The sequence below is a fragment of the Mustela nivalis genome, assembly GCF_964662115.1.
Source record: "Mustela nivalis genome assembly, chromosome: 9".
Lineage (NCBI taxonomy): Eukaryota > Metazoa > Chordata > Mammalia > Carnivora > Mustelidae > Mustela > Mustela nivalis.
The window spans coordinates 73,377,861-73,499,756 of record NC_139028.1 but is presented as its reverse complement, the minus strand read 5'-3'; the positions used below and the strand labels follow the sequence as shown (position 1 = coordinate 73,499,756).

General features: G+C 46.5%; 2 protein-coding genes and 2 long non-coding RNA genes across 13 annotated transcripts in view; 2 read left to right on the top strand and 2 right to left on the bottom strand.

Moving 5' to 3' along the window:
- Positions 1 to 6,392: 6,392 nt before the first annotated feature.
- On the top strand, positions 6,393 to 9,162 carry LOC309840474. Its single transcript, XR_014298618.1, has 2 exons — positions 6,393 to 6,575; positions 8,878 to 9,162. It is a non-coding gene; the product is annotated as an uncharacterized lncRNA (long non-coding RNA).
- An 8,846-nt stretch (positions 9,163 to 18,008) lies between these two features.
- On the bottom strand, positions 18,009 to 33,319 carry LOC309840745. The gene is made up of 3 exons (XR_014298776.1): positions 33,217 to 33,319; positions 19,810 to 19,955; positions 18,009 to 18,118 (listed from the first exon to the last, which is right to left on the bottom strand). It is a non-coding gene; the product is annotated as an uncharacterized lncRNA (long non-coding RNA).
- Positions 33,320 to 46,401: 13,082 nt separating this feature from the next.
- On the top strand, positions 46,402 to 92,129 carry DKK3 (dickkopf WNT signaling pathway inhibitor 3). 3 transcript variants are annotated; one of them, XM_082683117.1, is made up of 8 exons: positions 46,402 to 46,671; positions 47,212 to 47,453; positions 54,907 to 55,041; positions 58,116 to 58,199; positions 87,077 to 87,169; positions 88,424 to 88,568; positions 89,534 to 89,690; positions 90,544 to 92,129. In XM_082683117.1, exons 1-8 carry the CDS (start codon positions 46,404 to 46,406, stop codon positions 90,761 to 90,763), a joined length of 1,344 nt encoding a protein of 447 aa, XP_082539243.1. In that variant the 5' UTR covers positions 46,402 to 46,403; the 3' UTR covers positions 90,764 to 92,129. The 3 variants fall into 3 exon arrangements, with proteins under 3 accessions (XP_082539243.1, XP_082539244.1, XP_082539245.1); XM_082683118.1 differs by lacking the exon at positions 46,402 to 46,671 and adding an exon at positions 46,709 to 46,913; XM_082683119.1 differs by lacking the exon at positions 46,402 to 46,671 and adding an exon at positions 47,018 to 47,089.
- A 4,272-nt stretch (positions 92,130 to 96,401) lies between these two features.
- The window catches only part of USP47 (ubiquitin specific peptidase 47), a 111,917-nt gene continuing 86,422 nt past the window's right edge, over positions 96,402 to 121,896 (bottom strand). For 5 of the 8 annotated variants that reach the window (XM_082683023.1, XM_082683020.1, XM_082683025.1 and 2 more), the window contains 13 exons: positions 120,254 to 120,358; positions 117,675 to 117,882; positions 115,724 to 115,839; positions 113,469 to 113,588; positions 110,790 to 111,567; positions 106,103 to 106,278; positions 105,664 to 105,744; positions 103,752 to 103,867; positions 103,276 to 103,394; positions 100,974 to 101,104; positions 98,985 to 99,032; positions 98,762 to 98,892; positions 96,402 to 97,957 (listed from right to left, as the gene is read on the bottom strand). In XM_082683023.1, coding sequence (XP_082539149.1) covers positions 97,783 to 97,957; positions 98,762 to 98,892; positions 98,985 to 99,032; positions 100,974 to 101,104; positions 103,276 to 103,394; positions 103,752 to 103,867; positions 105,664 to 105,744; positions 106,103 to 106,278; positions 110,790 to 111,567; positions 113,469 to 113,588; positions 115,724 to 115,839; positions 117,675 to 117,882; positions 120,254 to 120,358 — 2,304 coding nt within the window. In that variant the 3' untranslated portion in view covers positions 96,402 to 97,782. The remainder of the gene's footprint in view (positions 97,958 to 98,761; positions 98,893 to 98,984; positions 99,033 to 100,973; positions 101,105 to 103,275; positions 103,395 to 103,751; positions 103,868 to 105,663; positions 105,745 to 106,102; positions 106,279 to 110,789; positions 111,568 to 113,468; positions 113,589 to 115,723; positions 115,840 to 117,674; positions 117,883 to 120,253; positions 120,359 to 121,896) is intronic. The other 3 variants (XM_082683024.1, XM_082683021.1, XM_082683026.1) reach the window with 1 other exon arrangement.

Here is a 121,896-nt window from a genome sequence, read left to right as displayed (position 1 = left end):
TTCTGAGAAAGGTTGTTTTTCCCTCTGCTTGTGCCTGGATATGACTCCAGGAATTGCTGTAGCCACCATACTGTGAGCCTCAAGAGTAAAGTCTTCACAGAGGAAGGCGGAGAGTTCATGCAAAGGAACAGGGATGGATGACCTGTTGAGCTGCCATTTCAGCCCAGCCGGAGCGTGCCTGCTCTCTGCACACTGATAGGTGAGATGGTGCAGTTCCCTGAGGTTTAAGACAGAAGGTGAAGCAGAGGGGCACCTGGGTAGCTCAGTCGGTTGAGCCTCTGTCTCTTGATTTTGGCTCAGGTAATGATCTCGGTGTCATAGGATTGAGCTCCGTGTCAGGCTCTGTGCTCAGTGCAGAGTCTGCTTGAGGATTCGCTCTGTCCCTCTCCTTCTGCCCCTCCGACTTGTGCTTTCTCTCTCTCAAAAAAATTAATAAATCTTAAAAAACAAACAAACAAACAAAAGGTGAAGCAAAGTCTCCTTGCTGACACAAGTGTCCTCCATGTGGGGATCGACTGTCACATGTGCTCAGCACTTCTCCCTGCCACCTCCTCATGCTGACTGAGGCTCCACCCTTCTTCCATCTGCTGTTCTGCATCTCAGCACTGACTGTGGGAGATCATTCGCAAAGATGGCTGTAAGAACTCCTCCTAGCTGTGCACTTCCCAATCGGACTTCGCTATCCCGCCAGTACAAGGTGCTGTTTATGTTCCCATCCCTTAAATCCAGGCTTGGCCATACGACCTGCCCTGCCCTGCCCTGCCCAGTGGGAAATCAGCACATGAGACACAAGTGGAGATTTCCAAAACACTTGTAAAGTAGAGCTTGCTCTTTGGGCCACAGCTGGAAGCCTGGGGCCATGATGCAAATGGGCCTGACTGAGCTAGCCTTCTGAAAAGGCCAAGTGGAGGAGCACTAAGGCTCTCCAGCCAACAGTCAGAACTAATTGCCAGCTCTGTGCGTAAAGCTTTCTCAGATCATCCAACTTTAGTCAACTGCCCATAACTGCAGCCACATGAATGACCCCAGGTGAGACCAGCAGAAGCTCCACTGAACCAAGCACAGCTGGAATTGCTGACCCATTGAGCCATGAGCAAATACAATGGCTATTGTTTTAAGCATCTAAGTTTCGGGGTGGTTTGTTACATAGCAATAGCTAACTGATGCACTGGCAGACGATTCCCAGTCTGGCACAATCCTCTCTGGCTCACTCCCAGGCCAGGCGTGTGGTAAGCCACTATGGATACAATCAAGAGAAAGAATGGACCTGGTCTCTGCTCTCTTATGATATTAGCACATGCCAGGCCCTGTGCCAAAGGAAGTAGATGTGTCAACTCAGATGAGAGTATTAGCTATCACTACTCTCCTCCTGCTGAGGAGACCAAATATCAGAAAGGAAAGAAGTTGCCAGTGGCAGCACACTGTATTTTCCAAAGATGGCTGCAACAGTGTCTGCCCTCTGATATCCTCTACTAGATATCCTCTACTAGAGGACCCTGGCATCCTCCCATCAAGTGGCAGAACCTTATTGTCTTCTCGAATCCAGGGAGGCCCGTGATTTGATTATAAAATAATAGCAGCAGGAGTGATGCTGCATGACTTCCAAGGTAAGATCATAAAAGAAGCTGCAGATTCTACTTTATGAGCTGGGGCACTTGCCTTTGAAGTCCTGAGCTTTTGTACAAGGTTGCCCTGCTCTGAGGAATCCTAGGACACACGGCGAGGCCCTATGCAGGTGTTCCGGCTGACAGCTCCCACCAAGAACCCAGCTGACGGGCAGCCCATATCAAACTCCCGATGATTCTAGCCCCCAAATGTGTTGGTATCCTAGCCTTTGAATCTGCTCCCTTGAGGCCCAGAAATTACAAATCAGAGACAAGCTGTCCTCACTTCGCCCTGTCCAAAGCACAGAATGCAAGCGCATAATACAATGATAGTTTTACATCATGGAGTTTTGCGGTAGTTTGTTCCACAACAATAATAATGAGACACATAAGGTCACACAGCTGGATAGCAGGAAGGGGAATGAGGTTAGACTTTGAACCCTGGCAGTCTGACTCCAGAGCCTGAGCTCTTAACCACCACCCCTTCTACTTCCACGAACCTTTCACTGCCATGCTCCTCTGCTTCCTCCCAAAACAGAAGCTCAGCTCCCCTGACACTACCTCACCCCCAACTCAAAGAGAAAGGAGAACAGGAACAGGCTTGCTTCTCACTCTGCTGCTTCTAGGCCACCACTGCCCACTTGGAAGCCCGGTCCCTTTCTTACCTTGGTTCCATGACAATACTCTCCCAACCTTGAGCTTTCCTTGATGACCTCAGTTCCTACTTCAGAGGTTTACTTTGCTCCCCATCAAACATCATGTGAAAATGCACCTACTATAGGTCAGGCACATGGTAGGGAGACAAAGTAGAATGAGTTCTGTGTTCATTTCCTATTGTTCTTTAAGACACCGCCACACACTTAGTGGCTTGAAACAATACAAATGTATTATCTCGATGTCTTAGAGATCAGAAACCTACAGTAGGCTTCACTGGGCTAAAATCAAGGTGTTCCCAGGGCTACTTTCCTTCTAGAGGGCCTAGGGAGAGTCCCTTCCTTCTCCAGCTTCTAGAGACTGCCTATATTCCAGGCTTCATAGCCCCTCCCTCCATCTTCAAAGCCAGTGGTACAGCCTCTTCAAATCTCTCTGACTCTCCTGACTCTTTCACTTACTTATAAGGACCCTTGGGATCACACGGGCTCCATCAGGTTGTCTGGGAAAATCTCCCCATATCAAGATTCTTAATCATATCTGCAAAGCCCCTTCTGCATGTAAGGTAACATACTCCCAGGTTCTGGGGACTAGGACATGGACATCTTTAGGAGGTCATCATTCCGCCTGCCAAGAGCTCTTTCATGGACCTCACATTTGGGTGAGGTTATATATTGATAGCAGAAACTTCCACTTCTCACCAATTATTCAGCTTTTTTTCCTACTAGACACATACATCCTTTCCTTGTATTCATGTATGATGAACATGTGGCTGAATTCTAGCCAATGGGGTATAAGCGTAAGTGATAAAGTGATGGGCACAACCATAGGCCTGCCCTATACAAACCCATTTACAGGGCTGGCCACAGAACTCCCAAAAGGCTCCACTTTTCCCATCCATGAGCTAAGTGAAGAGGATTTCAAAGACCCAGAAGAAGATGGAGCTACTTGGGGGAAGACACCAGGGTTCCTCAATGACTGTGGAACAGTACCCCTGCTGACCCACACTGTATTCTCACATAAATTAAGACACTGACATTTAGGATTATTTGTTACAGCACTTGCCTACACTGACAATACACAAGCATAGAAATGTACTTTAAAAGAATTTGTATAAATGTATTTCATAAATTTTATAAGGAATTCAATTTTATAAATAAATATAACATTAACTTATTGCAGTAAGTTGATCTTAACATGGACTCTATACAAACAAGATTACTTGATAAGCAAAAACAAAATCAGGGATTAGAAGAAAGAAACTGGGGCGCCTGGGTGGCTCAGTGGGTTAAGCCGCTGCCTTTGGCTCACGTCATGATCTCGGGGTCCTGGGATCGAGTCCCTAGTCGGGCTCTCTGCTCAGCAGGGAGCCTGCTTCCTCCTCTCTCTCTCTCTGCCTGCCTCTCTGCCTATTTGTGATCTCTCTCTGTCAAATAAATAAATAAAATCTTTAAAAAAAAAAGAAAAAAGAAACTGGACTTATTTCTGTTTTGTATGGACTGCACAATATTGAGGAATCCTTATTAAAACACATAACTGCAAATGGTAACAAGTATATTTTAACCCAGTGTAATCTCCAGAAACTTCAATAAACAGAGATTACCAGAAAAGCTTGGCTTCTGAGACCAGCACAGAAGCTAGTTAACTTGGCAACACAAGTTAATTTGTGGGGAAACTTTGACATTGATTCATATATACGATGTTCACTTTCAAAAGGAGAAAAGACAATTTACCCAAAACCCTGCAGGACCAATAAAACCAAAACCAGGCAGACAAGAACAACAAGAGCCCAGTGATCAAACAACTAGAGCTAGGAATTTCATGGGCTGAGAAGCAGGGTGTGTGTGTGTGTGTGTGTGTGTGTGTGTGTGTGTGTGTGAACCACGCGCGTGCACATGAATATGCACATGATGGGGAGTCAGAGGAAGGGGTGGTCAATAAGATCCTGTGGTCTTGGAAATGTGACCTATTTTCCAAAATGGCCCTTCTGGGCAAATAACTAAAGGATCCCACATCTAGAGGACCATGTGACTGGCCAGAATAAAACTTAGGGTTCCTGCAATTATCCATGAACAGAGCCTGGGGGCCCCCAGCCCTGGTTCCATAAACACTGCAAGAGAACTTGGAGAGAACCTGCAACCCCAGAGCAGTTTCTTACCTGTGATACATTATGGGACATTGGATGCAAAGTGAGTCTTGAGGAACCCCAATCATCAGGATTGGGTACAAAGAGAGTCCTGAGGAACCCCTATTCCCTGTGGCACAAAAAGACATGGAAGATTCTGGAAGCCCAGCCAAGAAGTGGCCCCACTGTGATGCCCAGGATTGCAGAAGAAGGCAGCTTGTCCCAGACTGGCCTGGGCTGCTCACACCAGGAAGGACCCACTGAGAAAAGGACACTCTCATTGACCAAGCACAATTCTGTGCCAAGCTCTCTGCCCTGCTCTTTAAATATAGTTCAGTTGAAGAACAGTCCTGTGTGGTAGGCCCTTTTAATCCCCACTTTAGTGATGGGGGATGGAGACTCAGCAAGATTAGAAAGTCAGCCCCAAGAGCACACTGCCGGCCTTTCATGGCACATGGCATCCGAGTGGAGCCTGGTCCATGTGCTCAGACACCTGCTGGAGGATTCCAGCTGCATAGCACAACTGTCAGATCCCATTCCTCTTGACCTGGAGGCTCTGACTGAAATAGACCAGAAGAGGGAGGCACAGTGACCCTCAGTGCCACAATTAAAGCTATAAATGTAACCAGGGGCAAAAACGCTGACCTTGGCTGGCAGTGAGCGAAGCAGGGAGCTGCAAAGCCAGGGTACACAGTGTGCACAACGGGGTACTCACCCCCAGCCCCCGGGGCAGCAGGAACATGTGCTCCCCTCTTCCTTAACTCATGGGCCTCAGATTTCATAGGCTCGGTAACACAGATCTGCCGGAACAGCACAAGGGCCCTCAGAACACTTTGAACCACTCATTGTTTACACAACAGTAACTGCTACAAGCTCCCCGGGGCTCATCACCGTGTGACTGCCCATGTTGGAGGTGGGGAGACTGAGGCACCAACAGGTTTGCTTCTAAATCAGGATTCAGAAACTAGTGAGAGCTGGTAAACTGAGGGTCCTTGTCCCCCAGTATGTTCATCAGATATGTGATACACTGATTGTGGGCACCAATTAATAGCAATAGTAGTGGTCAGCATCTCTCAGATAACACCTGAATGCACCTCTGTGTGGGGCCCTGCCTTACCTGTGGAGCAGGTGAGCAGAGGGAGTCCGGATATCGGGGGGATAACTGGTGGTAGAAAGGGCTCTCACCCACTCCTCCCACCTCGTGGCTCTCCTGCCGAAACAGATACCTCACCTGCCCAGACTAGGCCTTCTCTCTTCCATGGGACAGAATATGCAAGCTTTTCATAAGCCCTAACCAGCCCGTTAAAGTTTTTGTTCGTTGTGTGTTTGACCTGGGACAGTGTGTGATTGGAAGCCGCCTTTTCTAAGTGATGTTGACCATTCCCTGAATCCCAACCAGGGTTCTGGGGATGCTGAACCTCTGTTCTTTTCCTTAATAAAGCTGTTGCCCAAAACCCTTTCCTCCCTGTAAAATATGTCAAGCTATGATTTTCAGAATGACAATGAAATGCATACACTTGCACTGAGAAATGAGTTGGGGGCATCTTATGAGACTGGAGATTGACTGAGAATGTGGAATTTTCTATAAAACTCTAATTATGGTACTTTATCATTTAAAAATGTTTAAAAATAAGTAGTATTTACACACAATTGGCTCTTCCTAGGCCCTTCATTTTTATTGCTGAATGTTTTATTTAGAAATATCCTATCCTTTAAGAAGGAGATGGGGCTGCTGGAAGAGGAAGGGTGAGAGAGGGAGCCAGCACCAACCTGGCTGCAGCCGACCCAGAACACGTGTGAACGAGTGAGTGGACATGGGGATGAACAAAATGATCTGTGATTCATGCTTCCCTCTGTTCCTTGTCACCTACGGAACAGCAGCCAGAAATCTTGTGTACTTCACCCAAATGCCCCCCTGCTCAGGCCTCGGGCCTATCTCGAGGGACCAGGGACAAGCCCGAGGCCCAGCCCAGAGCAGTGGCTGATGGGAGCCAGATACCACAATACAGCCTCTGGCCCTTCCCCTCCTGGGCACCTGCTGGCTTCTCAAGCCCCTCCATGTAATTCCCTGCGGGGCTCCTCAGAGCACCCCACCAAGAGTCAGAGTGGGGACCTACACCTGGGACCAGAAGGACCATGTCTACCAACAGGAGGAGGGCAGTCAGGATGGGCCTATCAAGCTGGTCGGCAGTGTGGTGAGTCTGCCCCAAGCTTGAGGGAGTTGAGCGAATGGGGGCAGAGTGCCAGCCAGCTTCCTGACACACCTGCGCACTTTGCTTTATCTCCCCACCAGGCAAAAAAAAAATGGGGCTGAACTTTGACTTGTCAATTAAATTATAAGACTAATAAGAAAATTGTCCATTTTCAAATGCTCTAGCCCTTCACCTCAGATTCTAGTAGCATCTCCTAGTGGTCTGAGCCCCCTTCCTTCCCTATCCCTCCCCGAGATAAGCACTGCCCATGAAGGACAGAAGGCCGGTCCCCTTCTCCTCTGGTGGGTGGGACCACATGGTGCACACTGCCTTCAGCACTATACCCTTCACCCTGGTCCTAAGAGTTATGGGATGATGAAATCAGTAGAACCATTTGGCAACCCCAAATCCAAGGGCCCCTTCTTTTGGATTCTGTTCCCTGGAAATTTGGGGCAAAGCAGAATGAAAACTGGTTAAAAGCATCAATATTCAGTTAGACCCACTAACTGTTTTCCTACCTAAAAGCCTGGAGCATGAAGACATGATCTGAATGTTTGTTGGGGGAGGAGGGTCTCAAATTCTGCAAACTGCCAAGTAAACCTAACTTACTGAGGATGCACCAGAGCTCTTCAGAGGAGGGTAACTAAGATGGCACTGACATATGAGGGACAGGCACAAGAAAGAGAAATGCTCATCTCAGAAAGCATGTGGGTGGCCACTGTTCTCAAACCTCTAGACTCCAGCTCCAGTGGGGGAAAGGAGTGTGCTTATTCAGAGAAGCCCTACAAGGGAGGACAGTGAAAGGTCACATGGAGGTAGATGGCAAGCTGAGGAAGAGCCAACAGTCAAGTAAGATAGTGAGTTCCCCACCCTTAGAAGTATCCAAATACCCATTCATTCATGAACACATAGGTATTAAGGTCCAGCAATAACTTGAGTGTCAGACAGACAAGGTTCCTGCTGTCAGGAAGTTTATGTTTTAGTGAGGAAGACAAGTAACAAAACAACTAAAAAAAAAAAAAGCCAAAAATATATATTCAGTAGAGATAAGATTATGCAATAAATAAATAATTCAATATGGGAGGGTTATGGGAGAGCGTGTGGCAGATGTCTCCTTTGCACTAGGTAGTACGGGTGAATACTGAGCAGAAGCAGAATGACCTCTTAGCAATAAAGGTGTTAAAGGAGCACCGGGGGTAGGGGAGAGGGGCTTTGAAAGTTCTTCCATTTTGAGCCCATGACCTTACATAATGCTACATGCCCGTTCGTTCACTAAAGACTACTGTGTGACTCCTCCCCCGAGGGAACCCTAAACCAAGCCCCTCTGGGTACATGGCTAGAGCCAGTGGTCCCAAGCACAGTGGGGTGGTAACTTTCCCTGTCCCCCACCTGCTACCTCCTCACATTCTGCCTGCTTCCCAGGCTTGATTACATAATTGCTAGGCCAGGATTTAGAGCCAGCACAGCATGAGCTTGTAAATCTTCTCTCACATCATGAAATGCCAGCAATTTCACAGCCAGGGATTCCTGTTCTCATAAAGTCCCCACACCAGCAGACTTGCATCTAAAAGTGTCCTGTGGGCTGATGAATTGATGTTGGAGCTGCTCCGGAGCCAAACACAGGGGCAGGCAGCCTCTGCCACCTGCTCGGCGACTCTGAAGTCCCCAGAAGCGAAGGTCATGATTATCAGGCCAGGTTGCTGGGGCTCTGCCAGCAAAGCGACCCTCAAACACAGTTCCCTGAGGAGTAGAGGAACGGAAATGGTGGCCTCACCCTGGGAACTGAAGCCACACTTGTATTCCAGACTATTTGAGGGGGAAAATGTCGTTCTAAGCAATATGCACAATTGTAATCCATACGAGACACATCCACTTACATTTAAATTTGCCAGTGATCTTCAACCTTGGCTCCCATTAGAATGACCTGTAGAGTTTTTTTTACAAGACAGCCTTCCAGAGGGCTGGGCAGGAGGGGGAGCAGTTCCACCCATGGATATTCCAACCCAGTAGAGTCCAGAATCTAGAAAGGAGCTCCTACGTTTGTATGTTCCACAGGCAAAGAGTCGCTACCTACTTTATTAGAAAAATAGAAAATGAGCAAGAAGGACATTGTGGCAGCCTTCCAAGACACCTCCTGATATTTATGTGTTTGTGTAATCCCCTCCCCTCTAGAGGGTGCTGGACCTGGTGACTCACCTCTATGAACAGAACAAGGCACAAATTGATGGAATGTCACTTCCAAGACCAGGTTACATAAAGACTGTGACTTCTATTTGAGCACCTGCTCTCTTTCTCTTGCCCTCAGGGAAGCCAGCTGCCTGGTTGCCAGTCACCCTCTGGAGAGCCCCATACGGCAAGGAACTGACGCCTCCAACCTGTAGCAAGCGAGGACTTGAGGCCTGACAACAGCCACATGAGGAAGCTTGGAAACACCTTCTCTCCCAGTCGGGTCTTAGGATGACTGCTGCCCCATTGACACCCAGACCACAGCCTTGCCAGTGATTCTGAGATGAAAGCACCCAGAAAAGTACTCCCAGATTCCTGATCCATTGAAACTCTGAGATAATAAATGTGGACTGTTTTAAGCTATTATGTTTTGGGGATAGTTTATTATATAGCAATAGGTAACCAATATGGACATATGTAATAGAACATTAATAGTGGTTTATCTCCCACCAGCTGAATCATGAGTGATCTCAATTTTCTTCCATTTGCTTATCTCTATTTTTTTTTATATTACCACAGGCTATATTCAAAATGAAAAAAAAAATCAATTTCGAATTATATTTTTTAAAAAACTTCTAGAGGAAAACACAGGAGAATATCTTTGTGACCTTACATTAGGCAAAGCTTTCTGAAACAAGTCACCAAAAAGGGTAACCCTCCCCCAAAACTGGACTTTATCAAAATGAAAAACACTTATTCTTCAATAAACATCATTAAAGAAATAGGAACAGCAAGCCCCAGGCTGGGAGAAAAGATTTCCAAATCATGTATCTAATAAAAGACACATTACCACAATATATGAAAAATAACAAGACACATAACCCCATTTAAAAATGAGCAAAAGATTTGACTAGACATTTCTGCAAAGAAGAGACACAAATAGCTGATAAGCATAAGAAAAGATGCTCAGCATCATTAGTCATTAGGGAAGTGAGAATCCAAATCACAGAGAGATACCAATACACACCTATTAGAAGGGCTCTAGAACTGAAATGGCAAGTGTTGACAAGAATGGGAAACAAGTGCGACCTTCATACACTGCTGATGGGAATGTGACACATGGCAGCTACTTTGGAAACAGTATGGCAGTTTTTTTAAAAATTAAATATAAACTTGCCTTATGACCCACTCCTAGGTATCTACCCAAAAGAAATGCAAACACGTCCACACAAAGACTTGTAGGCAAATATTCAAAGCAAAAACTGGGAAAAGTCCTGATTTCCATCGATAGGTGAATGGATAAACACAATGTGGTACATCCATATGACACTATTCAGCTACAAAAAGGAACTATGTCCCGATTCATGCTACATCAATGGACCACAAATACAGTATCCTAAGTGAAAGAAATGACACAAAAACTATGTATTGTGTGATTCTGTTTATACGAAATGTCAGAAAAGGGAAATCCATAGAGATAGATCAGCCTTGTCTGGGGCTGGAATGGAAGTCTGACAGCAAAGGAAAGGGAGGACATGTTCTGGGGTGATAAATATGTTCTAAAACTGACCCACAGGGATGGTTGCAAAACTGCATACATTCACTAAAAATTACTGAATTATATTCTCACAGCGGGTGGATTTTATGTTGTGTAAATCACACTCCAATAAAGCTGTAAAAAAAGTTATGCCTGTAACCTTGGACCCAGGAAGTTCGTGTCAAGGGCATAATCAGAAATGTACACAAAGATATATCAAGTATGCTCATAACAGTGTTTTACGTTAATGAAAAACTAGAAGCAATCTGAATGCATAGTGACAGATAATAAATGATTATTAAGGGGTAATCTGCCTAGCAGGGTGCAGCTGTTGAGAATGGTATTCACAAAGAATTTCTGACAACCTGGGGAAATGCTTAGGCTACAAAGAATTCATATTTTTTTTTAAATACAGTTGAATTTGTTCCAGGAATGTATGTGTCTATACACATAACATAACCAGATGCATATAATTTTTCCCCCCTCTGGACATCTAGAAAGAGTAAAGTTGGTAATTAAGCAAGTAATTTTTGTTTTCTTTGTCCTTTATGTTTTCTGATTTTTTTTTTCAAAAAGTGTGTATTCATTTTAAAATCTAGAAAAAAAATTTTCAAAGATCTCATCTAGGGGTGCTTGGGTGGCTCAGTAGATTAAGGCCTCTGACTTGGGCTCAGGTTGTGATCCCAGGGTCCTGGGATCGAGCCCCACGTCGGGCTCTCTGCTCAGTGGGGAGCCTGCTTCCCTTCCACTCTCTCTGCCTGCCTCTCTGCCTGCTTGGGATCTCTGTCAAATAAATAGATAAATAAATAAATAAAATCTTAAAAAAAAAACCCTCATCTAAAGAAAGCAATGGCAGGCCTTTCTTCTCCTGGTCAGAGAAGGGGCTGTGGTTTCCTGAGTGAGGGGAACACCCTGACCTCAGTAAATGATGCAGAGGGCCTATCAGGTGCTGCAGAGAGAAGGGGCAGTGAGCACCCCTGGAAACAGCTGTCTAAGTCCATTCATCGCCACTGGGACTCATTGGTCTTACAACAGGGCCAGCCCTAAGGCAAGGACACCTCATTAGCCAAGAGGAGCAGGGGCTCCTATCAAGGAGTGGTCCCCCAGGGGCTGGTTTCTGTGTCACTGCAGGTGACAGGCAGGGAAGGTAGCAATGACCTTAGAAACAGATGCATGAAACTTCATGGAAACTGCTGGACACACACCATATGATTTCACTCAAACATGGAACTTAAGAAACAAAACAAACACAGTGGAAAATATAGAGAGGCAAACCAAGAAGCCGACTCTTAACTATAGAGAACAAACTGATGGTCACCAGTGGGGAGGTGATGAGGATTAAGGAGGGCACTTGTGATAATCACCAGGTGTTATCAATTACTGTATGTACACCTGAAACTAATATTACACTGTGTGCTAACTGTAATTTAAATAAAAACTTACCAAAAAAAGAAAAACTTCAAAAAAACCTGCTAGAAACCCAGTTCTCTAAGTTGGGAATCATGGGGACAGCCTAAACACCAAGGAGAGAGAGCAGGGTTTGAGTCCTGGCTCTGCTACGGACACCATGCTCTATGGAGTCTGAGATAAGCTACACATCTCCAAAGAATCTGTTTCCCCACCTGCAAAGTGGGAGACAATTAGACTATCTATTTCCAAAATGGAAATCTACATCATTGGTTAATAAAATTCAAGGAATAAAAGGGGTACATTCATGCCCTAGGGCCACCAACACAAATTATCACAACCTGGGTGACTTAAAACAAAGAAACTGATTCTCTGGACTTATGGAGGCTAAATCAACACCTTGAGGTTTTTGAGGAGCCTCAGTCAACACCTTGAGGCTAAAATCAAGGTGTTGGTGGGACCATGTCCTCTCTAAAGGCTCAAAGAAAGACCTCATCTGGCTTGTTCACAGCAGAATCCCCAAAGACAGAATAGTAACTGGTTCATGCTCAACAAAAATTTACACAGGTAACAAACAGGTTAATAATTCAGAGGACAGTGGATTATGTTTTATTTTATGATAACCTTTTTATTCCCAAAGTAAATGTGACATATATTCATTTTATAAAATGCCAAAAACACAGATAAACAGAAAGCTTAAAAGGTGTCAGAATCACCCCTTTTACAGATAAACCACCAATCACTAATTGCATCAAGCTATCCAATATTTATACAGTAACTTTTAAACGTCATACTGTAAACAGTGTTGCCACTTGATTTTTACACTTCACATTTTATGAGTATCTTTCTGAATCATTACAGATAGTCCCTCACCTACCATGGATGACATCCCAATACACCCTTCCTAAGTTGAAATACTCTTAAGTCAAAATGCAGGCACACGTCAGAGATACCGTAGGTTCAGTTCCAGAGCACTGCAGTAAAGTGAGCATCACAGTAAAGGGAGTTGAATAACTGTTTTGATTGTCCTGTTTGATTCTACTATACTGTGGCTTATTAGTAAGCAACAGCACTATGTGTGTGTGTGGCAGGGGAACTCAGCAGATATCTTAGTTTAAAAATACTTTCTTGCTAAAAAAAAAAAAATTTTTTTTGTCATTTGAGCTTCCTGCGAGTCATCATCTTTTTGCTCGTGGAAGGTCTTGTCCCTATGTGGATGGCTGCTGACTGATCAGGTGGTACCTGCTGAAGGTTGGGGTGACTGTGACAATTTCTTAAAATAAGACAACAATGACGTTTGCTCCATCCAGTGACTTCTTCCCACAAACCATTTCTCTGTGGCGTGAGACGCTATGGGATAGTATTTCACCCACCATGAATTTCTCAAAATTAGAGTCAATCCTCTCAAACTCAGCTTCTGCTTTATGAACTCAGTTTATGTCATATTCTAAATCATCTGTTGTCACTTCAACCATCTTCATAGCCCCTGCAGGAGCAAATTCCATCTCAAGAAAGCCTTTTCTTCTTCTTAGGAAGCAACTCGTCATCCATGACAGTTTTATCCTGAGACTGTAGCAATTCAGTCCCATCTTCAGGCTCCACTTCTCATTCTTGCTCTCTTGCTTTTCCACCAATCTGCACTTATCTCCTCCACTAAAGTCTCTCCTCAAATGCCATCCATGCGAGTCAAAATCAGCTTCTTCCAAACTCTTGTTGATGTGGATATTCTGACTTCTTTATTATTTATTATTATTATATTGACTTCCATTACTAATGGCATCTAGAATGGTGAGTCCTTTCCAGAGGTTTCCAGTTGATGTTGCCTAAATCCATCAGTGGAATCACTATCTATGGCAGTTATAGCTGTACAACATGTTTCTTTCTTTTTTTTTTTTAAGATTTTTATTTATTTATTTGACAGAGAGATCACAGGTAGGCAGAGAGAGAGAGGAGGAAGCAGACTCCCTGCTGAGCAGAGAGCCCAATGCGGAGCTCGATCCCAGGACCCTGGGATCATGACTTGAGCTGAAGGCAGAGGCTTTAACCCACTGAGCCACCCAGGAGCCCCATGTACAACATGTTTCTTAAATGAGACCTAAAAGTTGAAACTACTTCTTGATCAATGAGCTACTGAACAGATGCTGTATCAACAGTCATGAAAACAGTATTCATCTCGCTATCCATCTCCATCTGAGCTCTTGGGTGACCAGGTGCATTGTCAAGAGCAGCAATACTTTGAAAGGAAGTTTTTTTCTGAAGAGATCTCAAATACTGAAAATTCAGTGAGCTTAAAATATTCATAAGTCATGTTGCAAACAGATACGCTATCATGTAGACTTTGTTGTTCTCTTGGTTGAGCATAGGTGGAGTAGACTGGGCCTAATTCCTAAGGGTCCCAGATTTTCAGAATGTTCAATGACTTTAACTCAAAATTTTCAGAATGAGCAATGACTTTAACTCAAAATCATCAGCTGCATCTGACCCTAACAAGAAAGTCAATCTGTCCTTTGAAGCCAGGCATGGACTTCTCCTCTCTAGCTATGGAAGTCCTAGCTGACATCTTCTGCCAGGAGAAGGCTGTTTCATCTACACTGGAAGTCTGTTGTTTAGTGCCGCCATCTTCGTGACTTATCTGAGATCTTCTGGATAACTCCCTGCAGCACCTGTATCAGCACTTGCTGCTTTACCTTGCACTTTTATGTTACAGAGATGACTTCTTTCCTTAAACCTCATGAACTAACCTCTGCTAACTTCAGACTTTTCTTCTGCAGCTTCCTCAGCACACACAGCCTTCTTCGTAGAATTAAAGAGATTAGGACTGTGCTCTGGATTAGGCTCTGCCTTAAGGGAATAGTCTGGCTAGTTCGATCCTCTATCTAGACCACTAAAACTTTCTCTGTATCAGCAGTGAGGCTGTTTCACTTTATCGTTTGTACATTCCCTGGAGCAACACTTTGAATTTCCTTCAAGAACTTCTCTTTTGCATTCACAACCTAGCTTAACTGTTTGGTGCAAGAAGCCTCGCTTTTGGCCTCTCTCAGCTTTTGACATGCTTTCTTCACTAAGCTTAATCACTTCTAGTTTCAGATTTAAAGTGAGAGACTTGAACATTTAGAGGCCACTGTATGGTTATTAATTGGCCTAATTTCAATACTGTTGCGTCTCGAGGAATAGGGAGGCCTGAGGAAAGAGATACAGATCAGGGGGAATGGCCAGTTGATGGAGCATACACAGCATACACAGCATTTGGAACATACACAGCATTTAAGTTCACCACCTTATAGTATGCAACTCATAGCGCCCCAAAACAGTTACAACAGTAACATCAAAGATCACTGATCACAGATCACTATAACACATAATGAAAAGTGGCGTGCCTGGGTGGCTCAGTCAGTCAAGTGTCTGCCTTTGGCTCAGGTCATGATCCCAAGTCCTGAGATCAAGCCCCATGTCAGGCTCCTGCTCAGCGGGGAGTCTGCTTCTCCCTCTGTCCCCCACCCATGTCCTTCTGTTTATTCTCTTGCTCTCAATAATTTTAAAAAATAAAATAATTAAAAAGTTTGAAATATTGTAAGAGTTACTAAAATGCGAAGCACAGACAAGAAGTGAGCAAATGCTGTTGGAAAACATCACAGATGTGCCCCATGCAGGATTGCCACAGACCTTCCATTTGTAAAAAACCACGCTGTCTGCAAAGTGCAATGAAGCAAAGCACAATAAAGAGATAGGCCTGTACACCTAGCACAGCTTAGCCTGGCCTACCTTCAGTGTGCTCAGAACATTAGCCTACAGTTGGACAAAACCATCTAACACAAAGCCTATTTTATAATGAAGTGTCAACCCGGCATCCTATAGTAAACACTGTACCCAAAGTGAGAAACAGAATAGCTGTAGAATGAAAGAAAGGTTTTGAGTGTTTCAATTGTCTACCCTCATGATGCCACTGCCCAGCACCATGAGAGGATCGTACCACATCTCACCAGCTCAGGAAAAGATCAAAATTCAAAGTATGTTTCTTACTGAATGTGTGTCACTTTCGCACCACTGTAAAATTTAAAAATTGTCAGTCAAGCCATTGTAAGTCGGGGACCACCTATACATAATATTCAAGCGTATCAATTTTCTTCATTGTCTGATTGGATGACCTATTGAAATATTTTTTTTTAATTTTTATTTATTTATCAGAGAGAGAGAGGGGAAGAGAGCGAGCACAGGCAGACAGAATGGCAGACAGAGGCAGAGGGAGAAGCAGGCTCCCTGCTGAGCAAGGAGCCCGATGTGGGAGCAGAACGCTGGGATCATGACCTGAGCCGAAGGCAGCTGCTTAACCAACTGAGCCACCCAGGCGTCCCGGATGACCTATTGAAATATTAACCAAGATTCCCGTACCCTTCCGAACATCCTCTTTTTCTAGGACCCTTCACCCAATCATATAGCAGCTGAACGGAGCCGGTATCATGGCCTTAGGAAAGGAACAATGTAAGAAACACAGATGACATGAGAACTTTGAGCTGGCAGATTAAAGATGATGGCTCCCCTTAAGAGGTCAGGTCTATGTCCCCTCCTAGTGAAGCCAGGTGGGTTTTGTCATTCTACCAGTAGAATAAGGCAGAAGTGGTATTGTCCCAGTTGCAAGATCGAAAGACTTAAGAGGCTAACAGCTCCTATTTCCTGTTTCTGGAGCAGGGTCTCAGAGCCTCCATATGTGGGAATCCCTAAGTGCATGGAAAAGCCCTGGAGAATGAGACTTCACATGAAGAGAGCATGTGAGGCCGTGGAGTGCCCTTGCACCAGACACGTGCGTGAAGAGGCCCCATGAAAGGCCCGCTTTACCCCTGCCAATCCCTACTCAAATTCCTAACCCACAAGACTGGGCCAAAGAACAAAATATAAGTGCTAGATTTAGCAAATAAAATTAGAGGACATCCAGTTAAATCTGCATTTCAGACCGACAACAAACAAGTTTTTAGTATAAGTATGTCCCCAATATTGCATGAGATATACTCGTATTTTTAAAAATACACTGTTTACCTAAAATTCAAATTTAACTGGGATTAAGTTTTTATAGGTATAGTATTTGAAGATAAATTTTAAGTTTTTAGCATTTAAAGATAAAATACATATAGGTGAAATATTCATCATGGTTTACCTGGCAATCCTAGACCCAAATAAAATGTCTATGTCTTAAACCACTCACTGATGGGATAGTTTTTTATTTAACAATAGACAACCAGAAGAACAGGAACAGAAAAGAATCTGAGATGGATAATAAACAGATGTGGAGCTGTATAGTTGCTAGACAGAGCTGTTTTTCTCACCCTTGAAAGCAAAACAAACAAAAAATAACTTCTTTGATGGGACAAAGAGAGAAATAGCAGGGCTCAGCCAGGAAGAGAGGCTCCTGCATACTTTGTCCCCTCCTTCTCCCAAGCAGAGTCCCTTTGTGTAGAGGTGGGAGAGGGAAAGGACACTGTCACACACAGATGTTGTAGGGACTGATATCAGAAAGCAGAGGGAAACAGCCTTTGCTTTCACTGTAGCCAAGGTCATTCGAGTGATGCCCTTGCCCTTGCCTCTGAGAGGGCATGGGATCACTGTCACAGAGCCAGTGGACTCAGAGGCACTTGGGATGGAGAAGCTGGTGTAGACAAGTGACCCAGTGGTGAGGAGGCAACCTCCCACCGCTTCACTGCAACCCCCACCACCCCATCCTGCAACCAGTATCTGGCACTACACACTGTCCCAGGCCCTAGAAAAGGGTCGAGGCAGCCCCCGTACTTACGGGGATTAATTTCCCTCATTCAGTGAGAGGAGTCTAAAATAAAACTCATTTCAGGCAATGGAAATAATGAAATGTCTGTTTCTAGCCCATCTGAGTTAAGATTAAAATCTCCCCATTACACTCATAAATCATTCTGTACTGTGCTACTGTTGACATATTCAAATTGGAAAAACCTATGTTTTTGCACATTAGTACTAAACACCCCTCCACTCCCTTCCATATGCCATATTCAGGCTTTCACCAGTCAGCTGAAGACCATTTCTAGCAGTTGCCCAGGCATTGCCATGTAGGTTAATGAAGAGCATGAATTCTGGAGCAAGACTGCCAACATTTGCTGCCAAGTGGCTGTGTGTCCTTAAGCAAATTACTTAACCACTCTGGGCCTCCATTTCCTTACCCATAAACTACCAATACAGTAATAACACCAACCCCACACCACTGCCATGAGGATAAAGTAAACACACATATGTCTTGTGTTAGCCACTGTTGTTATTCCTTGTACTTACTTGGAGATGGCATTTAATACTTACTATTTTATAATAACCCACGGAAAGTAGAAATGTTGATGTAGTAATCAACAAACTGTGATGAAGATCAGAAATCATGTCGGAAGTCTTCATTCTTCAATGAGCACCCTCTGGTCTGGCTTGCCACCTGAAGGCTCCATTGTTAAAGAACAAGATTCAGGGAAAACATACAAAATCTAGAGACATACCAAAACAAACCCAATGAGGGTCTCACCATATCTCCTCAGCATTTCCCATTTCCATGTACTCCAACCTGGCTTTCCATCTACCTGCATTCAAACTGTCGTCTCAAGTGTTACTTTGGGGGAAACCCAAACTAAGACACATATTATTCAAGACTGTGTCTTAGTAAGCATATTCCATGATTCGATATGTTTTTAAATTAAGGAAGGATATTAACATCTCTCGTAACTTTAAGAGCCATTGTTAGTTTTTCAAAACAAGCTATTGTCCAAGTTTTAAACGTGACATTTGGATGGATTTCTGGGAACAGTCTTATGTGTGAAAGTCGAGGACCATCTGTGATTCAGTCACTCCTTCTCTTGATGGACTTTTGGGTTATTTTCAACTACTGCTAGCGCAAACATCGTTTCAACTAACATCTTCGACAAAATCTGTGCACACATTTTTGATTCTCTCTTAAGCACAAATTCCCAAGAATGGGGTCACTGTGTCAAAAGGATACCCACCCATCCATATGGCCGAACTGCTCCCCAGAAAGGCTGTCCCACTTTAGACTCCACCCCTTCCCTAGGTCCAGCTTCTGAAGTATGCCCATGGCTGAGCAAACACCGCCTTTGCGCCTGGCTGAGGACTGTGAAAGGCAGTGAGCTCAGATACAGCAGACCCCAGGCAGGGGCAGAGTGCTGGGTCCAGCCTCAGGGTTAGGTGAGTAACAAGAGTTAAGAGTCCAAGTCAAGGCTGACCCAGGGAGCAGGACCTCCCTGCTAAACAAGTGAAATTTTATACAGGGACATAAATGGTGAGGCCTCACCTCACAGATCGTGGGGTAAAGGCTGCATCTCTGTGAGCCAGGGCAGTGCCTGGATGGCCCCTATGACACCTTCATGCAAATTACGAAAGGATGCCTCTTGTTCAGGTTATAAAAGAAAGGTCAAGTTAGTATAGTCCCACCTAACCTAACATAGCTCTGCCTGCTATGCAGCAGCCCCAACTCCAAGTGCACACACACCACAGGGGCACACCTGCAGCCAACAGAACACACGGTCCCCTCTCTTCCCCTCCCCACCCACCCTGGTGAGGTGAGGTAATCATGTCAAGTTCAAAGTCTCAGGGGCCTGGGAATCAGGCATCAGAGGCCATCAAGCATCAAAGGCCATCAACAAGACCACAAAGGGCAGCTGGAGGGCAAGCAATAGTGGATGCAAACATGTATGCAGAGTTTATGCTCGGGCCCAAGTGCCATTGCGAATTTAGGTCAAAGACAGCTCTTCCCCCCCTACCTACCTACCTACCCAGGGTCTCTCACTCACATAAATCAATCTACCAAGTGGATGATGGCCTTTGGGTGAATTCCTGAACACAGGCCACCAGGCACCATTCCCTCAAAAGTCTATAGCTGAGGGGCGCCTGAGTAGCTCAGTGGGTTAAGCTGCTGCCTTCGGCTCAGGTCGTGATCTCAGGGTCCTGGGATCGAGCCCCACATCGGGCTCTCTGCTCAGCAGGGAGCCTGCTTCCCTCTCTCTCTGCCTGCTTCTCTGCCTACTTGTGATCTCTCTGCCAAATAAATAAATAAAATCTTTTTAAAAAATTACATTTAAAAAAAAAAAAAGTCTACAGCTGAGTAGCAAACCCCACCTGGCGGTAGGTTGCAGGTCCTCAAGACCCGCTCAGTGTCCGCTCCAGATGGACCCAACGTCAGGGACTCGTGCAGGGCGGAGCGGCAGACCCAGAATTCAACCCAACCTTCGGCCATCTCCTGAGATCGTTCTCTGGGCTCACACCTGCCAATTAAAGGCCTTAAAGATGAAAGAGGGAGGCTTCGGGAAGCAGCTGCGCAAGAGGAAAGGCAAGCCAAGCGGCGTGTTCCACCTTCCCAAAGCAAAGAGTTCTCGGCCCGGCTGGTGTTCCTTCAGGAGCAACCTCGCCGGAAGCGTCTTGGCCGCAAAACCGATTTGCCGTAAGGCAATTCTGCCGTAAAAGATAAAATAGCGACAGCTGAAAGAGGGGCCTTTGAAAGGTCATGATGAAGCACGAAAAAGTTGATAAAATTATTCGTTTCCTCCTTCATCAGGAGAGGAGGCAGTTTCCCAAATCCTAGGATAAGCACTTGTCACCCGAGCACCGTACTGTGTTGTGAAACCTCCCATCAGGCGGCTGGTCCTGGGCGCGTGGACGAAAGGCTGAGGTTCTGGCCCATTTGTGACCGAGCTGTGCTGTCGTGGGGCCTGGAGTGTCCTCTCTTCCGGGACAGTGTAGCTTGCAGTCTGGCCTTCCACTGTTTCACGCGTCCGGGGAGCTTGTCACGGGACTTTCTAGCAAGTGGCCTATGAGGCTGTGAGCATCCACCGTTTGAAGACCAGCCTCTGCTCTGGTCACGGTACAGACCGCTGTGAAGGCCAGCGGGGATTTACAGTCATTCCCCTTCACCGGGCAGGGGGACAGCCCCAAGACCCCCCAGCGCCTGAAGCCGCCGATGCGACCCAACCCTAGACAGACTGTTGTTTTTTTCTTTTTCCCCAAACATACCCACCTAGAATAAGTTGAATTCATAAGTGCAGCACAGTAAGAGATTAACAATTACCAAGCATAAAATAAAACAGTTAAAACAACACGCTGTAATAAGTTATGTGAGTGTATCCCTCTCAACATAGCTTATTGTCCTGCACTCACCCTTCTTCCTGCAGTCACGGGAGAGGATAAAACGCTTCCGTGAGGACAGGAATGACGGGAATGTCCTAGGCACCGTGGCCCGCTGGGCTGCCATTGACCTGGCCGCAGGTCAGGAGGGCCATCCGCTTCCACACACCATGGTTGGCAGGGGGGAACAGAAACCCCAGAGCGAAATGAGGCCGAGGAGGGTCTACCCAAACATAAAAGTGAGAACTGTGTCCATGGAGAAATAAAACCCAGCAGACAACCAGCTTCTCTGCATGAGCTCTGCCGAAGGCCATGGGTTCATCAGTGGAGGGATGTAACTAGCCAGGCCATTATTTTATCTTTTACTGCAAAACAGCATTAAAGTCAATTAGTTATGTAGTGAAAATGCCTGCGGCAAAGACATGTACAGCAAAATTACCCAGAACCGATTCTGGGTGCCGCTCATTATGCTCTATCAAGAGCTTATACTACAAAAACATGGAGGGGGCTCACAGAGGCGACCCCCTGGCCCAGCTTCTGCTCACGATTGACTCAGACAAATCCCACATTTTCATCATTCTCAGCGCCTCGCCAGCAGGCCCCCTGGAGAGCCAGCTAACCGCCCCAGACTTCCGGCAGCAGCCCCACCCTCTCCTGCACCCTCCCCACCCAGAGTCCCGAACCCCAAAGCCCCAGCTGTGCCTCCCACCAAAGCCAGAAGCACTGGCCCAGAGCAGCCCTTGCCCTTCAGCCACACAGAGGGGCATGACGGGTGGAGGTGCCCATGGCTGGGGGAACGGCAGCCTGACAAGCTCCCTCCACTCTGTCCTGCCACCTTCTCCCTGCAGTTATATCTGTGCTCAGCCGCTGGCTCACCACTCCAGAGAAAGAAGAGGAAATGCCCATCCCACACACCATGTTTATTTCCTTATTTACTTCCTTCCTATCTGCTCCCCCTAGATGAATATAAGCTCCATGAGGAAGGATTTATGTTCTCATCCTATGGCTGCTATAACAAATTCCCACAAATTTAGCAGCTTAAAACAACACAGATTTATTATCCTACAGTTCTGGAAGGCAGAGAGCTCACTGGGCTAAAATCAGGGGCAGAGCCGCATTCTTTTCTGGAAGCTTCAGGGGAGAATCCAGCTCCTTCCCCTTTCCAGCTTCTACAGGCCACCCACACTCCTTGGCTGGTGGCCCTCTTCCATCATCAAAGCCCGAAATCCCATCGCTCTGACCTCTGCTTGGCCCTCACATGTCTGACTCCGCCTCTCTTGTCTGCTCTTGTACTTAGAAGGACCCTCATGATTATGTTGAGCCTCCTGCCCCCTCCCACCCTGTTCCCCAAGATAATCTATCTTCTGGACAGCTGATTTGCAACCTTAAACCCTCCCCCTCCCCCTGACATGTAGCACAGCCCATGCACCTGGTCCAGGATTAGAACATGGATGTCCAGGGGGTGGGATAGACATCATTCCACCTACAGAGTTCGTCTCTTCTCACCACTGTATTCCCAGGGCCAGAACAGTATCTGACACATAGCGGACCCTCCATAAATACGTGCTGAATGAATAAGTGAATGCGTGCATGAATAAATCACTAAGAATAATATTTAATTTATAAATAAACATCTAATCATGCATATGAAATGCCGGGCACTTTTCACAATGCCTTATGTGTATTAACTTATCGGATCTCCAACAGCTCCATGAAGTACATTTTTATTATTACCCAGTAGCCTTCTACAGATGAGGAAATTAAGGCATAGGCAGGCAGGTGGCCCTAGTCTCCCCAGCGAGTTAAGGGGTGAAGCCAGGATGTAATCTCAGATTTACTGAGCTTTATTGTGTCACCGGCCCTGGCTGGGCACATTACATTTATGATCTCATTTCATGCTTACAAGAGGCCGTGAGGAAAACGGGCAGAGAATGAAGTCAACCACTCAGCTGAGGGATTCTTAGGGGTTCTGTGGGGCAGTGGATTGCATGTTGCTTCTTCAGCCTCCTTTGATGCCAATCAGATCAGGACCCTGTGCCCCTAAAAGGACTGTGGGTGCTCATGTCCCCACCACGATGCAGGGCTCCTGCCTTGTACTCTATAAAACTAGGGCCCAGGCCCCCAGCAGGCCTGTAGCAGACCCTGAACTTCACCAGTCATGGCTGCTCTGTCTTCTGGAAGCCTGTTCTCCTTCAAGGAACAGGAGCCTGTTTCATACCTCATCCAGAGCTGAAGTTGCATTGCCCGGTCCCCTGATGATGCCTCTGGGGATCCCCCTAGCTGGGCCCCACACCTGTTTTGCATGGGCCGGAGCTGTTCACTCTGCCTGCTGGCCCCTGTCACTAGCCCCCGTGATCGGTTGCTCCTCCACAGTCACTTTTTTTTTTAACTTTTTTTTTTTTTAAGATTTTATTATTTATTTGACAGACAGAGATCACAAGTAGGCAGAGAGGCAACAGAGAGAGAGGAGGAAGCAGGCTCCCTGCCAAGCAGAGAGCCCGACGTGGGGCTCTATCCCAGGACCCTGGGACCACTACCTGAGCCGAAGGCAGAGGCTTTAACCCACTGAGCCACCCAGGCACCCTCACAGTCACTTTTGATTTATCCTGCCGGCCTGTTCTTCAACACCATGAGCACACAGGCCGACAGGAAACCCCCAGACCTGGGCCTTAGCCTCCCCCTCCCCTCTCTCCTGCAGGGAGAACACTGCTTGCACAAGGAGACAGCACTACCCCCTTGCTTGCACCTTAACCTTCGCAGTCAAAGCCAAGGAGAGTGAAACTCACCCGTGTCTGCCAGCACAGTGGGGCAGCGCATTTTCTATTCCTGCCAGCACATTTTTCTAGGCCAATGTCAGATCAGGGAAATCCAATACCACATGTCCCAACTTTTTATTTGAAAACGGAGAAGCTGCTTTCCAAAATAAATAGTGTTTACAAGCAAAGGCTGGAGAAGGCTCCATCAGCAATGGATTTGGTGCTCAGGCAGGACAGATTCTTCCTGGCTTGGTTGCCGTGAACCCAATTGGTATTGGGTTCACGGCAGCCAGATCCAGCCCTAGGAGAGGCCGGACTGGGGAGAGAACACGTGTGTGTGCACGTGTGTGTTAGTGTGTAACCTACCTGTGTGTGTCCACGTGCATTTGCCTACATGAGCACATGCGTGTTTCTTTAAGGGTATGATTAGCATGATTCTGGGTATGATTAGCATGCATGTGTAAATTGGGGGGCTACACCCCTGTACTTGTGCTTGTAGGTATACAGGCCTGTGCTTCAATGGAAAGACGCTCCCGCCTGGTGAATGTGTACCCAGCCCTGCGTCTCAGAGCCCGACCGGAGTCACCTCCCTCCTCTCCTTCCTGCTACCTCCAGCCTCAGCCCTCCTCCTGTTCTTTTTCTCAGCTGAGCTGGGGCTCCGATTTGAATGTGCTGTGAATGCATTTCCTCCATCCTGCTCCCTCCCGCTGCCCACCCACTGCCCACTGCCACCTGGACTACTCGTACGAGCCAACAGAGTGTCCTTTCTGGGGAACAGGTTAGGATCCAGCAATTTGAGCTCCGGGTATGCGGACAGCTCTCAGTGAAAGGTCTCTGGTGTCACATCACACTACAGTCACCTTGACTTCAGAATCTCCTTCCCCAGACCCTCCTACCCGGGGCCGCCAGCTCAACCTGCTCCAGGCCCTGCCTGTTTCCCAGTGCCGAGCCCCACTTGCCTGGCAACCACCTGCTTCATCAAACTCAAGCCACTCAGCCAAGCTTCCGAGAGCGGAGGGATTTTCTTGGCAAACCTTCCTGGCTCCCCCTCCAGAAAAGCCTCAGCTTGGCAGCCCCCGGCACACATGTAAGCCTAGGCAGGGCCGCTCCCTCACCCACCTCTGCGTCTGCCCTCTCTCATGCTGTTCCTCTGGCCCAGCACCGCCCTCCCATGCCACCCATCTGCCATTGGCTGTACACATCCCACACTACACTACTCTGCAGACCACATCTGTTCGCCACCCACCCCCACCATGAAGCCTCTCCCGTGAACCTCCTGGCCCGACACATGCTGTCCTGTGTATTGCCTCAGAATGGTTTTCAGGTTGCTTCACGCACTTATCTTGCCCTCCCACCTAGATTGCAATCTCTTTCTAGAATTAAGCCCTGTGCTTCCTTTGAATAAACTGTGGAACCCGACACAGGTCCAAACACAGGAGAGACCAGAGATAAGGGCTTGTGTGGGAGAGCAGCTGAAAGAAGACAGAGCTAGAGTCGCGGATGGCCAGCCCTAAAGCTGCGTGCCAGGCGCTGTGTCTGCTGACTCACGGCCCACCTCATGTAATCCTCCTGGAAACCAGGGGAGCAGGGGAATACAGTCCCCATTTCACAGATGAGAAAACAGGCTGAGTGAGGCCCAGTGACTTCTCTGAGGATGCAAAACTAGTCAATGGCAAAGTCAGGGGTTGATTCTAGGTGGGTCTGATTTCATTTCTCTGTTCCCGTACAACAGGCGCAGCGACGGAAGGACGTGCGCTAGAGTCAAGAGCTTTCTGAAATTCTAGAGTACACCCACTGCAGGAGAGGTGAGAGAAAGCTCTAGATTCATGCTATCCAACAGAACTTCCTGCAATGATGGAAAACTTCACCCCGGTGCTATCTGATGTGGGAGCTGCTAGCTGGAGTGGCCACCGAGTACCTGGAAAGTGGCTAGTGTGGACTGTGCTTTTTATTTTATTGTAACTCATTTTATTTTATTTAAGATTTCATTTATTTATTTGACAGAGATCACAAGTAGGCAGAGAGGCAGACAGAGAGAGAGAGAGAGAGGAGGAGGAAGCAGGCTCCCTGCTGAGCATAGAACCCGATGCGGGGCTTGATCCCAGGATCCTGGGGTCATGACCTGAGCCGAAGGCAGAGGCTTTAACCTACTGAGCCACCCAGGCGCCCCTATTGTAACTCATTTTAATTTCAGTGGTCACCCGTGGCAAGTGGCTAATGTCCCTACTGGACGGTACAGCCCGAGGTATAGCCCAACCACGTTCATCCTGAGTAAATAGAGGTTTGCTCTCCAATAGCAGAGTGTTCCTATGAAACCTTTCACAAGCCAAATGGTGTAAACCAAGGAAGGCATTGCCATTAATTTATACACTCAAGCCCCCCAAAATAACCTCTCGGGCCCCCACACAACCTCTCTTATACCTTAGGGCACATCTTGATAGCAGATACACAAAATACACCGAGAAAAAACACAGATGCTCATGCATACAGTTCAAAGCTATGGCGGCTTGGGGCGCCTGGGTGGCTCAGTGGGCTAAAGCCTCTGCCTTTATCTCAGGTCATGATCTCAGGGTCCTGGGATCGAGCCCCACATCAGGCTCTCCGCTCGGCAGGGAACCTGCTTCCCTTCCTCTCTCTCTGCCTGCATTTCTGCCTACTTGTGATCTCTGTCAAATAAATAAATTAAAAAAATAAAATGAAAAAAAAAAGCTGCTGATATCTCACAGCTTCTCAAAATATTTAAAAAAAACAAAAAACAAAAAACAAAAAAAAAAAAAAACAAGCTACGGCGGCTTGATGCTGGGATGCTGAGTGTCGTTTCCGGGGAAAGAGTCTGGCAGGGCTGCTCTCTCTGCTTGGGGTACACACTGCCTCTACCAGGGCTCGTTGCAAAGCAAATGCTCAACACAATGTTTGCTTCTTGCCTTTCTCCATGAAAGCCAAAATCCTCTTTGGCTTTCTTTCAGTGGGCAAAAACAAACACGAGTGCAAGACTCCCAAGAAAGCCTAGTGGCATAACTCGAACGTTTGAAAAGCGGGGTAAAGCTGTATAGAAAATAGTAATAATTTTACAACTGGGGACACCTGGCTGGCTCAGTTAGCTGAGCATCTGCCTTTGGCTCAGGTCGTGATCTCAGAGTCCTAGGATTGAGCCCACACTGGGCTTCCTGCTCAGCGGGAAGTCTGTTTCTCCCTCTCCTCTCTGCCCTTCTCCCTGCCCATGTTTTCTCTCTTTCCCTCTAATACATACATAAAGTCTTAAAAAAAATAATTTTACAATGAATGAGGCTGCTTCTTGCCACAGGCAGCTGGCCCAAGGGGTCCCACCCTCCTGGTTCCACCAGCCACCCCAAGGGTCGGGACGCCGAGAATCAACATCTGCATAAACCGGTAACCCATCTCAGGCACACCAGCATCTAATAATGGTCAAGTTCTCTGCCAGCTTCCAGCCCAAGACACTGAAATTGTGGTGATGGGAAATCCCCGCAGAGGAAGTACACAGGAAACTGCCAGTCCTTGCATGGCACTCTGTCCCCCATTCCCCACACAGCCCGAGCTGGGCCTGGCGTACAGAGTGACTCAGAGCCCAGCCTGATGGAGCACAGGGTCCCAGTAATGAGCAGAACCTTCAGGACCAGGTCACAGCAAAAGGACCTGAGGTGGGCTCTGGCCTTGGGGCGGGAACCCCCGAGTGAATCAGGAATGCCATTCTTGGTATCACTTTGGCGCCACCTGGTGGGCACTTGCAGCGTGCAGCTGCATACAAGCTTGCCAGGAGGAGCCAGGACTGTCAGGGGCCGACAGGGACTTACCAGGTCCCACCGGGCTGGGCTGAAGGGCACTGCCTGGTCGCCTGCCTAGGCTGGCTGGGGCACTTTCCTGCAGGGAAAGGGCCCTTAGGGAAGGAAGGGAGGGAAGGAGAGACAGGCAGCCCTGGGGGGAGGGGAAGAGGAGGCTGCTCTTGCACTGTTCCAGTCTGGAATGCAAACATTCCAGAATCCAGGACCTCAGTCACACCTCCACTGTTAAACTGTGCCAGGCCCTGGGTATACAGGGAAGAAGCCAGACAGAAGTCTGGTGGCGGCCATAACAGGGTGACTTCGGGAAACAGGGTGAGAACGGGATTCTGAGCTGGTCTCCAAGGGTAACAGTTTGCTGCGCATAAAGAGGCAGAGGGAGCAGCCTACGGACCAAGGTCTGTGAGAGGGAGACAGCTTCACTGGGGGGTAGCTCTGGTGGTTAAAAAAAACGAGAACGTGTATGGAGCATGGGGCTGGAGCTGAAGCAGCTAGGGGTGAGGCTTTGGGGGTCCACAACAGCCCCCACCCCACCCAGCAGGCCCAGAGTCAAACCCCTAGGGGCTTCTGAGTTTGAGTGGTATTATCCAAGGCTGTCCATGGCCAGTGCAGAGCCACCAGCAAAGGCAGCAGATGGACCCAGCTGCATAGTTTGGTGGTAGAGAGGGGGTGCCGGGAGGGGAGGGGAGAGCCCAGGCTGAGAGTCAAGAGACTCTGCCACAACTGGTCCCATGACCTGGCAATACTCCTCCTCTCTGGGCCTCAGTTTCCCCATTGATTAATTGCAGGGATTGACTGATGGTCTCCATCAACTCCAGGGTAATCGGTCTAGGCCCTCAGTAGAGGAAAGGAGTCAGGTGCAAATATGTTCGTGCTTTGAGGACTATCCCTCTGCCCAGCAGGCATGTGGGTGACGAACTGTTATGTGCAGATGCAGAGTGGGGCTTCTGCAGCTGAGTCCTGAGCTCCATCAGTGGGAGAGCTGGGGCCCTCACAGACAGCAAGCGACTGGTGGGGCTTATGGGTTCAGACTTGAGTCTCACACGATTTTCCCACAGCACCAAAGAATGCTGCTTTCAGGGCCCTCGGTGGAGCCCTGAGCTCTGTCTTGCTCTAGAGGTTAGCAGAGCCCGCCACAAGAGAATACAAAGCCCAGAAAAGGGAACCATGAACAAGGCCAAGGAATCCTTCAGAAGAGCTGCAGTCACAGCCTCAGTAGTCTGGGGTTTGGTAAAGAAGTCAGAATGGCTTCCGGCAGTCCTCAGGAAGCAGGGGTGGGGGAGACATGACGTGGATAACTGACTTCCCTCTCACTAGAAAGCACTGCCTGCACATCCCTAAGCTCTCACGCAACCTCCCAACAACCCTCGGGGGAGGCAGATCGGGGAAGAGCCCTACCAGTTAGGCCTCATTTTATGATAGTAATTATAATAGTACAATTTGCCTCTAGGAAGAAACAGCAACGCTCAGGCGCCCAGCCCCATGTTGCGCAGAACAGGACAACAAGACCCCCAGGAGGGAGTGACGTGCCTGAGCCGCAGGAAACACTGGTGACTCAGTGACAGAGAAGCAGCTTCAGGCTTCCTCAGGAGCACGGCCTGGGGAGGGACTTAAGCTGCAAGCGTGAAACACACACCGAATTTCAAGGCGTAGTGCAGGGGGGAAAGCACATAGAATTTATCTCACTACTGATTTTTCTTTCAATTCCATGTTGAAATGACAAGATACTGGTATATTAGGCTAAATAAAATAGATCATGAGAGGTAATTTCACCTCTTTCTTTGGACTTCTCTCCTTGGGTCTCCTAGAAAAGTTTAGATCAAAGAAGGGATTTGCATCTGTGGTTCGTGTCACATTTGTGCGGGACAGGCTCACACCAGGCTGTGGGTTCGGACCCTGGCTGAGCGGGTTCATCCCCATCACCCCGTGTCTGGTCAGCTGAGTGGGAGAGGGTGAAGACAGACGTGGGAACCTCTGAGGACTCTTCTCCTGCCAGACTCTGGGCTCAGAGAGCCTCCGGCCTCTTCCCAGTAAATTGAGAACCACCATTTCCAGGAGCTCCACTCTGTGGAAAGCAGTGGGACCAGCCAGGCTCTGCTCGAGAAAGTGACCGCAGGAGCCACGAGGTGGCGCTGTTCCCACGACCCTCCGCTTCCCAGGTCCGTCGGGTCCCGCGTGCCGCGGAAGCATTCCAGCATTTGCAAGAAGAGGTTTTCCTTGGACCGGTTGTTGAATTTCTTACTCAGCCTTCCGTTGCCAAAGGTTATTCAGACTCAGGAATGCTGCTCTTAAAAATGGCCATCTCGGGAGAAAAAAATGAAACAAGATGGGATCGGGAGGGAGACAAACCGTAAGAGACTCTTAAATCGCACAAAACAAACAGGGTTGGGGGAGGGTAGGGATAGGGTGGCTGGGGTGATGTACACTGGGGAGTATGTGCTATGGTGATGGTGTGAAATATGTAAGCCTGATGATTCACAGACCTGTACCCCTGGAGCAAATAATACATTATATGTTAATAAAAATAATTAAATTAAAAAATGGCTATCTCTGAGTGTGCACTTAAAATCAAGCAGGCTATAGATCCATTGTTGATTCTCTACAAAGGCATTCCATACCCAGGGGCCCTCATGCACACCTAACACGTGCAAGAGGAATGCACACACATTAAGTAAATAGCACATGGGTCCACGTGTGTGTGAACATGACAGGAAGAAGGATGGTCCAGATTATTTAGCAGTGAGGTTTTTGGTTTTGGGTTGTGTTGTGGGTTTTTTTTTTTTGGTTTGTTTGTTTATTTTCTGTTTTAATTTAGCTTTGGGAGTTTGGAAGGGAAAAGGAAGGAAGGAAAGAAAGAAGGAAGAAAGCCGGGAGGGAGGGACAGAGACACCTAGGAAACGGACTTAGTAGAAGTCATGCCATTTTTGAATTAAACAAAAATGTTCATCGCATAAAAAAAAAAAAAAAAGTCATGCCATTTTTACAAAAAGTGGACATTTCATAACACAGTCATGTTACTATATCCATGTTATTGCAACCTTAACAAGAAAACTACAGGGGCACCTGGGTGGCTCAGTGGGTTAAAGCCTCTGCCTTCAGCTTGGGTCATGATCCCCGTGTCCTGGGATTGAGCCCCATATCGGGCTCTCTGCTCAGCGGGGAGCCTGCTTCCCTTCCTCCTTATCTGCCTGCCTCTCTGCCTACTTGTGATCTCTGTCTGTCAAATAAATAAATAAAATCTTAAAAAAAAAAAAAAGAACTGCAAAATTTTGGAGTACTTCAAACCTAACAATTTCAGGAAATGTACCCCTACCCTCAATGCCTCCTTAACCCAGCATTTTTGCTTCCGTACTACGCTTGGCAATTTTAGAAACTGGCAACAGGATGTGGTTCATGCGTTTATAAATCTACCCCTGAGCTCACTCCGGGCTGCAAGATTTTGGAGTGCATGAGCCCCCTGGCAACTGCTGGCTTTTTAATAAAGACTCTTCAATTTGGTCTACTGAATGTGGTGTCCATCTGTATAACTCCCTGCCCTACATATAACAAGAGGAAAGAAAAGAAAAAAAGAAAAGAAAAGCTTACACTGAGGCCAAGTATGTAAAGTGAGGGGAATTTTTTTTTTTTTTTTTTTTTTTTTTAAATTCTGGCTTCTCTAGTTGCAGACGTGGGGATAGAATAGAAGAATCTCTTCCCAGTAAACTGTTTTCTGGAACATAATTTAAAAGCCATCAATCCAGTCCCATTGCCTTATCTCATAGGAACGTAAACTGACACTCAGGAAAGAGAAATGACTTCTTCAATATCGCACAGCTACTTTAAAATATTTTCATTTTAAACCTAACCTCCAAAAGCGGGTGTTTCTTTGGGGGGGGGGGCAGTGTCTATTTTCTCTGATTTATGTCCAGATTCTCTTCAAATTGGACAACCCAGGATTGAATGGCAGGAGTGGGGACCCTCCCATCAGCTCTCAGCATCCATTGTCCTGTAAGACCTTCCCCGAGCCCCGGAGGTTTAGGAAGGGTAAGCAGATAACCCACAGATATCCAAGAGGGGAAACCAAGGCACACAGGCGACTTGGCTTGCCCTTGAGCACACAGTGAGTGAATGTCAGTAAAACAAAAAGGAAAAGCACATAGTACTCGAGCAACAATTCTACATACTGGTCTAGAGTTAGGACTATTCTAGATCTGGTGGGCAACATTTTTTAAAAAGGAGGTGGTGCTCAATGAAAAAGGAAAATGAGGGGCGCCTGGGTGGCTCAGTGGGCTAAAGCCTCTGCCTTCGGATCAGGTCATGATCTCAGGGCCCTGGGATCGAGTCCCGCATTGGGCTCTTTGCTCAGCAGGGAGCCTGCTTCCTCCTCTCTGCTTGCCTCTCTGCCTACTTGTGATCTCTGTCAAATAAATATATAAAATCTTTAAAAAAAAAAAAAAAGAAGAAGAAGAAGAAGAAGAAGCACCTCCCTCCTTCCTTTCAAGAAGAAGAAGAAGAAGAAGCACCTCCCTCCTTCCTTTCTTCCTTACTTACCTTCCTTTAAAAGAAGAAGAAAAAAAAAAAGAAAAGAAAAATGAGAGAAAGAGACCCTGCTCCTTAAGAATGGGAGCCCGTCTTCTTCATTTCCCTATCTTCAGGGTCAGGCATAAAACAGCCAGCACATTATGGCCTCGAGATGCCCATTGGATGAATAAATAAATGTGACACAGACACATAAGTAGATACATTCGGGTCCTGAGACCAGAAATTAAGATTCTGCACATTTTAATACCATTTCCATAATGCGGTAGGCAGAACCCCCGGAAAGAAGTCTTGAGAGGAGGAAGGCTCACAGCACACTGGGTTCGTCGGCCTTTCTCCCCTGTCACTCTGAACAGCACACTTCTGGGAAAAGGCCTCCTGCAACGTTTTTCCCATGCAAACCATTCACTTAGCTCAAATTTTCTCCCCGCCTACTTAGCATTAGGTCCTGAGGGATAGAGACTAGACAAATCAGCTAGCATATTTAATATAATAGTTCAGAACTTAGATTGATGATGAGAACATTTAAAAGGAACTGTGTGATCTTGAACAAGTGCTGACTCATAGTGTAGGTGGGGACAGGGGAAGCAATAATTAGTCATTCAACCCAGCAGAAAATCACTGAACTCTAGTGGGTCAGAACATAAGAGCTGTGCAAGTAAGGGAACAGGGAGGAGTAGGGCAAGCCAGCGGAGCTCACTAGATAGACGGGACAAGACAACCACATAAATAACGACAATATGAGGGGATCTCCAAAAAAAAAAAATAAATATTGTAAGCCTCCCCATTCAAAACTTTTAATGGTTTTGGGGTACCAGGGTGGCTTGGTCAGTTAAGTTTCTGCCTTTGTCTCAAGTCATGATCCAAGAATCCTGGGATGGATTCCCGTATTGGGTTCCCTGCTCAGTGGGGAGTCTGCTTCTCCCTGTGTGCCCCCCCCACTTGTGCTGCTTCTCCCTCTCTTTCTCACGCTTTCGCAAAAATAAATACATAAAATCTTTAAGAAAAAAAGATTTAGGGGCGCCTGGGTGGCTCAGTGAGTTAAAGCCTCTGACTTCAATTCAGGTCATGATCCCAGAGTCCTGGGATGGAGCCCTGCATTGGACTCTCTGCTCAGAGGGAGCCTGCTTCCCCCCAACCCCGCCTGCCTCTCTGCCTGCTTGTGATCTCTGTCTGTCAAATAAATAAATAAAATCTTAAAAAAAAAAATTAAAACCATTGAGGGTTTGGTACACTTCCCATCTTTTACTTGTGGTTATATAATTAACACATTCCCTTCATATATACGTTTCTCCTGTCTTTCCCCCAACAAAATGGAATCATAGGGTACATACCTTTCTGCACTCTTTCCATATTAACACACTGTGAGCAGCTTCATTCATTCTACAGACACTGCATGCCATCCATCTTCCAAATACTTCCCAAGGGTCTACCGGGTACCGGGTACCTCACCAGGTGCTGTGTAATAGGGAGTAAACAAGTAGCTTAAACCACGGGATGTAGCATAATTCACTAAATCATTTCCTTGTTGCTGGGCAATTCCATTGTCACACTTTTTCTTTGTTTGTAACGACAATGATAGCTAAGAATCACAGAGCACCTACTATGGGCCAGGAACTATCAGAAGCATTTCATGTGGATTGTTTCATTTAATCTTTGTAAACAGCCCGCTGCTATTGTTTCAATTATAGATGAGGAAATGGAAGACAAGGGTTTAATAACGGATGCAATATCGTATAGGTACTAAGTGGCAGAACCAGATCCAAACCCAGGCTTTCTGAATCCAGAGCCCAGACTCCTTGCCCCAGTAGGAATGAAGCGACAATGAACAAGGCTGTTCACGTGCCTTTTCACAAAAATGGATTCTTGGAAACTAGAATTAGTGTTTCCAAATGTTCTAAATGCCCCATAGATGGGACTTTCAAAAGAGAGAATGGAAAGGTCTGTTTTGCATTGTGCAAAGATTGTTTCTGTGTCCGATGACACCTCTGTTGTCCAGGACAGCCGCCAGCCACATGTGGCTTTCGAGTCCTCGCAACGTAGTTGCCCCAATTAAGAGATGCTTCACATGTAGGACACATATCAGATTTTAAAGACTTAGTATGGGGGAAAAAAATGCAAACTATCTCATTAATAAGTTCTATCTTTTTTAAGATTTTATTTATTTATTTATTTATTTGGCAGAGAGAGTAGGCGGAGAGGCAGGCAGAGAGAGAGGAGGAAGCAGGCTCCCCGCTGAGGAGAGATCCTGATGCACCACACAGGTGCCCCGATAAGTTCTATCTTGATTACATACTGTGGTGATAGAATTTTGGATGCACTAAGTTCAATAAAATATATTTATTAAAATGTACTGTACCTGTTTCTCCTGATTTAAATGTGGGACTGAACCCTTTGCATGTGGGGTCTGCACCATCCGTGGGTAGATCGTGGGGGCCAGTGGGCAAAAAGGTCATTGGTGTGGAAGAAACCCACATATTTGTTGTCGGAAGTTTGTGGGTACGAACGGCTCACACCATTTATTCAGCCCTCACAGTATCTCAAGCACTGTGCCCTTTGCATGCACAGTCTTATTCGTGTGCTTGACAACCCGAAAGCAGGCACAACTGTGCAGCACGTTACAGACATGGAAGGGAAGCTGAGATGTCCCCGTCTATCAATCGATGCAGATCAGCCTTGGAATTCCAGCCCAGCTCTGACTTTGAAGTCAGCACCGTGTTTAAAAATAATTCACTAATTTCCCTTGAATTTCTTGCGTAAGTACCACATGCACATTACACAAATGTTATCAGGCACAGAAAGGCAAATAGGGGATATTGCGTGTTGAGCGACACACAGCAACGCGCACCACTATTTCCCCCTTCCTGTTTTTCCTTAGCTGTTTATCTTGGGGATCAGCCTAGGCTTCACTTTCTGGGTTTTTGTTTTGTTTTTTCTGATCATGGACTGAGCTGAAATTCCCATCGTGTAAACCAGTCATTTGAAAGTGACTGTGGCCCTGAGTGCATTCACCGTGTGCGTCACCACCACCTCTGTCTAGTTCCGAAGCGTCACTCCAAAGTAAAGCCTCCAGCCTCCGGTCTCTGCCTTCTGCCTTCTGTCTGCATGGATTTACCTCTCCCGGATATTTCATCTGCACAGGCTCCTACAACCTACAACCTTTGCAATCTGGCTTCCTTCCCTCAGCTAACGCTTCAGAGTTCCATCCCCGATATAGGCCTAACAGTACTTGACTCCTTTTTAAGGCTGTATAATATTTCATCGTATGATTCCATCATACGATGGAATATTATAGATGGATGGATGGAAACCACTTGGCTTATCCATGCATCCATTGGAGGAGATTGGGCTGCTTCCACCTTCCGGCCACTGTGAAGGGTCCTGCTAGGAAGGCGCACAAACGTGTACTTGAATACCTGTTTTCAATTTTAGGATTGGAATTGCTGGGTCGTACGGCAATTCCGTATGTAACTTTCTGAGAAACTGCGGAACTGTTTTTTGTATTGACGAAGCCATTTTCCCTTCTCACTGGCAGTGCACAAGGGTTCCAATCTCCCCACATCCTCGCCATTATTTTGTTTCCCTTTTATTTTCTACAGCTGTCCTAATGGGCGTGAAGTGGTCTTCACATGCATTTCTCTAACTGATGATGTCAGAGGTAAGGTGAAAACTGTTGAGCCTTTTTCTTGTGCTGCTTGGCCGTGCGTGGATCTTCTTTGGAAAAATGTTCAAGTCCTCTGCCCATTTTAAAAATCGGGTTGTGTGTCTTTCTGTTGCTGAACTGTGAGAGTTCTTCACCAGCCCTGGGGACTAGCCCACTGTCAGGGATCACTCCTCACTTTCTGTGTGTCTGCTCAAACGCCACATTATTGGAGAAGTCCCCCTAAACCGCAGATACTCCAGCAACTGTCCCTCGTCCTTCTAAGTCCTCTTCTGCTTTATTTTCTCTGCAACAGTGATCGCCACCTAAAATGTAAATGTAGAATGTAATTTCTGTGTGTGTGGTGTGTAGGTTGAGAAGTCTCCCTATGCTGTGCAATGCAAACTCTATAAAAACAGAGCCTTCATTCTTTTGTTCCTCTCTTTTCTCAGCTCCTGGAACAGAGCCTTAGCATCCAATAAGTATTAGCAGAACAAACGATGGATGAATGAATGAGAGTAGATAGAACTACCTCATTCTTTTGATACGTGAAAATAGTTTCATAAACTACTTGTAGTTGGATAAAATGCAATTCTTAGAATATGATGTCACCTAACTCTTAAGCTTTAAGAGCATTGTTCAGGCCTGTCTGGCCCCTGAAACCTGCAGCTGTTCCTTTTAGGCTTTACCTAGTCATCGGGTCAGAAAAGCGGGCTGCCCTCCAGCACGCCCGCAGCCTTCACAGATGAAGGGTCTGCCCCCCCTGCCCTACCCCGTGTCACGTGCCGCGTCCAATCCTGTTTCTAAGATGCTCACTTTTTATTGTCTCCCTCTTTCGGGCCTCGCCTTATGTTGGAGGTGGCCCTCAGCATTATTTCACCAGCCCTGCCCCTTGAATATCCGTTGTGTTCTGCAAATATCTTTTTGTCCGCCCAGTTTCTGGACCATATTCTGGGTCTGTTTTCTTGAGCAGATCTTTTACCAATTCCTCCTCTTTGGTTCTGTAATTTGAACCTCATTAAGCATTTTTGGTGGCAGCTGCTGGTGGAAAGCAGATGGAAAACGATTTCATCTGCACTCATTCTCTCTTTCAGTTGGGCTAAGGTGCGCCCAGCAACTCACTCATCATCTTCAGATCACCGAGATGCTTGCTCTCTCCCCAGCAATCAAGACAGAATTCTAAAGGTTGGGTCTCTGGACTGACAGGATTAGGATCATTCAGAATTTGCTGAAGATGGGAAGTCCAGGTCCCCGTCCAGGAACCTGTGCTTAACACCCGCGGCCCCTGCCCCCGGATGACTCTGATACTTGCTAACGTTTGAGAGCCACTGGGTGAAAAGATGGGCACTGGGCTGTGCTCAGAGTTGGGCAGAGTTGGGCGGTGGAGGGCCAGTGGTGTGAATTTCCCAAGCAGCAGAGTCACTAGCAAGGGGCTATCGTCTTGCGGAGATATTAAGGAAATAGACTCAGCCCAAGTGTCTGCTTCGGACTGAGATGGAACAGACAGAGCAAGACAGTAACAGGAATAAAAATGAGAGACCTGATTTTAGCGGTCGCTATCCACATTGCTCCAAGGGCAGCAAGTCTTTCCCTGGTAACAGTGGGACTTTGAACTAGTCCTTCATTTGAATCCTGCTCACATTTCAGCAGAGGACTAGATGGAAACCATATTGCAGGAAGGGGTATGCAGACCCTGAGTAAGAAAAGAAAAAGCGTCTCAAATGTGAAAGCCTCAGCAATGGGACCCAAACGGGGATGGGAACGTGTTGATTATGTGAACTTCTTCTGACCCTGCCATCCTGGCAGCACTGGGCGCTGAGGCAGATAAAAGGTTTGCCTGTGTAAACAGAAAAGAGCTGTCTGCCCCGAGACCCTCCATAACCCTCTGTGGTCTAAGCAAAATTGCTGGACACTTTCTTCACCCTGCCTTCCCTGAAGCCCCAGCTGAGCCCACACAAAGGGAGCTCTGTTCCCTGCTCACTTGCAAGAGCTTTGCTGGCTGGGGTTGGTAATGACGTTGAGGATGATAATATAATCATAGCTAAGACTCACGGATGCTTACTACATGCCAGGCACTTGGCTGAGTGGCTTAAAAGAATGACATCTTGTAAGAACCACAACAGTCCCACGAAGCAGTTCCTGTCCTCCTTTCATAGATGGTGGAAGTGGGGTCCTGAGAAATGGGGACACTTGTCCCATCACCTGGCTGGAGAGTGTGATGGTGAGTGAGAGGTGTCCCATCACCTGCCAGGATTGCCCTTGGCACTGACCCTGTAGTGTCTCCCAACAAGAGCTTGTTCCTTAAGGTTGGCTTTTATTGCTCTCTTTTAACAAAGGAAAAAATTATTTAAAAATGAGAAAATTGGACTTTAGGGAGATTCATTAGTTTATCCAAGAGGATAAATCTAGAAGGTAACAAAACCATGACTAGAACAGAGTTCTTTCCCCCCACACTATGATGTCCAGTGCTGTCTTCTTTGCCTGACTTCCTGACCAGTCAGAGCCCTCTTTCTTAAGAACTCCCCCCTTCCACTTGAAGAGCTGCCTACGGCTGGTGAGCGGCCATATTGAAGGGAGTTTCACATCTGGACCCAGGAGTTCAGCATGACCTGCTTCAACTCCTGGCTTGAACTTGGGCAAGCTACTTTACCTTTTGTTTCCTCTCATCTTCCAGTTTAAGTATAATTTATATATACATTAAATTCAGTCTTTTCAGTGTACAGTACTATGAGTTTCAACAAACGTGTATTAACGCTCTCAGCCTACAACTGCAATCAAAGTATAAAATCCCCCAAATGTCCCTGTGCCCTTTGTAGTCACCCTTCTGGCATCCAATGATCTGTCTGCAATCTCTACAGTTTTGCCTTTTCCAGAACATTCTATAAATGGAATCAGTATATAGCCTTTTGAGTCTGGCTTTATTTACTTAGCATAATGCATTCGAGCTTCATCTGTATTAACATGTGTATAGTTTATTCCTTCTTTACTGCTGAGCAGCAAGGATCTTAATGTAGCAGAAACCAATAGCAGATACTCCCCGCCCCACTCCCAGGCTGTTGAGAACATCACACACCAAGTCTTTGCTTATTATCTTCAAGATGGCACAATTGTCTTAGAGACGATGGGAGCAAAGGCAACAGGAATCTCAGGTACAAAAACACACTCCTGGTGACTTCCCAGTTTATCTTCTTAGTGATGGCAGGTTTGGGCCAAGAGCACTGTGGTTTGGGCATTAACTTGTCCATAAGCTAGCGAACCCTAGGATACTCCAGCCATAGCAGTTAGGGTCAGAGCCAGAACCCAAACCCAGGACTATCTAGCTATTAAGTCCAGCAGCTTCCAACCACAACCATGGGGCCTGACCATGCTGTTCTTTGGCTTGGGGGAGAGAGCTAGATGGGAAGAGAGCTTTTTGGTGAGGCCTGAGGCTAACAGAAGCCTTAGCAAGGACCATTCCAGAATGTAGCCTGAAGGGTCTGGTCTCACACCTACTGAGTTTGCGTCTGCAAAGGGCACCTGTATTGTTTAGTAAGCTTCACAGGACATTGTTCTGTCCCCTGCATTGAAAATTGCTCCAGGGAAGAAAGAAACCCATCATTCTGTCCCCAAGCCATGGAGAGAAATGCGTAGAATCACATTTCTAGATATTCTCCCTCCACTACCTGTCTCAGGACATCAATTCTTTGCTTTTCCTCTTTCAGTACTGGCCCCACCAAAATTCTCTTGCTCCTTTGTCACCCTCTGCTTCAGACACACAGGCAAACATAGACAGAACACATGAATCCACCTGCTAAATAAAAAAGTAAGACAGCCAGCCTCGCGGTTCATCCTCCTGGTCTGCGTTCCACGGGTGATGACCGGGGATATGGTCCCCCTGGGTCTCTTTGGTTTACCCACCCATGGAAACTTGGCAGATTACATGTATGTTTTGGATATTCAGGGGCTGTTACTCATGGAAATCCTGAATCCACGTGAACACTCTTTCCAAAAGCAGATGGAATTTCCATTCAGAGAAATCTTGGCACCAATTTCTTCGGAACAATCCCAAGTTACGGGCAGGACCTGGGAGGGCTTGACAAAGCGGGTGGTTGGCGCGGCAGGTCAGGGGTCGGCTGGCAAAGGGGAGGATGGCCCTCGCTGACCGTTCCCTGTCCTGCAGCGCCTGGTGGCCCCGGGTCTCTAACTCATGGGTCTCAGAGAGGGGTAGTCATCTCCTCTAATTCAAACCTTCCTTGAAAAGGATTACTTTGTTAAGATAGAGGCAGCCCCGCTCCAGACATTTAAGACACCTTGGTAGCCAGTAACAGAAAGTCTCTAACCCTCACTCCAACAAAAAAAAAAAAAAAAAAAGAGGAAGCATATGAGAAGAATCCAAAACATCTCACCGACTCCAAGGGCAGCTGGGTCTCAGACAGACTCATGAAAGATTAGAATCAGGAACCAGAATGACATAGCTAAGAAGCTGCTACTCCCTTCTTTCCCATCATCCCCTCTCGCAGGCTCACAAATCTCTTTTTCTTAATATCTGTCTCCCTCTATCACTCTGTCTCTGACTCTCTCTCTCCAAGTTAGCTTTTGTCCTCAATTAGCTGAATGGTGTCTCCAGCCTCAAACCCAAGACAGAATCTGAGGGGTCAAGCTTTAGACAAGGGTTTGTCTCTGGCCCAATCAAAGGGGTGGGAGAGGAGGGTCATCCATGAGGAAGGATCCCACTGATGAGGGAACAGAAGGCTGGATGAGGACGAAGCAGAAGCGGTCACCCTGCAACTTTCCCCCTCCCCCAACTCCTGGGTGGGACCTCTGTGACATTTTCCCAGGAATCTCCCAACTATCTTAATGTCAATACCTTACTTGAGGGGAATAACAACCTTAACCTGGCAATGGCAAGGCCTCCGGTATCCTGTAGGTTCTCTCGAGCATGTGAAAGTTCTATTGAAACTTCCCTTTTTCCTTACCTTTCCCAACCCCATGGTGTGTAATCAACCACCCTTCACAACCCTGGGACAGCAGCTCTTTCTACCCTCGGGTCCTGTCCCCATGCTTTAACAAACCATCATTTTGCACCAAAGTCATCTCAGAATTCTTTCTTGGTGGTCAGCTACTCCGGACTCCCTCCCACTGAACCTCACTTACATTCTAAAATTTCATCACCAGCAGAGTGCCCTGGGGCACCTTACTGTCCTGGCGTTTTCTGCTGACTTCGCTGTTTCTTCAGAAACGGTGGGGTCCTCGAGGGCTGGACCCCAGTCCCTAGCAGGCACCCTGGCTGCCCTGGAGGTGGTGGAGGCTCAGGCAGCCTGGACAATCTCACATGACTCACATTCACGTAGGGAAAACAGATAATAAACAGCCACGCAGATACCTTATCTCTGAGCCAACTCTTCACATTTTCTTACAAATTATGTTCTGAATATGTTCAGAATAGTCTATTTAAGATGGAAGGGAAAGGAAAAAAAAAGAGAGAGATGGGTAACAAACCCTCCCCAGATAGAATAAATTATTCTGAATTGTTAAAGTTTCTTTTTCCTTTTTTACATTTTTAAAAAAGATTTTATTTATTTGAGAGAGAGAGAGAGCATGCACACAGGTGAGGGGGGAGGAGAAGTGGACTCCTGGCCTAGCAAGAAGCAGGTTGAGAGGCTCGATCCCAGGACGCTGAGATCATAACCTGAGCCGAAGACAGATGCCCAGCCCACTGAGCCACCTGGTCTCAGTGTCCTGGGATCGAGCCCCACATCAGGCTTTCTGCTCAGCAGGGAGCCTGCTCCTCCTCCCCCCCCCGACACCCCCCTCCTGCCTCTCTGCCTACTTGTGATCTCTGTCTGTCAAATAAATAAATAAAATCTTTTTAAAAAAAATCAATGTGTAACAGTCATCTCTGCAGACTAGGTGCCCCTAAATTCCGGATCCCTGAGGTTTCCTTGTTTGCATAGGGGGCAGATAAGCCCCATCCACTGGAGCTCTCGGGTCCTACCACCCACCCCAGGAGGAAAGCTGTGACCCTTCAGGCAGACCGAAGGGCCTTTCATGAAAAGAATGGCCCCTCCCCACAGGCCTGTGGGGACCCTCCCACTCCTGCTTCTCCCCTCACAGTAATGGAGGCCACCACTGGACCTCGGGGAGGTGAGCATTTCTCTTAAGAGCAGATCTAAGAAATGTCTCTTTGGCACTGGGAGGTTTTCATTTTGTGTTATTCTGGGCAGTGGGATGGGGGTGGAGGGACTCGCCTATTGCTTTTTTGTGGGGGGGGATTCAATTTATTCACAAACACTTTCAAACATACTGAAAATAATAGTGGACACTTCCATACACCCACATATAGCTGATCAACCGTGATGATTAAAGACATATCAGTATTTGGACACTTCTAATTCAGAACCTCTCCCTGCTGGTACACTCTCTTTCTGAAAGAAATAAAGTGTTATAAATCCAAATGAGTAGAGCCCCCATCTCTTCCTCTGCCTTCGGCTTCAGGAGCAGCCTACACATTTCTGTATTTTTTTAACTACGTTCGTAGCATCCATGACCCATAGAAATGGTCATTTTGTGTTTTTAAAACATGCACAAACAGTATTGTATACATACCATTCTGCACACAGTCTTGCCTGCTCCACATTTTTCTTCTGAGATCTATCCATGTTGTTGCCTAGAAATAGTATTCATTATGTTAATGCTGTATTCTCTTGTTTGTAGAAATCCCAGTGTAACCATTCTCCTGCTAAAAAAACCACTAAGTGAGTGGTTTTCACATTTTCTGCTACTGTAAATAGTGGCTTCCGTAAACATCTTTATACACGTCTCTGTGAGCGCATGGTCACGAGTTTCTGGAGGGCGGACAGCTGCCCGTGAATTTGCTGTGTGGGTGCTAGCTTTCTAGGTAGTTTTTAGCAGACAACACCCACTCTGCTCCCACTTCCTCAGTAATGGAATAGGAACCCGGTTTAGGACTCTCTAGGTCCTTCATAGAAAAAATGGAAAACTTAGAATTTTAAAATTATAATTAGAGACTGCTTCCAAATCCTTAAAATTAAAAAAAAAAACAAATGTCCTTAATTGTTATAGAACTTAGACCAGTGATATAATAGAAATTATGGAATTGTAGAATGTTCCTCATCCTAAAGATGACTGATGTGGTCAGCTCTGGCCAGCTTGGCCTGCTCCATGTGCCCGTGGACTTCTCACCTTACAATGGTCATTTCGAGTATGACCCTTTCTCAACTCAGGTCCCAAACCCACAGGGCTTCCCCTACCCCGGCCTCCAAGCTTCCTGGAGCCCAGACTGTGTGTGGATCTAGTCGGGGCCATCTCTCAGCCGACCCTAGTGTCTTTCCTCATTGCCTGTGAATGCCTCAGGCTGGTGATCAGATTGACAAGAAGCTGGGCAGGGAAGACGCTTCTATTTTCTTATACTGAGGCCCTTAAATGTTCTCACCCTTTTTTTCCCTCCTCCTCCCCATTTTGTTGTTGTCACTGTTGTTCGTTTGTTTTGTAGTCGCACTTAATAATGGGACCTTTCAATACATCCCCACAATTTGGAGCATAAATTATAGACTCCATATGAGAAAGTACATAACCCTTCACCTGACACTTGGGGTAGCTCAATGTGTTTTTTGGTTTTTTTTTTTTTAAGTTCAGTCTGAAAGTCAAGACCTCCAAACCTCATGGCAAAACACGTAAGGCAGAAGACAAGAATTCAGGGCAATTCCCCGTCTTCACAGCCAGCACCATGGAAGGCTGAAGGAGCACGGTTTGCTCTATAAATCAACATCCTGGCAGCTCTTGGCCTGGCCCCAGGGGTGCCCCCGGGCCACAGCCTGCCGACCTGAGTCAGTTTCTTCCTAGAATGTGGGTCTCAAGGGGTAAGTTGGCTCCAGGTCCTTGCATGGCTCAGCTGCCTCCAGAAAGCTAAGGAATAGGTGAGTGGCCGAATGCCCAGAGGACAGAGCAGGGGATGCTGGGGGGAGGGGGCCTTCTCTGGATTCGCAGGACAGCCCAGCCCAGAGGCTCAGAAGCTGAAGAGACCATAGTGAGAAGCCTCATTTTTACGATAAACAGTAATGCAAAAAGCTCCACAAAGAAAGGCAGTCATGCGAAATAAGGACTAGTTTCAGAGTCAGCCACACCTGAGTCTCCTCTCAGATAACCCCTCACTTATTGTCTGGCTTTGAGAGGATGGCCTAACTTCTCTGAGTCTCGACATGCACATTGTCTCCGTGTGCACAGTGTCCAGTGCCGAGAAGGCCTTAAATATGCTTTCTTCGCACTCGACTCTCTGCTGCAGACTCAAGTGTAGGAACAGGACGAAGAGGCCATGAGCCCTGTAGGAGAGGAAACATTTTTCCTCTACCCTTGTAGGGTCTCCAGCTGGGCCCAAGAATTGAACTGACATAAGGCAGAGTAACAGAAGGTGTAAGAGTTTTACTACAACGTGACACGTACATGGGAGTCTTTGCAAGAAAATGAGGACCCAAGAAAGTGACCAGGGCGGAAAGCTTACAGACTTTTTAGACAAAGAGAAAATACATTTGTGACAAAATGACAGGAAAAGGGCTCTAGGCTCTAGAGGGTAAATTGTGGAGAAGTGACCAGATTTGGGGGGAGGAGGGAACTAGTAGAAGATAGTGTCATTTTAGTGATTTTGCTAGTACCAACCCATTTTGACATCAGTTCCCAGTACCTACTTAATGCTAAAGACATTCTTCTCTTGCTGGTACCTGGAAGGCACTTCCTCACATGGCATCTCATGGCCTGTTTTTAGGTAGAAAGGGGAGGTCTGAGAGCCTTTCCTGCACCTGCTATTACTCAAGCACGCTCAGCTCAAGATAATCAGTATTTGCGGCAGCATGTCCGGAATTCCTTCATCCTCAAACACATGTTTTCCAAGTAGTCACCTGCAGAAATTGTTCGTTTAATACTCCCAAGTCAGCTCCAAAACCTCCCAGCCAGTTTAGGGCAGAGGAGTTGAGCAGAAGACGACTCTGGAACCAGATTCCTGGGGTCGAATCCCAGTTCAACCACTTAATGGCTACATGGCCTCAGGAAAGTGTCCTTACTTGTAAAATGGGAATAGAAATAGTCCTACCAACCTCAGAGGCTGTCTGAGATTCAGTGAGTTAACACTTTGTCCTGACACATGGCACTAAGTATTGCTATTTTAAAATAGGAATAGCTATTGTTGGGGATGCCTGGGTGGCTCAGTGGGTTAAGCATCTGCCTTCAGCTCAGGTCATGATCCCGGGGTCCTGGGATGGAGCCCCATGTCGGGCTCCCCACTTAGCAGGGAGCCTGCTTCTCCTTCTCCCTCCGCCCTTCCACCCTCCCACTCATGCTCACTCTCTCTTGCTCTCTCTCATGCTCTCTGTCACTGTATCTCAAATAAATAAATAAATAAATACTTTCTTAAAAAATAGCTCTTTTTATGCTGATTAGCCCATGCATTTCTCAGGAGCCAAGTGTGTATTATGGCTCTGGTGGTGGGAACACAAAGGTGAGCAAGTCATTCTCTGTCACTGAGGGGCTCCTCCTGGTCACTCGGGGAAAATGGGCCAGGGACTAGTAGGACCATGGCAAATCTGGGGCAATAGGTCAGCACATGGGAAGGGAAACAGAGGAGAAATGGGAAGCAGTTGGGAGAGCTCAGGACAGACTCCTAGCTCTTGAAAGATGTGGAAGAGTTAGCTAGACCAACAGAAGGAGAGAGAGCTCGCCAGACAGAAAGAGTTTTAGGGAAAAACAGGAGGAGGTTTAAGGAAATACTCATTTAGGGGTGCCTGGATGGCTCAGTCCCTTAACTGTCTGCCTGCAGCTTGGGTAGTGATCCCAGAGTCATGGAATCTAGCCCCATGGCGGCTCCCTGCTCAGCAGGGCGTCTGCTTCTCCCCCCGCCCCCTCTTGCTCCTCTTCCTCCTCCTCCCCCTCCTTCTCTGTCTCTCTCTCTCTCCGTCACTCTCTCAAATAAATAAATAAAATCTTTAGGGTAGGGGGAAAGAAAACACTCCTTCATTAAAAAAAATATGTGAGTGCTTCCTGTTCTGGATACTCACATCTTTATTTTATTTTATTTATTTATTTTTTAAAGATTTTGTTTATTTATTTGACAGAGAGAAATCACAAGTAGATGGAGAGGCAGGCAGAGAGAGAGAGAGAGAGAGAGGGAAGCAGGCTCCCTGCTGAGCAGAGAGCCCGATGCGGGACTCGATCCCAGGACCCTGAGATCATGACCTGAGCTGAAGGCAGCGGCTTAACCCACTGAGCCACCCAGGCGCCCCAAGGATACTCACATCTTTAAAAAAGTGTTAGAAAACAGTGAGTGCCCCTCGTTCTAGATGCTGGGGAGACTGCGATGAGTAAGACAAAGTTGGTTCCCACGACGATTAGCTCACATCTCCCACTTACCACGTGCCCCACACTCGCCTGCATGCGTTTTGCTCATTAACTACTAGGTACACTCACTACACTAACCTCCATTTTCCATTCGGGCTAAGCGGAACGCAGACACATCTGGGGACTTGGCCAGGTTGGTAAAGTCGTAAGGAGCAGAGCTGGGATTCACACCAGGCAGTCTGGCCGCCGCTGCCTGCTCTCAGCCACTGTTATGTCGCCCTGGAGGAGCTCGCTGACATTCTCACGAGCTCCGGGAGCTACAAGTGGGTTATTTTGGCTAGAGTAAGGCGTCAAGCATGGCAGGCGGATGAAGGCCAGCCAGTGACCGTCTTTGGCCGCCAGGCTGATTGGCTGGGCTTTGCCCTGCATGCGGGCCGGAGGATGGCTTGGGAAGGGCAAGGGGGCCGCGGGAAGCGCACCCTCCCCGAATCCGCCATAAGCTATAGCGGGAATCCCGGCCCGAATGACAATGGACCGGGATGCGGCGGCGGCCGAGGGATGCAGGGAAGGGGCGGTTCGCGGAGGCGGAGGAAGCTGGCCTGCGGCGCGAGGTCGCGGGCGGCCGGCGGCCAATGGCGTGGGTCCGGGCGGCAGCCCCTCCCGCCAGGCGGGGCGGGCTGCGGGAGCGCTGGGTACCAGCGCTGCCGCATCCCCGCGCGCTCCCCGCCCCCGCGCCGCTCCCGCCCCCGTTCCGGTGTCCGCAGCTCGCGGCAGAGTCCCGGCGAGGTCTGGCAGGTCCAGCCCGCGCACAGCTCGGTCCAGTCCGGTGGGTGAGGGACGGTGGCGGGGAATGGGGGGGCGGCGGGGCGGGCTCTGTTAGGTCTCGCCTGGGCGGGTGAGGGGTGGACGCTCGACTGGGTCCGGACACCGCGGGGAGGGTGCCGACGGGCGCTCGGATCGCCTCGGAGTGGGTTGCACGGGGCTGGGGTGGGAGTGGGGTCGCGGCTCCAGAGCTGCACTCGGATCTGGTCTTGAAGAGGCCGGGCTAAAACCCGGGACTGCGCGGGGGTGAGCGGGGTCGCCGCGGGTGTTGGGAACTCGGTTCTGTTGCTGCTCCGGGGAGGAGGCTATCCCTGGGGATGGGGGCAGAGCTCAGCCCCGGCCCGAGGAGAGAGTGGGGGTGCGGAGGTGAGGGGGCGCGGGGCTGGAGCAGAGCCTGGGGGCCGCGTCCGGAGGGCCCTCGGGTTTGTCTTCTCCGGGGTGGGTGCAGGGAAGAGGGGCGCCAGGGGCGGGCCGGGGCGCGGGGCGGGGCTGCGGGGCTGCGAGGGGGTAGTCGGCGCGCCTCTGATCAGGTTCCGGGACGCAGGCGGCGGCGGCGGCAGGAGCAGAGCGGAGATGCGGCGGCTTGTAGGCACCCTGCTGTGCCTGCTGCTGGCGGCGGCGGTCCCCACGGCCCCCGCGCCGGCTCCCACAGCGACCGCGGCGCCCGTTGAGCCCGCCCCGGCTCTCAGCTACCCGCAGGAGGAGGCCACCCTCAACGAGATGTTCCGCGAGGTTGAGGAGCTGATGGAGGACACGCAGCACAAACTGCGCAGCGCGGTGGAGGAGGTGGGTGCGTCTGGCGGGCTGGGGTTCGGGGGAGCGCCTGGAGGGGGCGGCGGGGGGCCTGGGGAAAGCCGCGCTTAGAGCGCTGGCCGGGGTACTCCGTTCTGCGAAGGGGCCGGGAGCAGCCGGCTGCAGATTCGGAGTGATCGACTGGTCGCGCAGGGTGAGCTCAGCTCCCACCTCATTCTGACTTCCTGCCAGAAAGATCTGGATCTGAGCCTGTTCACCAGAGTCTCCGGCTGGGCTCACTCAGGGGCAGCCAGGGTCACCACCTGTTTACACGCTGCTGGCCGCTACCCCGCAATTGTCTTCTTCAAGCGTGCATTTACGCACCCCCCGCCCCCTCTGTAAGCGGATGCTTGCTGGCCCCTGATACTCGGGCTCTGTGGTTTTGCAGAGAGGCCAACGATCTCAAGTTCTAGCTTGTACGTTGGGCTTTGAGTTTGTGCCATCTTCCCAAGACATAGTTAGGATGCCGTGCGGGGACAAAAAGCCCAGACAGCTTTGCTGCTGGTCTGTCTGGGCTTCCCCCAATGCCATGTGAGGCAGAGAAGGAAAGTCAGAATCCTAAATCCCAGCAGTGTGAATTTTCAGATGGGGGGGGGGGTGGTGAGTGGGCAGTATGAATGGCCACCCAACTCCACCCCAGCAGTGCTTTGGAGTCAGTCCTAGGCTCGGGGTCCTCTTCTGCCACTCACTAGCTGGGCAACATTGGGCAAGTCCCTTAACATCCTCTTCTGTTTCCTGTTAGAATTAAATGCCATGGTCTGTGTGGGCACCTGTTGTAGAATAGGTGGGCAATATACAGTAGCTCTTACCATCAGATACCAGATACCTTAGCAAAACTTGGGCTGGCTTCTTTATTCTGTCGCCTCCTAGGACCAGAGGCTATGGATAGCATCCTCTAGGCTGATCACCTAGGTGTTGGCAGGGCTGCCCCGGCAGGTGAGGTGGCTGCCTCAGCTCACCTCAGCAGGTGTCCAGAGCTGTCCCTGGTGCCTGGGGTTGGGGCGCCTGGTCACTATTGTGCCTGGCTTTGGCTGCAGCCTGTCTTTGGAGAGAAGCTAGCCATCCCAGTGAAGGAGTCAGCAAGAGACCAGATATCCAGGCTCGTGGCTGAGGTGTCTTCCCACCCCTGCTTCTCCACATTCCACTGGGACAGAGACTCAAATTCTAGCTCTGGTCTACAGGGAGACGTTGCTGCCTCCCAGAGCAGGCAGACTGATAGAGTATGCAGTGGGGGACACTGGATTGGGAGGCAGTTGTGTGGGAAGCTGTCGTGAACATCCACTGGACAGGCCAGATTCCAAAACCCATGGACAGACATTGTTTCCTGTGAAAGCAAAAGAATCATGACATGACATGAAATAATTAAAGGGAAAGGGGAGTCAGATGGGCCCCCATAGCTCTTAACTCTGCCCCTTCCTATTAACTGGAGCTCGTGATCCTTCTGGTGATCCTTCTGGTGCCGAGGCGGGGCGGGTCATTTGGTTTCCTTATCTGGGTTCCAGGATTTTCTTGCCTGCTCATGGATTCCCAGTGAGACTGATGAGGCCAACTCCCAAGTTTCTGTTCTCTGTGATCTTGTTTGCGCCACACAGTCTTCTGTTTGTAGCTCTCGCTGAGGGAGAGGAAGGAGGCATGGGGGCCTCTCTGGTCTCTTCATTGATTAGAGCAGTTTGGGATCAGCAGGACATGAGTGGCACATCTCCTCCATGGAAATCCTCCCCATTGGCTCAGCCATTGCCCCAGCTTCCTCCTTCCAGATTCCATTCTGCTTGGATTATGAAGATGGGCTGGTTGAAGTTTGCCACCAGGAAAAGTTCCTGGCTGTCACTTCTGTCCCCCTCAGTGGTCCAGCCCCAGAGAGCATCCTCGATGGCCGTGGATGTGAGTTGAGAGAGGCTGGACCCCTGCGTGGCAGAACAGGCTGTGGGGATCAACCTTCCTTCAGCGGATCCTAGCTCTGCCATTCCTGGTGGGGTCCAGGAAATGTCTCCCTCCCCCCAACTCCGTTTAGGATAAGGAGGGATTTAAATGAGGATGCAAGTAAAGCAAGTCACCTGACCATCTAAAATTGGGTTAAGTGAGATTGTGTAATATAAGTCACCCCCTGGGACTGTTGTCAGGGTTACAAGAGGTTCTTGCCGTCTGGATAAAGAAAGGCTGCCATTATCACCCTCTAAATAGTACCAGCGTGGAGACAACCAAGAAACACCACAGAGTCTCAAGAGATTGTGGCGATTAGTATTAACTTTTTAAAAAGAGACTTCCAGAAAGTCCCTTCCATCTCATAAACACAGGACAGTTGCTATTTACTTGTTGTCTGGGGAAAGGACCAGGCCAGATGCATTGGTTGTTTACATGGTTGTGCCATGAATCTGCTTTCAAGTAACTGCCTGACATTTTAAATACTCCAGCTGACTCAAGCTGCTGATTGCTCTTTAGGGAAAGATCCTTTGCTTGTAGGATCATTATTTGGGGAAGCCAGTGTTCAAATGGTTCAATCTGAGCTGTTCCTCCTTTCCGGTCTTAATATTCTGTATGTTACCGGTAAATGTGTTCTGAGGATAAAAGCAGTTTCTTCTCCTCCCTTCCCCCTGCTCATGGTGATATCCATAACTGACATATTCTGGAATATTCTTAATCACCTTACCCAGCCCTAGGAAGAACCCCAATACCAAGCCTCAATTTATCTCTCCAATTTTTCCTACTATACCCCTTTAACAAACACACAGAGTGAACCAACCATAAATGCCATATTTTATAACATGCACATTCCTCCTTTATGAAACAACTCCTCTTGCTTTGGGCTTAAGTTTCTCTTGCTAGTGGCCGTAATAGTTGTGGTTGAAATTTCCATTGTAAACTGTACTTTGAGTTCGTGGTGCCGTTAGAGAACTATTAGCTCATTCTATTGAAATAACCATTGGTTGAAAAGGAGGAGGTTTTATAAGAAGTCTCTGCTCAGCCCAAAGCAGACTCCAGATTTGGTAACTTGTCAGTTATTTGAAAGCCAAACTGGAGGATTCAGATTCCAATGGGAATTTTTAAAAGCATGAAAAATTCCCTTCTGCTTCTGGATATGGCCTCTGTAGTATCTTAGTCTCTTACCCTTTTCCAGCTGTATCTTTTCTATCACAAAATGTGCCAATATCTCTTACTTAAAAAAATTTTTTTAATCCTTCTCATGCTCATTCTGTCTCCTGCCTTAGCTCCGTTCCACTTCTTCTCTATTCTTTTAGCAAATTCTTCAAACATGTGGTATCTACTGTCTCTTTTTTCTCCTTCAACCCGCACATGCCCTAGCAAACAAGCTTCTTCTAAAACTGCTTTCTTCCAGGATAGCATTAGGAGAGTAGCTACTCTGTAGGTACCAGCACGTAGCTGGTACTGTGCTGGGTACCAGGTGCTGAGGCAGGCACTTGGATTTCGTGGTCCTTAATTCTTGCATCCGCTCAGCAGAGTAGGACCTTCTCCACTACACAAATGAGAAAGCTGGGGTTGAGAGATGCTTGGTGTCTTGCCCAGGGTCACAGCTGCTGGGACTTGGCCCCACCTTCCCTAACTCCAGAGCCCTGGCACTTGCTTCCGACGTGCTGTGGGCAACTTTTTGCCTGACCTTGTGGCTAGCTCTCAGGGGCTTGGCCCACCTGGAAGTATTTGTAATCTCTGCTACCTAGCAGTTCCTCACTTCCCCCAGGTATGACTTCCGACTCCCACACCTCATTCTGGCGAGTTCCCTCACTCCCCTCTCTATCTTCTCCAGGCTCTTTATTATTTACCAACTAGTCTTTAGGACTTGTTATAACTTCGCTTGGTTTGGAGCAAAGGTTTTCCCTGTGGACAAGTGCAGGGGAGGGAATATCTCAGAATCATTTGAGAAGCTCTTTAATACCTTGGATTGCACCCGCAGAAGTTCTTTTTTTAAGATTTTTTTTTTTTTTTTTTTTTTTGACAGAGAGAGAGATCACAAGTAGGCAGAGAGGCAGGCGGGGGCGGGGCAGGGGGAAACAGGCTCCCCGCTGAGCAGAAAGCCAGATGCGGGCTTCTATCCCAGGACTCTGAGATATGACCTGAGCTGAAGGCAGAGGCTTTAACCCACTGAGCCACCCACGTGTCCCTGCACCTGCAGAAGTTCTGACTTAGCAGGTTTGGGAAGGGATCTGGTGTGTGGTAATGTATAGGCATAGCTCTCTTGGTTATGTATCTGTGATAGACACTGTTTCATAGTTTCAGGTATGACCCTGATGCACTCTCCTGGTTGAGAACAAGGCCAACACCCTCTGCTTTAGAACTGCCTGTCAATCTCTCTCTCCTTCATCATCTGCCATTTTATCCTGTGCCCAGCACGGACCCTGTGCCCCAGCCCACAACACACACCGTTCTTGTCCACGTGGCCACAGCTTTGCCTCCTCTGGGCTCCTTTCTGTTCAAATCCTACCTGTCCTTGGAGACCAGTTCAATCATGCCTCCTCCTCCCGGAGGCCTTTCTTTTCTATTTTTTGAACCCCTGGCTTGCTTCTAGAAGCCATCATAATCATCCTCAAACAGGTTTAGTAGTGGGGCTCTGCTCTCTCCACAGTAAATGAATAAGCTTCTCAGGCAGAGCAGAAGCACATACTGGACAAGGGCCCAAATCTGGAGTCAGACTAACCTGAGTTCTGTCTGAGCTTCGCCTCCTACTAACGATGTTGTGACCATAGGCAGGTCCCTTCACTCCTCTTCACCTCATTCTCTTCATCTGCAGAGTAAGGGCAACAACACCTTCCTCGTGGGGGTGCTGTGAATCGCCAAGGAGCCATGGAAGTTATGGTGCAGTGGCTCAGGCAGAGATGATGCCCAAACATGGAGGCTGTCACTGTGGTGATAATGATGGTGATGATGGTAATGATGGTGGTGATGGTGGTGATGGTGTTGGTGATGATGATGATGGTGACGATGATGATGGTGGTGATGGTAAAGATGGTGGTGATGGTGGTGATGTTGATGGTGATGATGTTGATGGTGATGATGATGATGATGATGGTGATGATGATGGCGATGATGTTGATGGTAATGATGATGATGATGATGGTGATGATGATGGCGATGGTGGTGATGGTGATGATGATGGTGGTGATGGTGGTGATGGTGGTGATGACGATGAAGCCAGTGATCGAGTTTCAGACATCTTGCAGTCCTCTCTGGGTCAAACACAGCAGTTACTGACCAAATCCTTGTTTGATCATTTGAGCTTCTGTGTCTTCCAGACTCCCCACTTCTATTCAGTGTTTTTGTGCTGCATGGAAACATGGAAATTCCTTCCCCATAGCCACCCCAGCTCAGCAAATCCAGTTGGGAGAGACAGGAAAAGAGGTGCCTCATTTAGTACATGAGGGAATAGAAGATGGTGATTTTTGTAAAAAAATAGAATCTTTTTGAAGATTAGTTTTATGAAGTAAAAATAGCCCAGAGTCAAAGATAGTATTGGAAAACTGCCAGCCATGAACTAGAACTTCTCTTTGTGTCTCTTGTTTTAAATTCCTAGACAGAGTGTCTCACTGGCGCAACTAGTCCGTGATGTGGCCTCTTTCTGAGTCCACCCAGCTGTGAACTGGTCCTTTTGTCCACTGCCCACTCAGGGTGGGGCGTAGCAGTAAATCCACAAGGGGAAATTGGGTACAGTTTCAGGTTGACGGATATATCTGGTGTAGGTGTCGTGGGGGCTCATGAGCCCGGGGGATCTGAGAGCAGCAGCCTCAGAAACCTGACACCAGAGGGGAACACATGTGGAAGAAGAGGCAGGAGGAGGGTGAGCCCTGGGAACTAGTCAGCCAGCCCTCTACCAGGGTCTCTCTTGTACCCAAGCGACGGGGTGGGAAGGAGACATAGCTGTGGCCCTACCTGTATCAGGGAAAGGGCCATCCTGGGGGCTGTTGGAGTCTGCCTACCACCACCAGGCCCTGCAGCAAAGGCTTGGGAGCAAATAATGTGTTTGGGAAGTGATCCCAGAAACACCAGGAGGAAATGGGAAAGTAAGATGGAAGAGAAGAGAGGGAGTAAAGGCTGTGCTACTGAGCAGGTCACTGCTAGGCTCTGCTGGGGGTCCTGAGAGAGAGACTGCCCCTTTGAGTGCGGAGGGAGCTGGGGTGTTTACCCTCACAGCCTAACCCTCACTGATTGAGGATGGTTCTTGGGGTGTTAACTCCCTAGCATCGGTGCATAGTGAGCAGCCAGAGAGGGCTCTCAGAGAGAGACCAGACTGGTTCTTGGCATGAAAGGCAGCTGAATGCAGGTGACCTCCGGGTTAGGTTGCTGGGGGAGGGACCGGGCCCCAGCAGCCCTGTCAGGGGCCAAGACTGTTCAGCAGAAGCATGCTCAGATCCCAGCTCTGCTCTTCCCTGACAGTCCTTTTTTTTTTCTTTTTAATGTGTCTTCTGGATAGACTACAGTGGACTTTTAAAAATTGTAATTCCAATAAATGGTGTTTAATAAATAGTGCTCATCACAATATGCGTCCTCTTAATCCCCTTCACCTGTTTCACCCCCTCCCCTCTGGTGACCATCTGTTCGTTTTCTATAGTTAAGAGTCTATTCTCTTATCTCTTTTTTTCTTTATTCATCTGTTTTGTTTCTTGGATTCTACATATGAGTGATCTCCTCCGGTATTTGTCTTTCTCTGACTGACTTATTTCCCTTAGCATTATACCCTCTGGAGCCACCCATGGTTTTGTAAATGGCAAGATTTCATTCCTTTTCTGGCAGAGCAATACTCCATGTTACATGTACGTGCATATCTATATACCACATGCTCTCTGCACATTCATCTGCTGAAGGACACATGGGCTGCTTGCTTCCATAGTTGGGCTGTTGTAAATAATCCAGTAAACATAGCAGTGCAGATGTCTTCACCTAAGTGTTCTTGTATTCTTTGGGTAAATACCCAGTAGTGGAATTACTAGATTATATCGTAATTCTATTTTTAATTTTTTGAGGATCCTCCATTCTGGTTTCCCACAGTGGCTGCAGAAGTTTGCATTCAATCAGCACTGCACTGGGGTTCCCTTTTCTCCACATCCTCGCCAAAGCTCGTTGTTTCTTGTGTGTTTGATCTTAGTCATTCTGACAGCTGTGTGGTGACACCTGATTGTGGTTTTGATGTGCATTGCCCTGATGATGAGCGATGTCCTTCACGGATAATCTCTGGAAGTTATCCAGTCTTCTTGAGCCTTACTCTCTGCAACTGTAAAATGGGTATATTCACACCTACCTTCGAGGGAGGCTGTGAGATCTAAGGCTATGAGAGTTGTAAAACTTTTAGCGCAGTGTCTTATCCTGGTGGGCAATTAACAGGAACTATTACTACTTCTATTATTTATAATTGCAGAAAAGGAAGAGGGTGGTTCTGTTTTTCTAATGGACTGATTTGTATCAAGAGAAAACAATTTGCTCATTAAGTTCATTGATTTAATAGATGGAAGCAGAAGAAGCTGCAGCTAAAACATCTGAAGTGAATGTGGCAAGCTTGCCTTCCAGCTATCACAATGAGACCAACACGGAAACCAAGGTGGGAAATAATACCATCCACGTGCACCGAGAAATTCACAAGGTAAGTGTGGCCACGGCCAGCACCTCCCCTTTTCCGTAGCTTCCTGTCCTATCAGAGAACTAAGGTCTTCTTTACAAATTGGATCCTCAAGCCAAAAATGCAAATGAGGCTGGTAAAACACAGATTAAAAACCAGAGGGAGTGAGGGAGCTATTTAAGAGGGAAAGCTGCATATCAGAAACCTAAATTGCTTTTGCATTTAAGCAGTAAATTTAACTCTAGGCTGCCTGCCAATCTGATTGCAAAGGAATGGTCGGGGGTTTTTATCATTTGATAAAAGAGTGCAAACAAGTGTCTAGAGAGAGACTTCTCTAGTATTGAATTTGAGGAATTTATCTCATAGGTTTTAATGGGTGTTTTAGCAGGGAGTTGGAATAGAGTCCATGTTTGCTGAATAGATCCTCACTGTTTCCTCAGGAGGAGCTCAAATGGGTTATACTCCATCTTTGGGAGGGAAAGCCTCCTTTGCCATTAAGACTGAACATTTGTTTGCTGGCTATCCACTCAGATTTCTATAGCAGAGTTTGTTCTAGCCTGCCCCATGTCTCAGTGTCTCCTGGTTTGATATCTAACATGAGGAGCAAGCAGGCTCATTCCTCCCCCCGATTTGAAGAAGAAAACGTTGCAAATCCAGAGGCACGTAGCCTGAACCCGCCGTGGCACGAGATGTGGCTGGCATGACATAGGCAGGACGAGGAGGGCAAAGCCCGTGAACCCGGTTTCTCTCGAAGAGTCTGACGTGCCGATATTCAGGGTCACAGGTAGAGGCTATCAAGTTGATGTTCTGCTGTGAGCATCAAGGAGCTTGACCTCAAACCTCGTCTCAGCCCATATGTGCAAGGACCAGTGGCTCCAACGAGAGGGTCTCACTTTTGTTCAAGGGCCCAGGTCATGACTTGGTTGAAACAATAGTATATCTGTGTCATGGAGCATAAGGGGGTCGATTTTTATGGGCCGTTGCCTTGATTGTAAAGTAGCCTTTGTGTGGCACTTTTCCCGCGGTCCCCAGCATTAGCTGGGTGTACCCTCCACCTTGCCCCCAGATAAATGAACAAGTCACCTGCTGACCAGTCCTTTAGCATTGCTCATCAGAGGTCTGAAGAATGTTTCCAAAACTCTTTGCTTTACTTTTGCCAAAACCAATATTAAGTCCTTCTCTTTGACGATAATTAGCTAACAGGTTTGCCTCTGCTTAAGGTTGCTTCTTGTACATGTTGGGAAACCCAGGGGTGAGTCCTGCCGGTAACTAGTGTGATTTTGAAAAACCATTTAAATTTTATGTCCCTCACTAACTGCATTTAGGAAATAGGGAAGTCAGTACATATGTGACAGTAGCATAGGGGTCAGATGACTTACGGTACCTGAGAGCTCACGGTAAACGACAAAAGTGCTTGCAACAGCCGGTGGTTCTATTCCTGTTTCTTCTGGTAAAGTTATGTCATGAGCACCACATAGCAGCTCCCCCGTGGGTTCTACGGACCGTCTGTTTGGTGCTTCACGAGGGGCTGGGTGGTGGTGAAACATGTTCGGGAAACATCTTAATTATTTCTCCTAGAGATAGTAAAATGCCCATTAGTATAATAAATAAATATAATAAAGGCTCTTAGAAGTCCTGCAACCTGTACCTGCAGTATAGGACCGTAGAATTTTTAAAAAATATCCCATCAGTTAATTCGGCAAAAATCTGGCAGAGAGGAAAAGGATGCTGCCTCTTTGTTGGGGAGAGGATTTATTTGCCTCAAAGTATTGAAACATGTTGGTGAAGACATGATCCTTATCTCCCGAGAACTGGAGTTTGGTCCACTGTGACAAAGTAGGCTGTGTTTCTGCTCTGTTTTGGACAGTTTCCTTGTGTTATTAGAGCTGGCAGGAACTTTGTAGATGACCTAGAAATGAGGACGGGATGAATCAGAGAAGTGACTTACTCCTGGTGACACATTAGGTGGTTGGTGGTAGCTGAGCCAAGGCTCAAAGAACCCAGATCCCCTACCTCCTGGGCAGATGTCCCTTCTGATCTTCATTACTGGCACTAGCGTTCCGCAGACAGGACCTCGGATGGGGCAGGAGTGGCGCGGGGTGCGAGTGGGGTGTGGGGCTCAGCCCAGAGGCGTTTGCTGCCGGTAAACACCATCAGATCAGACAGCAGGTGGAGGGGTGCCTCCCTTTGCAGTAAAGCACTTCCTAGATGAACTGTGTCACCAGAATAAGGACGGGGGCAGCTCTAGCTAAAACCTTCTTGCTTCTCATGAAAGACGTTTGATGAGATGCCCAGATGGGTTGTTGTTGAAAAGGCTGTTGCCACTGAGTTCTGAGTGATAAGCCTGAGAACAGTAGAAACAGCTACTGCTGAGTGTTTGCTGCATGCCAGGCTCTGTGCAGAGCCTCCGCTGTCCGTCCACCGAGCAGCCCTGTGAGGGAGACTCTGCTGTGTTTCTTTTTTTTTTTTTTAAGATTTTATTTATTTATTTGACAGACAGAGATCACAAGTAGGCAGAGACACAGGCAGAGAGGAGGCAGAGAGGAGGAAGCAGGCCCCCTGCTGAGCAGAGAGCCCGATGTGGGGCTCCATGTGGAGCCTGATCACAGGACCCTGAGATCTTGACCTGAGCCGAAGGCTGAGGATTAACCCACTGAGCCACCCAGGCGCCCCTCTGCTGTTTTTTTCTGATGGCTGTACTGAGAGGGGGGCCATCCGCCTGGAGGCCGCAGCTAAAATCAAAATAAAACGGGGAGCAGGCATTCTGTTGATTTGGGCAGTTATTGTGGCTTCAGGAAGCCGGAAAAATTGGCGCCCGGGTGGCTCAGTCGTTAAGCAACCGCCTTTCGCTCAGGTCATGATCCCAGGGTCCTGGGATTGAGGCCCACATTGGGCTCCCTGCTGGGCAGGAAGCCTACTTCTCCCTCTCCCACTCCCCCAGCTGTGTTCCCTCTCTGCTGTGTCTCTCTCTCTGTCAAATAAATACAATCTTAAAAAAAAAAAGAAGAAGAAGAAGAAAGGAAGAAAAAAGAAACCAGCTTGTGGGATTTGCCCAGAATTCCTTCTGTTTCACATTCACTGTACTTGCTCTGCCGTAGGTAACCAACAACCAGACTGGACAAACGGTCTTCTCGGAGACAGTCATCACGTCTGTGGGAGATGAAGAAAGCAAAAGGAGCCACGTGAGTTGTCATGCCTCCTGGGCTCAGCCCCTTCACTTGCAAAGGGTGACCCAAACTTCAGGCCATGGGCAGAAGGGAGCGGACTCTCATTCACCTCTCCCGTCTCCTTTCTACCAAGATTCCCCAATTCCTGCATTTCTGACCAGAGCGATGTGTTCGGGCAACAGGCTCTAGCACAGTGCTCTTTGCATCAGAAACAACAGAGAAATGAAATTCAGTTGGCATTTGCCTGACTCCCTCTCAGCCCTGAAAGGGAATAAGGAAGTACCAGGTACTCTGACTGGGGGCCTTGGCACTAAGACCTGGCCTGTCCAGCCTGGAGTCCCCAAAGCCCCTGGCGTGGCCAGGCCCTTTTGTAATCCCAGCCCTGGTCAGGCAGGTTGAGAGCGACATCACCTTAATTAGTGGAATCCCGTGGACTAAGGGAAACGGAGTGTTGTCCCACTCCAGGCTTCATGCTCTAACCCTTTTGTGATGGGTCCACCTACACAGTGGCGTGTTGCTTTGTCCAGTGGCGGGATGGTTCTTATAAAATGACAGAGTCCTACTGGTAGAAGGGGCAGCATTTCACAGAAGGAAAGCCTCGGCACAGGTCAGGAGGTGGCCCCATGGGAGTCACCGGTCTCCAGACTCCCAGGTCTCAGGGGACTCGACTGCTCTTCACCTTCTCACAGAGGTGGCTGGCTTCAGAAGCAGGTAGCTGGTGAGGAGTGGACAGGGTAACCGCCATGTGACGTGGCCAGCCATAAAAATGTGCATTCTCTATGGGGACCCCAAGAACTAGTCCTTCTATGCCTAGGTGCCCGAGACAAACTCCATCTACAAGCTCTTACCCTCCAAGGTGCAGAGCATTTCCTTGACCTTCAGAAGGGGTCAAGGATTTTTCCTCGCCTCTTTCAGTATCATCATAGGAAGAGAAACAGTGTACCCATCGAGCTAGGGAGGTGGTGTTGATGTGGTTGGTAGTTGCTGGGTTCTTTTTTGCTTGTTTCTGACACAGAGCTCAGACATTGATTTCAGGATGGGAGGTTTGGAGGGTTGTGTGTGATGAGGGTGACCCCTCATTCCAGGGACCTGGGGGTAAGATCTGTGCTGAAATGGAAAGAGCTCTAGCAGCTGAGGCTAGAAGCATGAGTTTGCCTCGTATGGGCTGGGTCACCCCAGTCACAAAAACCTTTGAAGTGGGGACAGGATTGATTAAGGTCAGGAGGAAAGAGAAGCTGGCTTTCAAAGGTGGGAAGAGAGAGAGGGGAGGGAAAACAAAGCAGACAAACAGTCATAGTATATGGTCATGGTACCAATAGGGAAAAGCTTAGAGAATTTCTGGTTGGGGCCCTATGATAAAAGGAAAGCCTCAGCCTTAGCCACGAATAGAAGAGGCAGGGAAACAGAACTTTCAGGGCTGTGAATTAGGAAAAAAAAAAAAAAAAAAAAAAAAACAGTCTTTGTTGCCAACTGAAAAAAAAAAAAAAAAGCATCTTACTCCACAATGGTCCATGTTTACTCTGGGGAGCTTCTGAGGGCAGCAGGCCTGACTATGAATAACCTGCACCTGCCCGAGGCCCAGGGGCACAGGTGGCCAGCCATACCCCCACCCCAGGCCTCCTCTGTTGGCCCCCAAGGGAGGGGGGGAATCTAGTCAGGTTTTGAGGCCTGAGGCTCCAAGAGTGGTGGGCGGGGGAGAGGTAAGATCTTGAAGATTCCAAGGACGTGCTCGAGTTGGAGAGCAGCTGCCTCGAGTGCACGCTGCTTCTAGCAGGTCTGCATCCAACTTTTCCAGGTGTGCATGGTCTTGTGTGCCCACGGGCGTCTGTGCTTCAGGCCCAGCTGGGGGGCCCAGAATCTCCACACCTGCACATGCAGTCTCTTGTGTCCACCCTGCAATGGAGGACATGCTGTGCCTTTGTGCAGTGTGCAGTCAGAACTCCCACACATGACGGCCTTGAGAATGCAGGAGGCTGACAGGAAGAGATAGATCCCAGAAACCCAGCTTTTCTTGATTTCTGCTGAGCCCCTTGGGACAGGAACTCATTGAGTTTCTCTGTGGGAATAAATTCCAATTTGCTTAGCTAGAAGGGCGATGGGGGGGCATCTGATGCTTGACTGGCCAGTGTCTGGCAAATCCCATGGGTTTTTGGAGAACAGGCTGGAGACTTTTCAGGCCACCTCTGGAACAGATATCGTGTGGCAGAAATGGTGGCATGGGTCCCCTCCAGAAGAGCCTCTCTCATTGTCAGTGTGGCTTGCCAAGAGTTGGAGTAGAGAGATCTAGTTTCACGTGCCCACAGAAGTCTCCCATTCAATACCTCTTCACTTCGTGGGTCGCCATTGTCCCAGCACAATGGGCTGAGGCATGAGCATCATCTTTACAGAGATTTAGGAAGCCGTAAAGCCTAGATTGCTTTCAAAGGGAGGGCCTTTGTCACCACTCCCTAGTTTTTGTGCCATTTGTCCCATTCCCTAGTTGGCTTGGAAATGCCTGCTTCAGAGAATCGTTCTCTGAAATGGGAAAGAGATTTGCCATTCAAAAGGACAAAATCCTGTGCTGTTCAAACCTTAAAATACCATAAACCTGGGCTGAATTTTCAGGATTTAAAACTCCCAGATGAATTCAATTACAAATCACCGCCAAGTACCCCCTGTTTTCCTTTCTTCAAATGCCGGTGTGTGTGTATTAATACGTATGGTGACCCGAGGAGGCCCCTGGAAAGTTACACACCGTAATCCTGTATGCCTGTCTAGGAAATTCACTGCAGGCTGCCTAAGGTGCTGGTCTGTTTTTACTTTCAGCTGTGAAAGGGGGACAGGCCAGCGTGGTTCGTTATTCTACCCGAGGGCCCCTGCGATGGTGATGGGGTCTGACATCTTTCCGTGAGGCTTTTGTTCTGAGGCCTCAGTCCCGCTCCCTTCACGGGCCAGTGGGTGGGCTGATGGACGTTGGGCTCCTTGTGAGCAGAAGGGTCAGGAAGCCAGAGAGGGGACAAGCCATGCTGCAGAAATGAGATGCTTTTATTTATAGAACTGTGTTCCCAAACAGGAAGAATCTGGCCCAATTAGCCAGGGCCCAGTTTGAAGGGACGTGTCCTCTCATTAAGGTACGGTTCACAACTACAAAGCTTAGCACATCACGCCTTTGCTGTCTTTCTTGTTTTCGCATTAGAAGAAGAGCTAGAAGAGTGGGTTCGTTTGTTTTTCCAGCCGAACATAGCTAGTTTGAACCTACAGGTTCAATCACGTCCAACCAACTCCAAAGATTGCTCAAGATATGAGGCCGCAGGTCTCATTTCACTGCCCAAAACAGCCAGATCATAGCAGTTCGACTAACCAAGACCACCTTGACTCAGAGAATGATCAGGGCCCAGGTGGGGTACCGGCTTCGTTTGCTCCCTGTAGCCTGACATTTGAGGCCAGAGTCGCCCTGATCAGTTCAGTGGAATTGCTGAGGGCACCATGACAACATGTCGCTGGAGGTTTATTTTAACGGAAATGCATAGGGGATGGCATGAATCTGTTAGAGAAACAGTCCACTCCCAGCAGCCCTGCCTCCTGGAGAGTCTGCTGGGCAGGGAGGCGGGGGTGGCCGAGTCCCAGGAAATGCAGCCCTTCCCGGTCCATCAGTGTCCAGGCAGAATGAAGTCTGAACAAGGTGTGAGGCCCGCCTGGGCTCAGACCCCGTCCTGACCCTGATAAACTCTGACCTCTGTGATTCGGTTTCTTCCCTTACCCAATGGGGCTAATAATCCCTGATTGACAAAGTTGGGCTAGAATCTAGGAAGGCAAGGTTTATAAAAACTCTTTGTGTAAGGCCCGGCATTACTGAGAAGTAATTAAACTGCGTTCTCATCAGCTTCTCTCCTGGTTCCCAGCAACCTACTGCAGAAAGAATGGAATTTGCAGGCTGCTGAGGGTTTGTGGGAGGCCTCCATGGGGCTTCTCTCCTTTGATGTTTGTAGCCGGGGGATAAGTTCTCCAGGGGCCCACCTCACCCTCTGAGTCACAGGCTTTGCCAGAAGCTCTATGCTCAGGTTGACTCACCTTGCAGTTCTTGTCCTTGCAAGTTATTCCTGTCATGTGTCTGGTTTGGGCGTTGGGGATACACTGGGGGAAGGATGAGCCACGGTGAATGACATGAACAGGGATGGCCAGGTGCTGACAAGTTGCAGGAAGTTGGCAGAATGTGTAGACTCAGGGTTGTAAGAGCGATAACATAGTCTTGTGCAAGCCTGCAGGTCTCCAGCCCTATAACCAGATATCTGGGTACGTTTGCATTTCTGGATTTATAGTTTGAGTTGGCTTTGTGATTTCTGGCCAAGTATAAGGCCCTCATGCCTTAATCCAGTCGGAAAAAGTTATAGGAAAACTTGAGGAGTTCTGGATCATTCTGAGAAATGGATAAACGATCCCCAAGTAGGAGTTGATGTGGGTGAGCAGACTTTAAGAAGCAGTAGGCATTTCTTTTTAAGCTATAAGTTGAGTATATTCCATTGTACTCTCCTCAACCTAAAAGTCCTTCTGAAAGAAGTTCATTAAATATACATGATTCCATATCTCAAATCAAAATGGTATGCAGTTAACAAATGAGTTTTGTATAGGCTTCGTAAGTTGATATGAAGGGACGCTTTCAATAAAATGTTAAGTGAAAAAAAAAAAGCAATCACAGAGCAGTATACGTACTATAGAAAGTAAAGAAAATACACTACATCTGGAGCATATAAAAGAATCTCATTTTCAGAAAGAAAAAGTATGCATAAAAAGCCGAGCAAAAATACATGTTATATCGTTAATAGTAGATATCTTTGGAGAAATTGAAACATGCAGCGATTTTTCCTTTATCAATTTATATACCTATTTTTAATGTTTTAAAAAGGAGCTTCTGAATTTTATAATTTTGTCGTAAATGTCTAGCTATACTTTTGAATGGTTTTTCAAGTAAGTTCACTGTGTAAGTCCTAGAAATGAAATGGCTCAGTCAAAGGGGGTGCGTCATTTTGAGAGATACTGCCACGTTTTCCCCTGGAAAAGTTGTACTGATTTTACCCTTAGCTGCAGTTTCTGAGACCCTCCCTCTCACCACCTCTCACCTACGGTGGCTGTTCCAGTGGGGGATCATCTAGATCTTCCTTTTGTTTATACATGTTGGGTTATTAGGTCAAGGGGGAATGGCTGTTTTCGAGTTGGAGGTTGTAACAAATATAGAAGCTTCACAGATGTAGCATATCCTTACTCCCTTTCATGGGGAGAAAGGTCAGTGCCGCATTCCAGGCTGTTCCCAAGACCAAACACCATCTGCCCCACTGTGGAGCAGATTAGGAAGGTGTGAAGTTCCTGGCTGAGGTGGGGGGGGGAGTGGAGTGGGGGGGCGGAGTGGGGGGGCGTGGGATGGGCAAGGGAGAGAAATGATCCTAGTGTTCAGTATCCATATGAGGAGGCTGATGGGCCTGCCATGAGTCAGCCAGGGGAGGGGGGTGAAGGGGTGATGGGGACATGCAGGCTACTGCCTTCAGCTGCGAAGAGACAGGCACACCCTCCTTCCTTCTTTCCACACCCTTCCACAAACACCCCAAACTGAGCTTGGATGTCTCCTGTCGAAGGCCTGGAGAGCACGTCAGCAGGGTGGCGAAGGGCCTGGAGACAGGCCGATCCCTTTCAAAGGGTGGCTCTTTTGCTTAGGAGCTGTGTGATTTCAATGAAATTCCTTAACTGCCCTAAGCCTTAGTTTCCCTACAGGTACAGGCGGGTTCATAAATTATCTTCCATATAGAGTTGTCCTGTGGATAAAACAATCCAGGTCAAAAAAACAAAAACAAAACAAAAAAAACACACCAAAAACAAGTCATACATTGCCTGGAATGCAGGAGTGAGCCATCAGTAAATGCCAGCTGTTGGTTATTACCTAATTACTCCTAAACCAGAGCTATCAAAATTCCCAGTAATACTTATTCAACTCATTCATTTATTTGCACATTTATTGTGTGTCAGACTGATAAATGCGAAAGACAGTCCCTAACATCAGTGAGCATCCAGGCTGGCATTTAAGAAATACACAGGTCATTACTATGTGAATTCCTCTTTCCTAAGGCAGAGGTCTTCCGAGGCCTGGTGGGAACTCTGTGCAGAGGCCAGGTCAGGTAGCAGGGAGGACTTTGTTGGGAGACAGTCCTTCATTGTCTCTGGCATTTCTTCTCGTTTTATAAACAGAGCCACTCATTGCCCCTCTGCTCCAGACTGTACAGCAAGCAGCCTTGGGAGACAGAGCTAGCTCCTTCTCTTAGGCAGAGGAGAGCGGGTGTGACTCCATTCCATTATGGAAGATTTGGGTTCTCTAAGCTGGGCATTCCTCAGCCCCATTGCACACCCACTGAAAGCACAGCACCCCTTGGGCCCCTCTGGATTGCCCCAGGGAACTTGGAACCATGCAAACGCACTGCTCTGTACTGTCAGCGATCAGGTCCTTTGACTCTGACCCAGGAGTCTTGGGTCTTCTGCTGCCATCCATGACACCGAGGAAGGCTCACAGGTCATCTTGCAAATAGACTAAAGTCTTAGACCCTTCACGTTTCTCGGCAGGCTTCCAGGAAGAGCTGACCCTTGAGCTGTATTTTGAGTGATGTCTAGAATTCTTAATTGTGGGAAAGACGGGCATTCCTTGCAGAAGTGTTCTTTGTTCAAAGTCAAGGGGGTGTATGGAAATAAGACCAAGTTTGAGGAACGCTACATAGTTTTGAGTGCTACAGCTGGATGTATGCTTGGAGACACAGCAGAGAAGGCTGGGGAGGGACAGAAATTAGATCAGCAAGGGCTTCAGGAGCCCAGCCAAGTTAGTAGCATCTTGCATCGGGAACATTGAACATGACCTATACTGGATGTACAGTGTGTTCAGGTTCCTCACAATCCCCAGAGGAAAGAACCAGGAAGGCAGGATTTAGATGGTGGACACATTGGTGGGGACACAGCTTTGCTTAATCCTGCTGAAATTCAAGGTCTGATTTCCTTGTGCCCTACAAATTGCCTGGCCTCAGAGATTGGAATCTGGAAATTTTTACTTAAGAAGTGGAACAGTCTGCTTTTGCTTGATGCCACTAGCTAAGTGACAGTGATTTAATTTGAAATCTCATGAGGCTGATGGTATCTGCTGCAGAACAAACCGATTTCTGTGGTTTCTGAGTAGGCGGAGCATGTCAGGGGTGGGGGGGGTGAAGATCTCCCCATGCGGGGGTGTGGCTGCCCCCCACCAGCAGCCTGGGCCATGTTTACCCCGGAGCCTTTGCATCCTGGCTGTAGGATGCATGGCTCTGCCCTTCCTGGCCCCTAGGCATGATTCTGCAAAACCCACAAAGCTCATGAGTTCATTTTTTGTTTTGTTTAAAAAATAACATCAAGGGGAAAAAAAAATAGTATCAAAGGCCACAACATCCCACCATATTCCCTCATTCTGTCCGTACGGCTCAGAAAGTGACCAGATTGACCACTGCCTCTCCAGATCCACCTCTTTCTCATTTTCGGGGTAAATCTTGGTTCATACCAGCCCATCGGTGCTGTAATGTATTGAATGCTCACTAATGATTAATGCACGTAATTACCTTAATAGTAAGAGGTGATGATGAAGGTAAGAGCTGCCATTCATTTGTGGAGTTCTGGCTGTGTACCAGGTGTGCCTGGAATCTGACCAACTTCCCCTCCTAGGATTCACGTGACAACCATACAAGGCAGATACCCCGTTGATCCCATTTTACAGATGAAGTAACTGAGGCTCAGAGCAGTTGTACAACAGAGCTATGAGGTAGAGCCAGTACTAAAAGAAAAAGAAAAAAAAATCACTTAACTCTTGTTGATACCTAAAGTCCCCAAACTCATGTTCTTTATGGAACATTTTTAAAAATTGTGGTGAAGTATATAAAACTTAAAATTTATTATCCCAACCATTTTTGTGCATACGGCTCAGTAGTAAACACATTCACACTGTTGTGTAGCCAATCTCTAGAAATCTTTTCATCTTGCAGAATTAAAACACTATTCCCGTTGGACTGTCTATAGCTCCTTACAGCCTCCCTGCCTCCCAGTTCCTGAACCACCCTTCCGCTGTCTCGTGAACTTGTCTACTCCAGGGACCTCCTATGAGTGGAATCACACAGTATTTGTTTTCTGACTGGCTTGTTTCACTGAGCATAATGTCCTTAGGGCTCATCCACGTTGTAGCACGTGTCTGAATGTCTTTCCTCTTTCATGTTGAATAATACTGCGTTGTATGTATGCGCCACATTCGGTTCCCATTTATTTGTTAGTGGACAGTGGATTGTGTCTGCCTCTTAGCCTCAGTAAATAATAATGCTGCTATGAACACGAATGTGCTGATAGATCTTTGAATCCCTGATTCTGGTTCCTTTGGGTGTAAACCCGAAAATGGAATTGCTGGTTCATATTGTAATTCTGGTTTTAATTTTTTGAGGAACCTTCATACTGTTTCCCATGGCTGCGGCCCTATGTACATTCCCACAAGTGGAGCATGAGGTGGGGCTCTTGTTTTGCCTCTTGGTTTCTGTGAATGTAGGCACTAAGGGACCCGAGGGCCCAACCTGAGCCGACAGGCTGGACGAACATCCCTGGGCTCTGCAGCCCTTGATCAAGGCAGTGCCTTCCCAGCGGTGGCCCCAACGGCCGCCTCTGGGTGTGGCAGCCGCAGCTTCAAGGGGTGTCTTTGAGGTGTATCTGCCACCACTACCCAGAGGTCCTTGCCCTCGCCCCAGCCTCTGACCCCAGGCTGGCAGCAGGCAGGCTCGGGCTTCATCTTGGAGGTCCATCTCTAGGATGCAGAGATGGGATTGTCTTGACCATTTGCCATCTATCACCTCTCCACACCTTCTTTTGTAAGACACCCCTCACCGTGGTCTCCTTAAAGAATCTTGAAGGCTTTCAGAGGCCTCCACTTTCCTGTCGGGGCACTGCAGACTCCTGGGGCCTCACTTGGGGCCTCTGACTCCTAGGGAGAAGGTTTGGTGGAGGTGGCAGCAGTGTTTTAATTCCCACTGGTGTAGGGAGGGCTTCCTGGGAGGAGAGCCAGAGGACAGGACCCGCAGAGGCCTTGGTCATGCCCTGTCCTCCTCTGGCTCACAGGCAGGGCCGGGGGAAGGGACCTGGTGAGGACGGGGACTCACCGTCACGCCCCACATCCGATGAGCTTCGCCGGCCTCCCCGTCAGGCAGGAGTGTCTGCCCGCCGTGCCACGTCCAGCAGACTGTAGGAAAAATGATGGGGGATGGGGTCACGGAGAAGTCTGCTCAGACCTCCTGGCACCGTCGAGCGCTGCTGTCATTTTCATTTTTCACCTCCACTTCCTGGAAGAGGAGGAATCAGCAAGACACTTGGGTTCATTTAGGGGAGCACCGTGCAGTGGGCCTTGGAGTCTGAAGCGGCCCAGGGTGGAATCCTGCTCCTTGGGGAGCGTCCCTCCCTGCTCTGAGCCCTGGTCCTTGCTCTGTGAAAGGACGGGTTAGTGACCACTGGCTGGGGGCACAGGGTGGGGATGGGGATGGGGGTGGGGGTTAGAAGTAAGAGACGTGTGTGTGTGTGTGTGTGTGTGTGTGTGTGTGTGTGTAAAACATCCGTACTCAATAGATGCTTAGTAAATGTAAATGATTCTTTCCAACCTGCTTTCCCAGACCCCTGGGGGCAGGAAGCTTGAGCTGCCTATGTTAGGAGCGTGATCAGTACATATTTTGTTGTACATATTTTGTTGTAAGGTTACCATCTCTGAAAACACAGTAACTGAGAAACTTTCTCACGTGATGGCTACTGACATGCTAGACAAAGCACAGATAAAGCAATATGGCACTGAGTCACAGAATTACAAGTGGCAGAATTCCCAGGGACCTTCGAGCTCCTCTGGACCAGGTATGAAAGCCTGTGGCAGGCACATTGCCATTCCCTGCCCCTCCCCTACCGCCGTTACTATGACAACCATTGTTAATCAATTGCAGTCCTTTCCTAATGAGCCCAGATCAGGCCTTGGAGCTGGAGACAGCCCAGCACTTCAAGCAGCCATTTGTAATCAACTGGAAGAACATTATACTTAAAATCCATTTCTTATCCCCACTCTAGACCAAACCTCTCATTTTGCAAATGAGAAAGCAGAGATGAATTTTCTCCAAGTCATGCAGCTCCTGGAGTTGGGTCCTCCTGTCCACTCCAGTTCAGTGGGCCTGGCATTCCCTGTTCCAGAAGCAGGGTCTCGGGACCACTGTTCCTGGGACCTCTCCTGTGGTTAGTTATAGAGAAGGTGGTCTGCTTAATGCTGAGAAAGATGATGAAGACCAGTGGAAAAGGGTCTTCTTAGGCTCAGGGAGAAAAATCCGAGGCTCATCAAGTGGCAGCCTGGAGAAAGGTCTAGAAAACCATGAGCCCTGGGAAGGAAAGGACCTTGTCCTGTTCACCTCCATATTGACAAGGGGGTAGGCGCTTAGTAGTGGAGTGAACAGATTTAGGGATGAAAGCTGTCTGACCAGGGTGGAACTTGGGGAATGTAGGCAGGAGCAGAAATCCCTGACGATAAGGTTCACGTCTGCAGATGACGTCTTTGCTAGAGAAATCATCTCTTCTGTGTTTTCTTGGTCTCGTGTGCTTGTCAACATTATTGAACACCTGCTGTTTGCTGGGCTGCTTCCCAGGTGTTTTATGTTTCATTTTCTAATCCTCACAACCCTGAGAAGTAGACAGGATTTTACAAAAGAGGATACAGAGTTTAGAGAAATTAAATCCCCAAGGTCATGGTAGATGGTTGAGTGATAGAATTGGACTGGGGGCCCTGGCATCAATTTTGGCCTTTTCAATCAAAAGGTAAATTTCTGATAAAGTCATGAGCTTTTGCAGCCATGATCCCAGGTGCCTTTGAAGAGGTCATCACAACTCTTCCACTGCTCCTTGTCTTCCTGTCATCTATATCGAGTCATTAAACACCCGCGCCCCCCAAAATTAAAAACCAAAATCACCAAAGGACAATTCCGTGGCAGTGAACACTGGAACCTTTCCCTCCCGGGGAAGGCAGAGTCTCCCTGGGGTCATGGGGAGATGGGGGCAGAGCAGGGGTGTTCAGGAAACCGTGGAATCTCTCACCCACTCTCGTTAGTTCTTGCCACCCATCCATGTGAGACCCGCTGCCCGTCGGTCATTCGAAAGCACTGGAGAAAAGCATTTTAAGTGGGTGGCATGTGTCCCTATCTGAAGAAGTTGGCCACTAGTACATCTCAGTGATGTGATGTGGAAAATATAGCCCCAGGGAAGCAGCCCGAATTTTCCATGGTCTCCTGACTTCAGAACCTCTCTGAAGAGGGAGCCAGCACCAAGGGCAGGGAGAGCCCACTGCCTCCGCCTCGTGAGTAGTGGTCAGGATGGAAAATGTCAGGGCTGGAAGACGGTGACGGGCCTGCATCCAGGCCGTTGGGTCTCCGGGAGGCTCGAGGTGCATGGAGGCCAGCAGCCTCTATCCATCTCAAGCCCTGGAAGCCATGGGATGTAGGCTCAGCCCCACAGGCACAAATTTCCCCACCCAGCACCCTTTGGCTTTTTCTATTGCTTCCGGGCCCTTCCCCCCTCCGCACCCCCCCCCCCCACGACAATGTCTACAGGGACCTCCTTCTCCAGAAAGAACACACACCCTGCAGCAGAAAGGCCTGTATTCCTGCTCCGTGCCTGCCTGGCAGAGCTGCTCCCCCCGCCCCCCGCCCCTCGCAAAGAGCCTTGCTAAGATTTGGAGGACGAGGGAAAACAAATATTCACTGAGTGCCCACTATGTGCCAGGTACTGTACGACCATTTCGTATGAGCTCTTTTCCTTAACTCTTACCAAGCAGGCCTAAAACTGGGAATACTGGTACCATTTTAAAGACAAAGAAGCACAGGGTGGCTCCGTCAGTTAAGCATCTGCCTTCAATTCAGGTCATGATTTCTGGGTCTTGGGACCCCCTACTCAGCGGGAGCCTGCTTCTCCCTCTACCACCCCCCACCAACCACCACTCATGCATGTGTGTACTCTCTCTCTCTCAAATAAATAAGATATTTTTTAAAAATAAATTAAAAAATAAAGGCAAGGAAGTGCAGAGTGACCTGCCAAGGTCACACAGCATGGAAGTGGCAGTGCTGGAATTTGGAAATAAGTCCATTTTACTGCAAAGCCTAGCCTCCTCCTGTGCCACGCTACATCACAGAAGAGTCAGGTGGGGGTTCATCCAGAGGGATGGGGCGCTGGGCACATGCCATGATAGGGACCACACTTACCTTTTCATCTTCCTGTTGCTGGTGATGGTCAGGGACTTCCCCAGGTTTCCTCAGCAAGGAGAAGTGGAGGGAAACAGACCTGGGGAACTTCCCTGGGAGGCAGTGGGTCCTTCCAGAGCCCGGGGCCTGGCTCCAAGCTTGGCTGGACTCCTCGGGGCTGGTGCCCTGTTGTGAGGACGAGTGGCTCCGGGGCGTCTGGGGCGGCAGACGTGGGTGTGCCTGGACCACCTTCCCCAGGCCAGGACACACAGCTCCGGCTCTCCCTTTCCCCACCGCCCCACCCAGAAGCGCCAGCAGACGTGGCCACTTGTGTTTTCCACACCTGAAACATATTAAGGCCTTTTCCAGGCTCATTAACAGAAATGGTTCGACTTGGACGGTTTAACGATCCCACAAGCCCCTTCTGCAGCCCTCGCAGTGGTAGAGCGTGGTGGGTAGTGGCAGGAGGAGAGAGGACGATGGCTAAGGGCGGGAGAGAGGCCAGGACTGCGGGGTTTGGAAGTGTGTTCAAGGCGCGGGGCAAATGCCAGGCTGGCTCCCCCGACCAGCGCCTGCCTGGCACAGGGCTGGGGAAGCGACTTTTTTCTACACCAGGGGTGGGGATGGGAGGCACTGACACAACTTCGTGTTTGTTTCATGTTGCTTTCAATTTTCTTTTTTTCTTTTTCTTTTTCTTTTTCTTTTTTTTTTAAGTTGAAGGAATTCTTGGAGAGGTATTTTTAAAAGAGGGCACGAGATTGGAGGCGCCAAAGCTGTGGTTTTTTCAGCTTGGATATGCATGAGAATCACCTCCTTAAGCTGGATAGAACTTGTGGAAAAGAAATCTGCCTGTGTCTTCACTAACTTTGAAATACTAGGGGCGCCTGGGTGGTTCAGTGGGTTAAGCCGCTGCCTTCGGCTCAGGTCATGATCTCAGGGTCCTGGGATCAAGTTCCGCATCAGGCTCTCTGCTCAGCAGGGAGCCTGCTTCCTCCTCTCTCTCTCTCTCTGCCTGCCTCTCTGCCTACTTGTGATCTCTCTCTGTCAAATAAATAAATAAAATATTAAAAAAAAATGTAAATTAGAAATACAAGTGGCACTTCTTTCAACCTCGAGCAGGCATAGGCAACAAGGCAGTGTTACTAACGGTGCCGTTGTAAGCAACTCCAGCCTCCTGTTCTTGTCCTGGTGTGGAGTCAGGAACTAGCATCGTCACTCACCCCTGCTTAGAAGTTTAGCTCATTCCCAGGCCTGCTGCTGCACCCCTCACTGTGGGGTGCGTTAGTAAAGGAGCTCATAACACTGTGTCTCAAAATACTTTGGTAATCGTATTTTGGTCTATTTTCTTTGTGATCTTGTGTGGTTTCCTCTCTTCATCTAAAGGCATTATTCTGAGCCGGGTTCCTTAGGCTTCACTTAGCTGCCGATAGAGTCCATGGCACGAAAAAGGTGAAGACCATTTGGTTTTTTATTGTTTTGTTTGTGTTTTGTTTTTTAGAGAAGGAGAGCAATGGGCAGGGGGGACTGGGCAGAGGGAAAGGGGGAAGCAGGCTCCCTACTAGGCAGGGAGCCCCATGCAGGACTGGATCTTCGTACCCCGGGATCAGGACCTGAGCCTACTGAGCCTACTACCCAGACGCCCCCTCTGTTTTGAAAAAGGCCAGTGACCAAGTGCCCACACTGGGGCCTCTGAGTCATTTGGATTTAGACATGGCCTCTCAGGCAGAGGGGTTGTTGAAGGGGATCTGTGGCATTTCCCGAGTGGAATCCCTGCCACTGTAACTGGGACTTGACCCTAGTCCCAGAGTAATGCCAGCCTCCATTCAGGCAGCTTGAAACCTAAAGACCATGAAGATCCATTCGCAGGACCCTGAAGTTTGAACAGATCCTAATCCCCAACATCGTGGGGGCTCTTGAAGGTGCTGGGACTGGGGTCCGTCTCAGATGGGGGAGTGTGCGGGTGCTCCCAGATCTGCTGCTGTCACCGGTGTGGCCCAGATGGGAAGGAAGCCTGTAGGCTCCTGCTGCTCAGGACTCCAGCAGAGGTCAGCCTCCCTCTGGGAAGGCTGGGGGCCTCTATCACCGCTCCGCAGGTGAACTGCCTCTTGAAGTACCTCCTGACCCCTGTCTCCCTCTGAGCCTCTTTCGCTGAGGGCTCGGCTGGAGGATACAGAAGAGAGGTCCAGTGGGGGAACTTCAGCCTGTCAGGAGGACCCCGGCCAGCCCCCAGAGCCCGTTGTTTCTCAGAGAAGACCTTACCCGCTCTGCTGAAGACTCCAGCCCCACGCCTTTGGGCTGGCCGAGAAGAGAAGAAAGCTGAGCTCGGCCTCATCACCCCGCATTTCTCTCCAGTATGTGCACCCAGGGCCGAGTGTCAGAACACCAGACTACGAAAAACGAGATACTGTGTAGATACCGTCTCCACGGGCTAAGAAGGGACATGACACATTTACTACTTTCTTCCCAGGGCAGAGGAAAAGTATTATGAAGGGACTCGGTTGGGCTGAGTCAGCTCACTGACTCATATGAAAAGAGTGCACGAGATACTAACTGAGTAAATACTGTGAAACTCTATCCATCCCCGATGAGGGAGGAAGAGGGATCCCGCCCGCCATGAACGTGTGGGAGCTTCATCCCATCTGCAACCCGAGGCACTGGCTATTTTCTCCTCTCGCCACACAAGTGTAAAGGCCCAGGACACGCAGCCCAGGCTATAGCTCTGCTGTCCTCCAAGGCTGAATGCTATTTATCGGGGACGGATGCCAGCACCAAGGGGAGCTCTGATTCTGTTGCCTGTGTCACAAAAAATGGCTGAAGCCTGACAGGATGGGAGACAGAGGGAGGTCGTGTGGGAACCAGACAGCAGCATCAGTTCAGAGCTAGATAAAGAGGAATAGGAAGGCCATGGAGATTTGCCTGAGGTAGCTGAGTTTGTAGAGGAGAGGCCAGGAAGCCTGAAGCAGCTGCAGCCTTCCCTTCAGACCAGTGCTGAAAAGCCTGTGAGAAACAGGAACCAGGACCTGCCTTCCCATAGGCATTCCTATCATGGCTTCCTGGAGCCATCTCTTAGGAGACCTACCTGCACTTTCCCTGATCCCTCTCCCCTTACAAGGATGGTCACAATTCTGTGTCTCCTTCCAGGCCCCTGACACATCATAGTTAAGGGGCGCTGTTGGGTCCTCAGACATCGCACGACCCTGAAGGGCCCACCATCACTGCCCAGACGTTGCTTTGGACACCCGCCATTCATTGGCCAGAACATTGGTTTTAAAAGACAGAAAGCACAGAGACCCTCTTGGGGTCTGGATCTCTCTTCCAGCACCAGGGGCTCAAGATTTGGATTGGGGGTGTCCTCTCTCTCAGAGACCAATCACAATCACAGGGGGTGCCCCTAGCAGCCAACTCCAGAGACTCAACATAAACACAAATTGCTATTTTATGGAAAATCAGTTGAATTCCTAGAAATGTTAGCTCTGCTGGACTTTTAAACAGCAAGTGGAGTCATCCAGCCGAGGAAAATGGCACCAAACCTGCTTGGCCTGGAGGACAGCCAAGGGCCACAGACGCTATAGTGTGGCCAAGGCCAGAGAGGGCCAAGGTGGAGATGAGGGAGTCACACCAGGAGCCACCAAGCTCTAGGGCAAAGAAGCAGATGCCTGTGGAATTGGCAGCCTGGCTCTGAGTGGCGTCTCGAGATCACTGAGGCCCCCAACCTGCCGTGCTTCTAAGTGGCCTACCCGCAGGGGAGCAGGCCCAGCAGAGGCACTGGCAACTCTGGGAAATACCACTCTAGTTAACTCTTCCCCACACTCAGTGGTGCAGAGCAGCCATACGTTAGGCTCGTGGATGAAGGTCAGGAATTCGGAAAAGGTACAGTGGCAGTGCTTCGTCTCTGCTCCACAGTTTGTGAACTCAGACTTGAAGCCACGGGTGACTCAGTGGCTAAGGCCAGAACCATCTAGGGTCTCTGCACTCAGCATCCAGCTGTTGCTTGGGACCCTAGCTGAGGCTGCCCATCTCTCCATGCGGCCCCAGCTTCCTCCTAACATGGAGGCCTGGTTCAGAGGATCTCTCAAGATGGAAAAGAGCCAACTGGAAGCTACACTGCCCCTTAGGACTCAACCTTGAAAGTCACGCAGTGTCACCCCCTCTACCTTCAGTTGAATTAACTTATCGCTAGAGGCTGTGTGCTCTCTGGGGGTGAGGATGTGATGATAGGATGTTGGATACGCTGCCCTTCCAGTTTCTCCTTACTTCTAAAAACAATCCCTGGGTCCAAAGATGCTCTAAGTGTTTTGGGTGAGAAGATGCCAGGGCCTCAAATGCAGGTCTCAGGGGTCTTTGAGGACTGAGGCATTTCCTAGCTTGGGCTGCCTGGTGATATCAATGACCAAGCAGCCAAGGGTCACCTTAGCCAACCCATCAGAGAGAATAGTCCCCCCCACCCCCAACCCGAATCTTGGCTTTTACATGGTGAGTCTTGACAAGTCTTATAAACATCCTTTTGTCCTTTGAGCCCAAACGCCTACCTCTCTTCACCCAGCTTCTACTGGGGTGGATACAGAGGGCTAGGGCCACCAAGGAGACAAGCGTAGCTACCCAGGGGGAGAGTCAGGGAGGGCCTCATTGAGGAGGAGATGTTTGTGCTGCTCCTTAAAGATGAATCAGTGAGGGCATTCTAGAAGTAGAAACTGAGATTGAGTCTTAGGGGGGTGGTGAGGAAATCCAATAGGAAAGCAAGTTGGGAACTGGCCTCTTAGACTGACCTGAATTTATAGGCTCTGTACACCATGCCCAGTTTGGTCTCCAGGTCATGGTTGGTAGGAAAGGTAGAAAGAGATTGAATTGCAAAGTAGAGTGTCCTCAGGGTGAAGGTCTTGTGGGGACTCAAAACTTTTGTGAATTTGGTAGAATCCAGGACACCTGAGCCCTGTAGACCCAGAGAATGGATGTTCTTGACCCTCTTGCCAACTATATCCAGACGTCATTGATGGGTAAACCGAAAAGCAAGGTTATTAATTTGCAAGAGTGAGGAGCACCACTTTCCAGTGGCAGAACGGTTAAGACCCCATCCTATCTGGTGCCAGGGTCCTGGGAAGCCAGTTGGTGGTCTGAAGTTGGCTGCAGAAGAATTCATACCACGGGAGGTGGATATTGTATGGGGCAATTCATTGGCTCTAGGTTTTGCCTGCTGCAGCCAGAGTAGACAGCTCCTTCCTGCCTGGAGCCCAGGTCATTGGGGGACATACCTGTTTTCTGACTCACTCCCCTCTTGTCACATTATTTTATTATGCTTGTGTTACAGAGGCTGTTGGGCTGTTCCCGGGCCTGGAGGGCCTCCTCTCTCCTCCATTAGGTGTTGATTGAATTAGCCGGACCTCAGCTTTCTCGAGTTCCACTGCTGGAGCTTTCAGGACAATTATGATTAGGGACGTGCGTAATCAGGTCTGTTTTAGGAAGACAGTTTAGGCTATGAGCCTGGTGGGGAGGCTGGTGACCAGCGTCTTTGCTCCCACAGTGGTGCCAAGACTGAGGTGTGACCTCAGTGTGGGGTGGGGGAAGGCCCTCTGTGAGGCTGGCCGAGCCCTTCCCCACCTGGGAGTCTGAGAGCGAGCCCTTCTCTCCCAGGTGCTGGCAGGAGCAGAGCCAGCACAGGGGCAGGAGCTGAAGGGAATGAAGCTTGCTTTGTTTCTCCCCGGCTTTCAGCCTCTCCTCCTGGGATCCAGTCCCGATTCAGTTCCTGGGAACCTGGCAAGCACCTGGCTCTCTGGAAGCAATTCTCCTACAGTCCCTTTGGGACCTTGGACAGGCCGGGCACCACCTCTCCTGGGCCGAGCGCGGGGCCTGAACAGAAAAAGCGCTACTGAGAGCGGCTCTTCCTGGGAGGCCCAGCTCAGCCCGGCCTCCACTCCCCCAACCTGGGAGCCATGGGGCTCCTTGAGGGTGGAACGCATGAGGAGAGGTGAGCCCTGCTCCCCGATGGATGTGAGGCAACTGAGCAGTCGGGGAAGTTAGGGTTCACTTGCACAATTTGTGCTTTTCTTAATACTGAGGATTCTGTCTTCCATCGCTGCTGTGCTTATCCCTCGGGGACATGCTTGTGGGCAGGGGCCAGGGCCAGCTGAGAAGGCCAAGGCCCCCATAGGACAGGACGGCTCCGGGCAAGTTTCTGGATCCTGGCTCCCACCAATGGCCATCTGACCTCGTTAGGAGCCAGCAGGTCTGGGTCCGTAGCCCAGCTCTGCTGCTCACAAGCTGTGTGACTCTAGGCAAGTTACGTGAGTTTTCTGTCCTTCAGTTTCCTCATCCATAAAATAGAAAGGAATGCCTCTCTATCAATGGCATGTGAAGATTCCAGGAATTAGTGCTTCGGTTGAAGGACAGCTCTGGCAGACAGGAAACAGGACCTAAGCATTGACTGTTAGTTCTGTTTTGTTATTATCATCCTAGGGAATCCAGAGACTTGTCCTCCAAGTACAGAAGCTGTTCCTGCCCACACGGCCCCTCCAGGGGTCTTCTGCTCCCAGCTGAAGGCCCCGAGTCCAGAGTGGGCTTGCTGGCTTGTCTTCATGGGTATCTCTGTGGTCACTGGTCCTTCCTCTTCAGCCTCCTCCTGCCCAAGGCCAAACTCACTCTGTCTTCCAAGAAACACTCCTGTTGAATATTGCTGATAGGTTTGGCAGATAAAACACAAGATGCCTTGTATCCTAAGAAAGTAATTTTTAATATAAGTCTGTCCCATGCACTATTTGGGGTATACTCTCCAAAATATTATTTATTTATCTGAAGTTCAAGTTTCACTGGGCATCCCGTGTTATTTGCTAACTCTGGCAGACCTCCTGGGAGTCCCCAGAACTAAGGGGTCTCGTGTTTGCAACAAGGAGTCAGTGTGTGTATGTGGGGAGGGGGTGTCAGGACTGGGTCCTTTCCTCATACTGGGAGACTGGAGGTGCTCCCGCACTGGGTGTTGTGACCTCGTCCATTTCGTGCCCGGGCCCAAGTGCCTGTCAGGCTCCTGACGGCTTGAGCAGCAGGCGTCTTGTGCAGATGGAGCTCTGTGTCCTTGGTGTGTTTGACAAAGGTCAGACCCAGGCAAGAGCCCAGTGGTTCCACCCCCCTGTCGGTGAGGGAAATGGGGGGTGGGGGCTGGAAAGGTCTCCCTGCACTGTTTCTAACGTCGGTGGGGCGACAGTGCTCACTTGGTTAGTGAGGACTCGGGCACATGGAGAAGTTTCCTTTGGAATTGAATAGGGGCGTGACTTTGACAGGGGAAACCTCACTCAGGCCTAAAGAATGTGCTGGAAGTTCTGAGGCTGGCTGGCTCGGCAGGCTGGCAGCAAGACAGGATCCCTGGAGGAGGAAACAGGCTTTTGTCTGGAACACCCTGTCTCCAGCCTTGAAGACACTGGGTGGTGTGAAGGCTGGTTCGGGGAGACAGCTGTCAGAGGGTCCCCGGGCGGGGTGGTGGTGGGGCAGGGACCAGCAGTGGGGGGAGGGGCAGGAGGAGAGCGAGAGCTCCAGGACTATTTCCCAAAGGCTCCAAGGCACTAAAGGGTCCAGAGAGGGTGTTCTCCATACCTGGTGTGCCCAGCCCAGCTCATGGGGCGGGGTGGCTAGGCACATTCCTCTTTCATGGGCTGGTGGCCTCTGGAAGGAAGAATTGGCGGGAAGGGCCCCAGGGGCCCCGGGCTGCCGCAGACATCAGATACTGGCTCCTGCCTGGGTTTTTCCAAAGGGCCAGAACTCCTGATGAGGTTTGGGGCCCCCACCTGTCCCGAGCTGCCTGCAAGTTTCCAATGCAGGATCCAGGAGAGGGGGGTGCCCTGCTGTGTTCGAGACAAATGTGCATTTTACACGTTCCTGCGACTGGCCTGATTTTAAGGTCAAAAAATGGCCGAGGAAGGGGAAAATCTGACTTAGAAATCTCGTGGAATGAAGAGGAGGCTCCCTGCTGCTTTCTCTCAGCACCTCTCCTAGCCTCGGGCCGGGCCCAGCCTCGGAGTCCCTGCCCTCCTGCAGAAGCAGCACCTGGGCCCCCAGCAGGCCTGCGCCTCGGGGTCTGACCCATCTCCGTAGAGCACTGGGTTGGCCTTGAGCTCTGGCCTTGGCACTTCTTCTCCATGACCCTGATGAATCACTACCACGGTTTCCTTGTCTATGAAATGGGGCTCCTCTCGTTCAGTTTGGAAGGCAGCGAGGATAGATTGTGGGTGCCAAGGGTGCCTAGCGCCCGTGGGTGATTGTGTTGTTTTCCCTTGCACACCTCCTATTGTCCTTGGTCAGGCGTTGAGTCCTGGGCCTCCTTGTAGTTCTGCGTGACTGTCCTCCTCCCGCCTTGCCCCACAGCAGTGGGCTCCAGGTGAAGCAGGAGGACCTTGTGGGGATGTGTGAGGAACCCTGGCTGAGACCTCATATTCTGGGCCCTTTCAGTAGAAACGGTATTCCACTAATAGGACAAAATCAGTCGGTTAAGCGTCTGCCTTCCGCTCAGGTCATGATTCCAAGGTTCTGGGATCGAGTCCCGCATCGGGCTCCCTTCTTAGCAGGGAACCTGCTTCTTCTTCTGCCTGGCACTCCCCCAGCTTGTACTCACTCTCTCTGACAAATGAATAAATAAAATCTTTAAAAAAAAAAAAAAAAGGACCAAATCCACTGGTTCAAGCTTAAGCTCAGAAAGTTGTTCAAGCCTTTCCATGGGCACCTCTAAGCTTCTGCGGGGAAGTGAGCCATGCAGATAGAGGTGTGCCCTGGGGGCTAAGTCTTGGGGGCAGGTGCTGTTCTAAGCACAGGTTCCGATTTCCCCTCCTAATCTGTGCAATAGCCACAGGAGCTTCTCATTTTACAGATAAGGAGACTGAGGCACAGAGAGGCTCGGTCATTTTCCTGAGATCACCCAGCTTGTGAGTGAACCCATATTCAAGCCCAGGTGTGTGCCCCAAACCTGGGTCTGCCCGTCATGCTGCTCCAGGTACGCTTGGCACCAGGGGCCCATCAGGGGGTGGAGGAAACCAGAGAAAGCCAGCAGTGTGGGAGTGCACGGACAGGGCCGGAGAGGGTGGCAGGCACCCCACGTGGGGATAGCTCTCCTGGGTGCCCAGGGCCTTCCCAGTGGGCAGCCCTCAGTCCTGGACAAATCAGGACGACTGTTCCCCACAGTCTGCTCTTCTCTGTGGGAACATCTCAGCTCAGGAGGTGCAGAGGACAGAGAATAGCCCTACGTGTGGGAGGGACATTGTTTATCTCACAGATTGTACCATCTGTCATCTTGGGATCCTTCAGGGGCACAGCCACCCCATGCTCAGGAGCAGGAAGTGACCGTTCGCCCAAACCTCCATAACCAGAGAATGGGCCTGGGGTACCAGAGCCTAGAACTTTCTGGTTGATGGGGCGGTTCTGTCGGGAAACCATGTTCTGGTCCCTGAGATTCAACATCCATCAGAAGGAGCCAGGGCCTCCCCGCCGGCCTCCTCTGTCTCAGGGAGATGCTGAAGCTCGGGACCAGGGGCTGAATGTGGTGGGAGATCCCAGAGGAGAGCCACGGCTTGCGGGGGGCGGGGCAGGGCCAGTATTCCATTCTTGAGGCAACAGACTCAGGCTGGATGACTCCTGTGTTTTCTCTGAACGGTTCTGGAGGCTCGGAGTCCAGAATCCAGGTGCTGGCAGGGGTGGTTGCTTCTGAGAGCCCTGAGGGAAGGACACACGCAGGCCTTTCTCCCTGGCTTGTACATGGCTGTCTTCGCTGTGTCTTCACATCATCCTTCCTCCCCATGTACCTGTGCCCAAATTTCCCTTTTAAAGGATACCACACCTACTCTAATAACCTCAGCTTAGTAATTCATCTACAATAATCCTGTTTCCCATAGGGTCACGGAGGTACTGGGGGTTAGGTCTTCAACATACAAATTGCGAGGCATAAATTCAACCCACACTGGGCATGTGGCGGCTGCGAGTGTGGTGGGAAGAGTGAGGCTTGGCGTGGGGTGAGGGAGCAGTCTGAGGGACTTGGGTTTACAGCGTCTCAGACTCCTTCAGTGATCTTGGGATCCGAGTCTCCTTCTCCGTAAAGTGGAGACTGAAAGAGTTGCTCTGTTCGTTCCTCCCTTATCCTTCTAGAGAATGGCAGCTGTGCGCCAAGTGCGTGCAGGGGGACATGTAGTGGGCGCGGTGCAGATCAGGGGACCCACTAAAGCTCAAGCAAGTGCAGACACACAGTAGGTGCTCTCTGAATGTCCGCTGCTGCCCTCTCCCCTCCAGCCGCAGTGTGCAGAGCTCGGAGGGCAAGTGAGTTTCAGTTGGTGGAGACCCCCTGGGCCTCCATTTCATGTGTCCTATCCAGAGCCTTGGGCTCAAGTGAACACCATGGATGGCCCTGGCCCAGGCAGGGTCCACCCAGGTGGCCCCCTTCGTGGGGCCTCACGAGAATGAGACAGCCCAGGGCTCCCAAGGAGTGTGGGAGCATGACAGAGCCCAGTGTGCGAGCACGAGTGTGCCGCTCGCCCCACACGGATGCCCAGGGAAGCCTGCCAGGGCTCATGTGCTACGTTCTCCCCACTGCTCTGGGCTCCTCTGATGAACTCTGAACTGGAAAACCAAAGATGCAGAACAGCACCATTGCCATTTTCCACTATTTCATGATGGTGTCAGAGCCCCGGGGCTGTTTCCAGGCCCCCCATCCTGCCAGATCGCCAGCCCCACCTCACCCAGCTCTGAATGGAGCCCCGCAGGGCCTCGGGCCAGAGCTTTCTAAATATAGCTTCCTCCTCCTCCAGACAACAAAGAACAGATCCTCTGAATGGCTTCCGTCCTGACGCTGGCCTCTAGGCTATTTGTCAGACTTCCCCAGCAGGCTGGAGGGAGGAGCAGCAGGATCAGGGAGCGGCCAGGACTGGAGAGGAGGCCTGAAGCCTGGTCCTGCGGGACACTGAGGCCACGATGCCCAGGGGCCATGGCCTTGGCCCTGTGTTCTTGCCTCTTGCCACGGGGACTGTGTGGGGTCTGCGACCCTGTCCCAGGCAGGCTCTGCTAAGCTGTGACCAAGGGACAGGAGACTAGGCAGTGCCGAAGGAGGAGAAAAATGATGATCTTCTTAGGAGATGGGAAGAGCTGGCCTTTAGGGTTGAACCCCCAACTCCACCTCGAAGCTGGGTGATGGCGGATCCTTCACTTTATACCTCAGTTTCTCATCTGGGATGTGGGGGTGAAAGCCCCCGGGGAGGGGATTAGGGAGAACGTGTGCCTACGGGCATCCGTGGCGAGGCTGTGTCAGGACGCCATGGGTCACCGTGTGGCTCTCCAGGACGGGCATACAGTCTGGCGTCTCATCCCCAGTGACCCCTGCAGTCTGCACTGGGCCGTGTCTTTAGTTTTCCCTCAGTGCAGTATGGGGGCCCCTCTTCCTAGGCCTCATGGTCTCCGAGGTCCTTTAGAGAGGGAAGCAGCCATCCTGGGCCCAGCTGGGTTCCGAGGCCCCTGTGAAACACCAGCCCAGATGGGAGCAGGTAAGAAAAGCCAGAACTACTGAGCAGAGCAAAATCCTGGCTTTCTCAGCTCTGGGCCTGGCTCTGCTTGGGAGGCACCAACCCATGTACCCCCCCAGCCCCGCCTACTCCGTTCTGTTTACGGTAGGAGGACCTGATCTGTCCCCCAGGTCTCTAATGCCAGGAAAGGTGGGACCTAATCTCCTGCGATTAAGGAATGTGGAGAGTGAGGAGTGAGAAGACCCAGCACTAACAGCCCGGTCATATGGAAGCCCGCTCGTCCTACAAGGAGAGGCCACGCTGCTCCAGGGACTTTACTCCAGTTGGCCACTGCCCATCGATCTGACCCTCTCTGGATAGAGATCAGTCAGGACTAGATGTGAAATCCCTGCGTGTGGCCAGGGACAGAGACAGAGCTGCCCGTGCAGACGTCAGCCGGTTTAGACAGCCCTTTTGCTGGTAAGCTGGTCTCTGGCAGGCTCCATGGACATAAGGTTTTCTCTTGCTATGGTCCCTATCCACAGGGCACTAACTCAACACAACAGCACTCTGAAGTCCGTCCTGTTATCACCCTCATTTTTTTTTTTTTTAAGAGAAAGCATGAGCCAGGATGGGAGGGGTTGGGCAGGGGGAGGAGGAGAGAGAATCTTAAGCAGGCCCCAATGCTAGGCTCGATCCAGGGCTCCATGCCCGACCCTGAGATCATGACCTGAGCCAAAATCAAGAGTTGGACGCTTAACCAGCGGAGCCCCTCACCCCAGGCACCACCGCCCTCATTTTCCAAAGAGGCTGAATCAGTATATCCCAAGGTCACATAGCTATTAATTAACAAAGCCAGGATTCAAACCTAGTGATGATGGTTCTTAAAGAACAGTTGTAGGGGCTACTGAGGGGACACATCTGTTTTGCCCGAGTTTTTGAGTCCGAGAGTCCACCAAGCCAACACCGATGTAAACCCACGAGGGTTTATTCAGCAAGCTTAAGCTTGGGCCCAAGTATACCTGACACAGAGAAAGAACCTGGACCCCGAACCAGACTACGGTCAGAGTTTTTAAAGGCAGAATAAGGGTGGGCGAGGACAAAGGGGATGATGTTAGTCTCTAAGGAATTTTGGAAACAAGGTCTCCAGGACCTTGAGGGACTAGCTATTGTTGGGAGAAAGGTTATTTATTACTACTAATAAAAATCTTCTCATGAGACCCTTTAGTTGTATATCAGTGGGTCATATGCTTGGGAATGATCGCTGACACTAACTTGGAGGTCTAGAGATAAAGTTTCACATTTCTCCTATCAAGTGTCCTTGTTAGTGAGATTCAGGTTTAGAAGAAATTTAACTTTATTTGCATTTCCTTCTGCCTCAGCCTCCTTCAGTTTTATGGTGGGAGGGTAACATTAGGGCTTGGGGAACTGAGTTATTTGCCTCTGGAAATTGTGCTGTTGTTAAGATAGCTTCTTTGTTGTAAATCTCTAGGACATTTGTAAACCAAGGGAGACTCTTGTCTTGCCAGGATTATGATCTCTGCAAGTTAACTATTTGTTTTTCTTTTAGGGCAGTCAGGGGTGCCTGAGGAATGTCACACATACTACCGAAGGGAGGGGAGCTGGTGGAGAGGGGGTGCAAGGTGCCAGCTTTTGCTTTGTCAAGATGGCTATACTTATGTCAGGGCTAGACTCAAGATGGGTACAGCCTTGTTTTTCTTGGCCTCCACAACATCCACAACCAATAGGCTGGCCGACGATTAGAACAAAAGCCCTGGGCTTTCTCCGGGAACAGTCATGCGGAGCTGACTGACGTCCCTGAGCTCCAGTAGTCAGCAAAAACATGTGAGCAGGGGTGCCTGGGTGGCTCAGTGGGTTAAGCCTCTGCCTTTGCTTCAGGTCATGATCTCAGGGTCCTTGGGATCAAGGCCCACATTGGGCTCTCTCCTCGGCAGGGAGCCTGCTTCTCCCCCTCTCTCTCTCTGCCTGCCTCTCTGCCTGCTTGTGATCTCTCTCTCCGTCAAGTAAATTAAAAAACAAACAAACAAAAAAACCTTAAAAAAAACCACAAAGATGTCAGCAGAGGAGACCGAGGGTTTTAGCTTACTGAAACTTTTCAAAAGTGTTTGGCAAGGTTCTGTGCCAAAAATGTTCTCATACCTCGAAGAAACTGAATGGCTTCACTGGGGCTTTGCAGGGAATGCTTTGTCATGAGGGGAAGGAAGAAATCCCAAAGGATGAATGTGCCTCCTCATGATGGAGAATGGTAAACAGCAGTGCCTTGCAGGGATTGGTGCTTAAGGGGTCTTAGCACCTATTTTTTAACTTTAAGATCTGGAAAAGGGAGCACATAGTGAAAGCATATAGTGAAAACGCCATTGTTTATAGGATTCTTGGGAAATGAGAAGCCAAATTAATGGAAGGTGGAGGGGTTTTTTGCTTGGGTTCCCAAATCCTTGCTAACGATCAGCATTTTGTTAGCCAGATTGCCATGGTAACTTATGAGTGGTTTCATCTATCCCACACTTAACTCTCGTGTGCCCCCTAGACACCAGGCACCGTGCTGGGCACAGACACAGATCACACAGAGTCATCCTGCCTTACACAAGTGGGAGTCTCTTCGTCCTCCACTTGCTTGTTTTACTTACTGAGGTATTGTAAACAGTACACTGTAAAGAACTACTTCATTCTTTTTCACGTCGGCCCATGGCATTTCCCTGGGAAGTGCCCATGTATATACATGTATATACATTGAATCTGTTCCCTCTTGTCGGGCCTTTGCACAATTTCTGGATTATAGTAAAGCAACAATATAGCCTTAAACATATCTGTACTTTGATATTTGCCCATCTGGACAAGTGTCACCTGGACGGGAAATGACAGGGTTAAAGGAGATACAAATTAAAATTTTTGGGTAGATACTGATGAATTGCCTACAAAAGCATCTTGTTCAGTTTTAATGTGGCAATGCCTCTTTCCTCAATTCCCTACCAATACCGGATATTATTATATTAGTGTCCTCGTGCTGCTGTAACAAGCTACCATGAATTTAGTGGCTTTAAAACAACACAAATTGGCCGTCTTACAGATCTGGAGACCAGAAGTCCAACACGCGTCTTCGCTGGGCTGAAATCTGAAACGAGAGTATCAGTAGGACTGCTGTCCTCCTAACAGCTCCAGGAGAGAGTCTTCCTTAGCCCGTGGCCCCTCCCACCTTCACAACCCACGAAGTCTGAGGGCGCCTGGGTGGCTCAGCTAGTTGAGCCTCCAACTCTTGGTTTCAGCTCAGGTCATGCTCTTGGAGTTGTGAGGGTGAGCCCCACAGCAGACTCTGTGCTCAGCAAGGAGTCTGCTTGAGATCCTCTCGTCCCCTCCCTCTACCCCTCCCCCCACTCCTGTGCACGCGTGCATGTGTGCATTCTCTGTCTCAAATGAATAAGTCTTTTAAAAAAATAAATAAATGGAAACCAGGAGTCTCTCCGACACTGCCTCTTCTGCACCCCCTCCCAATTTCAGAGCCACTTGCAGTTACCCTGAGCTCACCTGGATAACTAGGATTCTCTCCTTATCATCAGGGCAGCTGACTAGCATTCCGATTTCCCCCTGTGACCTGAATTTCTTCCTACCTTGTAGCCTGACGCGTCCACGGGGTCCGGGAGTAGGATTTGGACATCCTGGGGTTGGGGCACTTCTCTGCCCCGCTCCAGATGGTATTAACCTTTTTTACTGGTGTCCTCTCTACATGAAAACAGGGTATCCTGCTCTTTTAAGTCGCATTTTGTCAACTATTTGTGAGGTTAAACATCTTTTTCTGTGTGAAGATGCAGAATGGTTTCTATTATCCTAAGTTGTCTGTTCAGGTCTTTTGTCTCTTTTTCTATTAGACTGCCTTTTTGTTGTTGTTGTTGTTTTCAGCTGAGTTATAAATTCTTGAGGGCAAGCACTTCTTCATATTCATGTTTACATCTGAGTGCTTAAAGATGGGGCCAGATTCAGAGAAACTCCTCGGTGCCCGCTGGCCCTCCCTCCTTCCTCGCACCCCTTGCTCTTGCTTTTCTGCTTTGGAAGAAGTGTCTGGACCTGGATTCTCCCAGCTGAACCGGCAGACTTGAGTGTGTCCAGAGGGCGTGATGGTCTTACGGCTTACTTACTGCGCCGTGGACTTCTCAAGCCATGATGGGGCTCTGGAGTCAGGCTGAAGGTGCCTCCCTCTGCCCCTGGCTGAGCATTTTCAGGTTGCTGGTATGGGAACAGGACAAGCATTAACCCCTCCTTTTGAGGGGAAGAGCCTCTCTCGCTGAGCTGCCTCACCTTGCCGTGTTGAGGCCATGACAAGACCCACCACCAGGGACCCATGGAGCAGCCCCAGGGCAGGGGGGCAGGGAGGCGGGAGGGATCTATCTCATGACTCTGCCCAACAGGCTGCAGGGAGAGATTACTTTCTCCTGTCGCTGACCTAGAAATGAAGGCTCAGAGAGGCTAAGGAGACCCCCAACATGGTATGGCTAATGTGGGGTATGGGGACTCTTCCCTATACTAGGCCTTCCCGGGGCCTCCATCTCTCCCCCTTTTCTCCAGCCTGATGGGCACCTGGGCCACAGCGCCTATGCCAGCTGCACCCCTCCCTCCGTCCCTCCCCTCTGCCGAAGCCAGCAGCTGCCTTTGCCTGGCAGACCCAGACCCGGACCCAGACTCGGAGGAGAGGGGGCCCCAGGGAGCCCTCTATGGCCCTTTCCTTCCTGGTCAACAGCCTGGGCTCCCGCTCCTCCTGTGTAGCCGTCCCAGGGCTGGAACTCATTAGCGTTTATGAACTCCATCTGCTCTGCTTGGAGACTGGCCCCGCGTCTCTGTGCTCCCCGCCCTGGATGTGTGTGTGGGTGGGTGGTGGTCGGAGGGGCGCTGCACAACAGATGCCATTGTGTGAACTGGAGCGGCAGCCCGGAGGGCAGACGCCCCTGCAAGCTGTGTGGGTCAGGGCCCCGCCTGGCCGGGAGGGTGCGGAAGCTGAGCAGCGGGAGCCAGCTGGGCTCTGGAGTGAGGGGAGTCTGGAGACTCTCTGGAGCCCCTCTGGAGCCCCCAGAGCCTGTGGGGCCTGGGATGAAGGGGCTTTGCCCTTCCAGGACAGTGTGGGCTCAGCTCCACCGCCCATGGATGACGCCGCTCCCCCCCTCCTCAGGAGTGCATCATTGACGAGGACTGCGGGCCCACCAGGTACTGCCAGTTCGCCAGCTTCGAGTACACCTGCCAGCCCTGCCGGGACCCGCAGACAGTGAGTGTGCCCAGAGGCCTCTGCGGCTGCAGCAGAGGGACTCTGGGGGGCTGGGCTGCATCCCAGAGAAGAGGACTTGGGGGAGAAGGCCAGCAGCCCCATGGTTCTCAGTTGGGCTTCCAGAACACTTCGGTGGGGCCCTTAACCATGTCCATGCTGGGAAGGGCCTCTCCATGGTGCCCAATGGGTCCAACTCCTAGAGGGACTAGGAAGCCACCTGCAGACCCACTGACACTCTCCCCTGCCACATGGTCCCTAACTTCATGGCATGCCTCATGGAGGATGGAGGGAGAGGTGGAGGGAGGAAAGGCAGAGCCCCACCCCTGTCCCTTCCCCTGGGATAGACCCATCCGCAGAGATACAGCCCATGACACTACTGCAGTCCCACTCCCACCCTCCATATCTTCCACTCAGCCCAGAGAAGGCAGAAGGCAGGCTGGGAAGAAGCCAGAGTACAGCCCTAATAGACACTTCACAGGGAAGCACGAAGCCAGGGAAGCGGAAACTCCCTCCACCCAACAGATGTTTTGGACAAAGCCATAAGGGCTCATCAACTCTCTTGTCCTTTTTCATGAAGAAGACAAGAACATAGTATAAGTGTGGAAAACAGGACTTCTCACTCCCCTGTCCGGTGCCACCTATGATTAGACAGCTGCTGTTGTCCCCCACGCCTGCCATGTCTGAGCGCCACTGCGCCACCACTGAGCGCCATGTCTGTCCCCCACGCCTGTCTTAGCGACACCGCGGGGTCCCAGGCTGCTGTGCAGATGCCCTGTGGAGGCACCCATGGGCCCGCCCCACCCATAAGGCCTCCACACTTGGGCCTTGAGTTAGCTCCCAAATCCGGCTGCTACCTGCATCTGTGAGCCAGGGGCCACCTTCCATCCTGACCTAGGGAGCGAATAGAAAGGAGACAAGGCACCAGTCGGGGGGGGGGGTGCATCTGCAGGACACACTGCGTCCTATGCAAAATCTCAAGTTGCATAGGAAGACCCAGGTATACAGGGTCCCTCTCAGGTGCTTTTTTCCAGTGTTCTGACCACGCCCATCTCCCATCTCTGCCTCCGTGACTTCCACTAAGAGCCTCACAAACCAAGCCCTCAGTTGCCCCCATGCCACCCCAGTGTGAGGAGAGCGTGTGCTTCACCGCCTCCCCTGGTGGCATATTCAGGCTTCTGGAGCTCGGAGCGGGCGCAGGCCGGGGTCTCTCTGGTGCAGGAGCCGGCCTGCTAGTGTTTGCCCACCTTTCTGCAGCTCTGTACTCGGGACAGTGAGTGCTGTGGAGACCAGCTGTGCGTCTGGGGTCACTGTACCAAAACAGCCACCAAAGGGGGCAACGGGACCATCTGTGACAACCAGAGGGACTGCCAGCCCGGACTGTGCTGTGCCTTCCAGAGAGGTGGGTGGGCTCTCCCCTGGGTATGGGACAAGCCCTGTCCCAGGCTCCACCATACCAGGCTTCTTGGGGCCCCATCCATGCCAAACACAGCTTTTTTGGGGTCCCACCTCCTGGGCGGGCCCCCAGATGCCCACTCAGTATGTGTCCTGGTTCTAGAACCTCTGCCTGAGGCAGGTCCCCACCTGCAGTGAACCATCATGTCTCTCTCTCTCTCTCTGTCCCCTGTTGACTTCTAGAAAATTTAAACTTCCTTCAGGATGCATGATCCCAGGGCAGGAGGAACACCCCCAAAGGGTGGGATTTGAACAACCCCTCCAGCTCTCCATTCTCTTTCCTGAGGATGGGCCCCTTCTATTCCCATACCATTCTCTTGGCCGCTCCTGGGGGAGCTTGCTCAGGCTCTCTCCCCTCCTGCCGTGTTTCTGAAAACCTCTCCTGCAGCTGCCTCCCCAGCTCAGCCTCTGCCAGCCCCAGCCCACCTGGTCCCTGCTGTCCCAGCCATGTTCCCCAAAGTCAGCGCTCAGTGGGGCTCCTCTGGCAGCTGGGGTCGCTCTGTTCTGTCTCATCAGTTAGACTCCTCAGTCTGCCTTTCAAGGCCTCGGCCAGCTGCAGCCTGTCTGTCGGCCTTCTCTCTCCAGGGCTCCCAGCCTTTCCCACCACGCCCAGCCCAGGCCTTTATTGGCACAGGTCCCAGCCCCGAGGGCCTTTCTTACACTCTAAATTTCTCCAGACCTTTGGCCTTAAAATCCAGCATAAGTCTGCGTCCCCGTGCAGTCCTCCCTTACTGGCCCAGCCCTCCGGAGCCCGTCCTGCCATTGTTTCTTCCCATTCTACCCCTTCAGTTTTAATCTCCGCTTTGTGGTTGAAGGTGGAAGGTCAGGGCTGCCCCCCATTTCTCTGCAACTTTCCGTGGTGCCTCCCTGCTCACTGCTGAGCACGCAGGGATGACTCTTCCCTGGTCCCAGGTCTGCTGTTTCCTGTGTGCACACCCCTGCCTGTGGAGGGTGAGTTGTGCCATGACCCCGCCAGCCGGCTTCTGGACCTCATCACCTGGGAGTTAGAGCCTGATGGAGCTTTGGACCGATGCCCGTGTGCCAGCGGCCTTCTCTGCCAGCCCCACAGGTGAGGCCCTGCCTGCCCTCCCCGTCGGAGGTCAAGAGCAGAGCAGGGGCCACCCGGTAGGATCTCAGGAGCCGAGGGGTGATGTGGCTTTAGTTTCCCACAGATTTAAGTGGCGGTGTCCTTGGGTCATCCAGGTGCAGAGTCTCCCAGCTGTCCTGTCTGTCTGTCCGTCTGGGGCTCATGAGAAGCTGTGGCTGGGGGTACAGGTCTGGAGCTGTCTGCATGGCGGTTGAAGCCTTATGAGTAGGTGACCCAGGGACGGGGTATAGAGGCAGAAGAGCTGGGGGCTGAGGCGGGAGCCCAGGCCCTTCACAGTGAAGGACAAACTGAGAAGAGCTGGCAGAGGTGAGTGAGGAATGGGGAACCGCTCATAGTGTCCTAGCTGCTGAGAGACCACGAAGCATCTCGTGTGGCCTCCCTGCCGGCGCTACTCTCCCCACCAGCCCCCAGAATCTGGGGTGGCTGGGCAGACAAGAGGACTCCCCTGGCCCTGCCTCACGAGGCCTGCGGCTCCCCATGGAGCAGCAGATCTGGCAGGCAGGCCAGTGGCTGAGAGGGGCTATGTGCGGCCCTAAGCCCTCGGGCCCCGCAGTGCCCAGGGCCTGCCCCGGGGAGTCTCCCGGACAGGCCTCTTCGGGAGGTGGGGGAGCCGCCCCTCAGAAAGTGACCCTCCCTCAGCAGACTTTCGTAAGGTGAAATGTGGACAGGGAGGGAAGACCCCGTTGAGGCGTTAGAGGAGGTACGAAGGCGAGCTCAGAGCCAGGGCCCCGTTTTCTGGCGTGGGCCCCCCCCAACGTCGAGAGCCCCGAGTCAGCTCTCCCCACAGCTGAGCCCAGCCCCCGTGTCGCCCCAGCCATAGCCTGGTGTACGTGTGCCAGCCGGCCTTCCCAGGGAGCCACGCCGACGCGGGAGACAGCCTGGTGCCCAGGGAGACCCCCGACGAGTACCAGGACGGCAGCTTCATTGAAGAGGTGCGCCAGGAGCTGGAGAACCTGGAGAGGAGCCTGTCCATGGAGATGGCGCTCGGGGAGCCCGGGGCTGCCTCTGAGCTGCTGGAAGGAGAGGAGATTTAGACGGAGGCCTGCTCCGCGCGCGGGTAGACATGCGATAGAAATAGCTAATTTATTTCCCCAGCTGTGTCCTCTAGGTGTGGGCTTACTGGGCTTTTTTCCATGGCCTCTTCCCAGTACATTTTCCCTCTGGCTTAAAACAAGGAGCTGTGCGTTTGTCCAGCCCCCTGGACTGTGCCCGTCCATCACAGTCTCGGTGCCTGGGGACCACGGGGGTGTGCGGGAGGGTGGGGGGCTGCTACACTGGTCCAGAGTATGGGCCACTCGGCCTCTGCCGGCTGGCACCTGGCACATTTCCTTTTTTCTACATCACCTTGAGAATTGGAGGAGGGGAGGGGACGGAAGAGGATGTGGATGTCCCCGTGATGGGTTTGGGGAAATGTGGACTCTCATACCTGTGGAGGAGAGTGTCCTGCTTTGCCAACATAAACCAGGTTGAAATGTAACAAAGGAATTTTCCGTGTACTTCTTCCCATGGGCACAGGCAAGCTGTGCCTTCCACTGCTGCGGGTGATGTTTTCTGCTCACTCTGTGTCACGCGCGTCCCTGTCCTGTCAGCAGTGTTCCTCGGCTCCTGCCTCTGTGCCAGGGTAGCAGTTTCAGACCCTTCACCACAGTCTGGCAGGGAGGGTGGCGGTCTCCCCGTCTGTCAGCATCTTGGCGTCTCAGGGACATCAGGTTGCTTGCCCGAGTCACACAGCTAGTGGAGACCAGAGCATGATTGCTCCCAGGTGTGGGACCATGTGCATGCTTTCCCTGTCTCTCCTTGCCAGCCCAACGCCACCTAAAGTACCCTCTGAAAGGAGGATGGATGGGAATTTTTCTTTTGAGGCATATCTGGAATTAAGGTCAACCTAGTTCACTGTTAAGATTAAACTTGTACTGTTAGACATAGCATTCTCCCTGGTGTAGGGGTGGTCATTAATTCCAGCGGAGAAATGAATGGTGTTGACATTGTCCCCCTATGGCAGTTATGTTAGTGACTTGGAAAGTACATGATTGGTACAGAATATATATGTTAACTTGCCAGAAACAGTACTTAAGTAATGGTAGGGCCAGGATTATAAATGAAATTTGCAAAATCACTTACCAGCAACTGAAGACCATTACCAACCACATGGAGAGAATCGAACAAAGCAAGGCTCTGTGAAATATGGTTGTAATATCCAAGCTGAGAGAGCACTGGACTGTATGCTCTTCTGTAAATGATATTTTCAGGTGCCATGGACTGTTTCCATCATGTATTCATCCAGAGTTATTAAATTTTAAAATTGCACATGATTGTATAAGCATGCTTTCTTTGGGTTTTAAATTATGTATAAACACCTATGTTGCATTTAAAAAATCAAGCATAAATCACTTAAACTACTCCTTTGTAGTTTCTTGGATGTCTTTTTTCCTTTTGACTTTGAATAAATAACACTTTTATCCAGAAAAAATAAAATGGAAATGAACCGCATCGTTTAAAAAAAAAAAACCCACCAAAAAACTCTGCCACATAAGTGAATTTTCCAGACAAGTGAAGCACACCTGTTATAGCACCAAAATATTTTAGAAATGCTAACCATTTTTGTCAGGGATTAGTATTAAGAGTGTGAATACTTCAGTGTCTTCTGAAAGAGAGAATGGAATGTATAGGACTCATTAAAAAAAAAAAAGATTTGAGAAAGACCATGAGTAGGGGGAGGGGCAGAGGGAGAAGCAGACTCCCCACTGAGCAGGGAGCCTGATGCAGGGCTTGCTGCCAAGCCCCTGGGATCCTGACCTGAGCTGAAGGCAGATGCTTAACGACTGAGCCACCCAGGCGCCCCTCTTTTTTTTTTTTTTTTAAAGATTTATTTATTTGACAGAGAGAAATCACAAGTAGACAGAGAGGCAGCCAGAGAGAGAGAGGGAAGCAAGCTCCCTGCTGAGCAGAGAGCCCGATGCGGGACTCGATTCCAGGACCCTGAGATCATGACCTGAGCCGAAGGCAGCGGCTTAATCCACTGAGCCACCCAGGCGCCCCTGACTCTTTATTCAAATGTGGTTCTGAACCGTAACACAGATCTTCAGGGGCTGTAATAATAAAACTACTATATATTAAGGTCAGCTGGGTGGCAGGCGCCAGAGTAGGCAGTCTACCTATATTTCCTCATTTAATCTTTGTTGAATCTAGGACTATTTTCTTCATTTAACATGAAAAAAATGGAAGCTCAAAAATATGAGGTGATAGGGCAGCTGGGTGGCTCAGTCAATAAGTGATTGCCTTTGGCTCAGGTCATGATCCCAGGACCCCTGCATGGGGCTCCCTGCTCAGTGGGAAGCCTGCTTCTCCCTCTCCCACTCCCCCTGTTTGTGTTCCCCTCTCACCGTCTGTCAAATAAATAAAAACTAAATTTAAAAAAATGAGGTGATAGAGCCAAAAGTCCAACAAAAACAGTATCTAGTATAGTCTGCTCAGGATATACTGGTAATTTTAAGATCAAATCAGAGCTGTTCTCTAGTCAACATCAAAGTACATCATGACCGTTCTGTATCCTTATTACTCAGCAAGTCTTTACCCAGAACCAGGTACTGATAGGCTCTGGGGGCGCCACGGAGAGCCAGATGGGGCCCCTACCCTGAATGCATCATCACAGCCTCCTGAGAGAGGCACAGTGAACTCCGCAGGCACAAACCAGTGAGCCCGGTATCAGAATAGTGTTAGGGGAGCCTCAGAGGAGCACGTGGTTTGGGAGAACTGGCATGGGGATCAGCTCTCACAGCTCACAGGAGTTTATGAGGTAGTCAGAAGGAATAGGAAAGGGCACTCAGAGCCAGGGGCAAGAGGGAGGGAGGCAGGCCAAGAAGAAAGGTTGGTATAGAGAGGAAACAGAGGAATTCAGAGGCTGGAAGGTAAGGTAAATTTGAACAGGTGTTTGGAGGAGAGGCTTAAAATGGTTTCATTCCACAAAAATTTTAGAGTTCCTACTGTATGTCAGGCCCTACCTATTAGGTGCCAGGAGACGGTGGTACATGAGAGAAAACTTGGTCCCTCCCTCACGGAATTCGTGGGCAGGTACATCCTGCTCCAGCCCACTTCCGGTGGGAAATTGAATCAGCCACACACAGCTGGCAGTCACTCGAGAAACAGAACTCCTGCATAGCCGTATCTCAACAAGTTGGTACTCCTTAAACGGGTTACTCAAGCATTATAAAAGAAGCTGAACACTAAGTATGCCCTCTGTACTGGGGAAAGAGGCAGACTGGTAGCAAAGAGAGGGAGCATGGTCCCCACATCTGAGGCAAGGCTATAGGGTCCACTAATAATTCTTGGTTTGGTGAGTTCTCCAGCTCTAACCAGTCAGAAGACCTGCTTCTCCAGTGCAGAGTAGCTGGTAAGGCGAGAAAGAGTTGGTGCTGGCATGGGGGTCAGAGCATTCCTCCCCGATGCTTTTTTTGCCCTCCTGGCGTGGCCACTCTGATGGCTGCATTCTTTTCTGAATGATCACACGTTCTCACACTCTTGTTTCTAAAAGCCAAGTTCTGAAAATACTGTATGTAACCAAGTGGTCCTATAGCACCCTCCTTCCCCACTGGAACAACACCGAGGATACTCAAGTGTACGCCTGGTCTTAACTGGCCACAAGCTTTATCTGGGCCCGAACTTCTTTGCAAACCTGACGAAAATATTTTCTAGCCCCTCAGAAAACTATACGTCCTGCAGTTTTGCTTTTAAAAGACTTGAATTGCTTTATAAGGCTTCTGACTAGTGACCAAAATATTGACTTGTTTTTCAAAAATTAAAAAGAATTTAGATGCAATAGTTTTTATTTAACAAATAAAAAAAAAATTGCTACTTAAGATTATCCCCTCTTGGGCGCCTGGGTTAAAGCTTCTGCCTTCAGCTAGGTCATGATCCCAGGGTCCTGGGATTGAGCCCCGAAGGGAGGGAGCCCTCAGCAGGGAGCCTGCTTCCCTTCTTCTTTCTCTGCCTGCCTCTTTACCCACTTGTGATGTCAAATAAATAAAATAAAAATCTTAAAAAAGGGATAATCCCCTATTCCATATACTTTAGACTATAATTTGTAAGTCACAAGTGCGAAGGAGTTGGTTGGGGTCTTGATGCTAAACAAAGGGACAGAATTCAGAGGGAGAATTTTCCCAACTGGAAAGCGAATGAACCAGAATGAACGATTTTATTGTATTCCATGCATTCACAGGTCACTTCCAGATTTAAAAATTTAAAAATGCTCCTGATTCTGTGCACTTATTTAGCTTAGACCACGCTCTAAGTTTTCACTCTCTCCCTCTACCCTGGCCTAGACAGGACACAACACCCTTCCTAACAGTGCAGCCTGGCAACGATTTTCTAGCTGTGGCATAGGTTCGCAGCCTCCCTCCCACTGCCCTCATCTTCTCAGAATCTCTAAGTAATTTCCATGCATTCTGAAAGAGACAGTCGAATATTCTAGTGTAGGGCTCCTTCCCTACTTTTATCTCATCGTGATTATTAGCCCTTCGTTACACTTCCTTAGTTTGGCAAGTGGACTTCCAGCTAGCAAGCTTCTGCACAGACCAGCTAGCATGGCCCTGAAAGCACAAGGTTTTCTTTCTTTGACCAGAACATACCCCTCACCTTCAGCACCTGCCTGATAGGTAGGTACTTGGTTCTCACCTGGTGTGCCTGACTGACGCAAACCCATCTCTCCCACGGTAGAAGCTCTTCAAAACCTTGGCGTGACCTGTGAGGAACAGGGTCGCAATTTATTGCATGTGGTTTGTGTCACTGGCCCCACACAGTCTGCGCTCTGCCTCTTGGCTGATGGGTCCTCACGGGATTCTCTGAATCTGAGGTGGGCGGGCACACATTAACTTCCCTCACATAAATTACCATTTCCATCACCACAAATCGAGTTTGAAAAGTTCACCACCCCTTTGCTGAAATTGTTCAAGTGCAACACCGCGTTCTCACTTTATCAGGCACTGAAAAGCAGGAAGCTTTAAATTTTTCTTTACCCTTGGCATTTGCAGTCTGCCTGCAATTAGAAGCAGCAACCACAAACACAAAAAGCAGGGCAGAAGGCACAGACAGAGGAGCAGGTGTGAGAATTTTACCATTTCCCACTCTTAAAGGAACACAAAACCAAACCAAAGCCAAAGCCCATTTTGTTAACAATCAGCCTCTTCTCCACAGAGAGTGGGTCCTCAAGGGCAGAAACTTCATTTATTAACCCCTATATTCCCAGGAAGTAAGCCTGTATTAGAGTCAAAGGGCTGTTGTGTTACATCAGAAAATCCAAGTGATCTGAAAGACAATGCACCACAAATGCTTCCAAGTTTTTCCTCAGAGAACACCAACTCCACTAACGCAAACTTGGAACGTACTTCAGTGAAATTCCCCCCACCCTGTGGATTTCAAGAAACTTTAAAGGTATTATGGAATTCTCAATTACTATATTCAAACTACAGAGCCAACATCTGCTAATACTATTTTCTATCTTTCTTAAAAGGAAATAAGGTAAAAACCTGATTTTGAAATACTGACAGGATCCTCCAAAGTTAAATATTAACATCTTTTCATCTCCGAGAGCTTTCCTGTAAAGGGACCTTACAGAAATGAGATTATTCAGTACATGTTACAAAATGTTAAAGAAAACAAGTCTATTCTTAATCCAGGTTCTTCATCCACAAAAGTTTAATGACTAAAATAACACAACAGAATGAACAAATGTTTTATTGGCATGTTCATTGTTGTAAACAGCATCTGGCATGAAAAAGTTTTACCAAAACCTTTTTATTGATTTTTATAAATTAGATGGCATTTTCAAAAATTATGTAGAACTGTGTTCATTGAAGTCATATTTAGCAAAGCAAAAACTTGCCAATTCGAATAGACTTTGCAATGAAATCATGTTGACTGCATCAGCCTGTGCCATGACCTGACTTACTAGCAAGTTTTTTCAACACGATGTTAAGACACTTCTGCAAAGTTAAACTACATGTAACTACAAATCAACTCCAAAAATTAAAGTGGGACTTACAAGGGTTCTAGAAGATTCAAACTTGAAGTAAATCTTCAAAAATAAATGTATAAAGAAAAAAAAAAAAAACCTGAAGCCACTGAACAGAAAAACCTCATTAACAAGGGCAAATACAATCGTATGGGACCCAGCACAGAGGAACCTCACTGAGGATTACATTTACATAGACTGCTATTCTCCTCAATGTACACAAATGTACATCATGAATGATATGTGAAAAGAATAACCATGGGAAGTAGCTGAACTGCAATTATGGTAACTCAATAGTATCAATTTTATTTACATGCTGAATGAACGAGTGAGACGTATTCTCTACATCCATAACTTAAGTACAATCAATTATAATTACAATATTGCAGCAATTTGAGCTGCTATCTGCTGGGGCGGTCTACGGGAAACGTTTTGATGTTCCAGAATAATGTTCTTAATACTTTGCAAAAAATGAAAAGAAATAAAAACACAACTTCACAATTCTCTTTACTGGGTTATGGCTGGTTCTAAGAATTTCTTCAGCTCCTGTTTTTGCTGCTTTCCAAAGGTCAACACACGTTGCATTTACTTCCGAATTGTCAATGAGGTAATGTGTGTATCAGTGAAATAAACAGAAAATTCATTCATTCATGGCCTTTGCACAGCTTTTATTATGAAGCTATGAGCATCCTGTTTGAGGCTAGTTTTACTAGCGGCTATGTGCACATTTGTCCGCAATAAAAGAAGTGTACTCATTCCCCTTCCCCCTTTTCTAGTAGCAGGTTTTGCTTTTTGTTTTTTTGTTTTTATTCTTTTGCACATCCCTTTTCACTTTACAGTACTTTTGACTATAGTGCACAACATGATTCCAAGTCAAAACAGTGGCCCATTGGGCACTGAGCTTCTGATTGGTGAAGGGCAGTCCAATCAGTGCTGGTGTCACTGAGTTACCCCTAACCATGTCCGGCCGTAATGGCACTACACAGTAGCAGTGAACCATCTAATTAAAACCAAAAATCCCCCAGGGAAAATGCTACACTAGCAGAGTCAGTCTTGAGTCAGATCTTTATTTGGTGCTCCATCCAGATATATTTTTAGTGCTTTCTCTTTCCGAGGTGAGTACGTTACACGATGTCCCGTCTTCTGGAGTCGACTACTTTCTTTTTTCATCAGTTCATTTCTTTGCTCATCTGTTAACTCCATTAATTCTTCTGTTTTATCCCTGTTTAAAATATTAATTACATATTAGGTCAGTACAGCCATCTGCCTTTATTGATTTATGCTTGAATGTTATATGCTCCTTGGTGAGAAAATGAAATCTGAGGGTCACTGGTAAAGTTAAGTCATCTCATACTAAGATGTCCTGGATTTCAAACATGTTTACTAACACAGCACTCACTTCTAAAAATGGCACAGAATAACTTCCATGCTACTGCTAATGTAATAATAGCTATCACTTATTGAATACTTATGTATAACAGGTACTATGCCAGTTTTTTTAAATGCAATAGTTCTAGTTCTCATACAGTTCTCCAAGGCTGACATTATTGTCACCATTTTACACATGAGGACCTAGGTAAGTAACAAAGCCTAATCTGAACTCCTAGCTGCCTCAGGCTCCCATGACTATTCTTTTTCCTCTGTATCTGCGTTGGCTCCTACAATAGCCACTAGCTACATGTCCCAACCAATTGCTTGAGACCTACTGAAGGTGTAACATGCACTACTGTTAAGACTTACTATAAGAAAAAGAGCATAAAACATCTCACGAATGACTTTTTATACTGACTGCATGTAATGATAATATTTTGGACACAGTGGGTTAAAATATTTTATTAAAATTAATTTCACCAGTTTCTTTTTACTTTTTTAAGTGTGGCCACTGGAAAAATTCAAAATGTAATGTGTGGCTCTTATATTAACTACTAGATCATAAATATGGTAAAGATATTTACAGAAAACAAGATACTATGCACAACAAAAAAATGTTACGTCACTGGGAATAACAAATACATTGTAAATGTACCTATAAAATATGACTGCACCATCATCACAGATATAAAGAGGCCAGACATTCAGGGTAGAAACTTTAGGATTCCAGTCCAAATCCTGATGAATATCAAGGACAGAAATATCACAGGGAAAAGTTCCTCTACCCTAGGGAAAAAAAATGAATGAATGAATAAATCATGCATAAGCCATGTTTGTTGAGCACGAGTACCCAAACGCAAACATTCTTAGCGCCTTACCTTGGCAAATTCAATATCTTCCAAAGGAATTCCACTGATTTCAGAAAGCTGTAAAAGGAAACACTTTATGAGTTCATTTAAAAAAATAAATTTGCTAAAATAAGTCATCAACCGTTTAATCAACAAAGAAATAGCTTGATTTTTTTCCAAGATGTAATGTTTAATATAAAATATTAGAAAAAGCAGAAAGAGTTGTCTCCCTTCCACCCTGCAAATGCCATGTCCCAGAAATACAAATTTAATATATTCCTTCCAGATCCTTTCCTATGCATATATAAACTACATCACGTATTTCTAAAATACATAAAATTATATTTATGAAACATCTCTATAGAATAATTTTATACTCTAAGAATAGGATACAGGGTAACCCCATTCTCTTCATTAGCTTAATATACTATTTTATTCCCTCCCAATGGACATCAAGTCTGTTTTTAAATTTTACCCAGGTACAATGCTATACTATATACCTTCATGAATATCTTTGCATATTTTTTAAATTTAATTTTATCTTTTCAGTGTTTCAAGATTATATCCTTGCATATTTCTGCAATTATTTCTTTGAAACTGAATTCTTAGATGTGGAACTGCACATCTGAAATGTTGATAATGCCAAATCAAAGCCTGAAAAAATTATATCAGCTTAACTACAATATACAAGTTGTATATTGCCTGTTTTTCCTAAACCTTGATGACTCTAGGTATTTTTGATGTTCTAAATTTTCACCACTTTAAGAGGTAAAGAATGCTATTACTATTTTAACTTGCATTTCTTCTTCAACAAATTGTCTAATGAAGTTCTTTGCCTATTTTAAAATTAGATTGTTCATCTTTTTCTTATTAATGTGGCGGCTCCTTACAAATACGGACCATCTCGTTTCGTATCTGTTTTAAATATTTTTCCCCTTTCTTGTTTATCTTTGTTTATGGGTTCTTTAAAAAAAATTGGGGAGGGGGCACCTGGGTGGCTCAGTGGGTTAAGCCTCTGCCTTCGGCTTGGGTCATGATCTCAGGGTCCTGGGATTGAGTCCCGCATCAGGCTCTCTGCTCGGCAGGAAGCCTGCTTTCTCCTCTCTCTCTTTGCCTGCCTCTCTGCCTACTTGTGATCTCTGTCAGATAAATAAATTAAAAAAAAAATTGGGAGGAGGCTGTGTGTGGAAGGCTTATGCTTTTATACGATCTTTTCTTTTTTAGTTTCTGGTATTATGCTTACAAATATCTTTCCCTTTCCAGGATATAAAAATATTTTCAGTATTTTCATCTAATACATTTATCATTTTATTTTACTTTTATATAAATTTAATATATTTATTATTTTTGTGTTTGGCGTGAATTATGGAAATAAAATTTTTTTCTCAAGATGCTAACTGTCCTAGTACTGCTTATGAATAATTCACCCAATCCCGAGAGCCACAGAATTCCACCTTTAAAATGAATAATGCAAAAGAGGACTTCATCTGGATTCTTTATTTAGTTCCACATCATTTGGCTTTTTAAAATGTATGTAGCAGGGTGCCTGGGTGGCTCAGTGGGTTAAGCCACTGCCTTCGGCTCAGGTCATGATCTCGGGGTCCTGGGATCGGGTCTCGCATCGGGTGCTCTACTCAGCGGGGAACCTGCTTCCTCCTATCTCTCTCTCTGCCTGCCTCTATGCCTACTTGTGATCTCTGTCAAATAAATAAATAAAATCTTTAAAAAAAAATGTATGTAGCAATTTAGTCTAGTAACTTCTAACTAATCCTAATTACTCAGGACAAATTTGATCTAAGTAACTAAAAGTGAAGATCCACTTCTGGATGGCCAAAAGCCAGTGTAATTTTTCAATGTACCAAGAGCCTGAAGAAATAAGGTGAGTGTGTGACAAAGTGTCACAAGGTACAAAAGAGACAAAAGTTGCCACGTTAGTATCTGGCACTCACTTCCTAGGCCTTCTCTTAAGCAACACAGAGAAAAACACATGTTAGTCCAATTTGTTTAAAATGAACTTACCTTCTCTCGCAGCTCATCAACACTACTGCTTTCCAACACAACCTCCTGGAAGGGATCCAGCTTCATTTCTGAAGGTCTCCACCTTCTTGACAGAACTGCAAGCTGTGACATGGATTTCATCTTCTCCACCCCTATGAAGATACAAGATTACGTCATCTTTCTCTTTTCTCTAGAGGTTCATATTTGGACTTTTTCTGTATTGCCTGACTACACAAAAAGATTTACTTCAAGTGTTATGCTTAGTGGACATAAAAGAACCCAATTACCCCGAGGAGTTTTTGAGAATAAAGTACTTCCTCTCTCCCTCCAGTCTCTGAGGAGAATTCCTTACTCTTTTGCAAGCTTTCCTTCCACCAGGAATCTGAATTCTCCCTCCTGAGTCCTGCTGGACACTGCTCTACCAACGACTCTCTTCTCCGGGTTGCCAATCTTTGCCATTATGTTGGCTACTACCCTCACAAATCATCTTCACTTTATCTTCTTTCTTCCCTCAGGCTATCATTAATCCCTCTTTTCATCTATTCAAAACTTACTGATTCTTCAAAACCCAACTCAATTGTCTCCTTTCTCTGGTGTACACAAGAGCAAACTACTGATTTGGTCCTTAGTACCTATGATTTTGGAATTATAGGTTTGCAGTTCTGGTTCTCTTACAGACTATGCATCTGAAGGACAATAACTGGTTCTTGAATTCATTTTTGCAGCAACAGACATTAGCAGTGTCTGGCTACTTACAGGTCAATACATGTTTCTTAGATTTAATCATATGGTTTATTTCTTCCTCAACTATTCTGATACTAAAATATGTATTGAAATGATACTAATGCAGGCACCCACCATCCAGCAAGATCTCACAGTAAATCCATCTCAATTCTTCCTAACAAGGGGAACTTCTATGTCCTTCATAATCTCTTGTTCTTCCTCAACTATTTTGATACTAAAATATGTATTGAAATGATACTAATGCAGGCACCCACCATCCAGCAAGATCTCACAGTAAATCCATCTCAATTCTTCCTAACAAGGGGAACTTCTATGTCCTTCATAATCTCTTCCTGGCCTACCCAGACCAAGTGACTATTCTCTAAGGCTCCAGACGCTCAGAGAAGGACTCACAGTCTGGAGCACCTGCCTACACAGCATGGTAGACAGTATCCTAGTTGTTCCTTATCTCTCCCATTAACTCGTCAAGTAATCACAGCTTTAACAACTGATATTTCAAACAACCTGGACCCAAAATATCCTGAAATAGGTGAGGTGTTAGTATTATTGAACGGTCTGAAAACTATCACAATCTTATATGTGAATGTTAATTTTTATGGAGAAAAAAAAAGGAAAATAAAAGTCTTTCTAGGCAATAGCAGTCACCAAAGAACATAACTAGCTGTTGCCTTGATATGATCTCCCCAAAGTCAACTTTTGTCTCATTACCTCCTCCCGAGAAACAGTACTTTAAATGTTCCAATGCTGAGCATTTAAACCAGGATGTGTGAAAAACACAAGACCTCTTCTATGTTACTGTTATAGGTCAATATTGTGTCTCTTCAAAGAGAGATTTGAAGTCCTATACCCTAGTACTTCAGACCAACTTTGGAGATAGGGTTGTTATAGTGGTAATCAAGTTAAAATAAGGTCATTAGGGTGGGCCCTAATCCAGCATGACCAGTGTCCTTATAATATGGGGAAGTTTGGAAACAGACACATAAGCTCACGGGGAGGACATCATGTGCAGATGAAAGCACAGATCAGGAGATGCATTTACAAGCCAACAAATACCAAAGACTGCCAACCAACCACGAGAAGCTAGGAGAGGGACACGGAACAAACTTTCCCTCACAGCTCTCAGAAGGAAACAACCCTGCTGACACCTTGATCTCAGCCCTCCAGCCTCCAGAACTCTGAAACAATAAATTTCTATTGTTTAAACCATCCTGTCTCTGGTACTTTGTTATGGCAGCTTAGGAAACTAATACAGTTATTGTTCTCAAAATCTCTGACCAATTATCAATACAAACCCTCAACAAAATAGGCAATAATGAAGAGACTAAATAAGAAACCCAAGTAAGAAATGTTAGAAGGATTTTCTGTAAAGAGTACTAAAAATGCAACTTTGAAACTTTAAGTTCCCTGTAAGGAGAAATGAATATTCTCAAAATTACAGAAAATAAATATTTAAAAGGTAAGTGGAACCCAGACTAGAAACAGAAGGAAACATGGTATGTGATAAAAAAAAAAAATATAGGCTTCTATTAGTTCCAGAGCATTTCTAACTGATATTTCCCCAGAAAAACATGGATAATACCATCAAGAACTTCAAGGAAAACCTCCCAGTTGCTGGAGATGTTAATATCTTCTTCATAAATATGGTAATCCAAAAAGACAGTGCCAGGATTCTTCCATGTTTTTTTCCTTAGACGAAATCTACAAATGTGATAAGACATTTTAAACTATTATATTTTGAGATTCTTAAAAAAATGACCTGAATCTGATATCAAGGAAAAATGAACTATGTTTAAATATAAAAGTCAAGTAGTTCTTCATTAAAATCTGGGGAAAATATAATGATATGTTCCTCAAACTTCAAATTTAGGGTCTACAGAGGAAGTTCAAAGAAATTCTAATAGTTTTGTTTAGTTCTATTAAAAATTAATTTGTACTATTAAAATTCTGGATAGTATAGGAATTTTCAATTCTAGTTTTAGAAAATTATACCAATCCATATCAACTGACCACATAGTCTTCCTTCCAATTGTTGATGACAATGTAATTTTACTTTACCTGTCAATACTGAGCTCTAAACCACACTGCTCCCTGAGTTGAGGAATTAATTCCTCTTTTGATTGCCGTACAGTCATTCCTTTAGCAAACACAGCATCTAGCAGAAACTTGCATGGCTAGGAATATAAACATCATCAGAGAACTGAATTACACATTAGAATAGGAATATACGAGACGTTTTATTTGCACTTTATTGTGTGACAATTACAGGCCCGAGTTTAGCAATCTATCTTCCTAGGTTCAAATCTTGCCATCAGTACTTACTATACTTACTAACTCTGCTATCTTGAGCAAATTTACTTAACATTTCTGTGCCTCCATTTTTTCATCTGTACACTGGGGACAGTGTCTCCCTAACAGAGTCATTATCAAGATTAAATGATAGTCCTATTTCTCTTCTTATAACAAAATGATCACAATTTTGAAAGTAGAAAGAATCAATCTTATGGACTAAAATGAGGGAAATGCGTAGTAATTCCCCAAATATATTTATTCATTGTCTCAGAAGGGACACTGTCTCTGCAAACTCCAAATTGGAATAAACATTCACACAGAAGAGATACGATAGATGCTCAATAAAATATCTGTTGAACAAATGAAGGCATTTTAGGAAAAGTTTATCCCCTTCCAGTAGTCCCTCTTTATCCATGGTTTCCTGTTCTGCCTTTCCAGTTACTTGTAGCCAAATGGGGTCTGGAAGCAAATGATCCTTCTCCTGACAGTTTGTCAGAAGGTCCCTAACAGCCTAATGCTACACTATAATAGTCACAATGCCTATGTCATGCACCATCACTGCACCTCACCACAGAGGTATGTTATCATTTTGTATCACCACAAGAAGGGAAAACATAGCACAATAAGATATTTTGAGAGACCACATTCCCATACCTTTTATAACAGCATACTGTTAAAACTGTACTATTTAATTATTGGTAATTGTTAATCTCTTACTGTGCCTAATTTGTAAATTAAACTTTATCAACGTGTGCATGTCTAGGTAAAAGCATAGTGTATGTAGGATGTAGTACTATCCGTGGTTTCAGGCATCCACAGAGGGACGGCCCTTGGGACGCATCCCCTGTGGATGGGGAGGTAGGGCCACTATTAGTGATAGTTTGTTGTTTGGTTTTCACCCTTATCTAGGTACCTGGTCAGATGTTATAAACATCCTGAAAACCAGGGATTTTTGCCTCTTTCTTCAGGGTATTTGCCATAGCTTGGCATCTGTTGTATGACCTTGGGTAAATGGCATAATTTCTTTGTACCTAAGTTTCTTTATCTATAAAATGGGAATAATAAATACTGCTCATATCACAACTAATTGGTGAGAATTAAAGAAGTTAATATCTGCGAGCATATGGTAAATGCTGCTAGGTCAAAGCTTGCTAAATACTAAAACAACTCTCTGAACCAAAGTCCTGTACGAGGGCTCCACAGATCAACTGCTGTCCTGTACTTTGTGCTCCTGCACTACATGATTATTTGTAAAAAACAAGCACAAACAAATCCCCTTTTAAAAGCAGGAAATTTTTGCTTCACTCCAGCATTTTTAATAACTTTAAAGCAGAGGGATGGCAAAAAAAAACAAAAAACAAAAACAAAAACAAAAAAACAAAAATCGCCTGAGAGCCGCTTCATCTGCTGCCTATGTTTATAAATTAAATTTTACTGGGACATAGCTAGTCCCACTGGTTTATGTATTGTCTGTATCTGCTTTTGTACTACAGTGGCAGGAACGAGTAGCTGCAACAGAGGCAGTATGGCCTGCACAACTGAAATATTTTCTGGAAATAGTGCACTGGCCTCTGCTTTAAAGAGATAAAAAGAAATGACTTGTCATAAAATCTCTGCACTGTATGTTTTTGTTAAATACCAAAAGTGATCTTACATTGTCCTGAAGGGTATTACTTACCTCTTGTTCATTGACCAGAAGCTGGTAGACTTTAACTCTGTATTCTCCTTTTTTAAGTGCTCTCCCCAGTCTAATTGTAATCTATAAAGTAGAACATTTTTTAGATGTATTATCTCAGCAGAATAAGCAACCCATTCTCCCCACATTGTTTAGTTTGGTCTTCAAAAATTCTCTAGATTATTGACTCTTTGAGAACAGGTATATCTTTTACCTCTGATTCCCAGCACCTAGAACAGTAACTGACACACAGTTAACATTTAACAAATGTTTGTTAGATGAATGAAGAAAAACAACAACAACAAAAACAAATAACCACTAAACATAAAAATAAAATGACCCTTTAGGGTTATCTATTTCACCTTACTTGAAAATAGGGCAAGATGTTCTAAAATCTATCATTTAAAACAGACTCTAATTATTCAAAATTATTTTAATCAACCTTATTGTCATCTGAAAATGATGAAAGTGTCTCATTCAGTCGGACGCTCTCAAACTCTTGATTGCTGGCATACACTCGAAAGACCTTGAAGTGAGAGGACAAAACTCCAACAAAGGGCTCTAAATGTTGTTTGAAAGCGGCCAGAGTAATTCTTTTATCAACATGCACCATCAACCCTAAGTACAAAAAAACCAAAACAAAACAGAAACAAAAATGTAAAAGAAACCTCTTAGAATATAAATAAAACAAATCATTTGCTTTTTATTTTACTATAAGCAGGAAAAAAGTACCCCCTTTTAGTTATCTGACTTTTAGCTCATACACAACATTGAATGGACAAAAAACATGGACACTGAGCATATGATAGGTAGAATCCAACAGCTTTGAATGTTCAGAGATATTTCAGTTCTTGTTTGTTTATTTAAGCTGCTGAATTCCAAACCAAGCTTCCAGGAATTTTTCAATTACATAACATCTCTAGTTCTACACAGTAATAATGTGGCTCTGGCTGGGGTCCACACCTGCTTTTCTTCTCCTTCCTAATTAGCTCTGTGACGTCTGGGAGCAAGCCCCCAGGCTCCATACATCCACTTCTTCATTTAAACAATGGAGAGAACAGCACCTACCTCATGGGAATGCAGTGGGAATTCAAAGAGGTCACAGGTTTATCATGCTCTTAGCACAGTGCCAGTTATCTAGTAATTGCTTCAGAAATTGTTAGTAAATCTAGTTTTGGGATTTCTACTAGAATAAAAATGTCAAGACTAGCATACGTAGATGTCTGTTTATCATGTGGTTGGACTGTAATAGGAAGAGTATCTAAATGGATCAGAAACTCCCACCTCTTCCAAATTTCCATAAAAGCTCTCTTGGCAATGTAGTAAGATTATTTTTGGTGAGCTTTATTTTTTTCCTAATGCTTATTACTCTTTTGTCCTTTATAAGCCATTCATTAGCATACTTCTGGAATATTTCTATTTACTCTGGTCTTCATATTAAAAGAGCAACAACTTCACTCATTTTTCTCTGTCTCTTACAATAGGCAGTACAGAATACACAAGCTACATGCTGCCGTGGGGCCCTGGGTCCTCTAGAGCCATAAACTCTTAAGCCTCTCTCTAGGGTAGGCTTTGGTTTTTATGAAACTTACATCACTAGTCAAGGATGAGACCCTAAAACAAGCCTGGCTTATGTTCTTAGGTCATCTCAACTTTTGGGTTGATGCACTTTGAGCGGACTTTATCGAATAAATTAATGTTCATTTACTGTTTTCCTGGTTATAAGATTCAGCTCCACTATAGAAAAGGTGGCAAGTATGAATTATAGTAGAAACACGGCGATGAACTTTTTTGTAATATACACTTTTTCAGGCAGCATTTAATTTTTTTAAAACGTCCATTTCTAAACTTTAAGGAGTGCCCCTGAATGTTAATAATCCAGCTTTTGGTAAATAAGCCTCTATTTATACTACCCAGCAGGTGCAACATTTCTTAAGAAGCATATAATGAAAAAATTAGTTGACTAGAAATCAGAAACCAATGAGTAGATTTCAGCTTTGCTACTGTTGCCTAATAAATGGCTATCAGTAAGTCATCCAATGTCTCTGAGCCTCAGTTTTCTCATGGGATCATTACACCAGTCTCACTGCTGTTATGACAAATGCTCAAATAAGCAGCTACTACTGCCATTTCGGTTTCTGTGATAATTTGTAGTAATGTATCACGGGAAGACACAAGTGTTCGCTGGTTACTGATACAGTCCAATATGGTGATTAGGACCAAGTGGTTCCTCAGTGAGACAGCCTGGCCTGAATGAATTCCTGCCTCCTCCTACATCAGATTTGTGACTCTGATTTAACTTCTTTATACTTCAGTTATCTCTATAAAATGGAGACAAGAGTCTTTATAACCTCATGTGTTTTGGGGTCAGTATATGTAAAATGCTTAACATAGCCCTGGCCAAAATTGATGGCTTCACTGATTGGCTATAATTATAATTTAGAGATTACCATCATACCATTTTTCCCATTTACCTCTTCAAACAGAAGAGTTCAGTCTCTTCATAGTGCAACCTCAAAATAGCTTTAAGTTTTTTCTTTTTATGTATTTCTTTTTTAAAATGTATTTCTTGAATGAGGCGGTAACCAAAATTGTACAAAGAACTTTTCAGTGCAAATGCAGTGCCACTTTTATGACTTTGAACTCCCTGTCTATACCTGAATGCCTGCAGACTGCAACTAGGTCATGGTGGAACAGGATTTTCCGAGAAAGGTCTATAATTACTCCCTGAAACAATTCCTGGATTACAATAGATTAAGTGTGTTTCAGTTATTGCCTAAATCAATTGCCTATACTGCACACAGAATGTTATTCTTCAGGTATCAAGTTCTTCCTTTGTCTAGGATGCCTTGCCATTTCATCCCTCTGCAGAATCCGTATTATATTCATTATCCACGTTACCCAGACACCCACGTTCACATCACTGAGGAACTGTGATGAACCAGCCTTACTTAGTACAGACTCCTGAAACACCTGGCTGCTGGCTAACATCCCCACTCTTCTCCTTCTATGCCAGTTTCCATGGTTTTCACCTTTTCTTTTCAAAGACAAACAAGCCTTCTGCATGGCTTCTGAAAGGTGAAATAAACTGTAGGAAATGGGTTCTCTTGATTGTGTTTACTATTTCAATAAATGCTAGCAAATTAGTCCACTGCAAATTTCCAAAAAGGTGGAATGAGACTCCTCAGACTGTCATTCTAAGTATTACCATTAAATTCTTAAGGTTGAGACTCTCATGCAGTCAAATATCCAGCACATCGTTATAAAACAAACCACTTAAAAGAAATTTCTAACCTTTTCCTAAAGAGGAGCTACTTCACATTTTTCCAGTACCCTAGAAGGGTTGAGGGTGGTAAGAAACCAAGTCAGTAGCCACTAGCTATTCTTCCTTTACCACGATATGAGGAAAGTAAGGGGCAGTGGTAATAGCTATGAGGTAGAGGAATGCATACCAGGCTTACAGTCAGAATACATGAGTTTGATACCAGCAATGAGACCCACTAGCTGTGTGACCTCTGGCAAATTATTTTAGCCAGTCTGAGCCAGCTTCTTCATCAGTGAAAGTGTCTAACATTATTGATTTCACACAGTTGTAGAGAACTAAATGAAATAAAGTAAGTTAGTGAGCCTTATGAAGTAAAAACTCCACAGGACGTTAAAGCATTAGGTACAGAGTTTCTGTCTCCAATGTGGCTCACCAATCCAATCCATATTTTCCCACTTGAGTTTCTGCAAGATATCTATATGGATGTCACATGGCTTTGTTATTACTTGGAACTAGTTAAAAACACAATTTATGCATTTTTACAACTAATTCCATAATTTCTACCACTTTTTTAAAAGACTAAATTTTGAGACTAATCAGCATCATAGCACTTAACTTTCATACTGGTTGTTTGTGTCTTCTCCCATCAGATGAGACATAAGGCTTTATCTTTGTCATCCTTACTTCTAAAATCTACACAGGGATTGGCATCTTAAACGGATCCAGGAATATTAATTGGGTGGGTGGATCAACAGATGGATAAAGAGGGGGACTCTGCTCCCACTGTCACAGAGGTAAAGGAGCAAAGGTATTCAATTCAGACTTAAATTCTAGTAATGGTTCTGCTACTAACTAGCTATACATGTACTTTGGGGCAAGTCATTCATTCTCTATGAGCTTCAGTTTTCTTATCAGTCAAATGAGAATATCAATATTTGCTTTATTAATCTCAGACAAGCTTCAAGTGAGAACAAACAAGTATTTTGAAAACTAAAATATAAAAATATAAGGGGTAATATTAATGTCTGCATTGTTAAAGACTAATGTAAAGTATTTAGCTTTTTTGAGCTATCCCTTATAATAAACCTAAAGAAAAATTCTGTATATTGAACCTGGTTGTCCTGCTAATTCTCTGGTTGTTTGTAGTCTGATGTTTTATAAAAGTTGTTTTATTTCAATGCTGGTGTTTTTGTTGTTGTTGCCTCTCTCAAAGCCCAAAGTGACAGATCTCTTTAATCTTTTTGTGATTATACAATTGAGAATTTCTAGTATATACTCTGCCTAGAGCTTACTTCATAGTATCAACTTTTTTTTTTCCCCAAAGTATCAACTTAAAAAAAAAAAAGCCCCTTTCCCTTTCCTGACTTTCCCAGTTAATTACGGACTATTTAGGGGGTGTTGGAAGGGAGTTATCTGCATTGCAGGATAAAGAAAAGAGAGAGAATGCACAAATAAAAAATTTTCCTGCGCTGTGAATCAAATTTTCTAGTGTCTGGCCCTTTCTTTTTCTTTTTGGTATTATTATTTACTTTTTAAGCTATTCTTTAACTTTTTACTTAGTACTTCTATAATTCTTTCCTTTAAAAAATTCTTAATACTTTTCTCTTTTTCACTTTATCATCCCCAAAGCTGTGACATCACTGCTGTCACAGGCCTGATGTGTTGCAGAAGTCCAAGAACACTTGCTACTATAACTGCATCTAAAATGAAAGCAAAGGCAACTGAGGACATTTTTATAATCCAGGAAGTTACGGGTGGTCTTAGAACAAAGTACCTCTTAGCTGATTCTTTTAACAAAAATTTAAATAAACTGAGAAAACAATTGGTGCTGTTTCAAGAAGCCTTTTTCTTTCTAAGTACATACATTTATGTCCTTCCCCAGAACCTTCGTCTGCAGCATAGGGTTCTGCTTTGAAATACATGTACTGTATTTCTCCCCTGCTCTTGCCACTCTCATCGTATTCACTATCAGTTCCAGAGTCTTCTTCTGCTGTGTCCCATGTCTCTTTTTTCCCTTCATTTGCTTTAGTTCTTCTACTACTCGTGATGCTATGAGAGTCAAGTCCATTAGCCAAAGGAATCTGAGCATTATCTGCATTGCACAAAGTGTCACTGCTATGACTGGAGCTAAGAATGTCACTGTCCACTGAACTTGTACTCCTGTCATTATTCACATCTGAGTCTGACCGTTCTTCAGACTGAAAATTTTCAGGATCAGAAGTCTGAATGTGCTGTTCAAGTTCTCTATTGTCCACTGATGCTGAAGAGTCCCTCTCATTGAGAGGTGATTCTATGTTTTCAAAGTCACTTGTCTCAGTACTTTTGCTGCTGTCCCCATTATCTCCATCTTGCTGCTGCTGTAGCGACAAGCTTTTGAGTTTTTCAGTGCTTTCTTCTAGAATAGCTTCCACAGACTTTAGGCTCCCCACAGGTCCTTTAACTCTTTCACAGTCATCTTCCACATTACCAGAATCGCCCCCAGCTTTCTGGCATGCTGTCCTTTTGGAATAAGATCCTGGGGACTGTTCAGGTAACAAAACAAATAATCTGATCGTATTCGCATGACGATCCAGGAGTTTCCACAAATGAGAGTCTGTAAAGGCCATCTGGTAATCCAAAGTCTCAGAACTTTCAACAAACACCTAAATAGTAAGCCAAAGAGTTACATTATATCATTAATTTTAGTGACATTCATTCTTGTTCATAATATCACCTCAATAAAAGACCGTACATAATAAATTGTAAAATTTGGGATAACATTTCTAAAGGGAATGTGCACTGTTTTCAGAGACTAAATAAAATTAACATTATGTTCATATGTCTCTGCAACTAGCCACAAAACTGCTAAGACAGATGGGACACACACATGCACAGACACATACACAGGTATCTTGTTTACTGGGTTGCCCATTTTCAGAATGTTTTTGTACTCCGTATCCTGCCCATTAGGAAAACAAGTTCAGCAGGAATACAGATAGAGGAACATGTATAAAGACATGTTGAGAATGCAATACCAAAATCCAGATTATAGAAAAAAAAAAATCTAATGGACAAATGACTTGATACTAGGGCAAATATTTTTGGCAAGGAAACAAACACAGGGGAAAGAAAGCTTTAGATTAAAATAAACTTAAGAGGTGTATCATGAACTTTATTTGGATCCTATCTGAAACAAATCTTATCAGAAAAAAATTTTATAATATAATCAGGGAAATTTGAATATTGACTAGATATCTGTAGATATTAAGGCATTTCTGTTAATTTTCTAGATGTAATAATTATGGTTATGTTTTTAAAAAGTTCTCACCTTTGAAAGATATATATTCAGATTATTTATAGATGAAATAACATTTCATCTGGGGATGTTTTTCAAATAACCTGGTGGTTATATAAATCAAATGAGAGTTGATAACTGTTCAATAAAAAAGTTACAAATCAGGACTATTAGCTGACCATTTAAAGAAAAAAAATAAAGTGTGATCCCTTCCACCTTTTACTACAGAGTGGCATTAGGATGGATTAGAGATTTTAATGACACACAACAAGCACCATGCAAAAGTATCCAAAGAAAACAGAGGTGAATAAAAGTTACACATTGGGATTAATATGACAACACTAAAAAAGGTTCAATGAGATAAAAGACTCAAGACTGCATTAAGATGAATGAGACTGGAAAAGGCTATAAACAAAACAAGGCAAACAGAAAATTTTGGATACAATTTACCTAGAGTAAACTGATGGCATTAGGAATAAACACACAGGAAAAATGATAAATGACAGAACACAGAATGGTATCGAGAGGTGAAACAAACAAATCAATGTGAACTTTCTCTTTTCTATCAGAGATAAATAAGAAGAGAAAGGGAATAATGGTGGGTGAACCCAAAATAACAGTCTTCTCTAGAATAGGCATGTTTTTGATTTTCACTATTAAGTACTGCTTTATGGGAGAACCTCAAGAATGAACATAATGTAATTCCTAGAACTCATAATTCAAGAATTTAGAGGACATGACTGGTGTGGATAGAAACAGTCACTAAGGCTCCACCAAAGAGGCAGGACTAATCTGGGGCTTAAAAAACAAATGTAGCGGGTGCCTGGGTGGCTCAGTGGGTTAAAGCCCCTGCCTTCAGCTCAGGTCATGATCCCGGGGTCCTGGGATCGAGCCCCACATCGGGCTCTCTGCTCAGCAGGGAGCCTGCTTCCTCCTCCCTCTCTGACTCTCTGCCTACTTGTGATCTCTCTCTGTCAACTAAATAAATAAAATCTTAAAAAAAAAAAAAGAAAAACAAATGTAGGGAGAAGGGAAAGAACACTACAGGCTGGGGTCGCTCATGAACAAGACATAAAGGAGAACCAGCAGGACTGATTGAGAAGGACAGAAAGAAGCCTGATACGAGCGATTACAAAGGAAGATAATTACTGAGATGGGAGAATTCACAGGGAAATTAAAGACAAATGGTGGATAGCTCTAGAGGCCAGCCTTAAAATATAAAACTTTATTATTACCAGCATGAAAATAATGAAAAACTAAAAGATGTACCTTGTTACTTCTAAAAAAGCCTTCAGCTTTCAGGGTCTTACTGGGCACAGTGAGAAGACGCAGATCATTGTAGCAGCGTTCCAGGACTATCCGCATTGTTTCAGCGGGTAAGTAGATGGCCTGTAACGGAAGTGATCTGATAAAAAAGGACTTGCAAGGATAATTCTGCTTGACTTGGAAATGTGGACAATGAGACACTGCTGAGTTCTTAGAAACAGCAGAAAGAAAATTCAGAGAAAATAATTTTTGTAGAGGTTTACAAAATTTTTAAGAATCTGTGGAAAAATTTTAGTCTTATCCATTAATTAGGTTGTAAACTAGGTGAACAAAGTATCACTTACAAAGGTATGCTCTCAAACTATTTTTATGGTAATGATTTTTCACTAAAAATTCTATTCCTCTCATACTTGCAAAGTAAATGAGGTGATCTGGTTCCAATGAAACAGAATGGCTAACTCTCGAGTAGAAGTCAAGCCAATACCTGTTTAACTTCTGAAATTTTGATGAGTTATTTTGTGTTGTGTGAATAGTTGTTAATACTTTTCTAAATCATTTTCTTCTGTATAAAGTGATATTATTAATAAAATTTAAAGCTATTCTAAAATTACATATCCTTAATTTGAGGTGTCATTATAGGAATTTCATAAGAAATGAGCAGACAAAAAAATTTATGTTTTAAAAATATGATTTGTGCTGAGAATTGTGTAAGACTGATGAATCAAAGACTTGTACCTCTGAAACAAATAATACATTATATTAATTTAAAAAATAATAAAATTCAAAAAAAGATTTGTTTTCAATACAACTAATGATAATTCTTAGGTAGTCTACTTATGCTTCACCCACTGCATTTCTTGGCAGAATATTTTGTAACTGCCTTTATTTTCTAGAGACATATTTTTCCCCAACAAAATTACTAGCTTTTTTTCAGGGAAAGGAACATCACGTGTTTCTTTTATATTCTACCTCAGGGCTCATACTCTAGATTAAACTATAATACAGAGAAAGTACACTAATGTAGCCATTTTATGAACAATTTAATCGTAAAATGTAACTCCAAAACACGGTTTATCTCCCCAGTTATTACTCAGGCAGAAGTGTTAGAAGTTGTTCTTTTTTAACACAGTAATAATTAATACCAGTAATAATTAAACCCAACTTTTATATAATACTAAACATTTTTTTCCCCACAAACAAAGTATTTATTTGTTCCATTAACATTCACAATAACCCTGTTAAAGTAGGCATTAAAAAACCTCAGATGAGATAAAAGACAATATTGCCATAAGATGAATGACTGGAAAATGGATCAACTTCTTGTTGCTATTACTGAACAATTTCCACTACACCAAGGCATCTGACCCTAAGGCTTTAGAACCCTAAACAATTTTACCAATATTTGTGTGCTCAGTGTTTTATAGAGTACAGTATAACCATTTTATTTGAAGTGGACTAGCTTTTTGTCCAAGGAAATTTGAATGTTTTCATCATACTTTTCCAGCCCCAAAATTCTGAATGAGTCTATGTTCTTTATCACTAACTCACTGAATGTGGTCAATATTTAACTCATCATTTTCCCTGTCAAATCTGCTCCCCGACCCTACTCTTCTATTTCTATCACTAGATCACTATGCCTTTGCAGTTACTCAAGCGTGCAATTCCCCACGTCATCTGTGCTCCTTCCTGCCTTACTCCAACCAATCATAAGTCTGGCAGATTCTATTTATAGAATCATCCTAACAATCTAAACCTTCTCTCATTTCTGGTCCTATGCTTTCACCTGAATTATTTCAACAGCTTCCTCATCTACATTCCTGTCTCCCCCTCCATCCATGTGGAATACCAGTCTAGTGCCACCAGACTTAACCACTCTACAGCAGAGCTCTCATCATACTACTGCTGTGCTTAGGAAAACAAACAAATATCCTACATCCTATTGCCTACATCAAATACAGCCCATCCTTTTGTGTTTAGTACTTAAAGACCCTCCACAAAATAAACCACCTTTTCTTTCTAGGCAGGTACTTGACAGAGAGCCAGCCAAACACATGTGCCTTTGCTATGTGCACTTGCCTCACACATCCTCACCTCCATACTGTGGTCAATTGACATCTTCTGCTCAAAGTGTCCTTCTCTTCTAAATATATTTGCCTCCTGCCAGTAAAAATCAGTTCCTATACCTTACTCAAACCATCACATGATGCTTTGTACAGAGCAGGCACTCAAAAATACTCACTGCCAATTTAAAAACTTACCTTTGAAATAAGTTGTTTGAACTCTGCGACTGTCTGATTTAAGTAAGCACGAACGGTGACAGGAGCAGCTACAGATTCTGCCTTAAGATCAACAACATGAACTTTCACCATCACTTCTGTCCCATTTGAAAAACATAAAAACATAACCGCAGGTTATTTTCAAAAATACCTTTCACATGAGCACTGCACTTTTCATGTGTTTCCAATAGATGACATTTTTCTAATTATCAAGATGGTAAACATACAATGTTATACATGTATATAATACAAGTTAAAATTTCTCTTTCACAATTTGTCACATTACAAACATCTGCTAAGAAATGGAAATGAAGCTTATGAAAATGTTCTCTCGACATCTCTTTAAAACAGTGACAACAATCAAAATATGATTTTTAAAAAATACATGCTTTGTTTCCTTGTAAAACATAATACAGTCAAACTTATCAAGCGTATTAAAAATATCCAAAGTTCCAAAGTACAAACCCAAACCACAACACTAAATAAACAGAGAAAGCAAAACAAATTCTAAAGGGGACAGAGCAGCCCTACTTGCTTTTGAACAACCTTCATTATACCACTCAAGACCTTGTTCATAATTAGACTTCCTCTCTTCAAAATATTCTCTACATTCTACAGAAAATTCTACTGCTTTGGTTTACATGGTTTGTTTTTTTCACTTAAATTCTTCATATTACAATATAACCCTATGTCTTCCTCTTCTGTTTTCAGATTATATATAACTAAACTTTTAGTCACTAGAAAAGCAAATGATCTTCGAACACTATGGTTATTCTCTGCCTTAACTGTTTTAATTTCTTTTATGAAGTATACATAAATCCTCGGTTTTTTCCCTAAGTTCCTAATCTAAGTCTGACAAAATATTCTGCTAAAATCTTCATTACTAATGAGCACAGAGTACTTTATCTGTAAGTTTAACAATCCATACACAGACTTAGAGTTTTCTTGTTAAAAAGTGGTTTCATTCCTGATTTGTGTTACACTTTACTCATAATTTCTGCTATCTAGCCCAAAAATAATCTGCAAGGAAATGCTCCAAAGGAACTCCTTACAAACAGAGCAGAGTCTGACTGATGGAGCCCTTAAAAGAATGCCATACTTAATGTACTTTGAAAAGAGATGCTTTGAAAAAAATTTTTTTAAAAAGAGGGGTATACAGAATCCACAGAGGAAAGGTATTTGGAAGAGTAGAAAAAGGTTTTGTAAGTTCAATTTTTAGGAATAAAAGTAGAAAACATAAGTCTGAATTCCAATTATAATCGATGCAAAGGATTTAGGGTCACAACAACAGTAAGAATTCTCCAAGATTATTTAAACACTTTGTTCCTCATTTATTACAGTTTACATTTAGTGATTATTGGAAGACTTTAGACATGTAACTCTCTTTAAGTCCTACTGTGGGTATAGGTAGGGGCATGGTATTCTGCTTTCCAGATCAGTCTCAAACAAACAAAGTAACTCCCAAGATATTGAGAAAAAGCAGAAGTCCCTGGGACTGGTAGAAACGGAAAGGATGAAGAAAAATAAAGAGTGTTGGCAGTGATACTTATGAAACCACCTCTTTAAGCAGACTCTGAAAAATAGACTATTTCTGAGACTTTATGGGAATATACTTTTTGGGGACCAGGATCTCTTCTGTAAGTAGAAGGAGTAGGGAACAGGAGGAGAAAAAGGAGGATGATTCAGCACTTAAAGAGGAAAGTCCCACTGAAAACTACAAGCTTAAAAAACCCCTATTTTAAAAAATTTTGTGTACATAGCTCTTTGAAAGTAATTTAGAACTTAATCACAAGCTTATTGCTTAACCTATCAAAATTATTCTGCATCTCAAGAATATATAAAAATTTAAAATGAAATTCATTTCTATTAACAAAAAACCTTCTCAAGCAAATTTTAAGTTCGGTACAACTCAAAATGCCATAAAATTCTTTACCTCCAGGTTTATAAGACTGGAAAACTTGATCAGGCTTTCTCGTCTCCAACAGCAGATCAAACATGTATGTTGACTTGACTCCTCCTAGAAGAAGTCCCATAGGTGTATCTTCTTCTCCTTCATATGATCGTTCAAGATAATCATGAAACTCATCATATTTAACAAGGCGACAGCAATCCATGGGTATGACCTCTTCTAAATCCATCATCTAAAAGAAAATGACACCCAAGAAAAGAGAAAAAATATGCATGGTATTTTAGTCTCATGTGTAATTGCACTACCAATACATCCAAACAAACAATAAAACCCTATATTTATGATTTGCATCAGAGCTCAAAGACATCAAAGTTAAAGGTACAACGTAAATGCTGTTTTAAGTAACCATTATTTCATTATCCCCCAAATCATACAACTTATGCACCAACAAATTTTAAAGATATTTCTGGTTTTAAGGAAAGTTAACATTCTAAACTTTAGATGGACTCAAAATCAATGTAATATAAGCTGTTGCTCTATAATCGTTAAGTGGAACCTCAGGGAGAACGACCAATGAGAGTATGTGGCTTCTGTTTATGTATCCAATATGGAGAAGAATTGGTGTCTGACATGTTTGGGTCTGAACCTCTTGCTAAGGGCAGGGGGAGAGCATGCCTTGCAGAGTCACCACAGAGGCCACAGCTCCTTATAATTACATAAATAAATATAAACAGAGAAAACAAAACAAATTCTAAAGAGGACACAGCAGCCCTACCTGCTTTTGAATAACCTTCTAGCTGCCCCGTGCAGGTAGCTCCCTTTCCAGATGAGTCTCCCCAGTACCTACAGCTCAGGGCACAGGAATTTCTGTCACAAATTTCCCTCTAACTCATGTCACTGGTAGATGGTGTACTCTGGACACAACATCTCTTTAATGAAAAATGAACTGCCTGGAGACACACAGGATTACTTCAAAGTATTTCATACTTATTTAAGGTTTGTAATTATGACTTTCAAGAAAAACAGTAAACCGTGGTGTGTGTCCCCACTGACCTCTATTCACTCTCCAACTTTCCCCAAAGTTAGAACTCTCCTTCTGGTACATAGGACTGGTTTATTTCTCTCTTCTGTTTTGTTTGATTCTTTATACTTATGAACTTTTACTTCCTATTTTTAAAAAAGATTATATTTATTTATTTGACAGAGAAGTCACAAGTAGGCAGAGAGGCAGACAGAGGGCAAGGTGGAAGCAGGCTCCCTGCTGGGCAGAGAGCGAGATGTGGGGCTCAATCCCAGGACCCTGAGATCATGACCTGAGCTAAAGGCAGAGGCTTAACCCACTGAGCCACCCAGGCACCCCTTACTTCCTATTTTTAAGACACTTTTTATCCTTCCTGCATTAAAAACTGCTGGAATATAAACTGCCGTTAGTGTTATCACTGATCATAAAACTGTTTAGGTAAGATGTTTTCTTCATTTTAGTCTGATTTGGTTTCCCTACTGTTTGCAAAGATGATGCTTGGAGTCCACTACTGTCTTTAAAGAATTTTTACTTTTAATAAGGTAAATCCAGAACCATCCATCCATTTTACTGTTTGGTCATTCATTTACTTATCCACATACCCATCCAAATTTTGATTCTCCTGCATACCAGGTAAAAGTACTGGAAATGTGATTGTGAGCCATACCCTTTTAAGTGTTTACAGTTTAAATGAGGACCAGTGGCATTAATTACAACAGTCACACAATCAAATGTGGATTACCCTTTGAGAAATGTCTGTTATCTTGTGTACTATTTTTAGTTCTCTCATTGGTTCTATATATAAATTATAAATGAAATGACATGATTTTTTTCTCTAATGACTTTCAGTTCACGGTTAATATTTATATGGAAAGGGCAAAAATATTTTTAATTTGTTAAGTATAACAGATGACATGTAGAACAATCTGATTAAAGAACGCTTCCCTTTCACTTCGACTTTCAAAACCACTAACAACCTCCCATTATTCTTAGAATTGCAAACTTCTACTCATACACGTCATATAAAGTCTCTAATTTGATTTTATGCTATTCTCATTCAAGACAATCTGAACACAATATCCCTTTTTTTCAGTTTTCTGATCATGCCAGCCACATCCTCATCTCAGTTTTTATATATGTTGTCATCTCTACTAAAATATTCTCCCCTAACTTCTGGCAAAGCTGTCTCCTTTTCTCATGGTTAACATCTTAGAAGAAATAATCTCAATATACTACTGATTTACTTTATAACATCTAAACAGTATCATATTTGCAAATTGTAGAAGGTTCTCAATACATATCTTCTAAATGAATGAAAAGAACAAATATTTTTGTTTCTAATTCTAATTCTTATTCTACAAAACTGAACTGGCTTTCAGAATGAGCAGTTTCTCAAACTCCACTGAGTATGTTCCATAGGAGAGGTGCAAACTACACCTCTGAGAGAGACAGATGCCATCAATGGGCTATCAACATGACTGCAAGTGCTTGTATTACTACTAATTCTAATAACAATTTTAAAAAAGATGTTAATATTGTTATCGGAGATGTTGATACTGTCCAACAGTGCAATTAAACATACCTTATAAGCCATTTCTACTGCTTCCTTTAATGTCTTATCCTTATGAACCTCCAATTTATTCTCCATCATTACTTGTTTCACAGGATGCAAACAGAATAATTTTATCTAGAAAATGTAAAATATCATCACCTCAGCAGGTCATGAATCAAAACGTAATTCTTTTGCACACAGCATTTTTTCCCCCAATAGTCAAAATACTGCAATTTTTAAAAGAATTATTTCTTTTAGAGAGAGGGTGACAGAGTGACAGAGTATGTGAGAGTGCAAGAGCGAGCGAGCAGGGAAGGGGCAGAGGGAGAGTATCTCCAGCAGACTCCCAGCTGAGTGCAGAGCCCAACACAGAGCTTGATCCCACAACCCTGAGATCACGAGAGCTGAAATTAAGAGTAAGCTGTTCAATCAATTGAGCCACCCAGGCACCAAAATATTGTAAATTTTTAAAAAAGATTTTATTTATTTGAGAGTGAGCAAGCGAGAAAGAGAGAGAGAGAGAAGCAGCAGGGGAAGAGGCAGAGGGAAAGGGAGAAGCAGACTCCCTGCTGAACAGGGAACCTGATGTGGGGCTCGATCCTGGAACTCTGGGATCATGACCTAAGCCAAAGGCAGACACTTAAGCTACCCAGGTGCCCAAATATCATAATTTTTAAAAAACATAATTGAGATCATTCTCTCCCATGTCTATTTTTCTTAGTAAATGACAGTGACGATCTCTCCCCAAAAAAGAATTCAAAAACATTAATTGTAACAACTGTACATTTCTTGATAAGCATGTATCACAATTTAAATAATCATTCTTCTACTGCTATACACGGTTGTTTCAAATTTTTTTCTAATTTGGAAGATATTGTGATAAATGTCCTTGTGGTCAAAATTTTTACAGCATGCATGGTTATCTCATTAGGTATTTCCTTAAGAGAATTATATAAAAATACATAAATTTGCTTAAGGCTCTTGATAAATTCTACTCAGTTTCTATGCAATAAGGTCTTTACCAGTTTATTATTCTATAGCAGAATGTGACAATGTTCATATCATTGTAACATTACCAGCACTTAGTATTATCACTGTATGTTAGTGTTTTTTGTTTTGTTTTGTTTTTAAAGATTGTATTTATTTATTTGACAGAGAGAGAGATCACAAGTAGGCAGAGAGGCAAGCAGGGAGAGAGAGGAAGAAGCAGGCTCCCTGCTGAGCAGAGAGCCCGATGCAGGGCTTGATCCCAGGACCCTGAGATTATAACCTAAGCCAAAGGCAGAGGCTTAACCCAAGGGGCCACCCAGTTGCCCCATGTTAGTGCTTTTTTGTTTTTATAAAAAAGATTTTATTTATTTATTTGACACAGAGAGAGAGATCAAAAGTAGACAGAGAGGCAGGCAGAGCGAGAGGGAGAAGCAGGCCTCCCGCCGAGCAGAGAGCCTGATGCAGGGCCTGAGATCACCACCTGAGCCGAAGACAGAGGTTTAACCAACTGAGCCACCCAGACGCTCCCCTATGTTAGTGCTTTTTAATGCACAAAATAAAACCATACCTCACCTCAGTAATATAGTTGGTTACATTGCTTAATGATCATGATAGCATAACTGTCTACAGAATCAATCCAATGAGTATGTTATGAGAACTGCAGTCAAGCAAACTTCAATAGC

Coding starts and splice junctions, on each gene's coding strand:
- DKK3 (XM_082683117.1), top strand. CDS start 46,404: ATGCAGGGAAGGGGCGGTTCGCGGAGGCGGAGGAAGCTGGCCTGCGGC. Junction 46,672..47,211: donor GCACAGCTCGGTCCAGTCCG/GTGGGTGAGGGA, acceptor TCCGGGACGCAG/GCGGCGGCGGCGGCAGGAGC. Junction 47,454..54,906: donor TGCGCAGCGCGGTGGAGGAG/GTGGGTGCGTCT, acceptor TTGATTTAATAG/ATGGAAGCAGAAGAAGCTGC.